Raw genomic sequence first — 123796 nt, 5'->3', positions numbered from 1 at the left:
GGCTATGGGGGGGCTTTTGGGGGGTCTGACCCTCCCTGCTAAGCTTTAAATCCCCCAAAGGATGACAAATTTGAAAAGTGCATTAAATAGGTTTAATTCTATAATTGTATACAAACGCATTTCAGTAAGCATATCTCTCACAGTTTCACCTGTCGCAAAATAAAGAAATGTTTTTCGCCTGAGGAAGGTAACCATAGCAACAGAACGCCGCTAGAAGACTTTTCGTCATCGACAATATATATATATATATATATATATATATATATTTATTTATTTTTCACGCTTTATTGTAGATTTACATAGCCTACAACACGTTTAGCACGTGAGATGGATAATTCACTGTATAATTCGTGATTTTGTAGACATAAGAATGGTAGCATGTATGTCGGTGTTAGTCATATGCCACTTGCTATTCACATAACATCATTAAAGCCTGAAAAAGTACCTGGTTCGTACACTTAAAATTGCCTCTTTAAATATTTTTGCAATACAAAACTTACTAAAATGCCCGTTAGTTCGAGTGCACTTCTGTCAAATCCCAAAGTGTTTGATTACAAAGTATTTAGGATACAGTATTTTAGTATTTCGTGTGAAAGAGTTTGCATGGTTTAACGCTGTCCTTAAATAATAGGGTACCTCATCTGAAAGCGATACGTGGTCTTCAGCACTCTGGACAGCTCATTATCACTGTCTGCAGCCACACAGAAATATAGATTAAACACTGTTTCACCTCAGACTTCTTACACTCATTGCATTTGCTGATTCATATTTTGCTCATTTTTTACTGGGCAACATTAATCTGACGTTGCAGTTTGTGGTTGGGTAATATTTGATTAAAGTAAACTTGCGGTTACTGTTAATCGTTTTGTTTACTTCCTTCATATGTGTTGGATTAATTCATTAAGGATGTTATTGATCACTCTTTGGCTCATCTTATTGTCCGCTTTTCACCGAAACCCATCAATTAGAGAAGATTAGATCAAATCATGTCATTAAAAACATCTTAGTTTTCCCCTCCTGTTGTTAATGCGATAATCACTTGTATTTGACAGCGCGAAATTCGTAACACGTTGTGAAACTCTGGAGGACAGACAGCAAACGTGTCTGACCCCTGTTGTAACGACTATCTTTAAGATAAACAGTTTTCACAAGACTCTGAATGTCCTTTGGGAAATGTCAAATGTGAGGGGGATTTTACTGTAGTTAAGATTTATCTCCAGTGCGGAAAAGTCTTTTAGGAAGTGAGCGGGTCATCCTCATGAGAGAAGGTTGAAAGATGCTAGACAAATTATTGTCGGAAAAGAGGGAAGTTATTCGTTTGTTGTTTTTCTCTTCATCTTAATTCCTAGAGGGCATGATACTTGTCAGAACAAATCAGACTACACGGGGTAATGGTAGCTTAACATGAGGGTTTCTGGCCTGCCACTTGAATGTTTTTCAGCATGAACTAGTCTTAATACTTTAACAGAATTAGCCAAGGTTAGAAAAAAAAAACTTAAAAATTAATTCCCATAAAATGATGTTCATTTCCAATGACTTGGAGGTGTTCATAGAGCTCAAAAATATTTTTGGCTTTTCTGAGCTGAATGAATCCACATAATTATTCCAAGTAAATATATCCGCTCTCAGAAAGAGTGATATGTGCACTTTATTCAGCAGTATGTACTTTTAAAGTACTATTATGTACCTTTAAGGTACTATAATACCATTTAGGGGTAAATATAGTACAAAGATGTGTACCTTTTAGCTTTTGTACCTTAGGGTACTTCCTCAATGACAGCTTTGTACCTTTTCCTTAAAAGTGGTCATGGCTGCAAGAAAACTGGCATAATTGTATCAGTTTTCTTAAAAATGAAGCATTCTATTTGAATTTACACTACCAGTCAAAAGTTTTAGAACAGTAAGATTTTTAATGTTTTTTAAAGAAGTATTTTCTGCTCACCAAGTCTGCATTTATTTGATCCAAAGTACAGCAAAAACAGTAAAAAAAAGTAAAATATTTCTACTTTTATAATAACTGTTTTCTATTTGAATATATTTTAAAATGTAATTTATTCCTGTGATTTCAAAGCTGAATTTTTAGTATGATTACTCCAGTCACATGATCCTTTGGAAATCATTCTAATATTCTGATTTGCTGCTCAAAAATAAAAACAAAACAAAAAAAAAAAAACATTCTTTATTATTATTGTGTTGAAATCAGCTTAGTAGATTTTTTTTTAGGCTCCTTTGATGAATAGAAAGTTCGTTAGAACAGCATTTATCTGAAATAGAAATCTTTTGTAACATTATACATCACTTTTGATCAATTCAAATATTCAAATATTTTTTGAACAGCAAATCAGAATATTAGAATGCTTTCTGAAGGATCACGTGACTGGAATAATGATGCTGAAAATGTAGCTTTGATCACAGGAATAAATTACATTTTAAAATATATTCAAATAGAAAGCAGTTATTTTAAATAGTAAAACATATTTCACAATATTATGTTGTAAATATGCTGTATTTTGGATCAAATAAATGCAGGCTTGGTAAGCCGAACCATTAAAAATCTTACTGTTCAAAAACTTTTGACTGATAGTGTACATGGTTTTAAACAGGTCAAATCATAACACCATGACATAAGTTACAAAATGTGACAACAAAAGCAATAGAAAAATAAATAAAACCACTGAAACGTTGATGGATGTGAGCATAATCATGTGTACAGACACTTTTTAAATGTTTTTAGTGATACTTCTAATATATATGTTTGTGATTCTTTCTTAGTGCAGTTAAATTCAGAGTCAGTACACTGCCTACAGTTTAAATGACCTTGTGGTCTTCAGTAACCTTCCTGAAGATCTGCATGCCAGCAAATCTCACATCCTATTTACTGGTCACAGGCTGTGCAATAAGGAACCAAGCATTTTTATCTGTCTTCTGCTGTATATCAGCTGCTCTCTAGCAAAGGCTGGATCACAGATAACTAAAACAAACCAAATACCTAAAGTTACCTTTGTCATCCTCAAATCTTGAATTCCTTCTGACTGGCTTGGTTTTTGCACTGCATAGACTATCAGTATCAGTATACATATGTCTAAACTGATAAATTAAAGAAACACACACACATAGGAAAATAATAGGTTATTTGTGTGCATTTGTATTCTGTTTTTGTGGTTCATATCATTTACTATCACTAAAGGAAGCCTCTGTAACTCCTGTCCCTCAAATAATGACATGATAAGCCTTGTGAGATGGAAAGGGAAAAGGGACTAGTCCTGTTTGACTTCCACAATATCATTTATCTTCCTTCACATTCCTCACTGTTAAGCAGCTGAACTTCTGCCTCATGGATCAAAGTACAGAGAAAAGTGTGTGTGCTTGAAGATACTTTAAAAACATGTTTAAAAACATTTCTTACATAATGCATAATAAATATTTCACTGAATGGCTGTTTAAATAAAGATGAAAGAAGCAAGCTGTTGCAAACTGATTTCATCAAAACCAGAGACAAAGTCTTGTGAGGCAGACTTTTGAATGTAATGAACCTATTTTTTTCTAGGTTTCGCATAGTGTGCTTAAGGACGGGATGAGTATCAGTCTCGTCAGACTGAGGGGATCACACTTCACTGTTTAGTTTGAATTTCCATAACACAGGAACAAACAGAACATGCTTGATAGCAGCTGCTGCATGCAGTGGTATGATCAACTGCAGAAAAAGAGAGAACAAAAACTGATTATGGAGTACAGTAGAATAGAATAATAAGCAAGAGCACTTAAGAGCGATGCATTAAAATAACAGTGCACTGGCAAGCAGTCAGACAGTTTAATAAAATAAATAAATAAGTGAAAATAAGAGAGAACATTGAGGCATGGGGACATGGATAAAGAGGAGGACACTGAGACAGTGGGACTAAGAGAGACAGATGGGAAAGTGTTATGACCTGCTGGTCTACGCTATATGAATGGTGTTAGGAACCAAGCAAGAATGACAGATAGAGAAGATGTGGGGACAGAGCGGTGAGGTTAAAACAGTAGTTTTAACTAATGGACTCCGGTCAGTGTGTAAATGTAACTCCCCTAAACAAACAGTGTTCATTAAGGATTGATTGTGTAACTGTAGAAACAAAACTGTCTGACTGTATTTGAATGTTGAAATTTGATTATAAAAAGCACTGTCACGTAAAACAACTCTGTTAAGCATTGATCTCACAGGAAAATAAAATCTTAGTGTATTTACACTACTGTTTTAAAAATATTCATATCATTTGCTTACCCGCTATTTAAATGGCCATTGCCTTACAAGCCTAAATACATAGTGTACTCTACAGTGCACAGATGTGTAAAAAGATTAGGAATGGTTAAATGCTTTTTTAAAAATAAATTGCTATAATACATTTATAAAACAATGTATATACAAAATTTAAAACTGAATAAAGATTGGAATTATATTTACAAAAAAAAACATATGATCATCACTTTATTTTAGTCAGTTGAATGCAAACTACAACAAATTTGTGGAAAATTCAGAATAAAAGTGCTTTTTGCCCATCTGGATGTCTTGAAATAAAACATAGAGGCAGTGCTTCATCACTTTTGTCAGCATGTTGATTTTAAGCTGTCATGAAAAAATAACAATGACAGATAAAGTCAGTCATATAAAATTATGGCTTTCAAAATGGCTTTTAAGGAACTATTCATAGAATACTAAAAGCTGACAATTTGTATTGATCTATTCCTCATGGACATACAGCCAGGGCATAATTTGTATTTTTCACAGGCTTGGCTTATGTTTCAGAAGTTTAAATAAGTTCAGTTCCAAAATGAAAATTTCCTGATAATTTATCCATCCCCATGTCATCCCAGATGTTCATGTCTTTATTTCTTTTGTCAAAAAGAAATTAAGGTTTTTGAGGAAAACGTTCCAGGATTTTTCTCTGTATATTGGACAATGGTGGCCAACAAGTTGAAGATCAAAATTACAGTTTCAGTACAGCTTCTAAGCACTCTACATGATCCCAGCCAAAGAATAAGGGTCTTATCTAGCAAAACAATTGGTCATTTTCTCAAAATGTATATACTTTTTAACACAATCCTCAACTAGCACTAGCTCTGCGATGGTCATTCACGTTTTCACGCATTGCATAATCATGTTCGAAATTTGAAATTACATAGTCTCCTCCAACTTTAAAATCATCCGACATTGTTGTTTTACCTTTTTTTGTAACGGGCGTTTGACTTTCTTAGCACGTTCGGTTTGTAAACACTGTCGGTACTTCCTGTGAAATGCATGAGGTCGAGCTAGTGCAAGCTGAGTATATAAATTAGTTTTTTTGTTTTTGTTTTTATAGAAAATGGATGATCATTTCACTAGATAAGTTTCAATGCAGCTTCAAAGGGCTCTACATGATCCCAGCCAAAGAATAAGGGTGTTATCTGAAACGATTGCCCATTTTCTTAAAAACCCACAAATTTCTAACCAGAAATTCTCATCTTGCACTGGCTCAACCTCACGCATTTCATATTCATGCACGCGTGACGTAGGTGGAAGTACCGAGCCAGTGTTCATAATGTGAAAAGAAAGTCAAACGCCCTTTACAAAAAAAAGGTTCACTGTAAAAAAAGTTGTTCCAACTTAAAAAAGTAAGTGTTCGTGCTGCCTTAAAATTTTATGCATACTCAACTCAAATATCCACGTTTTCATGTAGTCCAACTTAAAATTTCATGTTGACTAAACGTAAAATAAAAGGCAGCATGAACTTTTTTAAGTTGAAATAGCTTTTTTTACAGTGTAAAACGATGTCGGATGATTTTGAAGTGGTAGGAGATCACGCAATTTGAGATTGTCAAACATGATTACACAATGTGTAAAGACGCAAATGTGCATCACAGAGCTAGTGCCAGATGAGCAGTTGTTGGTTAAAAAGTATAGAAATTTATCTTTTTTTTTTTTTTTTATAAATAAAATGGTTGATCGTTTTACTAGATAAGTTTCAGTGGAGCTTTAAAGGGCTCTACACGATCCCACTTGAAGATTAAGGGTCTTATCTGTGAAACATTAGGCTATTTTCTAAAAAAAAACCCCACATATGTATACTTTTTGACCACAAATGCTCATCTTGCACTAGCTCGACCTCATGCATTTTGTAATCACGCACGCATGACATAGGCGGAAGTACCAACCCAGTGTTTACAAAGTGCAAAGAAGAACATGCAAAGAAGGTCAAACGTCCTTTATAAAAAGAAGTAAAACAACAAGGTCGGAAGATTTTGAAGTTATAGGAGATTACCTGAGATTTTCAAACATGATTACGCAATGCAACCTGACCACCTTTGAAGTTCATTATATGGAGAAAAATCTGGGAAAATTTTCCTCAAAAACCTGCAAATTTTTTGCAGCTGAAGAAAGAAAGACATGAACATCTTGGATGACATGGGGGTGAGTAAATTGTCAGGAAATTTTCATTCTGGAATGAACTTCTTCTTTAATACAAAAAGGAGACAGTGGTCACAGTGAATCAAATGATTATTTTATGCTTTTATCATTATGTTAAATGTGATATGCTCCTCACAGCAATCGTCAAAAAACTGCAAAATGGCCCAAAGCCAGTTTGTGGTTTTTATGGTGTATATCTACATCTGCAAGAACCACAAAATGCTTTGTGTCATTGTACAGGAAGTATATACACAATCAAACCTCCCTGAACTTACAGTAGTTCCTGATACTGGTGCTTTCACCATCTGAACAAAATCATATATCAGAAATAATAATAATATTAGTAGTAGTAAAATAGCTGTAGTTGAGAACTTAAAGAAGTATAGCACTAAAGTCTTCCTAAGTCATAAAAAGGGCCTCTGATCATTTATGACAAAATAAAAAAAGAAAAAAGTTTAACTTGTAAAGTATAATAAGTAATATAAGTATTAGTATAAGATTTAAATTAGCCTCAAAGGAAATGAGCTAAATGTTCTCCCCATTAAGTTAAATTGCACAATTACTGCTGTGAGAAGATAAATGGGCCCCTGATAGCAATTCATACTACTCAACCTCATGTTTCATTTTTTCCAACACAGAGATTTGGCCTCTGGTAGATCAATCATTTAAGGGATAATGTCAGATCTGCATCAGCACTGTATTTTTAACATGCAGTGGATGAAAGTTAATTGTTTGCGCTCTTCTGCAGCACTGGGTCAAGTCGTGCAAAGCTCTGGCCGATGATGCTTGTTGGTGACTGTAGCCATGGCGAGAGCAGGAGAGCGACGGGGTCACACCAATGCAGTGAATAAGAGGATTCTGGCAGCCTGGAGACTACAGGCTTTTTAGCTGTCACAGGGCGTTATGGACCCAAGTGGTGAATGGCCTCTGACTCAGCTAAAAGGGCCTGTGCATAAAACCAGGGAGAGAGAGAGACTAACAGAAAAGGGAAATAAAAAGAATAGGTCACACCAGTGAAGGCAGAATGTGTTTACTTAAATCTAAGACTAAAAGCTTTTATTCTACATGACCATGAGATCTGGCCCCCTCATGTACAATTCTCTTTTGTTTTCATATGTATTATATTACGTATTCATCATGTCATGTTTATTTGTGTGATCTTCTCACTTTCTTTTTCTTTTTCTCTCACTGGCCGTGTTTTCCCTCCTCTACTCTGGTTCTGTTTGTTCTTTTCATTCTGATACCGTGTTGGCAGATCAAACTCAAGATCACAGAAAAGTATCTAGTTTTCCTAGTCTGTTTTATCTCTTTGGTTGTTTTCAATTACGTTCCCCCTTTCTCACCCATTAAACTTTTATTCATTCTCCAACTTGCTTTATTGTTAGCTGTTTTGCATTATGAAACAGGCCAAGTCACAGCAGTAGATAATTCTATTTTTTTCCACATACCAAATGCTTACGTGTTGCTTTTAGTTCAAATGTTAGTTCAGAAGTTTTCAGCATACAAAGAGTTCTAGTTTCACTTATTATTGGATTCTAGTCCTAAAATAATATTTTACTATTCACTTAATTTAATTATGATTGACGCATTACGTAGTCACATTGGAAAGGTCTGACAAAAACTAACCACATGTGACCTTTCCAACGTGATTTCGTAATGTGAAGATGAGCATTTGTGGGTAAAGAGTATATACATTTTTATTTTTTTAAATAAAATGACCAATTGTTTTGCTATAAGAGCCTTATTCCTTGGCTGGATCGTGTAGAGCCCTTTAAAGCTGCATTGAAACTGCAGTTTAAACCTTCAACCCATTGGGTCCCATTAAAGTTTACTATATAGAGAAAAATCCTGGAATGTTTTCCTCAAAAACCTTAATTTCTTTTTGACTTAAGAAAGATCTTGGATGACGTGGTGGTGAGTAAATTATCAGAATTTGTATTCTGGAAAAAAATATCTGTTTAATTGCTGTCTTTCAAATTAGATGTTCCTTGGCACTCCAAAAAAAAAAAAAAAAGGTTACCACTATTGTATTAATAAACCGAGACTTTAAAGCATGTCTTTCTGGCTCCATACTGTCTCTGTGGACATTCTTTGCTTAGCTGGCTGTCCTATTGATGCCTTCCTTCCTGTTTGGTGGAGACACAGAGCTGTATGGCAGATAATACACTATCATTTCTCTGGCCACAATGTGTTTTGAATGATAAATTGGGGCTCCTTTTAAACACATCCATGTATGAACCTGATAATGAGGCCCCTGGTGTGTTCCATCTACCATGTTTTAGCTGGAAAAGCTCACTTGTGGGCAAAAAAAAAAAAAAACATTACAATTAACAGCGTTTTTAGCAGTTCTGATAACACGCTCGCAAGTGATAACTGTTTATACACATTTTTTTGATTCTCACATTATATACAGTCTCAAGTTTACTGTCCCACAGATGATCTTCAATTAGGAGCACATGCATTGGCTGAGGTTTCAGGAAGCACCTGCTCTGGGGAAAAGCATTCTATGAATTCCAATTTAAAGATATATGAGTCAGAGATTGAGAACATCCCTTTCAAAGCCAGTTGCTAATCGCTCATTCCAACATGATGGAAATTCAGTCTCATTAGCCAATTTATTTAGTACTTGCCACGACACTCTTCTGAAATTCAGTTCTGCACAGCTGAAGCCCACGCTTCATCTCTGGCTTTGCTGGCTCTGTGCTGTTACATTCCGTCCAAAAGCTCACACTGCTTTTAAAGAGAAGGAAATCCTGCACCAAATGGAGTTAGGGAAGAGAGTTTGTATAGCCTAGTATTAGGTTAAAGCAAATGGGTGCAAACAAGATCAAATGGACTCTAATTGGATTTAATACAATTCACCAAAAATCAGGTAAAGTCTGATATTAATACCTTTTACACTATAAAAAAAAAAAAAAATTTAAGAACATGTGATATTTAAAGGGATAGTTCACCCAAAAATGTAAATTCTATCATTAGTTATTCACCATCATGTCATTCCAATCCTGTAAGATCTTCATTCATCTTTGGAACACAAATTAGGATATTTTTGATGAAATCCAAGAGCTTTCTGTCCCTGCATAGACAGTAATGTAAGTACCACATTCGAGGGTCAGAAAGGTGTGCTTCGTGACACTCTTGTGAACATGCGTTGACTGACACAAAAGAGAAGAATTTGTTAAATAAAGTCTTTTTATTTTCTTTGCTTCATAATATTAAGGTTGAACCACTGATGTCACACAGAGTATTTTAATGATGTCCTTACTACCTTTCTGGGCCTTGAACGTGGTAGTTGCGTTGCTGTCTATGAAGGGTCAGAAAGCTCTCAGATTTCATCAAAAATATCTTAATTTGTGTTCTGAAGATGAACAAAGGTCTTACAGGTTTGGAACGACGTGAAAGAGATTAATTAATGACAGAATTTTCATTTTTTGGATGAACTATCCCTTTAAAACTGTATTTAACAACCATTTTCTAAAACAAATTTAGTTTTCAGAAACTAGATATTATAAAAAAAAGTACTGTACCTGTTTTTTAAAACAGAGGAAGTATGGAAAAAACAGGAAGGTTAGACAGTATGGCACTAACAATGCCAAGGTCACAGGCTTGATTCCCAGCAAACTGAACATACATGATAAACTGACCAACTGATAAAAACAGTATACCTTTTGATAAAACCATCTGTCTAAAACATGTAAACACCCTCAGAGGGTAGCTGGGAAACTAAAATAAGAAAATACATCCAAAAAACTGTTATACATTGTGTCTGTGAAGCTGCCTTTAACCATGAAAACCGTTCAAGTCAAACTGACCAGCAAACATCATAACTGACCTTTCGACAGGCGATCTGACCAATCATAATGCCGAATCTGCCATTCTGTCCGACAAACAAATCAGACAGGAGAGTAGATTAACTTTGTGGACTTGACCTTGAAACACTGTGTGTGTTGACGTCTTTCCATGGTTAAAATAAAATACGTTCTGATGTTCATTCATGTTTCTTTGTGCTTTAAGTAAAGACGAAAAGACACGGCTTCACGTGTCATTAATCTAATAAGCCAATACACTGATCTGTCATGATACATTGAAGAGCCATAAAATGGTATTTATCTTTTGAATTTCTTAAAGAAATGACAACAAAATGCTGAGACCTTGTTTCATACCAGAAGTAACCCGCTCTGTCTTCTCTGTCGGCGTGTTGTCAGTTTGCTCTAAAGGTCATTTGCAATAGAAATAATGTACACACAGTCAAAAACATAAGTGTGTTGACACTTGGCAGGCATGTTCATGACCCTAAATAAGAAAAAGGAAATAAAACTTAAAGAAGATCATCACAGTTTATCTATTTCAGACAACTCTTCAAATCCAAATGAGTCAAATTGACCAGCAATCAAAAACGAGGGCTAGAAACACATATTAAGTCCCAGTTATATCTCGTCTACACTAATAATTTAAACAGACACTGGCTTCTCTGTGAATTTCTATGTCTTGGTGGTTCTAAAATGGTACAGTAGTTAAAAAATCATTTGGTTTTGTATATATGGAGACTAAACCAATCTAAGATGTCTTAAGCTGCTCAAACAGATAAAACCTGTCCTGTTCATGACCTCACAGAGGTCAGGATCATTACTGAGGCAGCTGATCTTCAATGAGGTGACTCCTTGTTGCTGTAGCTCCGTCCTCAACCGCTTCCTGTTTGTCATTCTGAGTGTCTTCAGGACACGTAAACACAAGAAACCCCAAGCTGTTTTCCATTCCCACTACTTTCGTCACGTTGTGGAGAGTTATTCTTGTTATTGACCATACAGATGAACGTGGTCACACAGATAAGTGACTGAATACAATCCTTCTGGCCAGCCTGGTCATTTTGAGACCACAAGGACGCAGAGTGGCAAATGGAAATAGAACTTTTGGCTGTAGGCTTCACAATGTCAGTGTGATGTGGATTGAGTCCGCTCGGTCCCTTTGTCTGTTTTGCTTTCTTTGGCCTGATCTCTTTTCAAGGGTTAGTTCATGCAAAAAAAATGAAAATTCTGTCATCCTTTAGTCATCCTTGTGTAGGTCCAAGTATGTGAGAGGTTCTTTCTTTCTGTGGAACATGTATTTTGAAGAATGTTTCAAATGATTTTTCCCCCCACAACATCCACATTGACTTTCATTTGACAAAAAAATAAATAAATAAAAATAAATAAATAAAAACTGCTGACATTTTTTTCTTAGAATTGTGATATGAACTTGCAGTTCTGAGAAATTAAGTCAGTGTTGCATGATATAAACTTGCAACTGCGAGTTATAAAGTCAGAATTATGAGATATAAACTTTTAATTCTGAGAACATACCAGTCTTTTTTCCTCCTCAAAATTTGATTTTTTAACCCACAGTTCCAAGCTTACATCTCACGATTTGAGTAAAAAAGAATTGCAAGAAAAAAAAGTGAGAATCGTGATACAAACTCACAATTCTGACTTCATCTTTTTGCAATTGTGAGTTTGTTTCACGCATTCTGAGAAAAAAGTCAGAATTGTGACTTTATATCACGAAAGTCTGACCTTATAACTTGACAGTTGACAGTTTAAACCTCACAATTGTGAAAAAAAGGTCAGAATAGCAAGTTCGTATCACGCAATTCTGAGAAAAAAGTCAGAATTGTGAGATACAAAGTAGCAATAACCTTGTTTTATTCAGTGGCGGAAATATAGGCTTCCATACTTCAGTGAGCATCTTTGAAGTCTGCTGAGTAGCTGCAACTATTTCTGCCTTTCTAGCCGAAATATATAGAGTATACATATACGGTCATGTCATTTGCAAGCTTCAGACAAAGGCCGGCATGAACACACACATATGCACACACGCACATTTTTGTTATTGTTTTTGGAGCCAAGGAGACGTCTGGAGTGTGCCATGCAGGAAGGTAAAGACCCTGTCGCTGCTGACCTCCATGACCTTTGACCCCCTAATCCCTGCTGTTTTAGGATGTAAGTGTGACCACATCAAGGGGGCACAATAGGCAAGAACGTCAAACCACCAACATGCATCAAAAAACAGCAGGATACTCACATAAAACATGTTCATGGTCAAAGCAAACATGGACACACATACACAAATGCATGAAAATGTAAAGATTCATACTCACACATACATAACTACTATTCAAAAGTTTGGGGTCAGTGTGTTTTTTGTAAGTTTTTTTTTTTTTTGGAAAGGAAGAAATAAAAAAGAAATACTTCTATTCAGGAAGAATGTATTAACCAGAAAAGATAGTTAATACAATTATAATGTTTCGAAAGATTTATATTTTAAATACTGCTCTTTTGAACTTTCAATTAATAAAAAACCAAGGGAAAATCTATCAAAGTTTCCACAGAAAGTATTAAGCAACACAACTGCTTTTAACATTGAAGAAATGTTTCTTGATCGCCAAATCAGCATATCAGAAAAAAAATAAGGAATAAATTACATTTTAAAATATATAAAATAAATATATAATATAAAAAATTGGACTTTATAACTCGCAATTGCGAGTTTATATTTCACAGTTCTGAGAAAAAAATTCAGAATTGCGAGTTTTTATCTCACAATTCTAACTTTATTTCTCACAATTGTGAGTTTATATCACAATTCTCAGAAAAAAATCTGAATTGTGAGTTTTTATCTTGCAATTCTGACTTTATTTCACACAACTGAGTTTATGTCGTGAAATTCTAAGAAAAAAAGAATTGCAAGTTTATATTTTACAATTCTAACTTTATTTCTTGCAATTGTGAGTTTATATCACAATTCTCAGAAAAAAATCTGAATTGAGTTTTTATCTTGCAATTCTGACTTTATTTCACACAATTGAGTTTATGCCATGAAATTCTGAGAAAAAAGTCAGAACTGTGAGTTTATATCTAGCAATTCTGACTTTATGTCTCGCAATTGCGAGTTTATATCTCACAGTTCTGAGAAAAAGTCTGAATTGCGTGTTTATATCTCACAATTCTTCGAAAAAAGTCACAATTGCAAGTTTTTATCTCAAAATTCTAACTTTATTTCTCACAATTGTGAGTTTATATCACAATTCTGAGAAAAAAAATCAGAATTGTGAGTTTTTATCTCGCAATTCTGACTTCTGACAATGTCTGAGTATGTTTATATCTCACAGTTAAGAAAAAAGTCTGAATTGCAAGTTTTTTTCATAGTTCTAATTTTCTCTTATTTATGAGTTTTTATCTCGCAATTCTGACTTTTTTTTTTACTTCGCAATAGCAAGCTATTCAGTCAGAATTGTGGGGTATAAACTCTCAATTCTGAGAGCATGTCTTTTTTTCCCCTCAAAATTTGACTTTATAACTCGCAATTGTGAGTTTATATCTCACAGTTCTGAAAAAAAAGTCAGAATTGCGAGATATAAACTTACATCTCCAAGAAAAAAGTAAAATATTGTATTCATACATTCTAGTGCGCCCCTCAAAAATTGTTTATGTTGGGTACTGCCTGTTTTTGTTTTTTTCTATCCTTTGTTACTCACTACCATCAATTTCTTCTGTTAACACAAACCCACATGAAAAACATGCAAACATTTACAAACTCTCATTGACTGTTTTCTCTGCTGCAAAGCTGCTTAGTTCAGATATATCAGAGCTGACATCTCTCTCCCCAGACTCCCGTCTGGAGTAACTGCATTTTGTACTTGAACAAAGACACTAAATTTAGCCTGCAGAAGGAGCGAGAGTTGCATAGATGATAGGAATAGAGAGTCTTTTATCACTGAGTTTAATAATGCATCAAGCATCTCCATCCTAGACAAGTCTCATTGCAGCGAGGCTGCTCAGTCATGGTAATGTGTCCGTCATTCCTTCCAGACTGCTTCAGCCTTCGTTTGTAGAGACAATGTGACTGTCCTCCTCTAACCCTGATCCAGTCTCACAGTCAGTCACCCCCACAATCACACTCGCAGCCTGTGCACTGAATTCTAATGTCTACCTTTGTATTTCTCCATATATCTAACCATAGATAGATTCTCAGAAGCTAATAACCTATGAAATCCATTGTGCGACAAGCATTCCTTCATATTCCCTGTCTGTCTTTGTTTCATGGTGTCTAGTAGAGGCACTGACGGGAACTATTTGAAGTCATAATCCCTTGGACGAACAAGAGGGGGATGATCGATAAGGCTGTAATGAAAGTGTGTGTGCGCACAGGGAGCGTTTTGTGTGTGTTTGGGAGAGGATATTTCTAGATGCGCACATGCCGGCAGTGTGTGTGTGTGAGTGCAAGTCCCCATTGTGTGACAAAGGCTGCAGATACTGGTTTAAAAAGTGAAACAAATTGAGTCAGTGACTTAGTTTAGCATAAAACTACTTGAGTGTGATATATAGTAAACTTTTCAAATTATTGTGTATTTCAGCCCCTGTAGTGCACACTTCAGCCCTGCAGTTAGTTATGGAATGAGGGCCCAGTGTAACCAGATCTCAATGCATCTCTTTGCAGTGCAGTTGTGGTCAATATTTTTAGTCGCTGAGTTCTTTGTAATTACCTTCCTGCATTTATGTGTTTGCTTTCTGGATGGTGGCAGAAAAACACAGGAAAAGAGAAGAGGAACACAGAAAAGAGAAAGGCAACTTGCATGCAGGAATGCTAAATACATGGGAGAGCACACACCACACATATACTATGTGATTAAGAGCCTGACCTCAGTTCTGGTCTCATTCTTTTGGGTTTAAGATTTTTTTATGTGCTTTCAGCTAAATGTGAGGGGGACATAGAGACTGGCAATTGAAAAACTGAAAACTGACAGTTTAAAGAAATGAAAACAAGATGCAGCGTTTACACAAAATGTAAATACGCTATAACCTCACGTTGTAGTTGTTAGCTAATTAAACGTATCGGCAGCATCTTGAAAGATCATTTAGTAGATCTTAAGAGAAGGTTGGGTTGGGGTTGGCAGGTTTTGAGGCAAACAATTTTAGTTTCCAGTGTTTCCAGTATTGCTTGATGATGCTTAACTGCAAAGAAGAGAAAGAGTACACAAAAATAAACATGACACCATCACTATGGAGTGTTTTCACGCCACGTCGTCAGTCGGTCATATTGGCGGCACTGAACGTAAACAATCAACCGAATGGAACTTGCATATTTTGCTGATTGTTGCTGCTGAAAATGGTCAATTATTGTCATGTTTTGGGCTGTACTAATCGGTCAGAGCGGGAAAAACATTTGGAGTACTATAGACTGCCATAAGTTATAACAAATCAAGGAGAAGAGTGTAAAAAAGGCATTTGTGGTTGGCCAAACTGAACCAGGATTTCCAGGGCAAGAATCTTGACAAAATTCATGTTTGTTCATATCATTTCCGGTAGGTGAAATATTAGGGCTAATATCTTAATGAATACTGCTTGTACGTGTCTTTACCACCTAATAACTTTAGTTTGTCAAATATTACGTCCTTTCCTGCTTACTAAGTCCTATTCTATATGATTTAGCAGCTTTCACACATTTTTTCCATGGTTTAGACAGCATAAATTAGCAGAACAACATATTCGGTAGTATATTAAAGGAGAAGTTCAAGTCCTTTATAAGAAAATAACCTACATGTTGGAAGTTCAAACTCAGGGGCACCATAGAAGTTCATTATATGGATAAAAATCCTGAAATGTATTCCTCAAAAAACATAATTTCTTTACCACTGAGGAAAAAAAGACATTCTGGATGACAAGGGGGTGAGTAAATCATCTGTAAATTTTTGTTCTGGAAGTGAACTTCTCTTTTAACTATGCAACCATGCTGTTGTTTACATCTGAGTATATCCACTATGGATGCACATACAGGTAACTGACTAAACTGTGACGTAGCTGCAAACCCTCTATAGTCCGAATGACGATTAAATGACTCCGGACCAAAAACTTTGCGACCAGTGTAGTCTGATTCACAAATAAATTACTCATTATGATCCGGTTCTATTTAGCAAATCAAAACCGTACAGAGCAACCAATGATGTCTGAATTTCAAGCAGATTACTCTTTTGAGCAGGTTAGTCAATGAATAGTTTAAATGATGAGTAACCGGTTTGGAGTCCCTCACTAAAGTCAGTCGATTAGAGTACTTACTGAATCAACATCTGACTCACTTACTGAACTACAGGTTATCATTATTTTCAGTGATGTCCGAATCGAGATCAAGCAAGTTTTGTGTCAGTAAATTTACAAATTGATTGTGATTATGATATTTATTATTTTTACATTTACATTTATTCATTTGGCAGATGCTTTTATCTAAAGTGACTTACAGTTGAGGAAAAAAGCAATTCATCATAAGATGGTAATAAACAGGAAATGTGTCCGTTATGCATTTTTTAATGATAAATGGAAATATATTCCTTCCTTGCATATATAGGCTGTTTCTCAGCAATATATATAGTATATATATAGTAAAGGTTTTCTGCCAACCTCTGTATTTGTTTCCAAGATATTTAAACAAATATATAATTAAATTGTGTATACCCCAAAAAGTTGGGAAGTTGTGCTTTACTTTTGCATGTTTTGTCTAAGCAATCAGTAATGTAAACAAGAACAACCCTTCATTCTGAGAACAGTTTTTAAGCTGCTTCATTGCAGTGGTAATAGGAATCCATGTGCTGAAGGCTGATCTCAGAGCAGCGCTCTCAAGTGAATCCTGGCAGGAATATTAGTGATCTGTAGTTCATTAACAGACTGTAAGCAACCCAATCAACACATTCACAACAGGTCCTAGAGTAGCAGAAGAGAAACTAACACATGCATGCAGCCGAAGTAAAAATAGCTCACTACAAAACACTGAATATTACACATTACTGACTGGACTATTCATGTCTTTATATATATAGACACTATAGTAAAAATATATCCTAACCACAAATGTTTTTTTTTTTTTGCATCAATGAATCACTCAACATAAAACCACAAACATTTTTTAGGGTCAACAAGTTAATAGGGTCAGTTTTCATTCCATGTTGGCCTTTTCAGTTTGTGCAGTACTTCTCTTTTATTGCATGTGTCAAGGAAATACAAACCTTTCTCATGTGTCAGCCCATTTGTGTGGCCTGTACGATTTGCACAAGTTATAAAAATAGATACTGAAATTAGCATTGGCATAAATCCATCCATGTCCTCTGTTCTGAACAGACAGAACAGTGCGATGAGTCAGAATTATGAAGACACATTAGTAATCAAATGCGTGTAGGGGCCCTCTGTGATGTCATGGACCTCTCCGGTCGAGAGTGATAAGACAGGGAGTGGCCTCTTCCTCCCTGACACGAGAGACACTGATAACAAGTCTTTCATCTTGTGCCATCTGGGGCCTATAGCTGGACACTGTAGCTTTAAACTGGTCTGGGACAAATAGTAAAGGTCGACCTATAATCCAATGCTGGGGAAGCTACTTTATTTACTTTTTTTATGGTACTAGCTACAATATTCGTCAGCTACTCTATAACCAGGGATGCAAATAATTTTTTAGGTCAAGTTCTCATGAGAGCACCTGAAGATTTGGTTTTGGTGCTTACACTGCTCGTAGTGTGACCCATTAAAGGAACACTCCACTTTTTTTTGAAAATAGGCTCATTTTCCAATGATACAGCAGCAAAGTTCCTTGATTATTACGCCAGAATAAGAGTATAGTTCCTAGCCATATCAGCCTAGAAAATTGCAACTTTTTTATTTTCCGTCAGTCTTAGTACACAATGTAACTACAGAAGAGTCAAGTTTTAAATAGGAAAAATATTGAAATTCTTTGGTCATTTTTGAGCGAGATGCTAACGGCCTAATCAGATTCAATGATCTATGCTAAACTATGTTAAAAGTGCTACCGCCAGACCCAGCCATAGGCTGAATGAATTCAAAAATGGTAAAACTCAGCTGTTTAACTCTAGGGGAGTTGAAAAAAATGAGCCTATTTTTTTAAAAAAATGGAGTGTTCCTTTAAATATAAGAATACAAATAATTAATAACAGTAATTATAGTATTACTGCACTTTATTTAGTTCATTTTTAAAATAAATGAATAAACTTGGCTTGACAGATCGCTGTATTCGCCTCTGTTTAAAGGAGAAGTTCACTTCCAGAACAAAAAATTTACAGATAATGTACTCACCCCCTTATCATCCAAGATGTTCATGCCTTTAATTTCTTCAGTCATAAAGAAATTATGTTTTTTGAGGAAAACATTTTTTTCTCCACGTAATGGACTGCTATGGTGCCCCGAGTTTGAACTTCCAAAATGCAGTTTAAATGCGGCTTCAAACGATCCTAAATGCGGATCCCAGCCGAGGAAGAAGGGTCTTATCTAGCAAAACGATCAGTTATTTTCATTTAAAAAATACAATTTAAACTTTTTAATCTCAAACGCTCATCTTATATACCTCAAAAAAACGACAATATAACTTATGTTAATGAGTTGAAGTCCACTTCAACCTTTAGAACATTTTATTGTTGTTTTTAATTAAATACATGTGAGGAATAAAAGATTGGAGAGTAAGTGGTGGAATTTTCACAAAGAAAACAGTACAATTTAATGAAACAAATGTCTCATTGTAATCAAGAAGACAACTGATTTATGTGAATACAGCAATCTGTCCTGCCACATTAAAGAGCACGAAAAACACATCATTGCAAGACACATCGTTTGTATTTCACTATAACAGATTTTGAAAGCTGAGGTTTTGTTTTATAGTAAAAGTACCAAAAGCACAAAACTTATTGCTATTATTGGAAGGCTGGCACACTACAAATAGGCCTGAAGAATGCAATCGAAGACGTGAAATATTATTTCCAAGCGTACTGTCCCTTATAAGTATAACACATGGCATGATTTCTGCTAATAATCCCACATAAAAATAAAATTCCGGTGGCCTGGCGACATCTCCGGGTTCTCCCAGTCCTGGCCATTTTACTGCGCAGGCTATACTCTTAAAATATTATAACTTTAATTGCTACAATTTAATTCTTGTAATTTCGACTTTATTCTTAAAACATTTTGACTTTACTCTTAAAATATTTTGATTTTATTCTCAAAACATTTCAACTTTATTCTTGTAATTTCGACTGTATTCTCAAAATATTTCGACTTTAATCTTGTAATTTTAGATTTTATTATTTTCTAATGTTGCACTAAAATGCCGTTGTATGTCTATAATTTCCATAAACAAGTAGGAAATATAATAAAGGTAGGTCCTACACAGTCCAGGGAGTCAAATCAGTGAATCATCGTTTGAAACATTGATTTACATGAACCGTCTGAAAAAACGATTCACCAGAATCAATCTGGAATAACCAATGAAACATACGAGAGAGGACCATTTAGGATCAACCTTAGAATGAATCACACTTTTCAACACTATCCACCTTATTTTTCCCATAAGAGCGGGTACGGCCATTTGTACATTTTATGGGTCTGGCTTCCGATCTCATTCGTGTCCAGCTATTTTTAGCTGTATAAAACAGCTCATTTTGCTGCTTGATATTGCAAATTGGTGTCTTACCATTTTATTTTAATGTATTATCTTAAATATGAGCACACTGATTTGTAGTGCAAACAGGTTTACCGTTTACTGCACGTTGTTATTCTTCTCGTTATTTCTCTATAGCGGCTGAAATCTGTAAGATTAGCGAGTTTTATTCCCTCAGCTTAGACATTTTAAAGAGCGAGAGAACAGCTACACCGCTGTTGAAAAAGTGGAAAAAGAAACTGAGCTACGCTCACGTTTACTGAAAAGCATCACTAATTTTAGTTATTAGTTATTTCCTAACACCAGTATGACCTGGCATGAAGCTGGAGAGCAGCACAGCAAAATACAATTCAACAATAATTACAGCACTGTAAAGCAGAACTTGAGTTAGAAAGGCCGTAGTATCATCATAATTCAACATACGCAAAGCTAAGGGCATTTTAATAAACAGCACAGCAAATTACTAAAGTACAGCACATCTCAAGTTCACCCAGAGAGTTACTGTTTTGTTTGTCTTTGGTATTGTTTGGATGCCACAAAGCAAAGCGCATCAATAATTTACCGTTTATAAAAGTATGAGTCTGTGCACAGAATTTTGTGTGTGCTTAAACTACATGCCCTTTATTTATGGTTCTGAAATGCACACCAGGCCTAAGTAAACATTATCCGTGTACATTTTCTCTCTATATCTCCTCTTGGCTCACCATAAGGCTTTTCATTGATCGCCCGGTAAATTTATTAACTATTGTGACAGCTTCCTGCCAGGTTCAGCAGGCAATCAGGGGAAACACACAACTGCACAGATAAAGGGAGGGCACACAATACCTATTGTGTCCTAATTGCGGGTCAAACTATTACCCGCATGGAATGTTTTTCAGGTATGCGTGTCTATGTACGTGTGTCTGTGTTTTCTTAGCGTGGTTAGGCATGTACCTCCTCATTCAAGCTAAAGAATGAAGATTGACGCTAAAAAGGCTTAAAAATTCCAACCGCAAGGTCAGAAAAACAAGAGAGCGCGGATGAGGAGAACAAAACAGGCTAAGGGAAATGGATTCTAGCCAAAGGCAAACAAACGAGCGACAATGGCTTTAAATGAATTACCTTGACCTTCTGCGGTCAATAGCACTTCGAGTTTAAGTTCAGTGTTATGAGGAAAGTATTTGAAAGGGTGTGCACTGGACTACTGGTTACATAAATGGAAAACAATATTATCTGTCCTTCCAGTATTGCCAAACAGCACCGTTACAAAAATATCTTGACATCTATTAAGCACACGACTAATTTTAATCCTTGGGAATGAGCTTTGAATAGAGTTTGTCCCAGGTCTATTTGTATAAGTGATGACAAAATAACTCAGCGAGTGTCTCAATTTATGTTTGGAGGTCTGTGTTCGAGTGCATTGTTTTTATATATTTTATGGTTTATATGATATGCGTCAGAGGGTTTCAGGGTGTTAGGGCTTGCGTGTAATTGAGTTCATGTGTAATGACACTGATACTGGGCAAATAACAGTGTTTAGCTGGATGATTGACAGCCCTCTGTTTCAAAACAGGCAGTGTGTCTTACAGGCATCGAATACACAGATGCACACTCTGAGACCAAAATAGGATTGGCCGATTTATTTCCTAACCCTAACCCTAAGGGACAGCAAATGCTGAGGCTCATGTAAACGGTATGCATCTTTTCAAATATCAGCAACAGTTATTCAGCCCTCTAAAGCAATAATCAATAAATGAACATTCTGGACTGTACTGATATAAGATGACATGACAAGCCTTGTACAGATAGCTCCTAATATTGCTAAACACACACTACAGGACTTTGCTAATACATGCAATAGATTTTTAATTACCTTCATCAGGTGTGCTAATGAGCCTTAGGTTCTCTTAGGACCACCAAGGCAATTACCACAGGTTCAGCAGCAATGGCACATTGCACTTTTGTGTATCTTGGCACAGATGCAATGTTTTATTTTTGGTATGACACCTATGAGATATGTTTGATAAACTATTTTCATTTACCTCGCATAAAAAGAAGCTAGCTTAAACAGATCAAATTGGAGATTTTGGCTTGTCCCACCTTAGAGGTCCTGACTTTCTCTTGATTTTCATTTACACTACCAGTCAAAAGTTTCTGAACAGTAAGATTTTTAAGGTTTTCTATAGAAGTCTCATCTGCTCACCAAGCCTGCAATTATTTGATTCAAAGCACAGCAAAAAAAAAAAAAACTGTAAAATTTGGAAATATTTTAACTATTTAAAAAAAACTGTTTTCTATTTGAACATATTTTAAAATGTAATTTATTCCTGTGATTTTTAGCATAATTACTCCAGTCTTCAGTGTCACATGATCCTTCAGAAATCATTCTAATATGCTGATTTGCTGTTCAAAAAAATTATTATTATTATTATTATTATTATTATTATTATTATTATCAATATTTAAAACAGTTGGGTAAATTTTTGTCAGCATTCTTTGATGAATAGAAAGATCCAAATATCAGCATTTATCTGAAATAAAAAGCTTTTGTAACATTATACCATTTAAAAGCTTGGAGTCGGGGGGAAGAAAATAGAAATGAATACTTTTATTTAGCAAGGATGCTTTGAATTGATCAAAAGTGATGATAAAACATTTATAATGTTACAAAAGATTTCTATTTCAGATAAATGCTGTTCTTCTGAACTCTCTATTCATCAAAGAAACCTGAAAAAATTCCACTTTTTCTTCTTACTGTTTTCGACATAATAATATTAATAATAATAATAAATGTTTTTTGAGCAGCAAATCAGAATATTAGAATGATTTCTGAAGGACCATGTGACTGTAGTAATGATGCTAAGAATTCAGCTTGAAAATCACAGAAATAAACAGCATTTTAAAATATATTCAAATAGAAAACAGTTACTTTAAATAGGGGAAAAAATGTTTTGGCTGTATTTTGGATCAAATAAATGCATGCATGGTGAGCAGAAGAGACCTCTTTAAACAACATCAAAAATCTTACTGTTCAAAAACTTTTGACTAGTAGATATATTAAAAAGTGTACATTTTGAACAGGTTTTCAAATTTGAAAAGCAATAGGAAATCAATAGAAAACAGCTTATATAATTTTCTCAACCTAAGGTTTATCCTGAGATGCCTTATCCAACATTGAAAATAGAAATAACCATATTTAGAAATTCTAACTACCACATTTGACACTTATTCCTCAGTAATACTCTGTGTGTTTAGGTCATTAATGTTTTGCGGTGTTATAAACATAAGTATATTCTGCCACCTAGTGTTGCTTAGGAGTATAGGACAGCTAATGTGTATGCAAATTATATTGCAGGCAAACGATGAAAATAAAAAGCATATGCATTTATTTAAAATGTTCGTGCAAAAAAATGAAAAGGATAAACAGTACAATACAATAAAACAGTGCAATAAAAATAATAATGACCTTTAAATAGCCTATTAATTTGCTACACATTTCCAGTCTCAGTCTGTACACTGGAAGACTAATTTGGTACATACAGTATTTCAAGCTTTCAGTTTTAGTCCAGAAGGGGATGTTCTCTCCCTTGTTCCCCTGAGGCTCTCATTAGTAGCACACAGCTGCCGAGAGAAGAAAGCAGGACGAAAGCGCCTAATGACAAGTACATGGTACAGTCTGTCAACTTTTTGTTGAACATAAATGGGTAAAAATGACAAAAATATATCTAAAAAATCATAGCAGGCAGTTAATTTTTCCAGAAGGAAAATGTGTAAGCAAGACAATAAGACACAAGTGTAAGGCATCACTATTCAAAAATGTTTAAAGCATACAAACGCAGCCTTTATCTTACTAAGACTGCAGTCCAGTGCTTATGTGATGTAAACGTTTACATGTTACTCACATCCTGTTATAATGTTCCTATAAAATAACACTCACAGATTTTAAAATCTGTCCATCAATCCATGTCTCATCTCTTGCACTCACATACGCATTCACAAGTGTCTGCTTGATGCAGCAAAGCCCAGCCAAGGTGTTGGTTGGTGTTTAAAAGGTCATATTGACTCTGTGGTTGTCTCTTGTGGTTCTTGTGGTTGAGCTTGTCCTGAATTGAGGAAGACAGAAAGGAAGAAAACTATTCAAATATATGTATTTATGTACCGCTATGGAGTAACACCCAAAACCAGCTCCAGGACTGCATTCTTGACAGCCTTTCACATTTCAAAACGGACGCTTTGGACTGTGATATTATTAGATTTCGGCCCTCTGTAAATCAGAAATTTTGACAAGTACAGAAAGAGCTGCAGTACCTTCTGTTCTATCTAAACAAAGAATCAGCAGATATGGACACAGAGGAATTTTACTTATACCAGATCACAGCTAATCTCATTGTTTTTCCTCGCTTTATAGATATAAGAGAGGAAATCTTCTCACTCAAGATTTATAATTTAAAACAAAGAAACATTATACCATAAAATGAAATAGGAATAGTTCAGTTTCTATACACAGGATCATCTGATTCATTTGTGCAGCTTAAGCAGTGTTGGGGAAAGTTACTTTTAAAAGTAATGCATTACAATTTTGCGTTACTCCCTGAAAAAGTAACTAATTATGTTACTTAGTTACTTTTTATGGAAAGTAATGTGTTACGTTACTTTTGCGTTACTTTTTAAATCTGGAAGGGGCTTGCTTCTTTGTTTTTAATTTTGAACAACTGTAATGTAAAAGCCCTTTTACAACAAAAGTGAAATAAATTCACCTCAGGCTGAAAGAAATGTACATTTATGCAGGAGATCACTCTTCAGCTATAAAAAAAAAAATGAAGCACAAATGTTAGTTTATCTAAAGTGATTTTTGCTTATTAGTATGGTTGAATTGCATCATTAAAGGTCAGCAGCAAAGACACTGGTTAATAAAATGGGATAAATACATAAAGGATATTTGTTTTATTTAACATTTAATTATTGCATGGTTGCATCATATTCTGAGCTTGCATTTCACTGTTTTTATTCATTTTGAAGAATACTGAATGTTTTTTTTTTTTTTTTTTTTGTGAGTGAGATTAATTAATGCATGTTCAAATTTAGTCTAGAATACAGTAATGTCATATTTACTCCCAGTTTCCTGACAGGAGACTTGTCAACCAATAAATGGGGAAAAAAGTAACTGCCGTTACTTATTTGAAAAAGTAACTCAGATATTTTCTTAGAAATTCAAAAGTAATGCGTTACTTTACTAGTTACTTGACAAAAGTAATATTATTACGTAACTCGCGTTACTTATAATGCGTTACCCCCAACACTGAGCTTAAGTGCTACTGTCATTAGTACTGCCATTAATACTTTTCAGTATCAAAGAAATTCTTAAAGTTATGTACATTTAATTTAAATTTTAATAGATGCTCACTAAAGCTGCATTTATTTGTTTAAAAATACAGTAAAAACAGCAATATTATTATTACAGTTTAAATGTAACATCCAAAAAATAACTTTTTCTATTTTGTTTTCTATTGTGATATGTTTTAAAATAACAATTAATAATTTACAAAAAATAGTAATTTCATTAATTAATTCCTTAAAAACTATTCATTTCTTCATAAATTGCCCATTAGTCGAAATGGTCCAGCAGGACAAGAGACCTTTGTCCCAGACTCAACTTTGAGCTTTGTGTAAAAATCCCATTGCATGTTGCGCCACAGATTTGGTCACAGTGTAATCTTTTATACTTTGTCACTAGCTAGCAGATAATATTATCTGTGCCAAGTGTGTACGCCAATAGAGGTCATAAGGTGTTTTTTCAAATAATCATACAACGTCAAGATTGCAAACTTAATTAAAATGTAACATTTTAATAAACTTTTTACTGATTTCATCATTTAATAGCTTGACGTACCCGCTTTGTTGTCATCAGTTAATCAGTAACTATAAATTGCTCTATTAAAATACATGTCCTTTAATATTGTTGTTGTGTTTTTCAAATCTGCCTACTACTAGATTTGTCTCGTGCATTCATTAAATACTTTATATTTATTCTTTTTTAAACATACATAAAATCAAACAAGTTGATTATGTCCAAAAACATCAAGACAGACAATTTGGACAGTCTGTAATTACAATAGCCTGTTATTACCTGAAGCAAGGAGTTCTGCTGCTTTCCTGTCCTCTTTGATATACAGAGAGGTCATCAGGAAAAACAGGCCTCCCAGGACCCCAATGACAGGGCACAGAAGAATGCTATATTCCAGTCTACGGAAATCCCAGCGGGGAGATTCTGGATTGTACTTACGCAAAGCATCCGAGATCTGAACAAAACACGCAAAAAGATAACAGTCCTTTTGTTTATATAAATTACACTGTGAAAAAATGTAACTATGCTGTTACACAAGGTGCAATTTTGTATCCAGTAGTCATGTGTTCCAAAGCATTTCTGGATAGTGACAGCACAGCCTTTGACCCCACTGCTATTTTATATGAAAGTATTCAAATATGCTTACAGCACCAATGAGGTATGGACTTCCTGCATCTCCAAGGAGATGACAGACCATAATCTGTAAGGCCTCAGCTGTCGCTCTTCTAGTAGGCACAACAACATACTAAAAAAAAATAAGAATAAGATTTAAAAGATGTCTTTTATAAACAGTTTTTTTTTTCAGCTGTTGTAATATGATAATCACAGACTTCAAAACGAAGAACAGTTAAACAATACACCAGTGTTCTCAGCATTTCAAGTTCTTAAGCATAATGGTATTACTTTTTAATTTAGTACTTTTCGCTTTATTGAATCATTCAGCAGGTCTCCACACGCTCCTAACCATGTGCTAATTTAAAAGAGAGTGTGCTTCATTTCAGCACTTTTTATGTTGTATTTAGAAGCATAAAGCTCTCACCAGCAGAATGTCAGCCAGAATAGCCCAGTTGAGGGACAGCAATGTTTCTCCAATAGCAATGAATGTCTGTATTATGGCACAAAAATCAAACAGAAAAAAGTTTTTAGAAACCACATTGCACCCTGCTGGTCCCATTGTGCTATGACAGCAAATAATCTGTGTTATACTGTAAATTTTCGATCTGTATCTAAATAAGTTGTTTGAGTAATAGTACACTACCAGTCAAAAGTGTTTTACTGTTTTTTTTTTTAAAGAAGTCTCTTCTGCTCACCATTCTACTTCCGCTATTTCTACTTCAGCCGCCTGTGTTTATTTTGATTTAATTTTATTTAAGGTACAGAAAAAACAGTACAATTTTGAAATATTTTTACTATTTAAAATAACTTTTTTCTTTTTGAATACATTTTAAAATGTGTTTTATTCCTGTGATCAAAGCTAAATTTTAGCATTACTCCGATCTTCAGTGACACATGATCCTTCAGAAATCCTTCTTTTATTTTAAAATTACATTTTAAAATACAGAAAATAAAAAACTGTTATTTTAAATAGTAATAACATTTCAAAATTTGTTCTGTTTTTGCTGAACTTTGGATCAAATAAATGCAGGCTTGGTGAGCAGAAGAGACTTTTACAGAAGCTTCTTTAAAAAAATAACTGTTTGAAGTTATTGTTTAAAATTTTTTGACTGGTAGTGTACATTCTGTTTTCGTTTAATCACCCTCATGACGTTCGAAACATGTATGACTTTCTTCTATTTGTGTGTGTGTGCCTGGTTTTCTATGCTGGTGGGGACTTAAACCTGAAAACACACCAACTCATGTCTTAAATCATACAGAATGAGTTTTTGAGAATGTAAAAATGCAGAAAGGTGTAGGGTTGGTGTAGGGCAATAGTTTATACAGTTTGTACAGTATAAAAAACATTACGCCTAACTATCCCCACAAGGATAGTTAACCAGAAGTGTGTGTGTGTGTGTGTCCATACAATTAAAGTCAGTAGAGCGCAGTGTTGTTTTAAACCCTGTTCACTCTTATTGTATGGACAAGTTAAAACATCCAGATGAACTTCTCATTTTTTGTTTTCCACAGATGGAAGTCAGTCATACTTCATGAAATATTTCTTTAGTATTAATGCAAATACTAAATGTCACAAACTAAACCAACTGCAAGAAATGTGGCTGATCTTTGCTTACGTATGTCACTGGGATGCTGGTGGCCGCCAGGATGACGGCAATGAAAAAGCAGGGGGAGGAACTGAGCATGCCCACAGCACATATGAGAGGGTCTGCGTTGGGCACTTTGTCCCTCAGCTGCTTTGATATCCAGGTGCCCAGAAACACTCCCACAATCCCTGTCACTACTGTGATTGCTCCAAAGATGTAACTTTCACAAGAGAAAGAGAAAAACAGTGTTATGTTATTCAATTTCAGTCTCACAGTCTCTGTGTTTTATTCCTCACAGGACCTACCAGACCAGTCTGACTAGTCAAGCTCATAAATGAGCATGTGCTCAGCAGTCGTGAAGCTTCGAGTTTTTCTTTAGACTTTATAGGATTTGGGGTAAATTTGGACAGGCCCCTTTTCTAAACAACCCCGTTATAACTTTGCAAAGGGTACATTTCTTTATAATTATTTTTTTAGAATTATTGGCCTAGAGAGTCGAGAGAATTATACTGCAGTGTTTTTTGTTTTTTTGTTTTCAGATTGAGTGAAAAACCTAGGACTAGTTCGCAAAAGTAGTTTTTTTAAATCTCAATCATTTAACAAATAATTTGATTGACAGCAGTGGTTTTATGGGCAAAGTTGTCCGGAATGAGGAGTTCTATCGTATATTAGTGTGACCCCCATATGGAGTTAAAGTCACAGGAAAATTGATTTGTACATATTGTATTTATTATTTGCATATTTACTATTTGCACCTTTATTGTTATTAGTGTGTATTTCAAAGAGAACAAAGTTGCATTTTCTAAATACTGAGTGGCACAAATGCTTGACTAAAGGCAAACTCTTGTCTCTCTCTCTCTTTATTACAAAAAAGGTTAGTAAAATAATCAAATGTCAAGGGAAAAAAACTATAATTATTTTACTTATATTGAAGTGGTCAAGTTTATGAGTAACTGTACATAAAATAAGCATTTTAATATATTTATTGATGGGTAGTTTTAATGTTAAAGTTATCAACTGTCAGTGTCATTGATAGACGTTTGTTACCTTGTTTAACCATTTATTTGTTGCCACTGAGTGCTTGTATATACTGATACATGTTTTTTCCTCTGTGGAATACTGTGGGTTAAAGTTTCATGAATTTGTTTTGATTAAAGTCAACAAAGAAGGCTGCTTGACTAAAGGCAAACTCTTGTCTCTCTCTTTCTTTACTACAAAAAATACATTTCTCATCTGTTGAGTAGACTTCCAGGGCGGGGTCTGCAACATTAGGAATATCATGTGTATGTGTGAAAAACCACACGACGTACAATCGTTTACGCCCTTGAAAAATGCGATATCACCTCCCAGTGATCAAATAACAAATATCTCTTATACCTTTGAAGCCGTAAGTCGAACAGGCCCGCGAGTTTCATTCTGATCGGCCTCCGTTAACCTCATCTACAGGTGCTCAAACTTCATCGGCCATTGTCGACCATGTTTTTTGAGATACGTGAATGTCCTTGTAGACACTTGTGGCACTTCAGACCAAGACAGTGTACACCAATTTTCATGTTGATCGGACAAATGGTTGCTCAGTTATAGCCATTTTTTTATGTTTTTCCCTCTTATAACACCACCAAGAGGCCAAGCTCTGCGATTTTTTCCCATGTGACCTCAAATTGAGCTCTTACATAAGCGTTCTGGGTATAGTGAAGATATCTCATTCTGTTCAAGAGTTATAGGTATTTTACTAAAAGTGGCCCTGCCCCTTTTGAACGTTTAGGTGCCCCTTTGGGACGGTAAGTCGAAACTTCAGCTTTTTTTTTACTAATTATTGATAGTCACTCTCCAGAGAATCTTTCTGCACTGGTTTGGTCCCAATCAGGCAAAAAACCTCAGACTAGTTCACAAAAAGTAGGCTTTTCAAAAAAAAGCCAAATACCCAAAAATTTTGCCAGGCTCACGATCGAATTTGAGGTATGTGTTTTGTCTGGCCAAGGATTCCAATGACATAAGACACATGAGTCTGCGTCTGACAGTTTAGAAGTTATGAGCAATTTCGTAGATTTAATGACTGTAGCACCCACGTCAGGCCAATTGGAACGAGCCTTGGTCACGTTGTAGGCGTTGTGAGTGCTACCATGCCTCCAAGTTTCAAGTCTCTATGACTTGTGGTTTGGTCTGCACCATCGGTTTAATGTGGAAATCGCTGATTCATGACTATTCTAACAATTACAATAGGGTTTCAGCACTGCGTGCTTGAACCCCTAAAAAGTAAGTAAACAACTCACACGCTTAGATGTTATCATGTTGTTGTGTCAAAATAAGACTTAAAATGTATTGAAAACATGGTCTGTGGGAGGTTTTAGTGCGTAATCAGCTCACTTCGATCCTCTGAGGACTTTGCATCCTCATTTCAAAGAACCACCACACACCACTGGTTTGAAGGTAAAAATAGCAGAGAAACATCATAAACAAATATATATAGACACATATACCAAGGAACAGCCTGATATAAACACTATCACAGAGGAAGTCTCTGCTGTTAACCAATTTTGGCTAATCTCACATATACTAGTCTACTGCTAACCTCACTGCTTTCCTCTATGATCTTTCCATTTATTAAAGGCAGAAGAGACTTGTGGTACCTGTCTAAAGAGTTACAGGGCTCTTTTTCACAAGGTGGCCTGAGACCCTGTGTAACCTGTGCACGAGACAGAAAGGTGGGGGTCCAGAAGGCCAGAGCTCCTGTGACAAAAGCCATAGCAGTCACACCCAAAGAAGACCAGACAAAACTCCGACTGGAAAAGAGGCAAATTCAAAACACAGTAAACAATCATTTTGCTTCAGAACTACCTGTACTACTACATGAAAACCTAAAGATTTAGCATTTTAATATATTTTTTTTAACAATCATGACAAAAGTGTTATGAGCACATGTCGGATTGATTTACATGTATAGTTAATGTAACTTGAATCTCTACACTGACTTACTTCTTCAGGAGGTACTTGACGTCCTCAATATAAGAGGTGCTTTCCATGGTTCCTCCTCCTTGGGTGTCAGAGGCTCCACGAGGAGGATTAGGAATCAGAAACACCAGAAGCAGCAGACCCAGGCCTCCTAGAGCTGGACTGACCTACATCAGAACCAAACAATCAGCTCGGATTTCTTTTAAAAATGTGGAAGGTAATTGTCTTGATTAAATTAAGAAATGCTTACCTTGCAAAGCCACTCAAATAATCATTAATGATGTACAGAATCTTGTAAATTACATATTAATTTTTACTTGATTAAATTATTCATCTTCCACTTTAATTTAAGTCAACTTTGTTTCAAAAAGTTCACTTCCGGGACAAAAAGGAGAAGTTCACTTCCAGAAGGAGAAGTTCACTTCCAGAACAAAAATTTACAGATAATGTACTCACTCCCTTGTCATCCAAGATGTTCATGTTTTTCTTTCTTCAGTCGTAAAGAAATTATGTTTTTTGAGGAAACATTTCAGTATTTTTCTCCATATAGTGGACTTCTATGATGCCCCGAGTTTGAACTTCCAAAATGTAGTTTAAATGCGGCTTCAAACGATCCAAAATGTGGTTGTAAACGATTCCAGCCGAGGAAGAAGAGTCTTATCTAGCAAAACGATCAGGTATTTTTTTCTTAAATAAAACAGTGTATATAATTTGTAATGTCAAATGCTCGTCTTGTCTAACTCTGCCTGAACTCGAAAATACGATTGGATTTTTTCGACATACCCTAACTGTCTTGAACCAGAATACACAGAGTTCAGGCACAGCAAGACAAGATGAGCGTTTGAGATTAAAAAGTATTTAAATTGTATTTTTCTAATGAAAATAACTGATCATTTTGCTAGTTATGAAAATAACTGATCATCTTCCTCGGCTGTGATAGTTTAAAACCACATTTGGGATCGTTTGAAGCCACATTTAAACTGCATTTTGGAAGTACAAACTCGGGGCACCATAGCAGTCCATAATGTGGCGAAAAATCCTGAAATTTTTTCCTCAAAAAACATAATTTCTGTATGACTGAAGAAAGAAAGACATGAACATTTTGAATGACAAATCTGTACATTTTTGTTCTGGAAGTTCTTTAATACATTTCATTTGTTCATGTTCAAGATCAAACAAACTAGACCCTCTGCAGTACTGCTGGGAACCCGTTTAAGAGCAATGTTTTAGTAAGAACAGAGCTTATAAACTGCTTTAACACTGATTCACTTTAAAGTGTCTTTTTTTAGCTTGAATGGAGTACAGTTATGCAATAGGAGTCCAAGGAAATTCAATTAGACCTAAAATATAATGCAGTACAGTGTGTTTTTTAACTCAGCTACATTTAAGTTTACTTCATTATAATAAGATTAACAGAATATTAAATCTAACACAGTGAACCTGTAACCATGTTTCTGTGAAATAATGTCACTCTCTATATATTTAGAAAATATATATTCTCTTACCCTCAGGGCCCAACGCCAATCCCCTGTTGCACTAGCTATAGTTGCCCCCATAATATATCCAAGACCACTGTATGAAGATTTAAAGGAACAGTCAGAAAAAGAAAAAAAGAATCAACACAAGTATTGCCAATATGTAACACTGTGTATAATACCACACAAGCAAGAGCCGTGAATGTTGATTTTATACAACAGAAACCAGAGGTTAATATTTTGTAAAAAAAAAAAATTCGTGGGCAAAGCTTTTCTGATTGCAGCAAATTCTGACTTTACTCTTGCAATTCTGAGATTAAATCTCACAATTCTGATAAGAAAAACCAACTCATCATTTTCTCTTTTTCCATTAGCTTTTTTTTTCCCCTGATAATGACAAACTATTTTTGAGTTAAATCGACTGAACTACACGCTATAAACTTGCATTTGCAAGAAATAAAGTCAGAATTTTAAGATATAATTAATAAATGTTAATAGTAACAGGTTTAAATATTATGTCATAACTATAGGGCTAATACAATGCATCCCCTTCAAACAGCATATGTGAATATTATAGACATTGTTTAAATCAAATTTATGCTTTAAAAGTAGAGTAATCATAGTTTTCATCCATAGTCTGTCCATTTAAGCATCTGCGTTTAACTTGAAATGGCATCTTAGATGACAGTATTCTATAAAAATTATTTACATTCCGATTCTGGCATCAAAAAGCACAACATTTTTTTTTCTCTTATTCCATGGATTTTATCCCTCCACTTGTTATCAGTGTTTTTCTTCCACCACTATGCGTGCACAGCTGCAAGTGACGTAACTGTGACGTTTACTACAAATTGGTCTATTAGGTAAGCTACAATGACACAGTTTTGCAATTTACTTTGTATATTTTTGCTACAGCAAAGAAATGAGTTCCGAACAAACATACAGAATTATCTTTCCGTGTCTCAGAGCAACAGTATTTTGAAGTAATCAGTTAAGTAAATGACTCATGAAAAATGACTCATGAAACATGAAACGAGTTTCATTCCTAAATGAATCAATGAATGGTTTGAATAAATGGTTTGAGTCAATGACACACTCATAAAGATGTTCATTTGAAAAAAACACTCAGCACTAAAGCACAGACTCACAGTCTGAAACATGCAAACACAGATAAGCAGAGTCATGCAGACAGTGGAAAGTCTGTATAAGCCTTTATGTCTTTTTGCAGTAAAGCCTTCACCTTCCAACTGGTATGAAGATGTAGAAGAAGGAGATCATGAGAGTTCTCTGGGTGCCAGTGAACAAGTCACCTATGATAGTAGGTGCTATGGTGGAATAACTGGCTTCTCCTGTCCCAACCAAGGCTCTCGTCAGGACCAGAATCCAGAAGTCCTGTGGTAAGAGTAAAGACACAAAAAACTAAATTAAATTCTGCCCTAGTAAAATGAAGATATTGGTAATAAGTATAGGTACAAAACAAAACATTACTAACATTACGTGAGACTTCACTAAGATTACACTGGAATATCCTCAGAAAGACTTTATACTGTACCGTTTTTTTGACGAAAGAGCTGCCTAGTGTTGTCACGATCCACACAATCAGTCCAACGATCATGATAAGCTTCCTGTCATAGCGATCTCCAAGGTAACCAAAAACTGGTGCCAAGAACATAAAGCTGCAGATAAAAACTGTAAATATGTTAATACAGGGTTGATGGCAATGATACACTATAGTTCAAAGGTTTCATGCTGTAAGATTTTTTAAATGTTTTTGAAAGACGTCTCTTATGTACATCAGTCATTAGTAATATTTTGAAATATTATTAAATTTTAAAGTAACTGATTTCTATTCGAATGTATTTTAACTTGAATGTGATTTGAATGTAATTTATTCATGTGATGGCAAAATGTCGAATCAGCAGTCATTACTCCAGTCTTCAAAGTCACATGATCTTTCGGAAATCATTGTAATATGCTGATTTTGTGCTCAGAAAATATTTTTATTATTATCAGTGTTGAAAACTGTTGTGCTGCTTATTTTTTATATTTTTTTACTATGATACTTTACCATAGGGCTGCACGATTATGACAAAAATCATAATTGTCGATTATTCCCTTGAAATTGTAATTGCGATTATTAATTATGATTATCACAATTTACACTGAATGATGTTTTGAATAGCTTTATACCATTGTTTGAATAGTTGAATATAAGTTTACATACACTTGATTCTTAATACTATGTTGTTACCTGAATGATCCACAGCTGTGTTTTTGTTTGCTTATTTGTTTGTTTGTTTGTTTTTGTTTAGTGATAATTGTTCATGAGTCCCTTGTTTGTCCTGAACAGTTAAACTACCCACTGTTCTTCAGAAAAATCCTTCAGGTCCCACAAATTCTTTGGTTTTTCAAAATTGTTTTTTCAACAATGACTGTACAATTTTGAGATCCTGAGAATAACTGAAAGACTTATACGCAACTATTACAGAAGGTTCAAACGCTCACTGATGCTCCAGAAGGAAACATGATGCATTAAGAGTAGGGTGAAAACATTTGAACAGAATGAAGATATGTACATTTTTCTTATTTTGCCTAATTTTTTTCATTAATACTGCTCTATAGAAGATACGTACGTTTCCCAGAAGACAAAAGTTAAATTTACCATGATCTTCAAATTCAAAAAGTTGAATTTGAAGATCATGGCTCTTAATGCATTGTGTTTCCTTCTGAAGCATCAGTGAGCGTTTGAACCACCTGTAATAGTTGCATATGAGTCCCTCATTTGTCCTCAGTGTGAAAAAATGGATCTTAAAATCATACAGTCATTGTTGGAAAGGGTTCAAATACACAAAAAGGCTGGAAAACCAAAGAATTTGTGAGACCTAAAGGATTGAAGAACAGCAAGCAGTTTAACTATTCAGGACAAGGGACTCATGAACAACTATCACTAAACAAAAAAACACAGCTGTGGATCATTCAGGTAACAACACAGTATTAAGAATCAAGTGTATGTAAACTTTTAAACGGGGTAATTTTATAAATTCAACTATTATTTTCTCTTGTGGACTATATGTAAACGTCTTTTATGTGAAATATGTTATTCAGGTCAATACTAAATAAAAAGTAACATGCGTTTTGTATGATCTCTCTTATTTTGGTAAAATAATTAACATTTTGCAGATTCTGCAAGGTATATATAAATATGTTTGACTTCAACTGTATACACATCTATGAATTATACAAATCCATAAAACAAAGTATATATTATTTTAATGACTGCCAGTAAGCACAACAGTCAACCAACTAGCAGTTTAGAGATTAGAGCATGAAACTGTAAATGTGAAACTACAAAACAGATCATTATTAGATTAGATGATTTAGACTTATTGGTTCTTTTGACTAATACATGCTTCAAGAGCGACTGCTTCATTTACACATCCAAATCTACTTGTGTTTTGTGTAATTCTGGGTTTGTTATAGTAACAGACCTATTAGTTCATCCCCAGCAAGGAAGTACTCTTGCAAAATCCAGTTCTGCAATATTCTCCTTCTTTTTACTGGATTGTCAGTGCAATGTACTACAAACTCAAACTGATACCTGTCTGTAGGAGGCCAGATGTGCTGTCAGGGATTCCAAAGTAATTCTGGATGCTAAGCAGCACACCTGAAATAGAACAAGAACAACATCTGTCTCTTTTCATAGTGACTTTCTGTGAACAATCCCACCTGATATGGCTTTGATGACAATGTGCTCACCCGCTATAGTATAACGGTCCATATAGTTGAGGAGATTGACATAGCAGAGCACTGCCACTGCAACGTAGGCACGTTTTTTAGAGATGGAAGTTGGTGGCATGGAGGATGCATCACTGTCTGGTTGCTCAGAGCTCATTGAGCCGTAAGGTATTGTGTTTGAGCGGAGGCTCAAGCGGGTTCTTGGTCTGTGTTGGTTGGAAGCCATGATGCCCACTGTCTCTATGGCTGTTGAATGACTTTTCTCTGAGTCTATAAAATAGCGCAGAAGGTAAAGTGTCAAAACATTGTAATTTTCAAGCCGTCTAGCTTGAATGCTTTATGAGCTGTGGCTTTCATGTGATTCTAAGACAATGTTTAAGTAACCACAGCAACAAGGAAAAGCACAGGAATGTAGTCACAATCACTGAACAGCCGAGCTAGCGACAAATGCCTTATATGAAGATAAACACTCAACAGTATTTTGTCAGGTAATTTGTTTTGCTGGACTGGGACAACACAACATTTTTTGTGTAAATGATGTAGAACCGTGTTGGTGCTTGATGTTTAGTGATGCTAACCACAATGCCATTGTTCTTATTTATCATTACCAAGTTTTGGTTTGACTAAATTGGATTGGTTTATAAGTCAACCAATTTGGTGCAGTTGTGTACAAAGTAAAACTGTGGTTAGGCTTCCTGAATAAATGGGCCAAGCCCCTGCTGAAAAATATAGATTTTGATTTAAAATTATAATGGATAATGGTGAACAGAAGCTTATATGTCATGATTTGAGATGTAAAACCACACTGTAAAAAGGTTTCACCAGCTGCCTTAAAATTTTAAGTTAAATTAACTTAAAACTACAAGTCATTTTAACTCATTACAATAAAATGCGTTCAAATTACTTGTACTTTTAAGTTGATTTAACTTAAAATTGTATGGGTAAACTTAAGTTTTTAAGTTGAAACTGGTGAAAACTTTTTACAGCACAGAGGGAAAAAGAATTCTTAATCTGTTTCTACATAATTTTCGAGTGTATTCCTTTCTATAATGCTGTGAAAATACCACAAAAAGCATCAGTGTTTATGGGGCTGCCACGACATTTACTGTGGATATGGTAGTAGCTTGTCTTGAGCAGATCTAAATTTCTCCAGTATCTCACAAACAAATTTGGCCTTTTAATTCTAACACGTAAGTGCATTTGACTACAAATGTATTTTTCTGTATTACAGAAGAGGAGAGCATTTTGAGTTTCTGAGAGTGTAAGGTAGACTTGTTATCTAAAAGTTGGGTGTGATCTTACTAGTTGCACACAGTAGCCTGTTACCATTCTAAACCACAAGCTGATGTTGTTTCTCGTGTCCTATTTATGGCATCGCTTTTACCACAAGGAAGATCATTTGTATCTTATATATTTTTATGGGCAACATCTTTAACCTAATATAATTAATGTACTCTATTGTCTATTAAGAAGTTATATTGTGTATAGATAAAGCTTCCATTTTAGTGATAGTCTGAACAGACCATACTTCCAAAATGGGTATAATTTATAAGTTCAGGTCAGGACTGAGTTATTCAATGACATGCCAACAATGCCACTTTTGTGGTGATTAGCTGCATGACGACAACAGGACAATGCCATATGACTGTTCCGCTTCATGCAACCAGCCTTTTAGACACTGAGCTTATGCTATATTTCAGTTTTCAACTTAGCATTTTTATACAAGAACATTTCATTAGATCATTTTACCTTGACAGTTTCAGTAAATGAAGCATAAAGTTACTTACACTTTAGCTGATGTTCCCAAATGCCCCAGTGCCACTCTAATCCATGTTTTCTTTCTGTTTTTCAAGCTTTTTTCATCCTTTCCTTTTCTTTTTTGCTGTGTTCGTTGAGATGTCACTTGTAGAAACAGAAAGGCATTCCTCTGTGAATACAGCCCACTGCAGGGTTATCAAGTTAGAATCAAGCCCTGCCCCTTTTTCTCTGCTCAGACGCAGCAGAACAGTTCCTCTTGTGTTGCGTTACAGACCACAAACTGAAGATTTCTATCTACATGTTCACTTCATGCTTTTTGCTTCACACAGATCTGTTACCCAGATCTGCCAGGGCATTTGGCATTATGTTTCACAGTAATGTTCTGAACACCAGGACAAAGGTCTGACAAAGAAAGCTGCCAGAAAATAAACACCATGCTGTGAGGGACTTCTAATGTGACTTAATCTTGTATTGGGTGTTTAAAGTTTATGACCTTTGCTTTTATAAAGTAAGGACTTCATACTCTTGCATAGATAGATGAATCTAGATAAGACATAATCATGTTTACTGGTGATATCTTGGCAGTGAGAGTCTCTATTCAGTTCATAGTGGGTCAGTCTCATCTTTGCTTAGACTCTTGAATTTGTCATTTTGTTAAGCTTTTTTTTTGTTAAGGTTTCATTAGACTAGAATTGTACAAATTTAAAATGTCATATTCTGCTGTCCAGATTACTCATACGTTTGTCATTCTTGGGAAATTATCTGCCTAACAACTTCTCTAAAAACGCCCAGATGCATTGTACCACATGTAACACAATATGACCTACATATTCTCTAAGACCATTCTCTGAGCCAGTGACCTATCACCACATCTTTCCTGTATTGCTGATTTCAATGAATGATTTACTGATATCATGTAACATGTAGGTTGTGGTATGCTTTATAATTAAGCAGTGCAGGTTCCGAATATAATAAAACGTTTTACATATAGGCCAATCAATAATTCACCAACACTGAGCTGAAACCAAACTAAAAAAACAGTCCTTATTCAGAACATCTTGTCATTTATACTTACACGACACAAATTACACGACAAAATAACATTTTTAATAAGTCTGCTCACCAAGCCTGCATTTATTTGATCCAAAGTACAGCAAAAACAGTTTAAAATAACTGTTTTCTATTTGAATATATTTTAAAATGTAATTTATTCCTGTGATTTCAATGCTAAATTTTTAGCATAATTCTTCCAGTCACATGATCCTTCTAATATGTAAATATTGATAATAATAATAATATTAATAATAATAATGTTTCTTGAACAGCAAATCAGCATATTAGAATGATTTCTGAAGGATCATGTGATACTGTAGACTGGGGTAATGATGCTGAAAATTTAGCTTTGATCACAGGAATAAATTACATTTTTAAACATTCAAATAGAAAACAGTTCTTTTAAATAGTAAAAATATTTCTAAATTCTACTGTTTTTGCTGTACTTTGGATCGAATAAATGCAGGATGGGTGAGCAGAATAGACGTCTTTAAAAAACATTAAAAATCTTACTGTTCAAAAACTTTTAACTGGTAGTGTAGAAACATAATCCATGACATTACACATTTTAGGTAAACTTATTTATCACACTGATTTAAATAGGATAATCTTGTACCATAATGATGCAAAAATACAAAGAGTAAGAAAATAATTTGTTTGTTGTTATCAACAACATAAAGTGCATTAAACATTATATTAAGTCAAGGTTTCCCAAACTGGTGTTTGTGAACTGCAGGAGGGTTGATGAGTTTAAACTTACTAAAAAATAAATATTTTATTGGCTTTCTTGCATGTCATCTGACCACAACCAACATCAGAAAACCAATGAAAGTGCAAATATGATACTTAATTATTTTTTATTTTTTAATTTAATTTTAATGATTATATATTTGAATATCTCAGGGTTACTTCAGGTAAACATATTAGGTGAAAGAGGTTCATTTTAATGTGTTTGAAAGACTTAAACCTTCTAAAGACATAGAAATATATGGTTAAACAACAATGGATGTGTTCAGCAGTAGTTGATGCAGTGTTGAAACACTTCTTTAACCTGAAATTATTTGCATAAATCAGTGGTCAAACGCTATGTCGCCACCTGAATAATGACTGATCTTTGTGTGAATGCCCACAAAACTTGAGGACTTTCTGAATGTATATAAGCAGTAGGCTATTTTAGAGAGGAACATTTAAAAAGAAATTAGGTTGAATTAATAGCAATAATGTATTGCTAATGTGTAAATGATATGTAATCATGTGTATAAAAAAAGTATGTTTTTAAAATGTAATTTAATCTAATTACAAGTACATAATTTTTTTAATCTGATTATGTAATCCAGATTACATGTAATCAGTTACTACCCACCTATGCCTGTAAGACATTAAACTAGATTATTACACTTTACTGTCACCTAGTGGTTGAATAACACTGTGTTCCTGACATAAAATCAAAAACTTTTCAACTGAAACTGGCACAAACTAATAATAAATGCCCAAACATAAACTAATTACAGCATTAAGCAATAATGACAAAAACATGCACACACTTAATGATTTTTATTTGATCGTTTCTGCGTGAATTTGTCAACAGTGTTGTTGTTGACTCAACAACAGCACTAGAGTGCTAACATGTAATCTCTCACTCAAAGCCATTACTGTTTGTTATATATAAGTGTATGTGTTTGAGACATGCGCGAATCCTCCGCCCATAAGTACCCCTAGAGCGCCCTCTCCTTGCGGCCTCGCGGAGAGTCCAGCGCATGCGCACATTGGATCAGAATGTTGAGCAAAACGGACTAGAGCAGAGACGGAAAGACGCGCAAGCAAATTCAAACATATTTTCTCCTTAGTGAAGTGAACGACTTTCGTCCTAGAATATAACTTATAAAAACATGACGGAGCCTCAGTCAGCACTGTTACTCAGGAGACAGCTAGCAGGTAATTTTTCCAAAGGCTGTTGGCAAAACCAGGCTAACCGGTGAACATGTAGCCTGCCAATGCAGTCGAGACGGGGGTGTTAGCTGCTAGCCGCTAGTTTAGCTGCTAACGAGCGTTGTGTTTATCTCAAAGCACTCGTTAGCGAGTTAGCAGCTAAAACACCCGGCTAAAGGCTAACTTTGCCGTCTTTTGTTATTTTTAAATGGTATTTTGAAAGGGCTAACGATTGAGTATGAAATCTGAGAGACCTTAAAATACAAATAAAATAACAATACGACCGCATTCTTTTGAATTTATTCGGTTTGTTGATGTAAACGTCAGGCACTTTCGTCCGTGTCACACCGGCGGGGCCGTTCGCAGTCGGCTAGCCAGTGTTTTGACATCTGTGCCCGGACACGGTTTAGTTACACAGGCGCACCAGCAGTCGCTACATCGTCTCATTAACGTAGAGAAACTCTGTCATTAGCTCCGTTTCTGTTCACCATCTTATCATGATCCGTTGAACCAAAATCGTTATCACAAGGCGCAAAGGTGAGATTTTCAAGCCGTATATTGTGTGCCATGTACCCGCAGCGGGGTGATCAAATCCCTTTGTTTTTCTAGGTTGGCTAACAGGCTAAGCTAACAAATTGATGGCTGCTATTTGAGCACCAGCTCGCCGGTACAGCGAGAACTACAGACCCCCATTCCAACTATACTGTCGTAATAAATGTACATAAGCTTATAACGCCAACCTCGCTCTTTATTTGTATTTATTTCTTTCAACAGAGTCGTTATTAGTTTGTTTCTCCCATTCTTTGTCCAGTGAGCAATATGATCCGTGAGTGTCAGCTTTACTCAGCTCAAGCCAGAGGAGGATTTCTCCACCGGGCCCTATTTGCGCAGTGCAGCCAGTGAAGTGAATTAGTTGTAAAGGGGTCAAACTAAGCAGATTATGTGAGTTCTTGGTTTAAACCTGATGTACATATCAGACCATGTTGAAAAATGTTAGATCAGGTTCATGACAGCTGTCTCTTTGCGGCATAGACAGCTCAAGCAACCCCATCCCCCCCAAATTACTCATCTTACACAGGCATAGAGGCAACTCGCCTATTTCTTTCCAAGGGTCGACAGGGTGAGCGGCACCCTGGGCTTGTCATGGCATCAGGTTCTGCGGTGGCCTAGTGGCTGATTGACTGATTTGGGGGATCAGGGCTGTTTTGCTTGTCTCCTTTCAGCAGGACCAGCATGGTGAACTCATCGGCCTTGTTCTAAACTCAGTGAACCCTCTAAGGGAACAAAAGCCTCACAACATCCATTTATGCTAGATTGTAAAGATACGGGCCAGGAAAATGTGGGCACAACTTGTGAGATCCTAACTTCTTCAGTCAAAGGCCTGTTTACACCAAGAACAATAACTATGTAGTTTTGTATATTGCAAACGCGCACTGCAGTTATGTCATCTGCTTGAGCTCGTTAAATTCGGTTGGATTCTGATTGGTTATCAATGTTTTTATCATTTATCAGCAGGAAAACATTTTTGGAAGTTATTCCAATGAAATCGTTTCTCTGTATCGATGATGTGGATTCATTCTCGTAGAATTGCAGTGTTTGTTAAAACTTTATAATTATTGTCTTTTATGTGAATGGCAATTTAGAGTAATTGTGTGGTGTTGCTATGCAATAAAAACATGAATCAGTGCTTTCGCATTGAAGTTAGGTTTGTCGTAATGTGATTTAAATTGAGTAATTTATTAAGAGTCAAACAGCAGTAAAAGACTGTCTGTGTTGGCGCTTAGTGAGAATACCAGACTGTCTTAATGATTCATGTGCCCATAAAAATGACGCATCTACATGACTGGATTACCCAACTGTCAGCTTGTTTTTGTCAACAAGGTGGTCCAGTGATTTTGTTTTGCTCTCTCTTGTAAGAACACTGAAGTTCAGACAGCATCTGAGACCACAGAACATGCAAATGTTCTTTGGCTTCAGGCTCAGTCACTTGATCTGATAACAGAAAGTCAAAGTGGTCATTTCTTGTCTGAAATGCTGCACAGATGTGAAAACGGTTTTGGTTTTGCAACCGTGGTTGTAGGCCGTGCTGTCAGCAACCATGTGAAACCTGAAGTGCTACATTTGTTTTTCCCTCTGTTATTTAAAAGGGCTTATCAGTATCTTCATGTCCTATTTTCCTGACAGAACTGAATAAAAATCCTGTGGAAGGTTTCTCAGCCGGTTTGATAGATGATAATGACCTCTACAGATGGGAAGTGCTAATAATCGGCCCTCCTGATACACTTTAGTAAGTCTTTTTGCTGTTTTATTAAATGCTGTGTCACGTAATTCCTTACTGAACTTGAGCTGTTGAGTCATGAGCTGAAGGGTGAATTAAAGCAAAAATGGAAATTGTGTCATTATTCACTCCCAAAGAGTGAGTACTGTTATTCAAATATCATACTGGTTTGCAGCAACATGCAGTGAGTAAATTATGGCAGAATTTATTTCACTTCAATATTATAAAATTAATATCAGTATTGTGTTATATGCAACATATTTTAATTCAGTGAATGTACAACCACAATATTACTGCTGAATAACACTTTAAGCCTGCTGTTTTTTTTTTTTCTCTCCTGTTTTTAGTGAGGGTGGTGTCTTTAAAGCCCATCTTACGTTTCCCAAAGACTATCCTCTCAGGCCTCCTAAAATGAAGTTCATAACAGAAATTTGGCATCCAAATGGTAAGTATGGGTTCTTCCCACTGGGTCTTTTGTATATATATTTTTTGTTCTGTTTGCAGATTTCCACAGAATTTAAACATCTATTATTCTTTGTTACTAAAGTTGCCTTCAGTAGTTTTTCTCTAATTGATAAGGATGTAACTGTATGAAAATCTCACAATACGATAATATCACGATATAAACCCCACGGTGTGATATTTATTGCAATATTTAAAAAAAAAAAAAAAAAGAGACAAATGAAGAATTAGAAAAAAATTCTTAAATTCTTCTATCTAATGCACTTTGAGAGTTCAAAATGAAGAGCTCCAACCCATGCTCTTAACTAGAAAAGCTCAAGTCAGGAAAAAAGTCAGTGAATTGACTTGTACCTGAATTTTAAAGGGGACACAGCCATCTTTTTTCGTTGTGATATACTGTCTTAGTCTACATTATATTCACACTGGTGTTTTAGAAAACCAAACAAATTCAAATTTAATAACAGCAATTTTATATTATTATATTAATTTATATTTATATTTATGTTGTTTTTCCTATGACAGCAGTAGCCATATACTGTAAAACAATTGCACTGTAAAATAAATGAAAAATAATATTTCATAGGCATTATTTTTGCTTTACACTACAGCAGGGAAATTACAATTCTTCTTTTCTAATTTCTACACTTGAAAGACATATTTTGAATTTGTACTGCGGTAATGTTACTCTTTTAAACTTCTAGTTATCAGCAATTTATACTGCACTTTTAAGCTTTTATTTTGGAAATGACAGTAGAGCTTTTATTTTGAAGGAAAACTCCAGCTTCAGTGAAAACAGGCTTACAAAAATGCATCTCACTACAAACCTAGCGAAATGCCTTAATCATCTGCCATGAAAATAAAGCTTAACTGGTGGCCGTTGTGTTCCCAAATACACACTAAACTCACAGCACAAGCAATAAATGAGTTCACTGCATTCATTCACAGTGAACTGATCCATTCCGAAGGGTGGAAGACACCAGATCATGAGCTGATCGCCTGAACGTAGTGCGCACTTCGCTTTGGAACATGCAGCGTAAACAGACTTGAAGGAATTAAGCCATATTGTGCTTTTGGTTTTAGTTTGTTTGACAGATACTGTACCAAAGCATAATGGCCATTTTAAGACCTTTAATATATTTTAAAAACTACACTTTTTGCATGAATATTTTGTTTTTATATCGCCATGTGATCACGATAATATCGAGACAGTTTTGCTTTCGCAATATCACAACATTGATAATATCGTTACGTCCCCACTAATTGATAATGCAGCTCTCTTGGACTTACACCAACACCTGGCATTGTGAATTCAGCCTCATAAAATGATGGCATAAACCTTTAAAGCTACACTCATTTCCTTGCAACTTAGCCATTTATAGTGGTAATTTAATAATGCTTTCAGCCATCGTGTTTTTGATTTATGGTGGTCTAATAAAGTGGTTAACTGTAAGGCTCTGAATACATGACATCAAATCTCATGTCGTCTTTTTGTATTGTTTGCAGTTGACAAGAATGGTGATGTTTGTATTTCGATATTGCATGAACCGGGGGAAGATAAATATGGCTATGAGAAACCAGAAGAGCGCTGGCTCCCCATCCACACCGTAGAGACCATCATGATTAGCGTCATCTCTATGCTAGCCGACCCCAATGGAGATTCTCCTGCCAATGTTGATGCAGCAGTAAGTCTGATGCTCACTCGTTGGACATACTGAACTTGACTGACTATAGATGTTTATCAGTAGATATTTAATGAATAATATATGCTTCACGATCCATTGTGTCATGTTAGCTCAATGTGATGATACTATACTTTCCACCTTAGTCATAAATGAGATACATATATATATATATATATATATATATATATATTTTTTTTTTATCTGTTTATTATTACAGAAAGAGTGGAGGGAAGACAGACATGGTGAATTCAAAAGAAAAGTTGCCCGCTGTGTAAGAAAGAGCCAAGAGACTGCCTTCGAGTGATATTCATCTAGCAGCTTGTAGCTTCACTATTTTCAGGGTAAGCAAGTGGACTTTTACCATTTCGTTATACTGCCAAAGTCTTGTGATCATTTTTTTTTTTTTTTCTCCCAACTGACTGATTGACAACTCACAAGAACACAGCCAGAAAATGCAAAGAACAATTATTGTTCGTTTTTAAGATCCCCCGTAGCTGAACAGGGTTTTATCCTTGAGAAACAGCGGCAGTAGCCCACCTTCAGACTTTACGTAGATCTGCAGACTTTTTATTAGCATGTTGATTTACACAGGACTATTTTTACCTGTGGTATTTATATTTATTTGTTTTTGTTTTTTTGTTTTTCAGATAATTTAACATAAAAGTCTAATGATGCATTAAAAATTTAACTCATAGAAAAGTCAGGAAAATGTTACTGACATTTGTACAGGATTAAAATCTCATTCATATATCGCCTTACTTCCCCATACAGGGCTAATCCTCTCAGAATAGAGCTTTTCTCAGTTTGAGTAGAGTTCTGTCGTAGTAATGTTGTGAGCTAACCTGTTAGAACAGGTTCAAAATGGAGGTTCATGCTAAAGATTGTAAGACTCTGTTGTCTGCATAGACTGTCTTAGTAAGCTATAGGCCCTATAGAATTCTTAGGTCTGCAAAATGTTTGCACTATTTACCTCTTATTTACACAGTGGCAGTTTCCTTTGAAACTGTATACATATAGATTGGTGTTGGTAGAAAAAGATGTATCTTATGCTTGCCAAGGCTGCATTTATTTGATTGGAAATATAGTAAAAACATTTTGAAAATATTACAATTTCTGTTTCATTATTTTTAAGACTAATTTATAAGATGAATTTTTATCAGCCATTATTCCAGTCTTCAGTTTAACATGATGCTTCAGAGATCATTCTAATATGATGATTTGGTAATCAAGAAATATTTGTTGTTTACTCACTTATATTTACAATATATATTATTATATAATGCTGCTTTGCTATAGAGGGGTATTAAAGGGATAGTTCACCCAAAAATCTAAATTCTGTCATTAATTACTCACCTTCATGTCATTCTAAACTCGTAAGACCTTCGTTCATCATCTGAACACAAATTAAGATATTTTTGATGAAACCCTCCATAGACAGCAAGGGTACTACCATGGTCAAGGCACAGAAACATAGTAAGGACATTGTTAAAATGGTCCATGTGACATCAGTGATTCAACCGTAATTTGTCGAAGCTACAAGAATACTTTTTGTCCTTACTACATTTTTGGGCCTAGAGCATGGTAGTACCCTTGGTCAGAAAGCTCTTGAATTTCATAAAAATATCTTAATTTGTTTTCCAATGATGAACAAAGGTCTTGTGGATTTGGAACAACATAAGGTTGATGAATTAATGACAGAATTTCCATTTTTTTGGTTGAACTGTACCTTTAATTGTGTAATTAAGTGTATGTTTAAAATTTTATTTTATTTTTTTTTTTAGCCTTTAAGTTTTGAAGGCTTTACTTGTCTAAAGGTCTAGTTAGTCTTGCATTTGGTGAATTACATTGTGACATTTGTTGAGTGTCTCTAATATCTTTGTCTGTGTCTTTCACAGGTCTCCAGTTGAGAAACAACATGGCACTGTTTTCTTGCACTCTACCACCCTATTGCTGGACTGGTTTTCATTGAATGTTGGCAGTAACAGACTGGCATTAATAGGCTGCAATAGAACATAAGGCCATCACAGATGCTGACAGAACACGCCAAGCAAGTGCCAACAAAAAGAGAAAAAACCTAAACAATTACGCTTTTTTCATTTTTTTTTTTTTTTTTTTTTTTTTTTTTTCAAGTCTATGAACTGATACAACTTTTCAGGAAGAGATTGTAAAGATGTGTACATAGCACAGACATAAAAACCGGATAATATATAATAACTTGTTCCTATCCATCCAGCAAGACTTAGTACCAAATAAAATAGCAGTTCTGTAGTTAGAGTGTGACATCATGTAAAGTTTTCTCGAAGACTATAGTTCATCTCCCACCCTCCCCCTCCTGCTGCCTCACATCTAGTGTGCATAAGATCTGTTACAGGTGCAAGTGGCCTCACATACCCGCTTGCCAGATTGAACAAAAGTCTGCTTTGGTATTTCTCACTCAGACTCGATCCAGTTTTAGGGTGGGGAAGGCATGGTTAAGCTATCGTTAGGATTCATGCTCGTCATGTTGGAAGGCTTTCTCAATCGGGACACTTCAGGTGAAATAGCTGTAAAGCACGGTCATTTTCTTATTAATTAGGGGTCATGAAGGTGTTTCTCTGATTTGGTTTTTAAGCGGGGTGGGTGGGGGGAAAGGGGAGCGCTCTTATTTCAGCTGAAAGGATGACTGCATTCTGAGTGTCAGGTTCTCATCTTTTCTCGGTTTGTCCATTTGAGGCGGGGAGGCAATGGCAAGGAAACCCATCAGATGTGATTTTTCTCTTTTCTGCATGTTTTAAGTTCTTTTGTTTTCAAAAGTGCCTCCAATTTAAATCGCTTGGCTTGTTACGTGCTCTGCATCAAACAGGAGCTAAAGGGAGGAACATGTTTAAGAACTGCTTAACAACATCCTCTCAAGCTTGTGTGAATGTGAGGTTTTTTTTTTTTTTTTTTCATAACCCTTGTACCAGCATTCTGAATTACTTTGGTGTAGCAATAACTCTGCTTTGCCCACAATATGTGCAGACATCTTAAAATTGGATATTGATATATATGATTTCTAGTAAAGATCTCCCTTGTAATCAGAGCAATTTTTTTTTTTTTTTTTTTTTTTTTTGGGCTTGACATCTCTTGATGTCTTTTGTGTGGTTTCTTTGATAGGTTTCTTAGCCATGCTTTAAATGCAGATTTCTTGCAACACAGTTTTTGGGATTGCAGATGAGGTGTGTGTGTTTAAGGACGATTGAACAGAGGCGTGTGCGTGTGTGTGTGTGTGTGTGTGTGTGTGTGTGTGTGTGTGTGTGTGTGTGTGTGTGTGTGTGTGTGTGTGCGCGCACGCATGCCTGCCTGTATCCCTCTCTCTCTCCTCCCACAATCTTTAATTCTCTGGTTAATTTTATTCTGGCTCTGACAGACTACTGCAGTTCTTTTGCCTAATGTACAAAGACAAAATACCGATGTATATTTTTCATGTTATGAAAATTGTCACCTCTAGTGAGTTCTTCTAAAATATAATTTTTTTTCCAATACTTGTTTGCGTGTGCTGCCTGTGTTCAGTTAAATATGTTGCCATAAACTTGAATGTCTTACAACACTCATCCATTCATCAATACCAGCATAACTACAAATGAATGTGCTTTTTATTAAGGTTATTCTTCTCAAAACATGCCAATTTTACATAAACCATTGACTGAAAAGTGTATCTACTGTTCTGTAGTTTTTAAAACATCTTTTGTCTATCCACCTTCCCATTTGTAAACGTCATGGGTCTGGCTTCCAGTCTCATCCTTGTCCAGCTATTTTTAGCTGTACAAAGCAGCTTGTTTTGCTGATTGATATTGCAAATTAGTTATTTTGATGTATTATCTTAATTATGAACACACTGGTTTGTAGTGCAGTTTTAGCATTTACTGCACACTGTTATTCTTCAAGTTGTTTGTCTGTAGCAGATAATGAACCTTGATTCTGTGTTTAAGTAAAAGCTGGAGTAATGTTGCCAAGTCCGCGTTTTTTCCGCAGGATTGGGCTACTTGTACACTGTTGCCGCAGATAGTTTTTGATGTCCGCGGGTTGAAGCGACCCCAGTAAGGTCATATTTAGCCCCTGAAATGCGAATTTACCAGGGGAAGCCCGACAACAACTGTGTATTGTATCCCCCGAATGGGGGATCCCCTCGAACTACTTGGACTAGTTTTGAGTAGCAATTGAAAAAACCTGGCAACCCTGAGGTGGCTATATCTTCAGTAGTTAAAGTTATTTGAGTTAGATGCCAAGACAACAGTTGTAATTTTCTTTTAAGTCTTTTATCTAATAGTCAATTCAATTTCAGTGTCCCAAAAAAGTTTTAATACTTTTAAATAACAATATAACTGTCTAGGACGATAGAACATAGTGCTTGGGCGTCATAAAGACAATTAAATTTAACAAAATATGCACTTGAATGTGCAACAGATGCCATGCTCAATGGTGTGAATGCCTTGAAGGTCTACTGAGACTTTTATACAACAGACTAGGCCCTATTTTTAGAAAAGGTTTGGGACGTGCGCCAAAGAGGGCATTTATCTAAATGTAATTCCCTATCCTTAATATCTCTACAACAATCATCATGGCTTTGGTCAAAATGAAACTTAAATAAGAGTGCATATTAAAGAAACCATTTACAGTTGGTTTACTTGGCACACAGACTTACGCATTATTTAATCTGTCATTGATAATGCACTTCACAAATGTAATTTTTTGGCTCAGTGCTTCCACACACACACATACACACGCTCCTCCCAAATCAAAACCTTCCTCACGCGGTCTCTCGCGGTATTAGGCGACCAGCCACGGATCCAACATGGCGGAAGGTATGAGAATGGTTTCTTTCTTATTTTTCACGCCCTTTCTGTTTAACACATGCAGCGGTTTACCTTCACACGATGTAATGACCTAATAATGCATGTAATTGATATCAGCACAGTCGGTTGATAATAAATATCGCGTAATTCTGAAACGAACCACGTTATTGCTTAGCTTGTTTTTTCCAGCTAGCTTGTTGCAAGTCAGGTGGTGGGCTGGGCGGTGGTAGTAATAATTTGCCGGGTGATTTGAGCTCTCATGTAAAGAAATATCAGATAAATGCTTTTCTAAAAGATGTATTCAGTTGTCTTTATCGCGGGGCATCCAACGTTATGATTTTAAAAGGGAAATTGTTGATTTTAGAAACACTGTCGTCATGTATACTGATTTTACGCTTGGTTTCCATGTCAGTTCTAGTCAGAATTTCTCCTTTCAGTCTTTAATTCTGCTCTTCGTAATCTTAAATGAGAATTTCACCTCGGTGTACAAATATGTCGGTGTGTTACACTATGTATTTGAAGTACTGGATTATATATCATGACGTTGGTATATGATACCAGTAGAAAAGAGATAAATATATGTATACATCTGCCATGTTGTTTATATGGATATGTTTATATGGATATTTTGCACATATCTTGACTGCTTATATAAGGCGGTTGCAACCGTTACTTTTATCAGCTCATATGTGACATCTCCCTTCTTTATCTTTACACAACATGCTGTAAAATCATATTGAATTTAAACGCCATCTCCTTCAAACTAATTAAGAACGCGTTTAGAATCGGTCATTCTGAAAATTCTGTTTAAAAGACGTGTGTGGCTTCTTATAACAGTCTAGTGCAGTTGTATAGTAATAATGCAACCATGTATTGACGTGAATGTCGGAAGCTATAGCTGGTGATTTTCTGAGTATAGATTACTAAAGCAATTTATTGTATACTAATTACACAATTTCTAGATAATCGAGAATGATTTATTCTTCATCTGAATTCATTGTGTAATTCCTGTGGTCTAACTCATGTAAATGCTTGTTGTAATTTCATTGCATCACAAGGTTTCCTGTCATCTGATTGGCTGATGAGCTTTTTAAATACTTTATGGGACCTATTTGGACACCTCTGAGTTGTTGATTGCTTAGGCTGAAGGCAAATGGCTGACATATTAAACTGAAAACATGTTAATCCTATGCTTACACCACACACAGATTTAATAGGTTGCAATGACTAGGGTGCTTTTCTTTTCACAAAACTTGTAGCTTTCCTACAGTGCATTTGTACTGGGTGCTGCTTGTTGTTTTTAGAAACTTTTGACGATTTTCTTAGATGTCAAATGATAGTATTATTAGACTGGCTTTCTCAGCACCTGAGCTTATGTGGTGCAATGGCAAAGTGTAGACTCAGCATTCTGGAGAGACACAGAGAAATAAATTCAAGGAAAGAGGAAGGAAGCGGGCCATGCTGGAATGTAGGTTAAGCTGTAAAATCCTCTAGTTACAGATCCAAGGCAATTACCACACTGATGATGGCGACTTTAAAGTTATTTTGTGATATGAGTGGAATGAGACAGATCCTGAGGCTGTTTCTAAACTTTTGTGTTTGTTGTTCATGAATTAGATCATGTTGAAAGTGTTTTTACTTCTTAAAATGCAGAAAGACATATCGTTGATCCACTTCTTCCTTGAGCGTTCTTAGGAAGTCTGTCTGTGTCAGCAGTTTTAATGTGAAATATGTGTTTTGTCCCTCTCTCTCTTCTTCGTGGCATTCCCACTTCCCTTTTGCATTACACGTCATGTTTCTTTTCACTTTAACTGTTTGTTCTTATTCATTCACCATTATTTTCTCCTTGTATCTCCTTGTGTTTATTCCTTGTGTTCTACTACTATAATCTGTCCACTTTTTGCTCCTCATCTCTTCATTATTTCCATCATGCCTGCAGAGGAGGTGCAGAAATTGCAGAAGCACCTTGCTCTGCTGAGGCAGGAGTATGTGAAGATGCAGCAGAAGCTGGTGGAGACGGAGAGGCGGTGCTCTGTCTTGGCCGCCCAGGCCTCTCTCCCTGGTTCCACCTCCCAGGCCAGTGACTCCTTTATCAGCCGCCTGCTGGCCATCGTGGCTGACCTTTATCAGCAAGAGCAGTACAGGTGAGCGCTGGATGTGAACTGTCACGTACTGTTAGATGAAGTCGCATTTAACCTCAGAGGCAAAGGAAATAAGAAATAAAAAGATGCACAGCATTAAACGTTTTTATCACTGTTTTGTTTTTTTGCGTTTTGCTATTAGATATTTTTTTGTAACCATGAAACCTTTTTTTTCAGTACTGTGTGAGAAAAGATTGCATTTATAGTAATTAAGTGTATTTATTTTCTTATTTAAATCAGCATTGGTAATAAATGCCGAAAGATGTATAGTAATATGTATATGTATATATACACACTGCCGTTCAAAAGTCTGGGTGTCAGTATGAGTTTTATTATTTTTTTAAAGATGTTTCTTCTGCTCATCTAGGATGCATTTATTTGATAAAAAATACAGAAAAACACTAATATTGTGAAATGTTATTACAATTTAAAATAACGTTTTCTATTTTAATATACTGTAAATATAGTTTTTTCATGTGATGGCAAAGCTTAATTTTCGTCATCTGTTACTCCAGTCTTCAGTGTCACATAATCCTTCAGAAATCATTCTGATATGTTAACAATATGCTGATTTATTATCAGTTTTTTTTTGGAATCTGATACTTTTTTTCAGGATTCTTTGATGAATAAAAAGTTACAAAGAACAGTATATATTCTGTTAATAATCATCGTTTCATACACAATCAGAATCTTAAAGGAACCTGTCAAAATAAAGTTTGTTTTAACTTGAAGAAACTGTGACAGGAATATATTACTTAATGTAATTTTAGTACTACTAAAAATAAAATTATTATTAAAACATTTTAAGGAATGTTTTTTTTTATGGAATGAAAAAAAGTAGTGAAATGGCAATAAATCTTTTTTTTGTTATACAATCAGTTATTCGGATATGCTTAAAATTTAATGAAACCATTAAAATGGATTCCAAAAAATTAATGGAAAACAAAATTTGGTCAAAATGAAACTAAAGATGAGAAAAATAAAATGTGTTTCATAAGGCCTTAAAAATGTCATTTTTGTTCAACTTTGCATAAATTACGATTAAGCTGTGTAAGTTTTATTTGATTAATTGATTTACAGTTTTTGCTGCTTAATATTTTTTTTGGAACCTGTGATGCTGTTTTCTGGATTCTTTGATAAATAAAAAGTTACACAGAACAGTAGTTATTCAAAATAGAAATATTTTCTAACAATGTAAGTCTTTACAGTCACTTTTTTATTAATTTAACACATCTTTACTGAAAAAAAGAGAATATTTACAGACCCCAAACATTTGGACAGTACTGTATATTATTACAAACATTTTTTTTAATAAATAAATGCTGTTCTTTTTATTCATCAAAGAATCCTGAAAAAAGTGTCACAGGTTCCAAATAAATTTAAGCTGTTTCCAACATTGATAATAAATCAGCATATTAGAATGATTTCTGAAGGATCATGTGACACTGAAGACTGGAGTAATAAAATCTGCTGAAAATGTAGCTTTGCATCACAGGAAAAATGATATTTTAAAGTATATTAAAATAGTAAACGATTATTTGAAATTGAATCAATAAATGCAACTTTAATGAGCATAAGAGACTTCTTTAAAAAAACATAAAAAATTTTTCTGATCCCAAACTTTTCAATGGTAGTATATATAGTTTATAGACATTCTCTCTCAATATATAAATTAACGTTTTTTTGTTTTTTTTTGGTTGCAGTAATGAAAATGTGAGGGACATTTATCTTTTCTATTCCTAAAGACAGGCTTTATTATATTATGCAACATATTTTTTAGTTTTTGTGGTGAAATATGACCTAGAAATCTTTGTTCAACTCTTGACAGTTTTTATAATATTCACACAGTTACTGAAATATGTAGGATTGTCTGTGGTTTTGGCTTGATTTTAATTTTTTTTTGGAACCAGTAGGGTAATGAAGTTTCGATTTGCAGTTTCATTTAGCTTCTAAGTACATTAAAGTTGCCTGAAAGCGTTTTATTATGTCTGCTGGGTCTGTGAAGTTAGGATGTTGTATTACAGTTGTATTTCTTTATATTGCACCATGTTCTTACGAGGTTACAGAATGATCCGTCTGAGATTCGAGTCTCAGATCTGACCTCACTGAGACCAATGCATAATACATAAGCTCTAATGCATCAAATGTGGTAGCTGGTGACTGCACATTTCACAGGGATGCTTTGTAAAATCAGTATGACAATATAAATGTTTTTTTTTCTCACAGTGATCTGAAGGTGAAGATTGGAGAGAAGAGGCTCAGTGCTCATAAATTCGTGCTGGCTGCTCGGAGTGAAATCTGGAGCTTGGCCAACCTGGCCTCCACCTCAGAACTGGACCTCTCAGGTAACAACAGCTTCTCTGTTTCCTACAACCTGCGCTTGAAAAGTAGAATGTCTAGATTTTGTTTGTTTTATTCTCCTTATTGTTCTAATGCAAGCAGTGTCAAATCCTTCAAAACTGAAGCTGTTGTTGTATTCTTTCCTGTTCTTCCCCATGTGATTTCCTAGATGCTAAACCAGAGGTTTCCATGGCAATGCTGCGCTGGGCGTACACGGATGATCTGGAGATGAGTGGAGACGATGGCTTCCTCATCGACCTGATGAAGCTGGCCAACCGCTTCCAGCTCCATCTTCTGCGAGAAAGGTGGGAACTTTAGAATAATTTGACTGGATAGATTTATGAGTCATGTTGCATCTATCTTTAAATCTCATTATGATTCACCAGCAAAAGCACCTCTGAGCATGGATTGATGTGAAACACAAAGGCTTTTGGTTATAAATGTTGCACTTGATTAATAAAGCATTTGCATATGCATCACACCATCATTTTTAGTCACTCTGGTCCTTCACTGAGTCATATTCATCTCCCTGAAAGCATGTGCTCTTTTACCCTATTTGCCTGAAAGAGGCTTATAGTTTAACTGGAGAGTTACGGTGATGCCCCCATCATCAAAGTGCCCTTGAGTCAAGTATGTAATCCTCTCCCGTCAGTGGGTATGCTTTAAGTCACATTGGATAAAAGCAGTTGCTAAATGGCAGGCAAACAGCCTATATGCTTTGTGGTTTCATGCAAATGATTAGCTTTTATTCCTGAGTACTGGGACTACAGAACAACTTTGATTCTTTGATCAATTTAGTAACATTATGCATGTTTTATACATTATACATGTCACTTTTGATTGTTTCAGTACATACTTGCTGAATAAATGTATTAATTTCTTAATATAAAGCATAGCGTAGTTTCTGTGACTAGAAACTATTGACTAGTTGCTCTGCTAACTGCTCTGGGAGTCACTTCATGACCATTTTACTGTTTCAGGAAAACCAAAACTATCACCGTATCATATATACAATCAGAAACTTGAACCCGTCAAAAAATTTTGATTTAACTTGAATGACTGTGACAGAATACATTAATGTAATGGTAGTACTACTACTAATAAAACTATTATTAAAACATATTAAGGAATATTTACCAGAAAAATGTAAATACACAACACAATTCATTTGAAAAAATGAAATTGCAAAAATTTTTAAAAAAAAATTATCAAATCAATTATTCAGATATGCTTTTGAGTATTAAAATTTAATGAAACCATTCAGTTGGAATCCATAAAATTATTTGGAAAGTACAGAATTTGGTAAAAATAAAACTAAATGTGAGGAAAAAATAAAATTTATTTTATAGAGCCTTAAAAATGTCAGTTTTGTTGAACAAATAGCTGTTAAGCTGTTAAGTTTCATGATTTCAATTAATTAGGCATGCTTTTTTTTTTTATAAATCACATTTAATTAAAAAAATATAGAGTCTAGTAAAATTAAATAAAAACCAGAGGAAAAAATAAATCCAGAAACTGAATAAAAAATAAAATGGACTTTATAATAAGGGGCTAGGAAACAATTCAGTGTAAATATGCTTTCCATTGGGGTGAAAGAAGTCTGATTTTTCGCTGTTTCACACGAACCGCTGCAGCACGCGCACACACTCTGCTCTGGTCCAGAGACGCAATAGTATGGAGCGGATCATATGCGTAAGTCGGTGACCATAAAACGTATTGGACCCATTCGATTTCTACACAGGATGCTAGCATTTATAGCGATATGGATGAGATTGTGGTTGTCATTTGCTGTCAAATGGAGCTTTACTGAGCTCAATGTCTCTGGTCCAAGCTGTTATATAAGCGAAACACTATTGGCACTGATGGATATGTCCCGCCTTTCAGATATGTCTTCCTGTTTCAGTTGAAATTACATCAACACATAGAATAACACTGCGTGTTTCAAAGCACTTCAGTGGACGTTTAAAGGATTAACAGTGAGCTCTAAACACATATTGTTTTTAAATGCAGATGTGAGAAAGGAGTGATGTCATCAGTGAATGTGAGGAACTGCATCAGGTTCTACCAGACAGCAGAAGAGCTGGATGCCACAACGTTGATGAACTATTGCGGAGAAATCATTGCCAGTCACTGGGTGAGTCAGAAGAGTAGAGTCATCATCCTTGTTGGTTCTATAGATACACACATACTTGACGTTCATTTAATTTTCCAGTAACACACTACAGTTCTAGGCATCATTTAATCAGCATTAATAAAATAAATGTTGATTAATAACCTGACAGATTTACTGTGAAAAATAGCCGTCCTCCATTTCATGCAAGCAGCAGGATCTTGTTGTTCTCCTTGATGTTTGGAGTCTCCTTTATGACTCCTTGTAAATCCCTACAAGGCGTAATGATTGATTCTCAAGGTTATGTTTATGACCGGGATGGTAAAGGAAACATTGTGGTGGGTTTAAAGATGCTCTCCCCACTGGGTAAAACCAAACATGTCGATACGGGCTTAGCAGACCTTGAATAAGACCTTGATATAGACCAGAAGGAGATTTGCATAATTATTAAGTAAAGTCGCCTGCTGTTTTGAGGGAGAAAATCATTGTGGGGTGATTTTTGTTGTTGTTGTTTTGAGAGTATAATAATGTAGAAGGGAGGGTTTCCTAATGAATAAGTGTTTAAATATCTTTAATATTTACGTTTTCTTTATCCTCTCGCACAGGATGATCTTCGGAAAGAGGACTTCAGTACCATGGATGCTCAGCTGCTCTATAAGATGATCAAATCCAAGACCGAGTACCCCCTTCACAAAGCAATTAAAGTTGAACGAGAAGATGTGGTCTTCCTTTATCTAATAGAGATGGACGCCCAGGTAAAAAGCCAGCGCTAAATCAAAAATCTGTTACTGCTATATATACAGCAATTATAAAAATAAATCATACCAGGTGATTCTTGAAACATGATACAAAACATGATATTTGAATAGTCTAGTATAAAATAATTTGTAAATGACTGATTACATTTTGAATTACATGCATAGGTCCAACAAGTTGCGAAATAATTATATAAAATAATTTATATTTATATTTAAATGCTATTTATTATATATATATATATATATATATATATATATATATATATATATTTTTTTTTTTTTTTTTTAAACATACTCATTTGATATTAGTCACATTTCACTTATTTACACTTACATTTTCTGTCTGTCTTTCTCCAGTTGAAAAGAAATTAAGGTTTTTGTGGAAAACATTCCAGGATTTTTCTCAAAATAGTGGACTTCAGTGGTGGACAATGGTTTGAAAGTCCAAATTGCAGTTTCAATGCAGCTTCAAAGGGCTCTACATGATCCAGGCTCTGTGATGCGCATGCGTGTCTTCATGCATTACGTTATTACATTGGAAAGGTCTCATGTGGTTAGTTCTTTGTCTGTGGACTTTGGGTGAAAAAAGGATAGGGTAGGGCAAAAACTCCATCTAATTTTTTTCCTCCAACTTCAAAATCACCTGACATTGTTGTTTTACCTTTTTTATGTAAAGGCCGTTTGACTTTCTTTGCACATTTGCTTTGTAAACACTTAGTTCTTCCGCCTACATCATGTGTGTGTAATTACATAGTGTGTGAAGTTGAGCTAGTGCAAGATAAACATTTGTGGTGCAATTTTTTTTTTTTAAAAGTTTAGAAAATCGTTTTGGTAGATAAGACCCTTATTCCTCAGCTGGGATCGTGTAGAGCCATTTGAAGCTGCACTGAAACAACAATTCGGACCTTCAACCAGTTGATCTCCATTGAAGTCCACTATATGGAGAAAAATGTTTTCCTCAAAAACCTTAATTTCTTTTTGACTGAAGAAAGAAAGACATGAACATCTTGGATGACGTAGGTTTAAGCAAATTATCAAGACATTTTTATTCTGAAGTGAGCTAATTCTTTAAGTTTAGGTATAGAATAGGAGAAAAGGATCTAAATACGGTCATGCAGAATAAGGCGTTAATATGTGCTTCATAAGTGCTATTAAACAGCCGAAATCCTAGTAATATACATGCTAGTTAATTTTGAGAATTAGTCCTTAAAGTGTTACTGTGTTTTTTAAAATTGAATTCCCAAGTTACCAGGAAAGCTGAACGAGCTGGACAATAATGGAGACTTGGCCCTGGATCTGGCTTTGTCCAAGAAGCTTGAGAGCATCGCCACCACACTAGTCAACAACAAGGCAGATGTAGACATGGTGGACCAGAGTGGCTGGAGTCTCCTACACAAAGCCATCCAGAGAGGTGATGAGTGCTTGTATTTGGATAGAGAGAATAACTGAATGTGGCCCTTTTACAAAAAAGCCACCTTCGCTGCTGAAACTTTGGAATCCTTCGAGATTCTTTGAGAATTTTTTTTCTTTTGGTGGTCTAATTACTCTCTCTGTCTTGTGTGTTTCTCACTCTGTCTTTTTAGGAGATGAATTTGCCTCCACTTTTCTGATCCGTCACTCCGCACAGGTGAACGCTGCCACAGTGGGGGCAGTGGAGACGCCTCTGCACCTGGTCTGTTCATTCAGCCCTAAGAAACACAGTGGTGAAGTTATGGCTGGCATGGCCCACATCGCTGAGGCTCTGCTTAAAGCTGGTGCCAACCCAAACATGCAAAACAGCAAAGGAAGGTGAGTAACATTAAGTGTTCCTGCAATAATGACTATGTTTATGGGGGTACAACTTATTCATTGTATTAACTTGGTCATTTTTCTTGTGCAATTCTTAGGACGCCATTACATGAGGCTGTGGTGTCAGGAAATGAACCAGTCTTTAACCAACTGCTGCAATGCAAACAGTAAGCTTAAACAGTTAGTTCATGGAAAAGTATACTACTTGCACTGTTACAGCAGTATTTGAAATATCTGTATGCATGTAATACATAAAACTTGTATTTTAAAATGTACAGATGCAACAGAGTACAGTGTGGGATAGTGTATCCCATGATGCATTATTTGACCTTTCATTGCAATAAAGCAACTGGGCTTTGGAATGCCAAAAGTGATTTTTGATTTTAAAAAATTCATTATTTGACACTGGCGTAACACACTAATTCCTCAACTTCCTGTTTAGATTGGACCTGGAGCTGAAAGACCATGAAGGCAGCACTGCACTGTGGCTGGCTCTGCAGTACATCACTGTGGCCTCTGACCCCTCGGTCAACCCCTTTGAGGATGAAGCTCCTGTTGTGAATGGAACCTCATTCGACGAGAACAGTTTTGCAGCACGTCTCATACAGAGAGGGAGCAATCCTGATGCACCAGACTCCAACGGTAACAGACATCTTGCACTTTATAAAAAGCTTTACTGTGTCCGTTTAGACATTACCCCTTTCACACCTGTTAATCACATCATCTCCTCCTCAGGGAACTGCCTCATGCAGAGAGCAGCTATTGCAGGAAGTGAAGCAGCCGCAATCTTCCTGGCCACACATGGAGCTAAAGTCAATCACACCAACAAATGGGTAAGTCTGTCAGCTTTGATTAGAAATAGACTGCCAGTCGCATGTTTGAACATACATGTCATTCCAAACCCGTAGGACCTTTGTTTATCTTTGGAAGACAAATTAAGATATTTTTGATTAAATCTGAGAGCTCTCTGACTCTGCATGAACAGCAGCAGCTAACACGTTAAAGGCCGATTTCTTTGCGCACAAAAATATTCTCATAGCTTCATAAAATTACGCTTGAACCACTGATGTCACATGGACTATTTTAACGTTGTCTTTACTGCCTTTCTGGGCCTTGAACGTGGTAGTTGCATTGCTGTCTATGCAGGGTTAGAAAGTTCTCTTTTTCTCCATCTGATATTTTATGATCAAATTTTCTTTTTTTTAGGGTGAGACCCCCCCTCCATACAGCTTGCCGCTGTGGCTTGGCAGGGCTGACAGCAGAGTTGCTCCAGCAGGGGGCGAATCCTAACCTCCAGACTGACAGCGCCCTGCCTGACGGAGTCGAGAAAAGCCAAGGAGTCTCCCTGCAGAGTCCACTCCACCTGGCCATCATTCACAACCACCCAGATGTGGTGTCTGTCATACTTGAGCAGAAAGGTGAGAGATGAGAGAGGATGTTTGATTTGAGTGCTGATCTATGCAGCTGTGTCATTTCTTGTCACTCACAGCTTTATTTTTGCTCTGTCTATCAAAGCCAATGCACTACATGCCACCAACAACCTGCAGATCATCCCTGACTTCAGTTTGAAAGACTCAATGGATCAGACCGTTCTGGGTCTCGCACTCTGGACTGGTGGGTTCTGTTTAAAACTGCTCCTGTGAATTCACTGCTTATGCAGATCATTTTAGTTTTTCATGTTTTTTTTTTTCTTATTTACATCATTAGGTATGCACACTATTGCCGCGCAGCTACTTGGTTCTGGAGCAGCCATTAATGACACCATGTCTGATGGACAGACACTACTGCATATGGCCATAAAAAGGCAGGACAGCAAGAGCGCCCTCTTCCTGCTAGAGCACCAGGCCGACATTAACGTCAGGTAATACATCTACCTGTTAGAGCTCTAACAACATTGGTTAACAGACATCCCACAGACATGTTGAGCTGTTTGAGTCCTGCCTGCTGTGTGTCTCAATTCCATCCCTCCACTGTTTCCCCAGAGATAGCCATTACTAAAAGAGCTGACATATACATTAGCTGATAATTCTTGAAAGCAGGCAAACAAACTAGAAATCATGCTTTGTTTCAGGACCCAGGACGGGCAAACAGCTTTACAGTTGGCCATCAGTAACCAGCTTCCTTTAGTAGTAGACGCCATCTGCACGAGAGGAGCAGACATGTCAGTGGTGGATGAGAAGGGTGATCCTCCACTCTGGCTGGCTCTAGAGAACGGTTTGGAGGACATCGCTTCCACATTGGTGAGAACTTTTTTTCCCCATTTACCAGTTTGCATCATTAAAATGCAACTGCTTAACTTTCTATTATTTTTAACTTTGTATATATATTGTTGATCTTTAAATATTTCGGTTCCCAAAGTTTTGTTAAAATAATGCTTATGCATTAACAATGCTTGTTTATGATGAGTTGATTTGTTTTTTGGATTAGGTCAGGCACGGGTGTGATGCAACCTGTTGGAGTTCAGGGCCTGGAGGATGTCAGCAGACTCTTCTCCACAGAGCCATCGATGAGAACAACGAGATCACTGCCTGCTTCCTCATACGCAGGTTTGCAAAACCTCTCCTTATTTTATCTTGCTTTTGAGCCGAATTTGCAGAATTTGATTGGTGGTGCTTCATTAAAAGGATGGTTCATCCAAAAATAAAAATTATGTTGTTAATTATTTACCCTCATGTCATTCCAAACCCATAAGACTTTGGTTCATCAAGAGCGTCTATCGCTCTTAGCCGTTATTTTTGTTTCCTTTTCGCACAAAAAGTATTCTTGTAGCTTCGTAACTTTGAACCACTGATGTCACATGGACTATTTTTACGATGTCCTTACTACCTTTCTGGGCCTTGAATGTGTCAGTTGCATTGCTGTCTATGCAGGGTCAGAAAACTCTCAGATTTCATCAAAGATGAACTAAGGTCTTACAGTTTTGGAATGACATGAGGGTGAGTAATTAATGATAGAATTTTCATTTTTGGTGAACTATTTCTTGAACTTCATTTCTGTAGAGTGCTGCTGGGATGGCATATTTTAGTAGGCCAAAACCCAGAAATGAGTCAGCATTTTAGCACTTCTGGTTCCATTGTCCTAAAGTCAATGAGTTTTTTTTTAAATTCTTCTTTGGTGAAAAGCCTTAGTTGTTTATTACCAAAAAGTTTATTGATTGTTGAAGTCATGTGACTCTGGTATAGTTTGTTTATACTTTAACTTTTTACTTCAGGTAATTGCATTTGGACTTGAGAATCCATCCAAGCTGTTCATTTGTGAAGACTGTCATTATGAACAAAAAATATAAGAATCAAATCTTTGTTGGTCAGCTAACCTATTGGGTTTTTGTCAAGGAAACCAGGGTGATGTTAACTTCCATTTTGTCCTACAAAAATGTCATCACTGCAGTGCTCCATTTAGGCTGAGACTAAGACTGGCCTAATACACAACAGCCTGCTTTCATAGATAGGGCTTTACCTAAGCCAGGATTAGGCCACAGTTCAAATGAGACATTTAAGTAATGTTTATAAACATTCTTTAGGAAAAACATTACTGGTGTGCATCTTGAGACAAAACAAAGGCACTGATATAATATAAAATATTAATATTTTAATCAGTCAATGCAAATTTCTTTCAGTTGAAACAGCTCAGACTTACACTTTAGTCTAGGACTAGGCTTGATGTTAAAAACTTTTATATAAAAGATAGAATTGTTTTTTGTTAAAGAATGTGTTATGTTGGTTAAATTTAATATAATCAATTCCAAATAATCACATGCAGAAATGAATGTAATTGAAAACTGTTTGAACAGACATTTCAAAAAGTGGCCTTTGAAGTAAAATATCATTGATCTCAACATGTGTTTTCAGTGGCTGTGATGTGAACAGCCCGAGAAGGCCTGGTGCTAACGGCGAGGGAGATGAGGAGGCGAGGGATGGTCAGAGCCCACTGCATCTGGCTTCATCCTGGGGTCTGGAGGAGGCGGCGCAGTGCCTTTTGGAGTTTGGAGCCAATGTGAACGCACAGGTTCATACAGATGCATACGTTCACTCTCTTTTTCCTTTAGATGACAGAACGAATTTGACAGGTGCTTTACTCAGAAATGTTCCATGTATGCACAGATAACTACAGTATCCATTTCTCTGTATGCAGGATTCAGAGGGTCGTGCTCCCATCCACGTCGCTATCAGCAACCAGCAAAGCGTCATCATCCAGCTGCTCATCTCCCACCCTGAAATCCGGTTGAATATTCGAGACAGACAAGGCATGACACCATTTGCCTGTGCTATGACCCATAAGAACAATAAAGCTGCCGAAGCCATTCTCAAGAGAGAGCCTGGCGCTGCTGAACAGGTGTGCAGGCCTAATTACGCCCACATACAAAGATGAAATTACTCCACATTGTTTCTATATGCGTGATGTCACAAGCCACTGGATAAATATTTGAGCTCTTTGTCTAGGTGGACAACAAAGGACGCAACTTCCTGCATCTTGCCGTGCAGAACTCAGACATAGAGAGTGTGCTCTTCCTTATTAGCGTACAGGCCAATGTGAACTCCAGAGTGCAGGACAGTGCTAAACTTTCTCCTCTACACCTGGCTGTGCAAGCGGGATCAGAGATCATTGTCAGAAATCTGGTAAAGCAAAGATTGTTTTATTTTATATTATTTTATTTTGCTTCTTATTTCCACCGAAACATATAATTGTTTTCTCTGATGTATGTGTGGATTGAAGCTCTTGGCTGGTGCTAAAGTAAATGAGTTGACCAAGCATCGTCAGACAGCACTGCATCTGGCTGCACAACAGGATCTTTCCACAATCTGCTCTGTCCTGATCGAGAATGGCGTTGATTTCGCTGCAGTAGATGAGAATGGAAACAATGGTAGGTTATTGTGTTAAACTTGCAGTAATAGGCCTCAGTAGTCAGTGTAAATACTAGCACAAAAAGTACATTACTATAATGTTCTTGTAGAAATTAATTCCATTCTATCATTTCTTTATATTTCCTTCTAATAGCACTTCATCTGGCTGTGATGCAGGGGCGTCTGAATAACGTGCGTGCTCTGCTCACCGAGTCCAACATAGATGCAGAGGCCTATAATCTCAGGTTTGAATCTCTCACCCCACACTTTATAGGAGTTTTTTCACCCCAAAATTAAAATTTGCTGAAAATGTACTCATTATCAGGCCATTCAAGATAGGGTTGTTTCTTCTTCAGAATGGATTTGGAGATATTTAGCATTATATCACTTGCTCACCAATGGACAGAGTTCAAACAGCTGATTAAAAACATCACAATAATTCACAAGTAACCATTGCTTCCAGCTAAAACACAGGTCCTCTCTCCATAATGTTGCTTTTTCCAATGAAATGGTCATCTCGTCGGAATCAGGAGAGAAATATGAAGTCGAAAACGGTTCAAAAATAGTTCTGAACAGATATTTGGTGAATTTTGATGTCAGAGGACAACAGAGTTGGACATTTTTACTATAGGAAGCATTATTATGGATTGTGGACTGGTATATTTCGCCAGAAGTCATGGCTTGAAGTTAAAGGGGTCATGAAGAGGCCTTTTTTATTATTTTATACTCTTCTCTGAGGTCTACTTATAATGTTATCAAGATTTTTAAATCAAAAAACATAATTTAGAAGTAATGTGCTATTTTCTGTCCTGATTTCTTAGTTCATGACCCCTTTAAAACACTTTAATGGTTTTGTCAAACACAGCTTTATACTTAATAAGACATTAATTGATGGACTGGAGTGTTGTGGATTGCTTTTGGATTATTGTGATGCTTGTATCAGCTGTTTGAACTCTAATTCTGATGGCACCCATTTACTGTAGAGGATCCATTAGTGAGCAAGTGATGTAATACTAAATTTCTTAATATCTGTTCTGACCTTTTGTGAGAACTATTCCCTGTATATTTAAAAATGTGCAGTATTTATTGAGATTGACATAGATTTTCCCTATGTTCTTTTTTCTAGAGGTCAATCTCCCATGCACGTCCTTGGCCAGTATGGGAAGGAGAACGCAGCAGCCATCTTTGAGCTGTTTTTGGAATGTATGCCTGAATATCCCCTGGATAAACCCGACAATGAGGGAAACACAGGTTGGTGAAGTACAAAAGTTTGAGTATACTGAATGTGCATTTTTAAATAGATCATTTTCCATAATAATAGCTAGGGATGTGCCCGAAAGGAAATGATGTGTACTCCTGAACCCCTAAAAAGAATAAATATGAGGTGGGAGGAAAAAATATATTTCAATTCTTTCTCACACAGTTATATTGTTGAGTAATTGGACTGTATCCACTTTATTCTCCAACACAGAAGTAAGCCTATGAGCGAAGAACACAATATGCTATAAACCGTAAAACTGTTTGCACTACAAGCCAGTGTGTTTATAATTAAGATAATACATTAAAATAATATAGTAAGACACACCAGTTTGCAATATCAAGCAGCAAAATGAGCTGTTTTGTACGGCTTAAAATAGCTGGACGCGGATGAGACTGAAAGACATAAAATTTACAAATGGTCACGCCTACTCTTACAATAAAAATAAGGTGCCACTATTAATATACGGGACATTGAAATCGTTTTTGAATGTGCACTCGCTTTTTACTTTCACTTTCGAGATTCGCAGTCACACATACTCTGTGTATACTATGGAGTGGCAGTACTTACCACACATTTTACAAGATTAGATGTTTGTCAGTGGTGGATTTGCAAATCAATCGCCATTGTCCTATCAGTAATCTCTTCCGACAGTGTTTATGTGGTAAGTTAAATTTTATGTACTGTAATGTAACAGGCAACCGCTAGCCAGCGGCTAACCATGTACCTTTTCAAATATGGATTCACTATTTGTGCACACCTCTAATAATAGCAGTCATGCCATTTTAGTTTATGCCGTTTTTAGATCAGTGATAGTGGATGTTTTCTCTGTACAGTGCTTCTGCTGGCATATATGAAAGGAAACGCTAACCTGTGTCGTGCCATTGTGAGGGCTGGAGCCCGACTTGGCGTCAATAACAACCAGGGCATCAACATCTTCAATTATCAAGTTGCCACTAAGCAGCTTCTGTTCCGTCTACTAGGTGAGTGATACAAGTTTACTGTTTCAAAGACATTTACAATGATGACAGTAGCTATATCTAACTAGTCATATGTGTCACATTTGAACGGTTCAGATATGCTGTCCAAAGAGCCCCCATGGTGTGATGGTTCAAACTGCTATGAATGTATGACCAAATTTGGAGTCACCACCAGGAAACATCACTGGTATGTAATCAACAGAAAGTGTTAAGTCTGAGCTGAATTATAACTCTTCACACCTCCATTTATGATGACGTTCAGTTTTGTCATCCTCCCTCATCCTGCCACCTAATAACTCATTCTTTGTTTTTTCTCTCTCTCTTAGCCGCCATTGTGGGCGTCTGCTCTGCCATAAGTGCTCTATAAAAGAGATCCCCATCATCAAATTTGACCTGAACAAACCTGTGCGCGTATGCGACATCTGCTTTGATGTGCTGACATTGGGCGGCGTGTCCTAACACACTGGAGAAACATGAAGGACGGGCACCAGCTGTGCTGAGCATGAAACCACAGGCTGGGCCTAGAAGGATGAAGAAAAGGAGTAAGACACAAAGACAGGAAGAGCCCTTGAACAAAACCATTCCATTCTTGTCAAAGGACAAAATACAACCATAACAATCTGTGTTTGTTCTAGCAGTACATTTTAGAACCAAACTTATGTGTCGAGGATCCAGATTAAAACTAGTGGAATGCTGATGCAAATGAAAACTGTAGTTCAGCTTTTGGCAGAAACCAAGTGTGATAGGAGAATGACAACTGTTATTTACTACTAAAAAAAGAACCATAGGGGTTTTTTTTACAGGGCTAATGTGCTATATGGACACTCTATGATTATTATTAGCATTTCATTTTTCATAAGAATGACAAGTCTATACATGATTCAACGAGCAATCATGCCGTACTCGAATTGACTTTTTTTTTTTACAGATTGATCAACCCCAGTTTAAAAGAGATGCAGCGTCTTGTGAACATTTCAAGTTTGTTTAGGTGTTGAATGCTGCTGGATATGACTGGATGTGTGAAAGGTAGCCATGTTTGAGTAGTGTAAAGCCTTAATCATACCATGCAGGGTCTTTCAGTTGTTGTATTGAGGTTTTAAACACATTTTAACCTCTCTGGAAGGAAATTTCAAATCAAACACTAAAAGAGAGAGATGGAGAAATATTCCTTGCTATGTTAATGTTATGTTATTAGTAACATGATCACTTAATCATTTATTAATCTGCATACTCAGTGGACTTTATTTTAACCGATACATTAGTTTACGTCATACTAAAAATTGAGAAACACTTCAGATGTGGTAGTGTTCTGAATTGTTTCTTGTGATTCTATTAAGCCAGACAGGTGCAGAAATACAAGTGCAGAATTTGATATGCTTCCTATGCATATGCATGACATCATTTGTAGCCCGTTGTTAGTCATCATTGCATCATAATCACACTTTATTCATTTCTGATCACCAAAGGATACATTCCAGTTAACGTTTGCCCTGCAGGCTAGCGGTGGGGGAGCTGCTCGCTTAGTTGTTGTTTTCAAAAGTCTTCTTGGTGGCGTAACGCGTCATTTAATGTTGACTTATCATATTTTAAATGCTTTTTCCATGTCCATGCTTAACAGGTGCACTTTATCAAAGTTTTTTTTTTTTTTACTTTTCTGATCATATTTCAAAGGAGATTGAGTTTTTGGTTTGTTTGTTGGGGGGGAGGGCCAAGTCCACAGTCTGTTATTGGTATTGTTAAATTGTACAGATAAATGTATGATATTTTTGACCACTACAACTGTTTTGTACTTAATGCAGGTTGTGCTTTTTTGTCTATGTGACAAACCTACAATTTGGCCTCTGTTTAATCTTTCTGCACATTGTATGGTATCTGTATGCTCAGATATTTAGCTTGTCGCCGCCTCTAGTATCCTTTTCAAGAAAGGGAGGACAACTTTACATAAAGGACAATTGAAAAAAAGTCTATAAAATTGTCTTTTATTTAACAATCTTGATTCTTAATAAGTATATAAGTATAGTGTTTTCACAATGCGTCATTAGTCGTCTATATTGGCAGCACGGAATGTAAACAATGCCACTGAACCGAACGAGAAACACATATTTAGCTGATAATTGCTGCTGGAAATGATCAATTTTTGTCATGTTTTGGGCTGTACTGATCGGTCAGACCAGGAAAAACATTTGGAGTACTATAAACTGCTAAAACGTATAACAAATCAAGGAGAAGAGTGCAAAAAAACTGTGGTTGGCCAAACTGAACCAGGGCAAGAATCTTAACATTTGTGTTTGTTCTTATCATTTATGGTCAGGTAGGTGAAATATTAAGCTAATATCTTAATTAATACTGCTCATACGTATCTTTACCACCTATTAACTTTAGTTTGTCAAAATATTGTGCCATTTCCTGTTTACTAAGTCCTTCCCTATATGATTTAGTAGCTTCCACACATTTTTTCCATGGTTTAGACAGCATAAATGAGCAGAACAATGTATTCAGCAGTACATTAACCATACAATCTGTGCTGTTGTTTACATCCGAGTATCTCCAATATGGCCACGCATCTAGGTAGCTGACCAAATTGTGACATAAGCGCAAACGCTCTATACTTGGCCACAAACTGCAATGAAATTTGAAGTGAAAAACAAAATCAGAGGCAATTAAATTAGAAACACAAATACAAATAAAGAGCAGGAACGTGCTTTCTATAATAAACCCATCAAAAAACACTTTGTCACACTGAAGAAAATGGTAGAGAGTCCTTGAAATCCAAATGAAATGAAATGAAATACAGCGATTCTTATAGCGTTGTGAAGACTTGTAGCTCAGTCTTTAGTGATACGGCAGGACTCTGCATGAGGAGCACAGTCTTTGTACTCTCTGAGGTTTCGGTTCTCTGCGTGAACAGGATCTGATAGTCGGATGCACACACATCGAGAATGGCCAGACCCAGGGGAGAAGAGCATTCTGGGTACTCCAACCCAGTCCCTCTGAATGCCACCACTTTAAAAAAAAATAAAAATGAAACTTGTTACACATTTCTCCAGGAAATATGTATATCAAATGTTGTGCAGTGCATTGATAGATTAAAAAGTAAAATGATCACCTCATTGTAGAACACCATACCCGTCCCCCACTGGCTTCGCTCCACTCCGAGTTACAGGCTGGGTACAGTTGCATCTCACTCTGAGCCTGGGCCTTTTTCTTCAACCCCTCAGACAAGAAAGCCTCAACATGTAACAAAGCGTCAGTGGGCTGCCCGGTTTCTGTGTAGAATCGGCCTATCAGTTTACCTGCAGCGCACGGGCCATAAAGACAGAGACCGTTCAGGGACAGTTCACCCTAAAGTGAAAAATTTGCTTAACTACTCATTACAATTTTCGTTTGTGGATGAAATGTCTAATATAATATGATATGATTTATATGCATAAAGACAATTTACAACAATTATTACAAGATAAATGAACTAAAATGCATGATTACAATTCTTACAAGCTATTTAAATTCAAATACACCTTTCCTGAAAATAAAATTTCTTTCTAATTTGTTTATGAATGTAAAGTTCTACAAGAAATAGAAATAAAACAGTTAGACACTCACTGAATGTCATTTGGTACCCACCTACTGGAGTGTAGTCCTTCTGATAAAATGACAGCCAGTCATAAAGAGCCACAATCTGTGAGTCAGTGAAATCCGAGACGTCGCTAGTCAAGCCAGCCTCTGTGAAATCGCCTGTAATGAACGCCCTTGATGCGTCTTTCCCTGCAGAAACCACACGCAAATTTTAGCATCACTCCAACTCTGGCCTGTAAATCTCATGATGAACTAACCTGTAAAGAAATGATAACCGCCGCCAGGGCCGTAATGTTTCCGCCCCTTTTCGACGTCAAACACCTGTCCTAAAATCGCCAGGTACAGTCCTTTACTGTTCTTTTCTCCGTTGTATAAAGAAAGCTCATCTTCGGTCAGCATGCGACCCGGTGCAGAAGCGGGCACATCACTGACCTGCAGCTGCAGCCACGACTCTAGTACATTCACAACGTTGCCGTAGATCGGGAATGTGAGCCACTCCGGGACAGTCCATACGGCCAGGACCATTGAAATAAGAGCTACTAAATATTTCAGCATTGTGCATACAGTGTATAAAGACGAGGACGAAATGTCAAGCAGTCAGCATTTAAAATAAGAAGCAACGGCATTCCGTACCGAACAACACATCGGTATTATCAATATCACATTTGTCGACATGTTTCCGGGTATGGAATTGCGCATGCGCAAATATATATGTTTTTTAATTTATTTTTTTTATAAATATGGAGCTGAAAGGAGATTTTATTTTATTAAATCTCCTTTTTATTTATTACAACAACATTTAACACTATAGATAACAACCGAGACAAAAAAGTGTACTAAAATATACACAAAGACAATTTTCAAAATAATGTAACTTTTTAGCTACACAGAACTCGAATGAATATGATTTGGCTCCTGATGGCCTTTTAATGAAAAAGTCTATAAACCTGTCAAAGTATGGCCTGGTTACTCATAATAAGACTATTAAATTCTATTAGTAAATGTATAAGGTACACCTTAAAATTATTTCATTTTTATTTGCCAGAGGAAATTTCAAGTGTTTGAAATAAAGAATCTTTTTTTTATTTAGTGCCACAAGAACAAGAGGTACATAGTCACATTTTTAACAACAAAAGTTGCCAGAAAACAAAGTTTCAGTTTTCAAAATTTCAATGTTTTTTTTTTTTTATTACTTGTTTACAGATTTGATTATTTGTTGTTTTCAGTTTATTACAAAAGGTTTATGTAAAATTATAAGGTTTATGTATAATTTTACCTTTCATAATTTTAGAAAAGGTAAGAAATTTGGTTTTCAGAGCACTTCCTAATAAAAGAAGCAACTGCAATGTATTGTCAATGTCATTGTATTATTCTTTATAATCCAAAATGCCATTCTGAAAAAAAAAAAAAAATATATATATATATATATATATATATGTATATGTATATATGTATATATATATATATATATCACACACCCCAGTTTTCTTTTAATATACACTACCAGTCAAAAGTTTTTGAAGAATAAGATTTTTATATATATATATATATATATATATATATATATATAATTTTAATATTAAAATAACTCTTCTGCTCACCAAGCCTGCATTTATTTGAACTAAAAATACAGCAAAAGCACCAATATTGTGAAATATTTTTACTATTCAAAATAACTGCTTTCTATTTGAATATATTTTAAAATGTCATTTATTCCTGTGATCAAAGTTACATTTTCAGCATCATTGCTCCAGTCTTCAGTGTCACAGAAATCATTCTAATATGCTGATTTGCTGTTCAAGAAACATTTATTATTATTATCAATATTTAAAACAACTGAGTAAATTTCAGAATTCTTTGATGAATAGAAAGACCCAAAGATCAGTATTTATCTGAAATAAAAAGCTTTTGTAACATTATGCACTACACTATTCAAAAGCTTGAAGTCAGTATTTTTTAATATAGAAAATATTATTATTTACAGAAATTAATACTTTTATTTAGCAAGGTGATGATAAAGACATTTATAATGTTACAAAAGATTTACTGGACATCAGCTTCTAATATAAGCATTTATTTATTTATTTACTTGTTTATTTATTTCATGTCCAACATCAAAATATTACATAAAAACATATAATTCACAACAATGCGAATACTGGAGTAATACGCTAGGGGGCGTGTTTACAGCGTAGCGTGCGTCGCTGAGCTCACGGAAGGGACCAAAGTTTTTTGCTGACAAACATGACGTCAGCTGGCGGAGCCCGTCAATGCGGTAGTGACAGCGGAGGAACGCACTGACTGGAAAAGCACCCTGGACCAATCAATCCTGACACTAAAACTTAGCTCGAAACCTGGGCTGAAGGCGATCGGAAGAGAGCCCGAGGCCGCAGAACACCATGGGGAACGCGGAGGGAGGCTGTGGCGCTGGGAGCGGCGACGAGGAGGACGTAGAAACGGAGAGTCCCGTGTTCGCTGAGGGCAGCCCGGCCTCTGCGGCCACGGGCAACAGGGCCGGTAGCGGAGGTGGTGGAGGTGGCGGCGGCAGTGGTGGAGGTGGTGGCGCAGGAGGAGCAGCAGCGGCAGGCTCAGGTCCGGGGAGAAGCGGAAGGGGCACGGCGAACCCGCCGGCCCCGAGCTATGGACTCCCCACTCCTGAAGCTCTGCTGGAGCAGGTGAAGCTGCGAGAGGCAGCGGCCCGTATGAGCGACTCGTGGGTCGCCATTTCGGAGTCGGTGCTGGCGCGCAACGAGAGCGCTCTGGTCCGCTGGCTGGAGGAGCGGCTGGGCCGCGGAGAGGAGTCTGTCACACTGGAGCAGTTCTGTGAAATGCTGGAGAGCAGAGACGCGCCCAGAGATGAGTGCGAGGAGGTGATGATACATGTCACTCAAATGAGCAATCACCTGCTCTAGCCTAGTGGTTCGTGCCACGTCTCGGCTGGCAACTAAGAGTTTGTTGGTTGAAGACCAAAGAAGGGAGAATAATAAATAGTACACTTTAGCAAAACGTCACTGTCACCTAAATGACTAATTAGTAAATAAGCAGTATTTATCTGTGTCAAACAGCTCAGAGTTGTGTAATTGACCACATAGCTTGCTCTCTACTCTGAATGGTTATATTGTGTAATCTCTATCTTCGTATCACACATTTGATAAAGGCTGTATATTGACTGTCCCACCTAGTTAACTTCCAATCTTGACAGCATTTCAGCACATCATGGGACTGTCTAATTAGATTTGCTTTGTCTTTTTTTGATCGGTAGCTATATTGTTTGATTACACTGATTAATTTCGACCAGAGTAAAGTAGTCAGACTCATCTAGTGCCAGTATAGAATAGGTCTTGCTGTGCTGTGGTTCTTATCAATACAAAGATTATAAATACTTTAGCAAATAAAATTTCCCAATATCATATCTATCTTTTGACACAGATTTCTACAGTTGAGGTTCTGCTTATTGATTGCAGATCTGTGTAAGCAAACTAAATGTTTCTCTATATATTTTACCTATATGGTTTGTCAGTAAATAGTCAGAAACTCGGCTGTAGAAATCTGTTTTAGAAGTTAGATTTGTGATTGACATTTAATTTTTGTTAAAGCTATTTATACATATATAATCACAGGGATAATGTCCCCACTCCCCCCAACAGTGATTAAATTTAAAGCCTATCCTGGAGCAAATGATATTGGATGAATGTGACCCTGGGCCACGAAGCCAGTCATAAGGGTCATTTTTTCTGACAGTGAGATTTATATGTCATCTGAAAGCTGAACAAAGCTTTCTATTGATGTATGGCTTGTTAGGATAGGACAGTATTTGGTTGAGATACAACTGTTTGAAAATTTGGAGTGTGAGGGTGCAAACAATCAAAAGATTGAGAAAATCACCCTTAGAGTTGTCCAAATGAAGTTCTTAGCAATGCATATTACTAATCAAAAATTAAGTTTTAATACATTTACGGTAGGAAATTGACAAAATATCTTCATGGAACATGATCTTTGCTTAATACACTAATGATTTTTAGTATAAAAGAAAAATCGATAATTTTGACCCATACTATGTATCGTTGGCTATTTCTACAAATGCACACATGCTACTTCTGATTAGTTTTGTGGTCCAGGCTCACAAATGAGTTTTTTTTTTAAGGATTGGCTGACCGCACACTTTCAGAACCCTGACAAAAGTAAAATAGTTCAGTCATGTTACTGTGATTGTATCCATTGTTAATAGTGTGGTACTTTCAAGAATAAATCTTGTTGCTGATTGATAACTTTATTCATGTACCATCTTATTAACATGGTTTTTAAAAAAACATTATTGTACTATTTTACTACTATTTTGTTAGTGTGGTGCTTTCTGGAAGCACCTATACTGATTTAAACATGACTCGCTTTCATTTGCTTTACAAATGATTCACATGCTGAGTCAAGTGTGTTTAGGTAGGTAAAATGGACAGGTGCTTTGAGAGAACTAGAGAGACCAGTTGTCCTCCTTTTGTTTTCTGTTTGCTTTCTCTTTTGTGTGATTCCTCAACCTAATATAATAGAAAAAAAAAAAATCCTCTCTTCCATTTGTGCTCTTTAGGCCTTCGGTCAATTTGATGCTGAGGGTGATGGGATTGTTGATGTGGAGAACATGCTCATGGCACTGAAAAACTCCAATGGAGCCAACCTGCAGGGAGAACTCAGTCATGTGATCAGGCAGCTTCAGGCGTGCTCTTTGACTCCAGGTGGGGAAGCAGACATGAACGTGCTTATTTATTTGAATGCAATGGCAACGGGAGCTCAAATGTCCAAAGCTGACCATGCTGAGTGACTATGCAAATGATTTTCAATGTTTGACCCAGTCGTTGTCCTGTTTTACCCTTCATGCTCATCCAGGATTTGTGGATATCTTCTCCAAGTCCAAGGACCGTCTCAAAGCACATGCCTCCAAAATACTGAAATTCTTGCACCGGAATCGCATACCCAGCAGCGCCATCCCCTTCCCTGTGCTGGAAGGCTATAACAGCATCTGCACCATGAGGTCATCCGTAGTGCAAGACTTCTTGGATTATCTGTTACAGAAGGAGAAAGGTAAATGGCAGAGTGGTAACAACAATTATTATATAGTTCTGTGGTGATGAAATATTTTTCACCCTGGAACCATTTGCTAGTTATAGGGCTTACTCCTGCAGCACTCTATTGGAAAGATTATTATTAATTTAGCTATTTCTATTTTGTGTTGCTAGAGCTGCAGTGGATAAAATGTGAGAACAACATCTCCTTTGCTCTTCATCTTCTTATTCTGCTGACTCTTTCCTCTCAGATCTAGACATCCAGTACAGAGCGGAGCTCAATCATGACCCAGATGTAGATAAGGTTAAAGTGGTCACCCAGTGCTACAGCTTCATTGAAGCTTCGTCCAATAGTGCAGATATCAACAAGCTGACCAATGGTGAGACGGTGTCTTTCTGGCAGTCTGACGGTAGCGCTCGCTCACACTGGATAAGGTAAGTTGTCCATTTCACTGGAGTGGAATTAAATTCTAGCCGATGATGTAACACATTCCATTACCTTCGCTAAATAAGTAGTTAAATATTACCACTTTCTCTGACTCACTTTCACAGGTTAAAATTGAAGCCAGACATAGTTTTGAGACGGCTAGCCATTGCAGTAGCGTCTAATGACCACAGCTACATGCCACAGCTGGTATCTATAGCTGTAGGAAAGAACCGGAGATCCCTGCAGGAGATCAGAGATGTGAGGATCCCCAGTAACGTCACGGGTTATGTACCGCTACTGGATAACGCCAACATCAGCCATCCTTGTGAGCATACACTTGTATAGCAAAATCCTCTGTTCAAAAGTTTGGGGTGGAAGAAAGTCTCTTACTTTAATATACCTCAATATCACCCTTTCAGAATCTGCAAAATGTTAATTATTTTACCAAAATAAGAGGGATCATACAAAACACATGTTGTTGTTTATTTAGTAGTGACCTGAATAAGATATTTCACATAAAAAAAAAACATTTACATATAGTCCACAAGAGAAAATAGTACATTAAAATTACCCCAAATTGTCCAAAAGTTTATATATGCTTGATTCTTAATACTGTGTTGTTACCTGAATGATCCACAGCTGTGTTTTATTGTTTAGTGACCGTTGTTCATGAGTCCCTTGTTTGTCCTGAACAGTTAAACTGCCCACTGTTCTTCAGAAAAATCCTTCAGGCCCCACAAATTATTTGTTTTCCAATTTTTTGGCATTTTGTGTATTTGAACCCTTTCTAACAACGACTGTATGATTTTGAGATCCATCTTTTCACACTGAGGACAACTGAGGGACTCATACGCAACTATTACAGAAGGTTCAAACGCTCACTGATGCTTCAGAAGAAAACACGATGCATAAAGAGCCAGGGGTGAAAACTTTTGAACAGAATGAAGACGTGTACATTTTTCTTATTTTGTCTAGATATCCTTTTATTGTCATTTAGTACTGCCCATCAGAAGCTACAGGAGATAGCTACATGTTTCCCAGAAGACAAAATAAGTTAAATTTACCCTGATTTTCAAATTCAAAAAGTTTTCACCCTCCGGCTCTTTACGCATCATGTTTCCTTCTGGAGCTTCAGTGAGTGTTCTAACCTTCTGTAATAGTTGCATATGAGTCCCTCAGTTGTCCTCAGTGTGAAAAGATGGATCTCAAAATCATGCAGTCATTGTTGGAAAGGGTTCAAATACACAAAAATGCTGAAAACCCAAAGCATTTGTGGGACCTCAAAGAAAGGTTAAACAGCGGGTAGTTTAACTGTTCAGGACAAACAAGGGACTCATGAACAACTATAACTAAAAAAAACTCTTGTGAACTATATGTAAACATCTTTTTGTATGATCCCTCTTATTTTCGTAAAATAATGAACATTTTGCAGACTCTGCAAGGTGTATGTAAACTTTTGACCTCAACTGTATGTACTTTGAATGCACACAGAATTTGCATACTATGAGTGGAGTGTAAAGAGTGACTGTGATTTCTGTTTATTCCTAGTATATACTAGTCTTATCGACATGAATATTAGGAGTCAGAAATTGCACTGATCTTCCTTTTTTTTCTCTCAGATATTCAGATAAACATTAAGCGCTGCCTTAGTGATGGCTGTGACACACGTATTCATGGACTGAAGACAATGGGCTACCAGATCACCAAGAGTAAAGAGGTTTCGGTATCCGACGCCTCGGCTATATGGTATCTGTCGCTCCTCACATCTCTGGTCACCGCTTCCATGGAAACCAACCCTGTGCTTGCGCAGACCGTCCTACAGAGCACACAGTAAGTCAGGAGAAATGACTAATGATTATTGCTTCTCACGAAAACACGGCAGTAATGGTGCTATATTGTTGTGTTATAGTCACATGCTGCACAAATCCTTTTTTGATTCATGTAGTGTGTTCTAGATGGTAGGTGTATGTTTCTTTCTGTGTTTTGCATAGTGCATTTTGATTTTAAAATTGAATTTTAGTTTGTTGACACATGTAAACCACCGTTCGAAAGTTTGCAGTCCTTAAGATTTAAAAAAAAAAAAAAAAATTAATACTCTTATTCACCATCATCTTATTCTTGAGAATAAGAAAAGTGAGAGTATGTTTTTTATCATGTTACACAAGCTTCTGTTTTAAACTTGTTTTTTTTGTTTTGGTGAATCCCTTCAATTCAAAGCAGTTTATTTTACTGTGTTTTTTACATTTTTTTTGTTCTCTAGGAAAGCCTTACAGCACATGCCGCCCCTGTCCTTAACGCCATCTTCAATGGAGTTCCCCAAATTCCTCTCTGCAAACATTCTGGAAGAGGTGGACGGCTTTTTACTGCGCATAGCAGAGTAAGAATCAAGCTCGGCTCAACTCAGCACATTTAAATCTGTTATTAATAGGTCAAAACAATGCTGACGTGGAGGGCGATCGCGGCAAGCCCCTTTCGGTTTTAATTATACAATACGAGTCAGTCTGATAATAATGGAAAACTGTTTTCTATCAGTGAATAATTACAGCTGTTACATCTGAACGTAATTGGACACTCTGCCCGTCTCTGTGAGAGAAATTTTCGGAAGAGCTTTGCTTTTAACCCTCCTGTCTCTCTCTAGCTGCTGTGTGTCTCCTGACGCTGAGCTGACTCTGTTAGCGTTTGCTCTGGCTCGGGGCAGCGTGGCTAAAGTCCTCATCTCTCTGTCTGGTATCTGTGAGCATCTGGATTCAGAGTACAGAGCTTCCTCACTGCTGGCCTCTATGGCGTCGGTTCGGTTAAGACTACTCTACCGTAACGGTAATGCACTTTAGTTCCAAAGGATTTTCAACGTTTTTAATGCGATCCCTCAGATATGATGATCCTAATAACTGTTTATGAATGTACACTGCAAGAAAGGTCAAGCACAATTTTAACATATTTAGATTGTTGCTATTTTTGTATTAAAGGGTTAGTTTACTCAAAAATGAAAATTCGGTCATTAAGTACTCGCCTTCATGTTGTGCCAAACCCGTATAACCTTCGTTCATCTTCGGAACAAAAATTAAGATATTTTTGATGAAATCTGAGAGTTTTCTGACCCTGCATAGACAGCAATGCTTCATAAAATTCACATAGTCACAGGGACTATTTCAATGATGTCCTTACTACTTTTGACATGGTAGTTGCATTGCTGTATATGCAGGGTCAGAAAGCTTTCATATTTCATCAAAAATATCTTAATTTGTGAACGTAGGTCTTACGGGTTTGGGATGACATGAGGGTGAGTAATTAATGACAGAATTCTTTTTTTTTGGGTGATCTAACCCCTTTAATTATATGGTGTTATAACATAGTATATTATATATAATATAGTATATTACTGTATACTATTATGGCAAATTTTATTTCAGTTACACTACCAGTCAAAAGTATTTGAACAGTAAGATTTTTATTGTTTTTTTTGTTTGTATGTTTTTTAAAGAATTCTCTTCTGTTTACCAAGCCTGCATTTATTTCATCCAAAATACAGCAAAAGCATAAATTATAATCAATACTTTTATATAGCAAGGATGCTTTAAATTGATCAGAAGTGATGATAAAGATATTTATGATGTTACGAAATATTTTTTTAGATAAGATTTTTTTTTTTTTTAGATAAATGCTGTTATTGTGAGCTTTCTATTCATCAAAGAAACCTAAAAAATCTACTCAGCTGTTTTTTTTTACACAATAATAATAGTAAATCATTTTCTGAGCAGCAAATCAGAATAATAGATTTCTGAAGGATCATGTTACTGGAGTAATGATGATTGCATTTTAAAATGTATTCAAATAGAAAAATGTTATTTTAAATATTTTTTAAAAAATATTGTAAAAAATTGTACTGTTTTTGCTGTAGTTTGGATCAAATAAATGCAGGCTTAGTGAGCAAAAAGACTTCCTTAACAAACATCAAAAGTCTTACTGTTCAAAAACTTTTGACTTTTAGTGTAGATGCAAAAACAATTTTTGTTTAAGTTTTTCATCTAATATTTATATTTTATTTCAGCTTATTTCGAATAATGATTTTTTTTTTTTATGTTTTTAGTTAACAGTAATAACACTGATCTAGATGTGTTTTTTTACTCACTACTGTTTTGTAAAATATTTTGCTTTTTCATACATTTTCCATGGACTCTTTGCAGTCCAGTTAGGACAATCTGCCCTAGATCATCTTTGCGTTTGTTTTGTTTTGTTTGCTTTTTATGATTTTAGCGCAAATTGCTTTGCAAATTTTATAATTGTAGCTTCACATGTGAATATGGATGAGGAGAGATTAGTCCTTTTTAGGAGAAGTTTATATTTTCATTTGTTTAGAAATATAGGGATTAACTGCATTTATGTTACAGCATTGTAATAGTTGTAGTCTTTGTGTGTGTGTGTGTGTGTAGGTAAACCCATCCAGCTCCATCTCCAGGCATGTGATGTGAAAAGTAAAGAGGAGAAGTCTGGCCCAGAAAACATGCTGATGGAGCCCAACACTGGAGATGGTATGCAAATAATACATAACATTCCACCCGACCCAGTCCTGGTTTTATTTGGAGTAGAGATGGGTATTTTGGTTGAGTGCTTCTCAGATAAATCACTAGAAAATGGGGTGAATAGCAGTGTCTTTTAAAACAGATGTGTGCTTTTAAAGGAGTAGTTCACTGCCAGAACAAAAGTTTACAGATAATATACTCACCCCCTTGTCATCCAAGATGTTCATGTCTTTCTTTCTTCAGTCATAAAGAAATTGTTTTTTTCTGAGGAAAACATTTCAGGATTTCTCAGCATATAATGGATATAAATGGTGCTCATGAGTTTGAACTCCCAAAATGCAGTTTAAATGCAGCTTCAAAGGGCTGTTGTTGTAAAGGGCGTTTGCACGTTCACTTGTTCACATGTTCACATGTTCACGTCTTTTGCATGTTCACTTTGTAAACAGTGGGGCGGTAGTTCTACTGTGATTTAAGACTATTTTGAAGTTGGAGGAGAAAATGAGATGGAAGTTTTTCGATATACCCTGTCATAAACAGGAATACACATAGTTCAAGCAGAGCTAGAGCAAGATGAGCATTCGCAGTTTAAAAGTATATAAATTGTAATTTTAAGATATGACCCTCGGCTGGGATCGTTTAGAGCTCTTTGAAGCTGCATTGAAACTGCATTTTGGAAGTTCAAACTCGCAGGCACTATAGATATCCATTATATGGAGAGAAATCCTAAAATGTTATTTAGGACTAAAGAAAGAAAGAAATTAATATCTTGAATGACAAGGGGGGTACATTATCTGTAAAAAAAATTTCTGGAAGTGAACTACACCTTTAAAGAACTTTATCTGTAAAGAAAAGCAATATGGTTGAGCTGGTTTATTAGGTCATCTGTAATGCTTAGAAAGAAACTAAAGTAAAGTTGACACTATTTGCTTCATTTGTAACCGCAGGTTTTCTGACAGAAAATGGAAAGAGGAAAGCCAGTGTGATTCTCTCCACTGAAAACCAGAGTTGCTTCCAGGTCACACAGATCAAGATAAAAGTGAGAGACTTGAGCATTTGTGTTTGAAATGTTTTAAACATGAAATTAGAGTAAATTCTGTTAGTATGCTAGTCAATAAATGTTCAGTTGGAAACTGATTTAAAACCCTGCTGTCTTCCTACGCTCCAGGTGCGTAAAGGAGCGATCGGTGCTAAATGTGGCTTGGTGTTTGCCTACAATGACAGTGAAGCCTTTGATGCAGAAAAACACTTCAAAAGATTCAAAAAATACGACAGCTGGGACTACAAAGACTATAAAGAATTTGTCCAAGACAGGTATGTCACATTCTTAGTCTGTAACATGATTAGTTCGTAAGAGACAGCCAATATTGATCACGTGAACTTTAAATGGTGGTTGTTTAGGAGTATGTGTGAGAGAGCAGCTTGTTTGAGTGTTTGAATTACAGCGTGAGAATGCATTGTCTTGCCCAGTGCATGTGAGAGTGTATTTTGGTCTGTGCACATGTGCACAGCCAAGATGGCTGTAAATTCACTGAGAATGTTTCTGAGTCAATTGACCTCCCACTGTTATCTGCCTCTGTACCTGACACACTGTCACGTGCATTACATTCACAAACAAACACACACACTCCAGCACAAGGATGCCAGACACCAGTGAGGACGAGCCCATTGGCTGGTTTGAGGTGGAAGAAGACTGGAACGACGTGGAGATCAAGCTGCAACAATGCAGAGTGTCAAAAGTATGGCTTCTTTGTTTGTTTCTTTGTTTGCTCTTGACATTGCCAGAATAAAATTAGTCTAATCTTTTTTTAAAAGCAAAACTCAAGGTTATGGTAACGCTCAATGGACAGTGAACAATAACGTGCAGACTGTTTATCTTTTAGCTTTTTTGTCATGACAGTATAACACAGTAGCTTTCCCACAAAAAGTGCAAAGATACCAGAAAGGCGAGTGACGTAAATGAGCAAAAAAACCCTAAACCCACAGGAATTACAGTATGTTATTAACTCTGGGAGTTTGTCCACCTACTGAAGTCCTCCCACCTCAGACTGAAGTATTAGACATTATTAAAGTTCAAATAATAAACAGTTTTTACTCTATGACTTTCTTAAATGATTTAAAGGCACTTTGAAATAAAATTAAATCTTAATTTGAGCTTGCAATTGATCATTTTAAGTGCAAGTCTGTCATTTTGACATTTTAATTAAAAATTATGAATTGTTAACATACACTTAATTAACATCCACTTTTTCTGTCTCTCTGTGTAGTTTCTGATGGTGAAGTTCCTGTGTGCTAGACAGGACACAGCAGAGCGGGTGGGGGTTCAGCAGATGAGTTTCAGTGGTTATTTGTGTCCAGACTCAGAGCGGATGGAAGATGTGGAGGATCTGAATGCTCAGGCTGAGGGGAGCATTTCAGGCCTTGTTACGGGTCTTGCGCTCATGAAGAAAACCCTTTATTTCATCCAGCAGCTCACCAGAGATATGGTACACCCACCAAATGTCCTTTTGCAAGTGACCTGATTTGTTTAAACACAACTCTGAAAACACTTTTTTTCAGTGAACTTTGCATGCATTTCTAAAGAGAACTGTAAAAACCCTAAGCCTATGTTACAGGATGTGTCTCTGTCCAAGCAGAAGTCCCTGCTGGACTTCAGTGACCTCAACCTACTGCTATTCTGGAACTTTTACCGCAAACTCAGATCTATGTGAGTAAAACTAATGTTAATTTATGTTTATATTATATATATCCTTCAGGTCCAACAAATTCTTTGTTTTTTCAACATTTTTGTGTATTTGAACCCTTTCCAACAATGACTGTATGATTTTGAGATCCACCTTTTCACACTGAGGACAACTGAGGGAACTATTACAGAAGGTTCAAACACTCGATGCTACAGAAGGAAACACAATGCATTAAGAGCCGGGGGGGCGAAAGCTTTTTGAATTTGAAGATCAGGATAAATTTAACTTATGTTGTCTTCTGGGAAACATACTTCTGTAGCTTCTGAAGGCATTACTAAATGACAAAAATATATTTAGGCAAAAATGTACACATGTTCAAAAGTTTATGCCCCTGGCTCTTAATGCATAGTGATTTATTCCTTCTGGAGCATCAGTGAGCGTTTGAACCTTCTGTAATAGTTGCATATGAGTCGCTAAGTTGTCCTCAGTGTGGAAAAATGGATCTCAAAATCATACAGTCATTGTTGAAACGGGTTCAAATACACAAACCTGCTGAAAAGTTTCTGGGACCTGAAGGATTTTTCTGAAGAACAGCGGGCAGTTTAAAGGAGAAGTCCACTTCCAGAACAATTTACAAATAATCTACTCAACCCATTGTCGTCCAAGATGTTCATGTCCTTCTGTCTTCAGTCGTAAAGAAAGTATGGTTTTTGAGATTACTCTCTGCAAGACCTTTCGACGTGACCCTGTAGTGTGTAGTGTCATGGATGCGCATCCCAGAGCTAGTGCTACATGAGCTTTTGTGCTTTAAAAGTATACAAATTTTTCTTTAAAAATTGTTTAGAGCCCTTTGAAGCTGCATTTAAACTGCGTTTTGGAAGTTCAAAATCGGGGGCACAATTGAAGTCCACTATATGGAGAGAAATCCTGAAATGCTTTCCTCAAAAACCATAATTTCTTTACGACTGAAGACAGAAAGACGTGAACATCTTGGATGGCAAGGGGATGAGTACATTATTTGTAAATTGTTGTTCTGGAAGTGGACTTCTCCTTTAACTGTTCAGGGCAAACAAGGGATTCATAAACAACTCTGAATCACTGAACAACAAACAAAACAAAAAAATCACACAGCTGTGGATCATTCGGGTAACAACTATTAAGAATCATTATTAATAGTATAATCATTATCAATATTAATCTAAAGTATTAAGAATCAAGTGTATGTAAACTTTTGAACAGGGTCATTTTATAATTCAGCTAATGTGTTGTCTCTGGACCTATTGTAAACGTCTTTTTTGTGAAATATCTTGTTCAGGTCAGTACTAAATAAACAATAACATGCATTTTGTATGGGCCCTAGGCCCCTAATCAGATAAGTACATTTGTAATGCTGATCATGTGACTCTGTCTACAGATGGTCACATTTTTTTTTGCTTTCTGTGGATTATGATTTCTCTGAAGTCCACTTGACATAAAATGTTTTAATATGATGATTTAGTGCTTAAGAAACATTTACGAACGTATGCAATAATGAAGAAAGAAAGTGTTTAAAAATAACATTTTCCAATGTTTGCTGTGTATGTGCATTTACACTTTCAGTGAGGGAGAGGAGGCCGTAAAGACAAGAGTTCTCCTGCTTCAGCTGCTCCAGAACTGCTTCCCAATGCTGCCTAGCCTGACAGAATCCCAGTCATCAGACATCACAGCCTCAGCCACAGCTTCAGCTTCAGCTTCAGCTTCAGCTTCAGCTTCAGCATCAGCATCAGCATCACCCTCACCCAGCACAGACGTGGACCCTGCAGAAGCTGTCAGTGAGCTCTACAGTCACTTGTGTCAAGGTAAGACTCGCACACTGCTCTGTATGACTCAACAGCGTGGCAGTGTATATATATATATATATATATATATATATATATATACGCTGTAATATTACTACAATTTAAAATAACTTGTTTTGTTTTGATATATTTTAAAATATAATTTATTCCTGTGGCAAAGCTGAATTTTCCTTCAGAAATCATTCTAATATTCTGTTTTGGTGCTCAAAACATTTCTTTTTGTTAATGTTGAGAACAGTTGTACTTTTTTTTTTTTTTGTTTTTTGTTTTTTTTCTCCTGTTTGTTTGTATTTTTCCCAAGACTGATGAATAGAAAGTTCAGAAGAGCAGAATTTATTTGTAACAAGTCTTTTGTTACATTATACTTTTGTAAACACAAAACCATTCATTAGGGTCTTTATACACCATCTCTGCAAGCTGAATAAATAAGCTTTATTGATTTAATGGTTTGTTAGGATAGGACAATATTTGGCTGAGATACAACTATTTGAAAATCTGGAATCTCAGGGTGCAAAAATATCAAAATATTGAGAAAATCGCCTTTAAAGTTGTCCAAATGAAGTTCTAGCAATGCTTATTACTAATCAGAAATTAAGTTTGGCATATTCAATCATTTTGACCCATACAATGTATTACTGGCTATTTCTATAAATATACCCATGCTACTTATGACTGATTTTGTGGTTCAGGGTCACATTTTATACTGTAAATTGATCAATTTAATTGTTCTTCTCTAAATAAAAGATTAAAAATAAAAAACAACAACATACTAACCCCAAACTGAAGTGGTGTAATTTCTAGTTTGAAAACACACTGTGAACTCTATAAAACATTCATTTGAATTGGTTAAAAGCCATGTAATAATGCCATTTTGTTTTGCATGGTGGTTGAGAAAATAACCAACCGTTTTTGTGCTGTGCTGTGCAGTGGTGGATGGCCCTGAAGGAGAGACTGCAGTGGAGAAAGCTTTGAGAAAAGAAGCTGTAAAAGCTATCCTCAATGGAGCAGCCATTTTCTTCCCCGACAAGCAGAGCCGGAGGGACAAACTCTTCCACATGATGGTAGGACTGTGAGGGTGTACTTGTCTTAGCTGAATATTATTGTTGAATTTTTTTTGTGTGAGCAAGTTTTATGTTGATGCTGAGTTTTATGTCTCAGAAAAACATAACCGAGGAAAATCAGGCAGAGTCTGTGAAACTTACATTTGAGTCTCTCTGCAGTTACTTCAGGTATCAAACTCCTCCCTTCAAACTAGTACTCTTTTCTCTTCCTATCCTGTTTTGTGAAACTGTATAGCTTACTTTCTGCTCTCGCTAATCTCTGTTTGCAGCGATCAGGACCCGAAAGGTCTCCTCTTGCTGCCTACTAAAGGAGCCCCATCTGACTTTGACATCTCACCTGTCCTGACCGTCATGGACACGCTGCTCATTGTGGCCACTAGAGAGGTATGTCTGGCCCATGCCGACAGCCGCTGACCTCATCTAGTCACCCCTGCGCACATATATAAGCTCCTGCAAATAGCTGACACATGCTTTAGATGTTTACATTGTGCTTAATGCACAATGTATCTGTTAGCTGACACCTCATATTTTAATGCGTGGCATTACAACTCACTAATAGTTTTCCCTTGTCTAGGTTTATAAAGAGTCATGTGATGTTGATCCATGTAAAATGCCCCTCTCCCTTTCTTTAGTGTGAGGTGTTGATGTTGGATTCCAGAGGAGGGTCCATTTGGAGGGTCCTGCTGTCTCTGTTCTGGGCTTTACAGGGCAGCCTGCTGTCCTGGTGCTTCCTACAGCTCAAAGGAGGAACGACCACCTCTGCTGATCTGGCCAGGGAAATCCTGCTTAAATGTTAGTGTGCTTTTCTTGGCTTTCCAGTAGGGCTGGGTGACAAAAATATTGATTTCTCAGTTTTAATCGATTCTCATTTTTACAAAACAATATTGATTCTTAAATCCCAAGAATGGATTAGTCTAGCTTGTTTTCAGTTAATGAACGGAACGTTGTAGTGCGCCTCCCATCCAATAAATCGCAATAAGCTTTGTGCTTTTATTACTTTTGATATGAAACAAAGTCACATTTTATAACAATATTAAAAAAATAAATGTTTAATGTTCTAAAATGTTCATCAGCTGTTTAATGTAAAGTGACAGATCGCTGTAGCGCCTCAGTTCAAGAGAAACGACAGCGCGAACCGCACATAAACTGATCACCTCTACTTTAATACCAGTTTCAGCACAAAATAAACATTAATAAACATCCAAAGGTATGTTAAAAGAAAGAGTAGAGTTTACCAAAATCTGTATCCTGTCTCATGTAATCGCTCAATCAGTGTTTCATCCATGCAAAAATGTCAGTATAACAGCTTATAAACAATGTCACGTAATGTCACTTTTACCTCAGGAAAAAACATTTTCAGTGACCATAAACTCATTAGTCAGCTAGAAAAATTAACTTGATATATGCTAAATATATGCACTATGACATTAGAAATATAATATAATATGTAACTGTAAAACCTCATTGAGTGTAGTTTAAGTGTTTGTAAACAAATCAGTTTGTTTTAACCTTCAGTATTATATATCTAACCTTCATTTATTTATAACCTTCATATTTTACAGCATTAGTTGAGAGGTGTTTTTTTCCTTGAGAAAGTTAGGCATGTATTGTACCGGATATATATCAAGAATGATCTATATCAAATCGGAAATCAAATCGATTCGCAAGCTTGTGAATCAGAATCTAATTGAATCGTGAAATTTGTGTCAAAACTCAGCCCTGTTGTCCAGTCTGCTTTTTAGAGCCACTGAAAATATAGTAGGGTTGAAAAATCTGAGACCACTTGTGAAAATGCTGATACTGTGGTAAATGTGTATATATTAAATATTTACATTTTAATGCCTCTTTAATTATAGATTTTATTACGAGTATCTTAGTAACAAAGCTGAACTGAAGAATTGCCATCAGGCTCTCAAGTGACATGGCTGTGTAAAATCTAATAATTAGAATGTTTGAAAGAGCGTTTTAAATGTAGTTCAGTTTAATTGTTGATTTCTAAATTTTCAGTGGTCTCTGTTCTTTTGCAGTCTCTGTAAAGATGTAGTCCAGTTCCATGTGTTGTTTTTTTTTTTTATCTTTGTGTTTTTACATATATTTATTATAGATATTTAAGCTCTGTAAAACAGCAAATGGTTGTACAACACTCCAGTAACACTTTTTAGTCTATTACTAAAGACTGTGCTGTCAACTTTATTTAACTGTCAGACAGTGGTGTGTATTTCAGAGTAAACAGTAGTTACACATGATGGAACATGACACACGCATTTTATTAAATGAAATACTTAGAATCTTAAAATTCTAATTATTTGCTTAGTCTGATGTAGTGTGAATACATCTGTGTTGTTTCTCTTGGATATTAGATGTGGAACAGTTCCTGTCAGGTACCAGAGACATACTGAGTCCTCTTATTAAGCACTTCTCTGGAGCTGACATCATGGAGAAACTCAGTGGATCCATTCTTGCCATGGCAACAAGACAGCTGGTAGTGGACCACTTTATCCCACTATATCTATTCATTTAGGCTTCTGTTTGTATTTTTGCATATATTAAATGTGGATTGTGTGCTGTTGTAGACCATCTTCCTGCTGGAGCTGTGCACTCTGGATATTCCTCACTGTGTGCTGCTCAAGAGATTCTACCCTCTGGCAGACCTACTCAAGAAGCTGTCTAGTGACACAGAGGACATCTTCTCCAAGGTCAGTTCACTCTGTGTCTTAAAGCAATTTGACACATTCACGTTCAATTAAAATAACTGAAAATGCTTGTGTGTTTGTAGGTTGATATGGAGGGCCGTCAGCAGACTCAGCAGCCTGTTGTATTAAGGACGTGGCATATGGAGTCACCTCACAACTATGAGAACAGCAGACACGAGACCACCGTCTTTGTCTGTCCTGGTGCCACGTCCTTCGAGGTGGAGTTTGATGATCGTTGTGAAACAGAGAAAAGGTGAAGGGCTAATTCTACAAGTCTGCTGCCACCTTCTGGTGAAATCAGGAGTCAAACTCACACTTTTCCTGTTAAGGTGGCTTGAGTTTGAATATGCATTATATTTACACTAATTGAGTGTTGTTGTTGTTTTTTGTAGGTATGACTATCTGGAATTTACTGATGCTAGGGGTGGAAAAGTGCGATATGATATGAAGGTCGGCACCGAGAAATGGCCAAAGGTACAAAAATGGTTTTATTGGAGTATTTTAACTGTAGTTGTCAACCGAACGTGTTAATTATGTGATTAATTATATTAAAAATATATTTTTTAAATGAAAGCCGTTAATTATATCCCTTGCTAAAAATAAATTTTATGTATAATTAATCATGCTTTTTTTTTCTTTAGAAAGTGACGTTTAAAGCAGGTCCCCAGCTGCAGTTTCTGTTCCACTCAGACAGCAGTAATAATGAATGGGGTTACAAGTTCACAGTGACAGCATATGGCCTTCCAGATGTCACCGTGTCCTGGACCTCAGACCTGCAGCTCCTCGTGTCCAGGCTAATGGGCCGTCTGGCTTCCCGCACCATGGCTTTGAAATCACCTTATGGTGTGATAATCGATTATTTCTCTGTTAAATAATTTTAAAAAGGCTAATTCTATCCCTTGTATTTAAACTATTAAAAGGTTGTAAACAAAGTAAATGTATAAACCAACGTTGCATTTAAAAAGAGTTTAAAATCTAAACTGTGAAGATACACTGACTTACATGGTTTTGTGTTATGTCTGCCTTCCTCTTGAAGAGATCCGTGGTGTAAAAGAGTTACCTGCGGGTTTGATGAACCACGTCCTGTCCTGTCCTCTATGGAAGCCTATGTTTAGACATGGTTTGAGTGGACTTCCTGGAGATAAAAAGTTAGGCCTGGCCAGCCCGGACACCGACAAGGTGAGAGTACTTGGATTATGACTTTGTGTGTGTTTCAGTCCAAAAACAGTGTAATCATGTTTGTGCATCGTGGGCAATTTTTGTTTTGCAGGAAGTGCCAGCTCCTTTGGGAGATGAATTGGTGGAATTCCTGAAAGAGTTTGCCAGCTGGGATCCTTTGCAGGATTCTTCTGATGGCAGGACGGAGCTCATGAGGGCCCTTTTGATGACCTGCAAGAAGCAGCTAATCAGGAACGAGATTGCTGCAGGCTCAAAAGTGGACCAGGCTGTGAACGCCACCTGGGCGGCCATGGTGTATCACACTCCAGCACTTCACAACAGTCTTAGGAGCTTTGGTAATTAAAGACATTTTAAGACTGCCATACAGGTTCAAGAGAGCACGCTGATTTATTATCAATGTTGGAAACCGTTGTGCTGCTTAATATTTTTTTGGAACCTGTGATACTTTTTTCAGGATTCTTTGATGAATAAAAAGTTAAAAAGAACAGCATTTATTCAAAATAGAAATCTTTTCTAACAATATAAGTTATTATTATAACTTTTTATCAATTTAACACATCCTTGCTGAAAAAAAGTATTCATTTCTTTCAAAGAAAGAAAAAAAAAACATTTACTAACCCCAAACTTTGAATGGTAATTAAATAAATGCTGTTCTTTTTAATGTTTTATTCATCAAAGAATACTGAAAAAAGTTTCACGGGTTCCAAAAAAACACTGATAATAAATCTGCATATTAAAATGATTTCTGTTGGATCATGTGATTTGAACTAATGATGCTGAAAATTCAGCTTTGCATCAGAGGAATAAATTCTATTTTAAAGTATATTAAAATAGAAAACTATTTTTTTAAATTGCAATAATATTTCACAACATTACAGTTTTTTCTGTATTTTAGTCAAATAAATGCAACCTTGGTGAGCATGAAAAAATCTAAATCTTACTGATCCCAAATGACGGTATACTTTCGTTTGGGATCAGTAAGATTTAGATTTTTTTCATGCTCACCAATATATATTTGTAAAAAAAAGAGCATTTGGTCAATGCCACAAATTTGATTAATGGCTTGAAAACAGGGTCGAATTTTATATTTTTTTTGTTCATTTTGTTTCATAATGGTTAATGTCAAACTCCAAGGCAATGTTAAACCATCAAAACCTTGATCCCTTGGTACAAACAGTATTTGATCTGTTTCTGTAAGGTGTTTGTATGAAAAGGACAATTTGGGAGTCATACCATTTGGGAGTCATGTCAATCCCAGTCCTAATGTCCTTTTGATCAAGCTTACTTTTGTATCTCCTCCGCATTAGTTGCTAAAAACGGTCAGAGCAGTCTTAGTGAGGACCTTCTCCAGGTCTACGCCCTTGCCGATGGCATCAGAACATGGATGGTTAGTATGGCTTATGATTTTTGGCTTTAAAATAATATTTCTTTTTATCTACTTCTAACCTTTGATCTGTTTCGGTAGTTGGAGATGAAACAGCGCTACCTTATGGGTAAAATGAATGGAATAGATGAAAAAAAAGATGGACAAAGTGAGGTTACAATGGAGTCACTTGGTAAATATTGATGATAATGCACCTTTGATGCAGTTTTTTTTAAAACAATGCTGCTGTGTTCTCACTGTCTCTTTTTCTCACTCTCTTAACAGCTGAAATTTGCATCAGTAGAAGTTTGTTCATCTTCCAATTTAGGCCGAGTGGAGGAACGTCTGCGCTTCCGGAACAAGAGCCTTCCAGACCAGAAGATGGTGCTTGTGCTGCTCCTCTTCTTCAGTCTGTTTCCACCTCAGAGGGAGACTTCCAGCCTAGCCCCTCTGCTCCCTCCATCTCTCAGACTCCTGAGGGAGCAGAAGCAGCGACGCCCCCAGGGGCATCAGTGGATGCTGGACCCTCCAGCAGCATCAGTTCTCAGGGTGCCACAGGCTCCTCAGAAAGTCTTCAGTCCCAAACAGGAGAGCCCCTTTCCCCGTTAGTCTTCCCACGTAAAGCACCTTTCAGTCGGGGGCGCTTGAGGCTGCTTTCCTTACGATCTATGGAGGAGCCTCGCATGGCACCGCCTGTTAAAGAGCGCTTCCCGATTCTCAAACACATCCTCAGCTTTATGAAGGACATGGTTATTAATGAGAGCAGGTATTTGTTGTTCCATTCATTTTTTTCTACTGTTTCCTTCTGCTTATTTCTAGGTTTAGTTGTCCATTTCCAGATTTTCAGTGTGTACTTTTGCATATATATTGTAACATGTCTCTTACCAGCAGTAATGAAGTGTGTTTGTGTGTGTCTTCAGTGTTCTTCATACTCTGGCTCTGAAGAAGGCCCAGGCTCTGAGTGTGTGTGAGGTGCTGGAGCTCGTGCAGCAATGTATACTCACCCTGGGGAAACCGCACCTCTTCCAGGCACCCTGTATTTTGTTTCTCCAGGAACTCTTGGCATGTCAGAAAGATTTCACCAAGTATGTTATCTAAAAATGTCGATTTCCACTGCTGATGGTACTAATATCAGACTACGGTCCTAATATCATTATTTTAACTCGATCTGTTTTTTTCAGTTACTTTTCTCAGTTGGCGGGCAGCGGGCAGGAGATGAGAGAGCTGGTCAGGCACTCGTATCATCAGCTGGTTCTCATGCTAGTAACGGCCGTGCAGGGCTTCAGTGCACTGAACGAGAAGTGGGTTCTCTCAACGCTGTTTTTAAATACTAAATTGTGTGCTTTAAAAGTTACTAATAATAAATATGCTATACAAGGGACTGCAGATGCATTCTTGATGAAGACAAGTGCTTTAGTCCTCATTTACAACAGTTTTTTTTCTTTATGTCCTTCTTGTCTTATGTCTGTTATATCTTCTTTATGTTTGTAGGGTCCTGCTGCCTGCCCTGTCATGTGTGCAGACGTGTCTGCTGCATTTGCTGGATATGAGCTGGGAAGCAGAAGATTTGTCACTGTTTCTGGACATCAAACTGCCTGATCTGTTGCTCACCATGTCCCAAGAAAACATCAGTGTGCATGATATTGCCATTAGGTATGAGACAGGGATCAGAACACAAACAGTTGAAGTCAAAAGCTTCCATACACATTGCAGAATCTGCAAATGTTAATTATTTTACCAAAATAAGAGGGATCATACAAAATGCAAGTTATTTTTTTATTTAGTACTGACCTGAATAAGATATTTCACATAAAAGACACTTGCATATAGTCCACGAGAAAAAATAGTATTTGAATTTATAAAAATGACCCTTTTCAAAAGTTTGCATGCACTTGATTCTTAATACTGCGTTGTTACCTGAACGATCCACAGCTGTGTTTTTTTTAAGTGATAGTTGTTCATGTATACATTGTTTGTCCTGAACAGATAATAACAAATAATCTGTCCGCTGTTCTTCAAAAAAATCCTTCAGGTCCCACAAATTCTTTGGTTTTTAAGCATTTTTGTGTATTTGAGCCCTTTGTAACAATGGCTGTATGATTTTGAGATCATGTTTTCACACTGAGGACAACTGAGAGACTCTAATATGCAACTATTACAGAAGGTTCAAACGTCTCACTGATACTTCAGAAGGAAACGCATGCATTAAGAGCCAGGGGTGAAAACTTTTGAACAGAATGAAGCAGAATTTGCCTAAAAATCATATTTTTTTCATTTAGTACTGCTCTTCAGAAGCTACAGAAGATACTTACATGTGTTCCAGAAGACTGAATAATTTAAATTTACCCTGATCTTCAAATTCAAAAATTTTTCACCCTCCAATTATTTTCTCTTCTGGACTATATGTAAACAACTTTTATGTGAAATATCTTATTCAGGTCAGTACTAAATGAAAAATGACATGAATTTTGTATGATCCCTCTTATTTTGGTAAAATAATTAACATTTTGCAGATTCTGCAAGGTGTATGTAAACTTTTGACTTCAAATATACTTCAGGACTTCAGGACTTCAGCCTTTATGTGGCTGTAAAAAAAAAAAAATCAACCCTCTGGTTGAGAAACATTGCTTCTCATTTATTAAAATGAGATGTTATTACAAAAAAGACACATGAAGTGTGCCTCTTGAGATTAGGGGAGTGAGTTTTACCCACACAGCTCCTACCAGCTGGCCTCTGTTACACATGGGCGTTATTAAAACAGTGTATTTGTATAACCACATTGTTTTTTTGAGATGCTCATGTTGACTTTGACAGACAGTGTGCCAAGACAAATGTAAGGAAAGATTTGCTGTAATCTAAATTTTATTTCACTTTGTATCATAAATGTGAAATATCACAAAGACTTCAGTATAAAAGAAGGGTTAAAATGAGGAGAAAGAATGTTTCAGTAACAATGTATGAGTGGATGTCTAAATTAATCATCAGTTGACTTCTAACATTAAATTGTTGAAGACACATTGAGGGCACATTTGGTGAGCTTCATTGTGATTCTTGTGTTATTGACACTGTTAATCTACACTTAATTTTGATCTTGCAAACTAGGCTTAAATGTATCCAGTGTTTTATTTAGCTTCTCTTCTGTCCTGTGTAGTCAGTGGACGGAGGAAGATGAGATCGCTGACTACGAGAGGAACTGTGAATGGATGGATGAGTGCTTGGATGGCATGTTTGAGAAATGGTTTGACAAGATCAGTCAGGCCTCAGTAGAGGACAAGAGAAAGGTAAAGGTATATCAAATCAAATAAATGTTTTGCTGTAGAATTAAAACCATAGCTCACAAAAATGATTTTTTAATTTATTTTTTTAATAATGGAGATGGTTAAATAAGAGGGCAGCTGAATTAACACAAAAACTAACCTTTGGGTGGAGATATAGCATTATTATTTATGCAGTGTTAATGTTTATTAAATGTATTCCTGCAAACCTTATGTTTAGTCTCTGCAAACACAAGCAAATGTCAGCACCCATCAGTGCCTGATCATAAGACAGTCACTTTATTCAGGCAAAACAAATATTTGGATTGAGTTTAGTTTTAGTATATGACATGCAGTTTTCTGCTAAGTCTTTTTTTTAGTCAGGCTAGTTTAACCTTAAACAAAAGCACAGATAGATTTTACATATTTAGACAGAAGTTACTACAAACTGCCCTGAAAATAATGTTATTTGCAAAGAACCCCATATGAAACTAAACATATTGTGCATTTTTCACTGACTTTTGACCTTTGCAGATGCACATGTTCATTGCACGCTACTGCGACCTGCTGAATGTGGAGATTTCCTGTGATGGCTGTGAGCGGATCGCACCGTGGCATCGCTACCGCTGCCTGCAGTGCACAGACATGGACCTCTGCAAGACCTGCTTCCTCAGTCAGTCACACCATCATAGTCAGCAATGGCTTACACTATAATGAAGGAAAAACTAATGTTAATGATACATTAATACTATTTATTTATTGCATTCATATGAAGTTAGACACTACACAAATAATGTTTTGCAGCAGTATATTTCTCGCACTTGATCAGTTGGAGTGTGTGTAATGAACAGCTTTGTTGTTGTGGTTCAGGTGGTGCTAAACCAGAAGGCCATGAGGATGACCATGAGATGGTAAACATGGAGTATGCCTGTGACCACTGCCAGGGCCTTATCGTGGGCAGTAGGATTAACTGTAATGTCTGTGAGGACTTCGATCTCTGCTTTGGTTGTTACAATGCCAAAAAATACCCAGACAGGTAATAAACGTGAGAAGACCATTAAACAATGAAAATAAAAATAAAAAAAAATTGAAAAACAGTATTCCAAACCTAAAACTATCCACATCAAATCAAATACAATTACAGAGTAAAATGATACTGGAAATATGAAAAATTACAAAATAAAATTATATTGGAAATTACATGGAAAAATAATAATAAAAAAAATATATATTTTTTTTACTCTCTCTCCAGCCATCTGCCCACCCACCGTATCACAGTGTACCCTATGGTCACCATCCGCATCAGTGACCGCCACAGACTCATTCAGCCCTACATACATAACTACTCCTGGCTCCTTTTTGCCGCGCTCGCCCTGTTCACATCCGAACTGGTCAGCGAGAAAGCACAGGATGGAGAGCCTCTGGATGATGTCACCCTCGGTTATGCCAGGGCTCTGCAGACTCACTGCTCTGACATCATCAATGAGTGCCTGCTGAAGGGACAGACAGGAAAAGGTAATCAGTATATCTGAATGTTCATGATCTATTAAGAATTAAGTTGTGTGTTAGAAATGGAAAAGTCTTGTATAGTCAAGTTTGCTGTTGGTTTCCTGTAGGTTTGCGAGCCTCTGCTCTGCTGTCCCTGCTTTCTTCAAATGAATCGGCCACAGAGAGTGAGCTGTGTCCTGCGACGGCTGGCTCTTGTCAGGACATCAGCAGCACAGACACCTCCTCGCTTCCCAGCAGCACTACAGCTATTTGCACTCCACCGCTACCTAGAGACAAAGTCAGTCACTGGACATACTACATTGCTTAAGCTATAAGCGTTATACTTAACAACAGTGTGATAAACATACTGTTTAACTTTTTCAAACAAGTCCTCATAATCTTGTTTTTATTTCTCTTCTCAAGAAACCACAAGAGCAGGAGCCGAATACAGAAGGGGATGAGAAGAGAAGAAGGAAGCTTGTCTCTCAGGATACATCAGACTCGTCCAGTGCAAGTCAGACACCTTCTGTGTCTAGTGAAGACACACTGTCCCCTGGAGTCAGAGGTGAGCCTCTGGGAGTTTTGTTGTCTCTTAGTAACCTTCAGTAGTTAAGGAGGTCTATAATATGTGACCTTGGACCACAAAACCAGTCATAAGTAGCATGGGTATATTTGTGACAATAGCCAACAATACATTGTATGGGTCGATTTTTCTTTTATGCCAAAAATCATTAGGATATTATGTAAAGATCATGTTCCATGAAGGTATTTTGTGAATTTCCCACCGTTAATATATCAAAACTTAATTTTTGTTTAGTAATATGCATTGATAATAACTTAATTTGGACAACTTTATAGACGACTTCCTCAATATTTTTAATTTTTTGCACCCTCAGATTCCAGATCTCAGACAAATATTGTCCTTTCATAAACCGTGCATCAATGGAAAGCTTATTTATTCAGTTTTCAGATGATGTATAAATCTCTGCTTATGACTGGTTTTGTGATTTATGGTCACCTATCTTAATGTAGTAGAAGTTTAGTCTGCATTAAGTGTGTGTTGCATTTGAATGTCTTGAGGGGTTTAATTGAAAACAACAGGACATAGAAGATGTCAATGGGGACAAAAATGGCAAAGCACAAAAGTTGTTAAATGGATAGTTCACCCAAAAATGAAAATTCTGTCATTAATTACTTACCCCCATGTTGTTCGAAACCCGTAAGACCTTTGTTCATCTTTGGAACACAAATAAAGATGAAAATCATCAATTAAGATGACATCTGAGAGTCTGATGTGATGTCCTTACCATGTTTCTGGGCCTTGAACGTGGTAGTACCGTTGCTGTCTATACAAGGTCAAAAAGCTCTTGAATTTCATCAAAACACCTTAATTTGTGTTCCGAAGATGAACAAAGGTCTTACAGGTTTGGGTCGACATAAGTTTGAGTAATTAACAACAGAATGTTCAGTTTTGGGTGAACTATCCTTTTAAACTTTCTGTATGCAAATTTTATTTCCTTTTTTTGTGCCTCAATTTCAGAGTCAAGTGGAGACACTATCACATCTCCTACCTCAGAGACTATGGACGCATATAAAGACCAGGAGGAAAAGACAGCCCGGGGACCGCTACAGGAACATGTGTTTGCCGAATGCTCCAGAGAGAGAATTCTGGGATTGTTGGCAGCCATGTTGCCTGCAAACAAACAGGTAACAACAAAGATTCCAGTTTAATTTGTAATCGTAGGCTTTTGGTTTTAAAAATGACTTGGAAAATGTTTAATTTGTAACCTGCAGTGAAGCCATTTTTGTCTCACATTCACATCCAAGAAACAAAGAAAATGCTAATATAAACATTTAATCCTCTATAGGGCAGCTCGCTGTCTTTGTCCAGCCTGAGTCCCATCCTGCCACTGCTCTTCAGAGTGGTCATCTCGAACGCTGGCTGTCTGAATGAAACATACCACCTGACACTAGGCCTTCTGGGACAGCTTCTGTTAAGGATCTCTCCTGCGGAGGCCGATGCAGCTGTGGCGGAGGCACTGACAGACAAATTTGAGTTACTCGCCCTCGGAGATGGAGCAGCACTTGATGTTCCCGGCTGGAAGACCACTCAATTGCTCTTCAGTCTGGGAGCAGTGTGTCTGGACAGGTAGTGTGATGTAATGTGTAAAATATGGTTAAATATAATGTGTATTAGAGATAACTTAAAGGAGAAGTCCACTTCCAGAACAACAATTAATAATGTACTCGCCCTCTTGTCATCCAAGATGTTCATGTCTTTTTTTCTTCAGTCGTAAAGAAATTATGTTTTTTGAGGAAAACATTTCAGGATTTTTCTTCATATAATGGACTGATATGGTGCCCCAAATTTGAACTTCCAAATACAGTTTAAATGCGGCTTCAAACGATCCCAAATGCTGATGTAAATGATCCCAGCCGAGAAAGAAGGGTCTTATCTAGCGAAACGATCGGTTATTTTCATAAAAAATAAAAAAATGCATATATGTTTTAATGTCAAACACTCGTCTGGTCTTACTCTCCCTAAACTCTGTGTATTCTAGCTTAAGACAGCTAGGGTATGTCGAAAAACTCTGACCGTATTTTCTCCCTCAACTTCAAAAATCATGATTTTGAAGTTGAGGGAGAAAATACGGTCAGTGTTTTTCGACATACCTTAACTGTCTTGAGCTAGAGTACACAGAGTTCAGGGAGAGTAAGACAACACCAGCGTTTGAGATTTTAAAAAGTATTTAAATTGTATTTTTTGAACGAAAATAACCAATCGTTTCGCTAGATGAGAGCCTTCTTCCTTGGCTGGGATCATTTACAACCGCATTTGGGATCGCTTGAAGCCGCATTTAAACTGTATTTTGGAAGTTCAAAATCGGGGCACCATATCAGTCCATTATATGGAGAAAATTCCTGTAATATTTTTTTTCTCAAAAAACACAATTTCTTTACGACTGAAGAAAGAAAGACATGAACATCTTGGATGACAAGGGGGTGAGTACATTATCTGTAAATTTTTGTTGTGGAAGTGGACTTCTCCTTTAAATAATCTTTATTGATTATAGAATGTCATTTACACTACCGTTTAAAAGTTTGGGATATATTGTTTTTACATAAGTTTTTTTTTTTTTTTTTTTTTTTTTTTTTTTTTTAAACATTTTTTAAATATGACAGTTAAGACATTTATAATGTTATTATATTATAAATGTATCATAGCTTCTACAAAAATGTTAAAAAGCACAACTGTTTTGAACTTTGATAATGATGTTACTGGTACACAAAATCATTATGTTAGAAAGATATTTTATTTTATTTTATTTTTTTTGTAGGACCATGTAACACTAAAGGCCAAAATATTAAATTGTACCGTTGGCATCAATAGCCTTGTAGGCAGCATGTCAACTTTAAACTTGTGTACAGTAGTGTATATGAAACATTTTTCTTTGAATACATTTTAATGTGTGAGGGACAATCAAACATTTAGATTGTTAGAAGTTTTTTGTATTTTAATTCATACATTTACAGTTTTTCACAAAACAATGTCCATCACCTGTTTTACAACAGTCGTATCGGTCTGGATTGGGCGTGCTCTGTGGCAGACATCTTGCGAAACCTGAACATTTCTTCTCAGTGGTGTGCTGTTGTGGCATCTTTCACTGATCACTGCATTCAGCAGTTACCACAGCAACTCAAGAGAACCAATCTCTTCACTTTGCTGGTGCTTGTGGGATTCCCTGAGGTATGAACAAAGACTTCACATGTGCATGCTAACACACATAATATAGGCCTGTATGAAGTTACACTCATTTAAAGCCCTAATGACATTTTTAAAAGGGCTGTTTAATGATGAATGCATCTGTTTATATTAGGTGCTGTGCATGGGGACTCAGGCTGTTTTCATCGATAACGCCAACGAACAACATAATGTGATTCTGCTCAAACACTTCACTGAAAAGAACAGGGCTGCTGTGGTGGACGTGAAGACTCGTAAGAGGAGAACAGGTGCGAGACAAGCTGCCAACGGGTTCTTCACACTGCTCACACTCATTCAAATTTTCTTTGCTGTAAAAATAACTACTTTCAAATCACGTGACTGTCAAGGACATTCAAACCCACCTTCATTTGCAAAGGGTGTGTCTGTTTTACTCCCTTGTTGCCCAGTTCTTGGTTTAACACACTGTTGAGTAAACCTTCTGGCTTCTTAGGCTTTAAAGATTACACTGCAAATATTTGATGACCACTGTGTTTTTTTCTCAGTCATATGTTGAAAAAAAATTGTATTGTAAGTGTTTGTTGTGATCCAACTGGTTTTCACATTGTGGTTGTTTTAGTCAACCACCAAAGATATTGTGGGTTATAATGGGTAACACCTTCACAGATATTTCAGTACACAGGATGTTATATAAACATTCAATTGCGATTTCCTAGCCTCAGTTAATGGCTGCTTAGAGAAAACACCCATGGACACTCAATAGCAAAAGAGTACATAATAGGTGTGCATTAATGCAATTCTACTTTCTAAATGTCTACTTTTCCTCTCAGTGAAAGACTACCAGTTGGTCCAGGCACATGAGAGCAGCAGCAGGAATGATGCAGATTCTCATGAGGCACAAGCCGTTTCCCCGACCTCCGCCCACCTGAGCCGCTACATGAAGAACTTCACCTCCATTGTGAGTCACCTGCTGCAGGTCGGGGTGGAGAGCAGCGCCCAAGATGCTGTGGAGGCCACCTGGGTACTTTCTCTGGCTCTTAAAGGACTCTACAGCACTCTCAAGGTAGCAAAAAGTCATAGAAACAAATTACATAATGTAATTACATTGTTTTGTATAATTGTATGTGAATATTTATGAAATATGTATGTGTGTGTGTACATGTGTCTTTTGTTTGTTTTTTACTTCTTTTTGTAACATGTTTTGCTTGAAAAGTATGTTGTGTTAGCTTGTCTTAAAATGAATGCTTAGTTTTGATATTGTATTATCTAATGTAATTACATTTTTATATCTTTAATTATGTTTTTAGTTTCCAAATGTGATCCTAGAACACAAAACCAGTCTTCAGTAGTCTTGTATTTGTAGCAATAGCCAGCAATACATTGTATGGGTCAAAATTATCGATTTTTCTTTTATGCCAAAAATCATTAGGATATTATTTAAAGATCATGTTCCAAGATATTTAGTAAATTTCCTACCATAAATATATCAACTTAATTTTGCATTAGTAATATGCATTGCTAAGAACTTCATTTGGACAACTTTAAAGGTGATTTTCTCAATATTTTGATTTTTTTTGCACCCTCAGATTTCAGATTTTCAAATCTGTTGTATTTCAGCCAAATATTGTTCTATCCTAACAAACCAAACGTCAAAGGAAAGCTTATTTATTCATTAAAATCTTTTAAAAATAGTCTTATAATTGGTTAGTGGTCCAGGGTCACAAATGGGTTTTGGGGACATTGCATAAATATTCACCTTGAACAAGTCATGAGTGTGTTGATTTTTCCTCTGTTTCTTGCAGAAGCATGGGGTGGATCAAGCCCAGGAGGCCATCCAAGGCTCTGGCCTGATGCAGCTCCTGGTCCGTAAGTGCAGCAAGGGCACAGGCTTCAGCAAGATGTGGCTTTTGCGAGACCTAGAGATCCTCTCCATCATGCTTTATTGCTCCAAACGAGAGATTCACTCCATGGCAGAGGATGCAGATACTGAGACAGATGGAGAGAAGGAGAGAGAGAAAGAGCATGACTCTGATCACTCCAGCTGCTGCGCCGATGACGCTGATCCAAACAGACCGGATCCACTGGAAGGATTGGATGAAGAGACAAAGATCTGTTTCCAGGTCAGTTTGTATCGTTTGATTGAGTGTTGTAATTTCTCTTCACCAGTTAGGAACTGGAGAAGGAAAGATGATTCACTGTACTGCAATGTAGGAACAAGTATATAGAGCTCTGTTATTTGTCTTGCTCTTAGATTACTCATGACGCCCTGAATGCACCACTGCACATTTTGAGAGCCATGTATGAGCTCCAGATGAAGAGGACGGATTCTTTCTTCCTTGAGGTGCAGAAGAGGTGGGTTTCACTTCGCATTATAATTTCATTTATATAGTCAAGGTTTTGAATTTATTACTAATAATGTACATGCCCCTTGCAGAATCAGAAATTATGTAAGAAAAAATAAGAGACATCATTTTTTTTTGTTTTGGATTGAGAAAGCTCCATACACAATGTTTGTGTATTCCAAAATGACTGAAATAACAAAAATCCTTTGGTTCTTAAAACCCTATGTTGCTTCATTGTATAACCTGCTTATTATATAAAAAATTATATTACATTTAGTAAAGAAAATCTAACATTTATTAATAATGTAATATAATAATTTAAGAAAATATCATTTAGAGCCCAATAAAATCCATTTAATTTTTTCCAAAATCATTTTTTTCCATTTTAATTTCACTGAATTTCTTCTTTTTTTTTTCTCCTATTTGAATTTTTTAAGACTCTGTTTTAATGGTTAATTAAACACAAAGCTTGTTTAATTTATTGAAATCATGAAACTTACACAACGTAGCAGCAATTTATTAATAGTTTAACAAAAATTACATTTTAAGACCCAATTCAGTTTTATTTTTATCAACATCTGTTTTCCATAAATTCTCTGGTTTCCATTTTAATGGTTTCATTAATTTTGAATAATGAGCATCTCTAATTAATGTATTTGATTAAAAAAATGTATTTATCATTGTATTTATTTATTTATTTATTTATTTTGAAATACTGTGTTGTGTGTTTACATTTTTCTGTTACATAAATTCTGGTTAATAATTTATCTGGAAAATATTCCGTAAAAATAATGTTTTAATAATAATTTCATTATTATTATTAGTAGTAGTAGTAGTACTATCACTACATTAAGTAATATAGTTTCTTTCACTTTTATTTTGACGGGTTGCTGTGAAGACCTTTACATTTGTATATGATATGACAATAGTTTTTTCTCAAAAGAAATGGTAAAATGCTCGTGAAATGAATCTCAGAGCAGTTCTAGAGATTATGTTTGTGTTCATGTACTTCTATATTGAGGCAGCAAAAGCTAAAAACGTTTTAAAGCATCTTAAAATCTTAAAATAGCATCACCAATTTCAGTTGATCCCTTTTTCTATATTCTGTGTAAACTTGTGATCACAAAATAAATAAATCTTCTGCATATCTCAATTGTATAAAATTAATTCAAGGAATTCATCTCGAATAATCCTTTTTTTTTAAAATGTCATATCTCAGGTTTGACGGTGATGCTATAAAAACCGATGAGACTATTCGTACGCTGGCACAGAAGTGGCAGCCATCTAAAAGACCTCGTTCTGAGGAAAGAAGCACCAAGGCTGTAGATACCGATATTATCATTGTGCCCTGTGTGGTAAGACTAAGTTTAAAATAAACACATTAAACACAGTCCATTTTGTGGTCTAAAGTAAATGTTAATTCATTCAGTTGTTTTTCAACCCTCAGTCTAAACCAACCCGGTGTGATCGAGCCACAGAAGAAACAAATGTTGTCACACAGAAACTCATCACCAACACAGAGAGTGACCTCCAGCTGAGTTATGCTAAACAGCGGCGCACCAAAAGCTCAGCTCTGCTGCATAAAGAGCTGGACGCTCGCAGTAACAAAGCAGTGCGACAGTATCTTTTCAAAGTGAATGAGGCCATTGCTATTCTGTACGCGCGTCACGTGTTGGCGACGCTGCTGGCCGACTGGCCCTCTGACACTCCCATCAGAGAGGAAGACCTGGAGTTGAGCGGAGCTTCTCACATGGCCTACATACTAGACATGCTCATGCAACTGGAGGAGAGACCGATGTGGGAGAAGGTGAGAAGGGAAAGGAGTGTACGAATTTGTAGTCAGGATCTAAAGTTAGCACTTTGCATTTTTTATGTGTGATACTGAATTTATATGTACTGTATAATAGTTTAATATGCATGTAAATAAATAAGCAATTAAATTAGATTTTTGGTATGCATATAATTGTTTGTCATACGTTGGATCTCAGATCTTGCAGAAGGTTCTGAGGGGCTGCAGCCAAAGCATGCTGGGTAATCTGTCACTGACAGCATGCCAGTTCATGGAGGAGCCAGGAATGGCCGTGCAGGTCCGCGAATCCAAGCACCCCTATGACAACAACACTAACTTTGAGGTATGAATTGCATTTTCTTTTACTCCAAATCACTGGATCACAGTTGAGATTCCCTGCTCCACTCAGTGTCATTGTTTGCGTCGTCTCAGGATAAGGTGCACATCCCTGGAGCCATCTTCCTGTCTGTGAAGTTCGACTCTCGCTGTCACACGGAAGAAGGATGTGATGAGCTCCTTATGGCCAGCAGTAGTGACTTCCTGCATGACCTGCACACTTTCAGTGGTTCTCACCAGAAATGGACCGACTTTGAGATTCCAGGTGAGAGTTTGAGAAAGTGGCATTTAGGTCAATCTAAAGGGTTCACAAATTTGTAAATGTGACCCTTCACCATAAAACCAGTCATAAGTAGCATGGGTATATTTGTAGCAAAAGCCAACAATATATAGGATGGGTCAAAATTTTTTTTTTTAATGCCAAAAATCATTAGGATATTAAGTAAAAATCACGTTTCATGAAGATATTTTGTAAATTTCCTATTGTAAATGTATCAAAACTTAATTTTTGATTAGTAATATGCATTGCTAAGAACTTCATTTGGACAACTTTCTCAATATTTTCTTAACATTTTTTATTTTTATTTTTATTTTTTTTCCACCCTCAGATTTCAGATTTGAAATAGTTGTATCTTGAACAAATATTGTCTTATTCTTAGGCCTTATTCCCTTATGACTGGTTTTGTGGTCCTGGGTCACATATCTGCTGATGTACATCAATTTTCTACGTTGGGTACAATGATAAGTTACACAATATAAGGGTTGCTTTTTTTCTCTTTCTCCTCTAGGGGACACCCTCTACTACAGGTTTATATCAGATATGAGTAACACAGAATGGGGCTACAAGTTTACTGTGACTGGTGGCCATCGAGGACGCTTCCAGACTGGTATGCAATTTCTGCTCATTTAATTATTCCCTATTGATGTCTTATTTGATGTCTATCACTAATGTCCTTTAGCCACTCTCTGGTTACTGTGTTCAAGAATCATGCCATCTAATGAGCCATAAAACAAATGTCCATCTCATTTATAGACCATCACAGTAGTAGTCATTAATTATCAAGATAATAATCATTTCATGTGAGACTCACATTCCTGCAGTCTTTTAGGGATGTAATGTAACATTGATGTCCCACAAGCTGATTTTCAGTTGTAAGCTTCATTTACACAGCTGTTTGACAATCAGAGGGGGTCTGTGTGCACGGCCGTGTCTCTCAGCGTGTGGGAGCATTAACAGCCACAGAAACTCAACTTCCTGCAGAGTCAATGGCCCTGACGACCCTCCGATCATATCTAACGTGTTTAACATTAATTAAGGCAGTCAGTGGGGTGGACTCTCATGGTTTTGGCAGTGACCTGTGAGCTAACACAAAGCCACTAATCATAAAACCAGACTGTTAAATGATGATTGTATGTCTAAATATGTGTGTATGTCTGGGTATATATGTGGGTATGTATTTTAGCAAATATACACTGCAGTTCAAAAGTTTGGGATCAGTTAGATTTTTAATGTTTTTTAAAGACCTTTTTTTATATGCTCATCAAGGCTGCGTTTATTTGATCAAAAATACAGAAAAAAAATTAATATTGTGAAATATTATTACAATGTAAAATAACATTTTTCTGTTTTAATATACAGTAAAATCTCTTTTATTTCTGAGCTAATTTATTCCAAAGCTGAATTTTTAGCATCATTACGGCGTTATTCAGTGTCAGTTATATCAGTACTGGAAACAGTTTTGCTGCTTAATTTTTTTTTTTTTTTTTTTTTTGGGGAACCTGTGATATTAAAATCTTGGGGTCAGTACATTTTTATTCTTTCTTTTTTTTGAAAGAAATTAATACTTTAGTTCAGCAAGGATGTGTTAAATTGCTAAAAAAAAAAAAAGTGCGCGTCAGTGTTGTTTTAATATCACTGATATATTATTAAAGCATTTGTTAATATTTTAAATTAGTTTTTTGTATCTTCCGTTTTCATTTTAATTTCAGTTTTAGTCATTTTGTTGCTTGGGTTTGTCATTTTGATTAGTTTTTTTTATTAAGTTTTAGAACTAGAGAAATGTTACCTTGGAAATTGGCTGAAATTAAGTTTGTTATTATATTTTATTTTCAATGTTTTTATATTTCAAGTAATTTTTTTTTTTTTTTTTTAAATAAGATTTTATTTGGAGTTAGCGATAACCCTGTTGCGTGTTAGATGACGGCTAAGGTGATCTAAATGCAGAAATAGGCAAAATAAGCATGAATAATTATACATTGACTGATACTGGTAAATTAAAAAAAATAAATAAATAAGACTGATATGGTCCTGATACATTGTGCATCTCTATTGTAAAGTTTCTCCATTACAGAATTCTCATCTATAATCCAGTTGCTCTCATTAGGCTATTAACACACAAGCATTTTATAACATCATTTCACAAGGAAACCAATGGAAAAACACTTAAACACAATCAGTGTGGACGGGCCCTTAGTTTGTAAACTACTGAGAGTACTGTATGATTGATCATGTCTGTCAGTATTGGGTCACGAGTAGCTTTGAACTCTTCTCCCGTGTCTCGTCCACCTTTAATCAAAGAATTAATAGACTTGTGCACCTTCTGTTCTGTTTCTGTTGTTATTACTCTGTAATGGAATATCAAATGGGTTTCTCAGCGCCTCATTTGCGAGGTCTGCCAACTCATTTGCTTTTCCACAGATGAGGCTTATAAAGGTAAACAAGAGAAAGAAAGCAGCCCCACATGTGATTTATATTCTTTGCGCTTTTATATTCTTTTCAGTTTGCAAGTTGGCTAATAAAATCACTTGTGTGTTTGTTAACACGGACAGGTTTTGAGATCCTGAAGCAGATGCTAGCAGACGAGCAGGCACTGACTCACCTCCCGCTGGCTGACATCTGGGAGTGGCAGGTGGGCGTGGCCTGTCGGCAAACAGGAAACCAGCGGCTGAAAGCCATTCACCTGCTGCTGCGGCTCCTGCAGTGTCCGTCTCAATGGTGTGTCCCTTCGTATCTTTCTGATAGGTCTTTTTAAAAGCTTTGACAGTGTTTATTAAACCCAACAAAGGGTAGTCGGTTCATCCTGCGGTGCTTTAAAGCCGCCCTGCTATTCTAAAGGGATGAGGCAGCAACTTCCTTTCAGAACCTGGTTCTGTCAGGTCAGTTGTGCAATCTGTGGACGGCAGGTGCAACGTGGCCCAGTTTAACAAGCCTCGAGTATGCTTATCTTCCTTCCACTCTGCAACTTTTCTTGTTTCTGAGTTTAGAAATCCTTGCAACTCCTAAATCAAGCAACCGCCTTTTTTAAGAACGTGAAGCCACTTGTGTGGCTTATATTAACTTCTGCTCATTCATTTGTGTGTTTTGTATTGGCGAGCATTCAGATTTACACGGCGTTTGCATAACACATCTGACAGTGGCTTTCTGCCTTGATTGTTCCCATGGCAACAAGGTCACATGTCAGAGTGATTTGCATGATTTCCATGGTGTTTGGACACAGTTACATCATCATCAATAGACAGAGAGCTTGTATGAGAGAAATAGACACATGGACCTGTGGTGTCAGATGAGTTGGTGAGGACGAGGAATAACCCATGCAAATGGCCACCTGCTCACCGCAAAGGGAACATTAACCGGGCGAATGAGACAGCCACATAGTTCAAATACAGTTCAAGTAATGATAAAGCCAAGATCATTTAGTCTAATGACCTCATATTTTGATTGTTGTGTGTGTTAACACAGGGATTGTGACCTTACGCTTCTGCGGCCGCTGTGGCAGCTCTTCACTACTATGGAAAGTGGGTTGATTCAGGACCCCACCAGCATCACGGTCCTCCTTCCTCTCCATCGTGCTCTCACTGAGCTCTTTTTCATAGCTGAATCCAAGGCCATGGTGAGTGAGCATAATCATCCTCCTTAAGCATCTCTTTTAAAGGCACAGTATGTAAGACATTTTTATTAAAATATCCAGAAACCACTAGAACAGTTTTATGTATTTTGTTGACTTGTGTACTTACATTGTCCCAAATGTTTCCAAGAATGTTTTAATAAGCAGTTTTAACTAGTGGCTTGTCCCTTGTCATTGCATTGTCATTAAGTGCCAATGAACGTCATACACCTTCGGAAAAACCAAAGACACGGTTTAATAGACAGGTGACGGAACGCACAGAGTAGCATTATAACAGAACTTTTAACACACTCAATGTAACTAGTGTGATAAAACAACACTGCTTTACCCCACATACGCATGACCGGAAGGAGCGGTAGCTGTCGACTGTGGCATAATAAAAGCTCTGCTGCTTTCAGGCCGTGTGTCACACTCATCTCTCATTAGCAAGTGCTCCAGCATCCTTGTTTCGCTTCCACGGCATTCAGCCCAAGCCTGGTTCACTCTACAGCAGGGGTTGGGAACGTTGATCCTCAAGGCCTGGTGTCCCTGCAGAGTTTAGCTCTTTAACCCTAATCAAACACACCTGAACAAGCTAATCAAGGTCTTCAGGATACAGGTTGGTATTTTTATTCTTTTTCAGGGTTGGAGCTAAACTATGCAGGGACACTGGCCCTCCAGAATCAAGGTTCCCCAACCCTGCTCTACAGTGACGTTACTAAAACTTTAATACATTAGCTCATCCATGAACATTTCTGCCTGAGTATTGTCGGAGTATTGCGTCAGCTGTGAGGATGAAGACGACAACTCCCATGAAGCCACACGCAATCACAGTGTCATCAAACTACTCTGTTTTAAATATGCACCCTCTAGCAGCGAAAATTATGTACTGTGCCTTTAAGGACATTAAAGGGGAGGTTCACTTCCAAAATGAAAAATTCCTGATAATTTACTCACCCAAGATGTCATCCAAGATGTTCATGTCTTTCTTTCTTCAACTGCAAAGAAATGAAGTTTTTTTTTTAGGAAATTATTCCAGGATTTTTCTCCATATAATGAACTTCAATGGGAGCCATTGAGTTGAAGGTCCAAATTGCAGTTAAAATGCAGCCTTAAAGGGCTCTACATGATCCCAGCTGAGCAATAAGGGTCTTATCTAGCAAAACGAGCATTTATATACTTTTTTATAAGCATTTTATATACTTTTTTTCAACTGAAGAAAGAAAGACGAACATCTTGGATGACATAGGGGTAAATTATCAGGACATTTTCATTTTGGAAGTGAACTTCTCCTTTAATGAGAAAACAAAGAATAAAGGCACAGGAGATCATTAGGAAGAGCAAATTATTATTATTATTATTTTTTTTTTTTCAAAAACATCTAAATAATTCATTAGTAATAATAATAAATATTAACGTTTTGAATAATGTGTGCACATAAATCTAGGGTCTGAAGACCGAGTTAATACTTTTAGTCAGCAAGGACACGTTAAATTGATCAAAAGTGGCAGTAAAGACTTTTATAATGTTACACAAATTTCTGTTTTAAATAAATATTGCTTTTTTGAACTTTCTATTCATCAAAGAAACCTGAAAAAAGAATTAGATATTAAGAAGATATTAAGCAGCACAACTGTTTTCAACATTGATGATAATAAGAAATGTTTCTTGAGCACCAAATCAGCATATTAGAATGATTTCTGAAGCATCATGTGACACTGATGACTGGAGTAATGGCTGCTAAAAATATAGCTTTTCATCACAGGAATAAATTACATTTTAAGATATATGAAAATAGAAAACCGATATTTTAAGCTGGAATAATATTACTGTTTTTACTGAATTTTTGGTCACATAAATGCAGCTTTGTTGAGCATAAGTGACTTTAAAACATTACCCACGTCAAACTCTTTAACGGCAGTGTAATATTTAATTAATATTTAATTAATTATGTATTTTAACTTCCTCTCTGGACAGTTACGTTTTCATTCATAAGCCATATTTGCATCTCTGCAACAGAGGTGTTAAATTAGTAGTATTTTGTATTCATAGTTTTATTTAGGATGCATAATTTCTCTTGGAAAGTTTAGGGTTATGCATATGCCTGTGTAACAGACGTGATTTGCTGTCTTTCAGACAGCAATGATAAAACAACCAGTCATTTTAGATGCATTTACTTTGGGTAAATTGACAAATGTGTCCCCCTCAAAAATTCTGGATGCCCCATAAAGTTATTTTGGCATTGGCTCTGTCCAGACAGTTGCATCTCTTACTGTGTTTCTCATATCCACTTGCACGGCTGTCTATTGAGTGATTCTACACTCACATTCCAAAATAATACACCCACCTAGAAACTTTACAGGCCTGACATTAGCCTTAAAGGAGAAGTTCACTTATAGAACAAAAATTTACAGATAATTTACTCACCCCCTTGTCATCAAGATGTTCATGTTTTTCTTTCTTCAGTCGTAAAGAAATTATGCTTTTTACGACAAACATTTTAGGATTTTTTTCTCCATATAGTGGATTTCAATGGTGCCCGCTAGTTTGAACTTTGAAAATGCAGTTTAAATGCAGCTTCAAAGGGCTCTAAACAATCCCAGCCAAGAAAGAAGAGTCTTACCTTGCGAAATGATTAATTATTTTGTAAAAAATGTACAATATATATACTTTTTAACCTCAAATGCTCATCTTGTCTAGCTCTGCGTGTACTCTGTGCATTCCGTGTAAATACAGTTAGGGTATGTTGAAAAACTCCCATCTCATTTTCTCATCCAACTTCAAAATCGCCCTACATCGCTGCAGAAGTACTGACCCAGTGTTTACAAAGTGAACGCGCAAGGAGTGTCAAACACCCTTTACAAAAAAGGTAAAACAGCAATGTAGGATGATTTTGAAGTTGGAGGAGAAAATGAGATGGGAGTTTTTCATCATGAACCGGAATACACAGGGTTCACACAGAGCTAGACAAGATGAGCATTTGAAGTATATAAATTGTACTTTTTCAAAATTAACCGATTGTTTCGCTAGTTAAGACCCCTCTTCCTCGTCGGGGATCGTTTAGGGCCCTTTGAAGCTGCATTTAAACTGCATTTTGGAAGTTCAAACTCTGGGCACCATTGAGGCCACTATATGGAGGAAAATCCTGAATTTTTTTCTTCAGAAAACGTAATTTCTTTACGACTGATGAAAGAAGGAATGAACTTCTTGGATGCCAAGGGGTGAGTAAATTATCTGTAAATTTTGTTATGGAAGTGAACTTCTCCTTTAAGGACTTCAGAATGATAAATCATTATGATTCCTAACGCTAGTCCTGTTTACGGATGGAGGATCCTTAGCTTACACAAAGTTTACCTGGATCCTCGAGATAATTCAGATGAATGGGCCTGAGCAAAAATCCAAAATTGCCCAAAATCCATCACTTTATGAAGTTTATGTTTGAATTCATTCAGTGCAGTGTCCACTTAAAGGGATTGTTCACCCAAAAATGAAAATTCTGTCATTAATTACTCATGTTGTTCCAAACCCATATAAACTTCATTCATCTTATTTTTGATGAAATCTGAGAGATTTCTGACCCTGCATAGACAGCAATGCAACTGACACATTCAAGGCCCAGAAATGTATTAAGGACATTGTTATAATAGTCTGGGCCTTGAACATGGTAGCTGTGTTGCTGTCAAAAATTTAAAAATATCTTAATTTGTGAAGGTGAAGGTCTTACGGGTTTGAAACGTCATGAGGGTGACCAATCTTAATTTTTGGGTGAACTCTCCCTTTAAACAACATATGAAAGCCAACATTGAATCTCTTTTGTGTTGTCTTGTGAATGTCCAATTGCCCCATGGAGCATTTGTACACTTTTCCCCTAAAAATATATGGGTCAACAAAAATCAGTCATTTAAAAAACATGTCTTTAAACTGTTGAGCTGTTTTTGCAATGACTTTTAAACAACTGGTTCCATTGTAATTTTTAAGTGGATGTGTGTGGTACGTTTCTCTCAAGTTTACACAAGTGTCATAGCAGAGTAACCAGAGGTGTAGATCTTAACATTTGACAGCCACAAGGCATAAATTTCTTTGGGGGGAAATGTTTCACTTGGAAAGTGTGTTTTGCTGTATTTCTTAAAAAAAAAAAAAAGTCCACTTCATTTGGTATTTCGTTATATAATACTAAGATATGCATGTGTTTGTAAGAGTGGCTTTAGTTTCCAAACACTAATTCTTTGGTAGAGCAAAAGCTAGCAGTAGGGGGCACTAACACACCTTCTTGCATTTAAAGTAGGCCCAAAATATTCTTAAAGATTTCAGAGAAACATACATTATGAACATACGCAGCATGTGATGTGTATATTTTTATAAACAGCTCTGTCGTGTAAAACCTGTTCTATTATTAGTGAATGGCTCTCTTTCTTTGAGCCTGTGAATGTGAGAAAAAAATGTTCATCCTTGAGCCTTAATCCTTTAATAGTCCAGTTGGACACTGATATGAAATGGTTTGTCCGTGCGTTTGATTGAGAAATGTTTAAGTGAGCATTAGTCTCAAGGACTGACAGGCAAATGGATGAAGTGAGTGTTTTTTGAGTGTTGAGTGGTTACACCAATAGATGCTCAACACTGTTTGGCCTCATTATGAAGAGCCTTAATCTCTCCCGCAGCCGCTGCGCTTCTCAGAACTGACCATAAAGATCTCAAACCTCTCAGCCGCCAGATGATCATGACTGATCCATTGTTTATTTTCAGTAAGGCAGCACTAGAAAATGGGATCAGAACACTTACTGATGGGAGATTGTCGGCTCACATTTGCAAGAGTTTCAGCATGTCATTGCTCAGCTCTTGCACCGTTTGTGTCGGAAATGAGACGGAAAGAAGAAAAAAACAGATAAGAAGTTCAGACTCGTTCTGTCTTCCTCTCCTGTAGTGTAGTACGCTCATTTCTGCGGGATGATAAAAGCCCCTCCTTCACAGAGGAAGTGGTTGCAAATGTGTTCTGACACGACAAAAGCTGCAACCTCTCCACAGTCTACAGAAAGTTCTGTCAAGAAGTGTTTTGAGATGTCTAGATGCTGTTCGTTTTGGCAGAAGTCGAGTGCAATCTGACCAGCTTTTGTTAACGTACAGCATTGACGCCACTCCGTTTATAAAACCCCTCCCACTTAAGTCATCAAAACTAAGCTGAATGCATTTTTTTTTTTTTTTTTTAAGTAAAAAGAAAAAAACACTTAAATGTAATGTCATTATTTAATTACGTCACTTTCTCCCATCCCTGCTTAATGAACGGAGAGCAATTTGTAGGTTCTTGCAAAACTGCTAATTATTGAACAGACTCACATTGTAAACACACACACGCGTTTACACGTATACATACACTACCAGTCCAAATTTTTTTGAACGGTAAGATTTTAAAGTTAAAAAAGTCTCTGTCATTTATTCCTGTGATTTCAAAGCTGAATTCACATGATCATTCAGAAATCATTATTATGAAACAGCTAGGTAGTATTTTTTCAGGTTTCTTTGATGAATCGAAAGTTCAGAAGAACAGCATTTATCTGAAAAAGAAATCTTTTGTAACATTTATAAATAAATACATTATACTGACTCAAAAAATTTTAATGGTATAGTGTATAATGTTACAAAATCATATAAGAATGATTTCTGAAGGATCATGTGACACTGAAGACTGGAGTAATGTTGCTGAAAATTTAGCTTTGATCACAGAAATAAATTACATTTTAAAATATATTCAAATAAATAAGTTATTTTAAATTGTCAAAATATTTCAAATTGTACTGTTTTTGCTGGTGAGCAGAAAAAACATTAAAAACCTTACCGTTCAAAAACTTTTGAACAGTTTTTGGGGTACACATAGTGTGTATGAGAGAGAGAAATAACAGTATTGTAAAATAATATTGTAAAATATAGTTACAATTTAAAATAACTGTTTTAAAATTATATTTTAAAATATGTATTTTATTCATTTGATGGCAAAGCTGAATTTTCTGCAGTCATTATTCAAGTCTTCAGTGTCACGTGATCCTTCAGAAATCATTATAATATTTTGAATATGTTATCATGCTTAAACAGTTGTGCTGGTTAATATTTTTGTGCAAACTTTGATGAATGTGAAGTTCAAAACTACAACATTTATTTGAAATAGAAATCTTGTGTAACAAATGTCACTTGACGCTGTTCATAAATTTAATGCATCCTTGCTGATTAAAAGTATTAATTTCTTTAACCAAAAATCTTACTTAGCCCAAACTTTTGAACAATAGTGTATATCATGTAATTTATTCATATGATCTGTTTGTTTGCAGCCTCTTCATTTATAGTAGTGCATTTCAACCAGGCAAAACATACAAACAACGTGTATAAACAAAATTAGGAAGGACAGCAAAATGAAATTTTCCTTTTACGTGTTTTACGACAGTCGTGCATCTTTTGTGCTGTACTTGTTCAGTTTCCCATTTGTTATTAGCATTCGCTTTTCTATCCTAGTGTGCCATCTGGAGTTCACGAACACATTTCAACAGTGTATGGCTCATTCTTGTCAATCTGTGCATGAGTATGCATTAGCCTTGTCAGCCTTGTTGTGTGCTGCTTATATTGTACATACTGATGTCTTTGAGTTTACCTTGATATGAGTTTAACACAACACAATACTTCTTTATAAACGGTGTAGTTATATACTGTAATGCTATGCCTACTTCACCACCATACTCCCTCAAAAAGTTCTCCAGAGGTTGTATAACAGCCTCTGCATAACACAGAAATACTTACTTAGAGACTCTAGACTCCTAGACATGAGCAATGTGAAATACCTGGAACAGTTCAAATACTCCTACCTCAGGAAATTAGATAGCAGAGGCAGGGCTGATTTAGATGGTGTCTGGTTTGATTCAGAGTTATGTCATCAACAGCATGGTGCTGTTCCAAACCCCAGATTAACAGCGCATGTTGAGCTACAGGAGCGCGAGCCAGTCTATGGTGAATAACAGTATAGTCTAACTGGCCTTGAATTGAACTGACCGCTCATCAGATTGCTTTCCTGGCAAGTGCTAGAGAATAAATTCAGCTTTTTTTGCAGCTTGTTTTTTTTTTTTTTTTTTGTACATCATTGACCTCTAAACCGGCTAAAAGTGTAATTCATGTTGTGAGTTGAATACTAAAGCTGTCATGTGTCTTTTCATTTGTCTATCAGGAGCAGGACGTCCTGCAGGAGTACCTTCTCGCTCTCACTACCAATGAACAGCTAGTAGTGCGAACTGCACAGGTAAGACTACCACAGTCCATGCAATGATCACTTTTTTTTTTTCTTTTCTTTTCTTTTCTTTTCTTTTCTTTTCTTTTCTTTTCTTTCTCTTTTCTTCTCTTTTTTTTCTTTTTTCTTTCTTTTTTTTTTCTTCTTTTCTCAGAACTCCACAGTGTTTAAATCAAGGGTGAACAGCTAAGAAGTGCAAGCTCAAATATATAATTACAATAAAAAAAAAAAGCTTAGGTATAATGAAGGAAAAAACGATCATCTGTAAATCAGATTGTCATTTTATTAGATTTTTTATTTTATTATTTTTATATTATTTTAGTTTATTCAATGTTTAGATCAAGGGCAGACATGAAAAACGTGCCATCTTAAATATATAATTACAATACAAAAAAAAGAGGCTCAAGTATAATGGAAAGAAACAATCATCAATGATTCAGATTATTTTATTTTATTTTATTTTATTTTATTTTACCAGTTAGAACCTCAAAATGTTTAAATCAATAAATATATAATTACAATACAAAAAAGCTCAGGTATAATGTAAAGAAACAATCATCAATAATTCAGATTATCATTGAAATTCCTATTTACCAATGGTTTAAATTGACTCAGTAATTGGATCTTTAATAGCTTAGTAAGTAATTTAGTAGTTGAAATTGTTGAGAATGTAAGAATAGAAGTAAATGAAAACATAGACAAAACGTTTTTCCTAGTTCAGACCAAGCTTTTTGAACATATGAATTATTAATGTAATATTATATGAAGTCTGTTTTTATATTATTATTCTATGCAGTCTGAGACGGTATACCATAAACACCACATTTGTAACATTAAAATTAGATAAGTAAAAAGGTAGTATTCTGTAAGGTTTATTTAAATAAACACTGTAAATAAATATGGCTTGTCCATTTAACAAAAAAAAACAACAACTTAACACAGCAAGGCCATTCTGTGGAATTTGATTAATTAACATATTTTATAATAATATTTGCAATATATATCAATAAATAAGTTGACATAAAGGAAGAGAAGGACAGTAGTCAGGGTTGTGCAGTCAAACTTGACATACAGTATAATGACAACAAACTGCCACAGCCATGTTCAAATGAATACACATTATACCAGGAGCCACAAAGGATTCCAGTGGTGTTGGTTCACTGCTTAAAATAAGATGTGGCAGAGCCTAGTGCATTAACTAGTGCCATAAAGCTGCTAATTCACAGGAAGGACAGGAAACCACAACAGTGGAAAGGTGAATGTTTGTCAAATGGACGACTGCATCCAGTGTACCACCATATGCCGATGAGTTATAATGATCCTGTAATGTCTAATGGTGTGTAAAGCTTGTTTTAACAGCAAACCTTGATGACTGACAGTCATTGTACACAATGGATACTTGATGAAAAATTAATGAGAGCGTATTTTATTATTACTATACAATAGCAGTGCCATTTCGTAGCAATCCTTTATCTTGCTTTTCTTGCAGCAACATTCGTTTTAACATTCAAGATTAATGCAAGCAGCTTGGGAAAATAATCTCTAAACTAAAGTGTTTAGAAATAATTGACCTTTGTTCGCATAGACAGATAACAGCATTAGTGACAAAACTGCCCTTGGTGAAATAAATATTTGCGCTTCTCATCACATGACGGCTTTAACCAAATATTATGCTAAAACAGCTGAACATCAGAAAAGGATATTGACACCTGTGTCGATTCTCGCACGAGGCGTACGAGTTCCCATCATCCATATACAGTGCGTGTGTGCGAAAGTGTGTTTGTGTGTGGGCTGTGGGCAACTCTATTGCATTTAGTCATTAACCCCATTATCGTGTTTGGTGTAGTGCAGCCTCATCTCCGGCATAGGGGCGGCTAACGGAGCACGCTGTTTTGTGTAGGACGCGATTAATGCTCTGTATTTATCTTATCCCGAGCACCTTTTTAGCTGGAATAAAAACATGCTCATGACGGCCAAATAAGTGGTTTGATGCTGTTAACAAAATAGCGTTTTGTGCCAAAAAAAGTTTTATTTGAACGTATTTGAAGTGTGATAATTGTGTGTTTGTTGTGTGGGTGTTTTTGCAGAGTTCTGAGGGCCACAGGTGTGTGAAACGGTTTGATAAATCACCCACAATGTTTTGCCTAATGGTTTTTTTTCTCTCTCTCTCTCTCGTTCTGACTTTTTCTGCCATTGTTGCCCCCCTTTTTCTTTCTCCTGTACTTATTCACTTTTCTTTATATCGTTCTCTCCCCTGTTTTATTGCACAGGCACTGAAGAACATCGCAGCCATCAGCCTGGCCATTAATTACCCAAATAAATCCACTAAGCTGCTCAACCTGTCCCCCTGAAAGAGGGATGAAAGAGAGATCGAGATGAGAGAAGGGAAGCTTGCCAGAGGCCCACGGGAACGGCCTTCTGCGCTCGGCGGCTGCGGCAAGAGCGGGCCACATACAGTATCGTCTTCCAGAAAAGCCCACCTGTAAACCCAACCCTTCGCTGTTGAATCATTATAAAGTCTCTTTATAATCGCTATTTCTCATCCTGAGCTCACCTTGTCCATTTTACCTCTTCTTTAATGAGAGTTTAGTGGGCTGTGCCAATTTTGTGTCTCACCCGTAAGCACACGTTTCTCCGTTCCTTCGTTTTCTTTTTCTTTTTCGGAAAAGCCACCGTGGGCAAGACAATCGATCAAAGTGAAAGCAGGTCACCTTTCCCTGCCTCACACACTCTCCCAGGATGCATTGCCTAAAAATACGAAGCTGCCGGCGCAGCCTCATCCTTCAAAGTGGCCCGAGACTACATGTACGACTCACAATATATCGACATCGACCGGAAACCGTGGGGCCTTCTCTCTGTTCACTCTCAGTGGAGCCTGATGAGCTGATGTTTGTTCAGTGCTAGCAGCAACACTCGAAAACCACATGCTTGACGTGCCACGTGAGTCCAGTAGGCGCCGTTTGCCTTAAGAGAGCGGCTCTAAGTGATCTCGCAACTAATTGTGGATCAGTTAACAAAGCTATGCGATGTCCTAGTAAGAGGAATGTCAGCGCTTGTGTCTTACATTGTCATGTCCCAGATTTTAAACTCACTCATAATGCTGCATATACCACAAGGAAATGTAGAGCACTATGTACAGGAATATCACTTTATGTTGTGCTGCATGCAACACTGGACTAAACCATGATGTCCATTACTGTTAGCGACATATCGGTTGGTGTTTTAGAAACGTATTCTGTAATATCGCTGCGGTTGGAAACTGTTCGATTTGACAAAATTGCAGGTTTAGGAAATGGTCTTGAGGTGCAGAACTTGATAATCATAATCTTCATCCATCAAAGTGGTTTGAGACTCAGTAGTATTTGAACTGTGGTGACATGGATACGGTTATGGAAGTATGGGTGTTGCTTTAAAAATATATATTTATTATTATTACAGGGACATTATTTGGTGAATCTTGAGTGGTTTGTTGGCACATTACAGGTAAAGGCTGTTCTTAGTTCTAACCAATGTTTATTTAAATAGTAATTTTATTAATTGTCTTTTTTTTTTGTTTTTGCCCTGTAGCAAAATGTTTCTTTTTTTATGAAATATCATAGAGGTCGTTGAGGTTTTTGGGGTTTTTTTGTTCTTGATAGGGGTATTCAGGTCTGTTTTTATTTCAGTTTGATTTAATTTTAGTGGAAAATGACTAGAGAATGGATGGTTATTTATGCCAAAGAATCATTTTTGTTTGAAAGAGAAGCATCTAGTGCATGAAATGCATATTTATCTTCCGGAAAGAGGGGGGTCTTATTTTGGGGGTGGCTGGCGATTGTGGTGTGGAGTGTTGGACTCCAGTGACAGACACAGATCCTTTACTCCTCAATATTTTTGTTTACATGTGTACTAGCATGGAGCAGCCTCGGTTCGGGTGGGTTTCGAAGTGTCTGCCAGGAGAACTTCCTGTCACTCTAAAGCCTCAGATATTAACAAACAATGTGCCTATGTTTAAAATGAAGCAATCTTAATTTAATCTTCATATCATTGTAAAGGTCCTCTCTTCAGCTATATTTTTAAAGAAAATAATATAGTTTAATTTGGAACGTTTTCTATCTATTTTATTTTTATGAATGTCTTTTTCGTTTCCGAGTTCATGGCTTCAATCGCTTTGAATTTGACATGAATGTATATAGTTGTGAATATGGATAATTACGTAAATAATTGATATGGAAATGATTTTTTTTCATGTCAGCCCCCCACGTTAAAAAAATGTCCGTATAATGTACTATATTGTTGTAAGTTTTCACTTTTGAATTGATTTGCTACGTCACACACACAAAAAGAAAACAACAAAACTGCTTTGGGTTGATTGCTCATTTGTTTTTAATTAAAAAAGCAAGATATGCAAATTCACGTGCCTCAAGGTCTCCCTCTCTTTTACAGAAAGTCATTTAAAAGTCAAAACTTTTCCTTTAGGTTAGATAACACTTCAGTCTTTTGGAAATTGTTGGTGTGATTTGGTGTGAAAGTGACGATTCATTTGTACTTATTTATGATTTATTTTACTTACTTTTGAAGTCATAACATGTTTTAGTTCTTAAGTTTTTGGTCACACATTATATTCAGTGGCCTTAAAGGAGAAGTTCAAAAATTTTAAGATAATTTACTCACCCCCTTGTCATCCAAGATGTTCATGTCTGTCTGTCTTTAGTCATATAGAAATTGTTTCTTGAGGAAAACATTTCAGGAATGTTCTCCATATAGTAGACTTATATGGTTCCAAAATGCAGTTTAAATGCAGCTTCCAAGGGCTTGATATCTCCCAACGGGCACATGCATTTACAGTAACCTTCTGGCAGTCTGGATTTAAAGGTTACAGCAATGAAAGGGTTACACTATAAGATCACGACACACAGATACACACAGTGCTTGAATTTAAAAAAAAAATCTGCATATAAACGCATTTATAATTTCACTGTTAACCCATCCCTTACACTTTAACCCTTCAGTTAAGGTCACCTATTATAAAGTGGGACCAGGCTTTTTTCCCAGTTATGCTAGTTTTTATTTTAGTTAACAAATATGTTTTTATTTCATTTTAGTTAATAGTAATAACACTGCATTGAGCTGACAGAAGAATGTGCTATGTAGAATTAGCTCCAATTTGCTACTGTACTTTGTTCCTGTTTAACCTCTTTAATTATAAAAAAAATCAAAATTGTAAACCCTTTAACCTTTAAACTGAAATCACCAAATTTGCACAAAACTTCCGTTAAGCTTATTTTTTAAGCCAGACTTCTAGCATATTCATATTCCCCAAGGTTTTTGTCTCTTAAAGCTTTTCTCTACTAAATTCCATATGTGACCTGAACCGTAAAACCAGTCATAAGTAACATAGGTATATTTGTAGCAATAGCCAATAATACATTGTATGGGTCAAAATGATCAGGGCCAAAATCATTAGGATAGTAAGTAAAGATCATGTTCCATGAAGGTATTTTGTAAATTTCCTACTGTAAATATATCAACTTCATTTTTTTATTAATTACATGCATTGCCAAGAACTTCATTTGGACAAATTTAAAGGTAATTTTCTCAATATTTTTTTTTTTTGCACCCTCAGATTCCAGATTTTCAAATAGTTGTATCTTGGCCAAATATTGTCAGATCATAACAAACCATACATCAGTGGAAAGCTTATTCATTATATATGATGTAAAAATTACCCTTATCACTGCTTATAAACTTATGACCGCTGTTGAACAAAAGCCATCACATTTCGTGAGGAACTGCTTAGGTATTAAGACATTTTCCTATTATTTCTGATTTGATCTACTTTTATTTTCCCTGTGCTGAAAGGACCCATTCATCTCCAACTACTACGAATGTGGCGTGCTACTTAAAGTAATACTAAATTACACATAATCCAGCTTTTATGAAACTTGACTCTAACTCCAATAAAATGGAACATTTATAAGTCCATTTAAAAACCTCCAGCCAACCCTCCTTTCCCATTCCTATTTAAATATTAACACCATCCTAGTGTCCTGATCCAATTGAGTGCAGACAGCAGAGGTGTCAAGGTGTCTCGTCTATATGTTGTGTTTTGACTTGGCAAACACATGGACCCTCCCTTTAGTACTACAAATAGTCCCTCCTATGTCAGCATTTTCCTCCCTCCTAGAATGTAAACCATCTGCTGTTTTATTATAACAGTTCGCCTAAATATAGTGTCTCGCTTTCAAAGAAACACACATGCACGGCCACACCCTGGTTTTTGAATTAGTTAAACTCATCTTCCTGAGTAAATATGGACAACTTTACCTCATAGTACCACCAGCTTTTCTCTCTGCCTCCCTCTTTCTTTCTCTCCCCATTCACAGAAACACTGAATGACGGATGTGTCATTGATGATGATGATGATGATGATGATGGAGAAGACAGTGATGATTCAGAGGCGCTCTGAGCTGTAACATCCCCCTCATTCCCTGTGAGTCAGCTCTCCTCACACCCCCCACCCACCTTTTCTCCGGCTCCCTGCCTTCCCACGAACTGGACGCCGACAGTAAGAGCCTACAGATGCGACCGCAGAGGGGGGAGATGATGATGATGATGGTGACTGTGATGAAGTCATTCGGTGGGGACGTGAGGCAGTGGGTTTGAAGGAGTATAAATAGCCTGTGAAAACGGGATGGCGCGAAACTCGCTCTTCACACCTACACCTCGGATATGGGAAAAAAGGGTGAAGGGGAAAAGAGAGAGTGAGGGAGAAAGGAGGAAAGTGACAAACGGAGTAACTGATAATCTGCAGATGCGATGTTTTTCAAGAAGGGGTGGGAGGCTTGGATTCAGGCTTCGCTGAAGATGAGTTGGGATTAATGGTGCTTTCACAGCAGATGATTTGTGTTTTGGCTCAGTGTCGTGTTATGCGGGAATAAGGGCTTCCACTGCATGAATGCAGCAGTACGGAATGCCTGTTATGGAATTGAGCTGTTTGGTTTGAAATTAACATTTTCTAGCCAAGTGTTCCCTCTGAAATTTACTAGGGATTTTTAGAATTACAGTTTTCAATTCGAGTAAACATGGTCTGTGTTCAACACCAGTTAATAAGATATATACGCATTTTGTTCAACAACGTGAATTACATGCATACCTCAAACGCACTACAATCTTAAAAATAAATGTTCTTTTTACTCTATGGTTCCATGAAAACCTATAACATCTTTAGAACTTTTTCAATGCAAAAAATAAGAAAAAGTTATTTTAAGAACTGCTCGCTAATGAAATCATGTTCTTGGGGGGGTTTGAGCAGTGGGGCCAATGGGGGGGGGGGGGGTGGCACGGCCCTGTCAAACACCCCCTAGCTTCGCCCCTGTATGACATAACTGCAAAAAAATCACTTGAACTTTTACTTTTAGTTGCTAAACAGTCACTCATACTGGACCACATAACAACTACAACAGTTAATTGATTCGTTGAGCAGTTACGGTAAGTTACAGTAAGTTTTTACAAATGGGAAACTTGGAATTATACAGTAGATGATACCTGACTTGAAGTATTGTATCAGTAAACAAGTCTGTTATAAATGATAATAATAGTTTTAATTTTTGTTTTTATTTTAATTTTCTGTGCTGAATTTCAATAATAGTACTAAGGCAATACATACCAAAGAGCTTCTAGACAACAAACGTAAAGTTAAATGGATAGTTCACCCAAAAATGAAATTTTATCATTAATTACTCACCCTCCTGTTGTACCAAAGACCTTTGTTCATCTTTGGAACACAAACTAAGATATTTTTGATGAAATCTGAGAGCTCTCTGACCCTGCATAGACAGGAATGCAGCTGAAACGCTAAAATAGTCCACGTGACATCAGAGGTTCAACCATAATGTTATGAAGCTACGGGAGTACTTTTTGTGCACAAAGAAAACGACTTTATTCAACAATTTCTTCTCTTTTATGCCAGCCTTCAACACATGCATGTGGTGCTGCTGACCTATGAGCCGGCGTTCTGACGGCGTTCCTGAATGCGCTGCGCCTTGTTTACAAGCACTATTTTCTTGCGGAATTGGCTCAAGATGGCGTCGGTGAGCTTTGGCAACGCGAGTGTGTGCATACTTACTTCCGGTCTTTGTGGTGCTCGCATTTACTATATGAGGAAACTTAGCTAGATAGATATAATTAATGTTTTTCAAAATAAACAGCGAATAGTGTATATCAAAAACAGAGAAAACATCCTCCTTATATTATTGCGTACCTGCGTGGAAATTCATCAAGATACAGTGGGGAGATTGCTTTATTCTTTCTTCTGTTGATTATGCGGCCATGATTATTAATAATCCACGGGGATCTCTTCATTCATGCCCAAACAACTCAGATGTGCAATACTGTACATTTTCGAATGGCCAGTTCAAAAGTATGCACATCACATGTTCAGTGTTTCATCAATGTTTCTTGCATGTATCAAAACAGCCCTCTGGGTTTCCCCCTAGTAAATACAGCGTCGGCCATTTATGTGACTCCACAGACTCCACAAGACACACTGAATCACACCCTTGAGGTATTTGTAGTCCTTATGTAGCAATTTAGCTAGCAACTCTGATGGCAATCTGTCAGATTGGCTGAGAAACAGAATTGAAGATGTAACCCTGAAAACATTCTCAGTCGTCTACATGTAGTTTTACTTTGGTACTGTAGCTGTACTGTTCTTCTGCTGTGGATGTCACTGGCTATCTGCCACTAGCGTTGTACTAGTTCCAGTATAATTAAAGAACTCTGACTCAATGTATAGTAAAGACAACAGGCAGGCAGATACACAAAAACACAAAGTTTTATTTGTATTTACAATATTGCATATTGTAAACAAGAATAAACAATATTGCCATTGGGGTTGTTATATGTGTGATAGTTTCATAGATGAAGTTGTGGACAATGGATGTGACGATTAGATTCTTACTAAACAAACAGGAAGAATTTTATTTTTTGAGATACAAAAGCCTTTGACAAGTTTTCTGACTGTATGCATTTGCAGGGAACGGGCCTGCAGTTGGCTTTTATGGCTATAACGAGGAGGGGAAAGCAGTGGA

The 123796-nt window shown here is 36.4% G+C and overlaps 5 protein-coding genes across 7 annotated transcripts; 3 read left to right on the top strand and 2 right to left on the bottom strand.

Moving 5' to 3' along the window:
- Window positions 1-23224: 23224 nt before the first annotated feature.
- spns3 (SPNS lysolipid transporter 3, sphingosine-1-phosphate (putative)) lies at window positions 23225-38108 on the bottom strand. 2 transcript variants are annotated; one of them, XR_007827741.1, is made up of 14 exons: window positions 37857-38108; window positions 36091-36339; window positions 35933-35998; window positions 33887-34023; window positions 33575-33726; window positions 32365-32431; window positions 30884-31026; window positions 30538-30690; window positions 27938-28127; window positions 26746-26811; window positions 26353-26451; window positions 25989-26160; window positions 23799-23964; window positions 23225-23513 (listed from the first exon to the last, which is right to left on the bottom strand). XR_007827741.1 is itself a non-coding variant. In XM_051109436.1 (13 exons), exons 2-13 carry the CDS (start codon window positions 36293-36295, stop codon window positions 23915-23917), a joined length of 1500 nt encoding a protein of 499 aa, XP_050965393.1. In that variant the 5' UTR covers window positions 36296-36339; window positions 37857-38108; the 3' UTR covers window positions 23225-23914. The 2 variants fall into 2 exon arrangements, 1 of the variants encoding a protein (XP_050965393.1); XM_051109436.1 differs by having other exon boundaries at window positions 23225-23964.
- Window positions 38109-40630: 2522 nt separating this feature from the next.
- On the top strand, window positions 40631-48734 carry ube2g1a (ubiquitin-conjugating enzyme E2G 1a (UBC7 homolog, yeast)). Its single transcript, XM_051109439.1, has 6 exons — window positions 40631-40815; window positions 42994-43096; window positions 43435-43532; window positions 45053-45231; window positions 45449-45572; window positions 47127-48734. Exons 1-5 carry the CDS (start codon window positions 40770-40772, stop codon window positions 45533-45535), a joined length of 513 nt encoding a protein of 170 aa, XP_050965396.1. The 5' UTR covers window positions 40631-40769; the 3' UTR covers window positions 45536-45572; window positions 47127-48734.
- Window positions 48735-49854: 1120 nt separating this feature from the next.
- On the top strand, window positions 49855-67595 carry ankfy1 (ankyrin repeat and FYVE domain containing 1). Its single transcript, XM_051109433.1, is given in 26 exon segments — window positions 49855-50054; window positions 51985-52189; window positions 54413-54531; window positions 54696-54831; window positions 56537-56660; window positions 57242-57391; window positions 58640-58805; window positions 58978-59182; window positions 59281-59349; window positions 59625-59824; window positions 59918-60015; window positions 60389-60397; window positions 60399-60600; window positions 60698-60796; window positions 60890-61043; window positions 61254-61422; window positions 61610-61728; window positions 63031-63187; window positions 63314-63514; window positions 63622-63798; window positions 63896-64043; window positions 64178-64268; window positions 65150-65274; window positions 66118-66264; window positions 66358-66448; window positions 66588-67595. Coding segments are annotated over 26 exon segments (3504 nt in total). The 5' UTR covers window positions 49855-50044; the 3' UTR covers window positions 66721-67595.
- Window positions 67596-67959: 364 nt separating this feature from the next.
- On the bottom strand, window positions 67960-70520 carry LOC127165116 (neuferricin). Its single transcript, XM_051109438.1, has 4 exons — window positions 70092-70520; window positions 69883-70023; window positions 69368-69554; window positions 67960-69264 (listed from the first exon to the last, which is right to left on the bottom strand). The coding sequence occupies exons 1-4, from the start codon at window positions 70387-70389 to the stop codon at window positions 69087-69089; spliced, it is 804 nt and encodes a 267-aa protein (XP_050965395.1). The 5' UTR covers window positions 70390-70520; the 3' UTR covers window positions 67960-69086.
- A 1420-nt stretch (window positions 70521-71940) lies between these two features.
- zzef1 (zinc finger, ZZ-type with EF hand domain 1) lies at window positions 71941-119120 on the top strand. 2 transcript variants are annotated; one of them, XM_051109432.1, is made up of 54 exons: window positions 71941-72704; window positions 74417-74561; window positions 74713-74907; window positions 75140-75323; window positions 75441-75640; window positions 76935-77145; window positions 77576-77692; window positions 77954-78132; window positions 79746-79844; window positions 80780-80871; window positions 81001-81146; window positions 81466-81571; window positions 82100-82318; window positions 82469-82539; window positions 84116-84354; window positions 85282-85415; window positions 85513-85583; window positions 85685-85799; window positions 86048-86207; window positions 87776-87897; window positions 87989-88111; window positions 88192-88361; window positions 88501-88582; window positions 88750-88951; window positions 89145-89287; window positions 89379-89622; window positions 90595-90674; window positions 90753-90843; window positions 90936-91416; window positions 91571-91735; window positions 91832-91951; window positions 92142-92303; window positions 93802-93931; window positions 94439-94577; window positions 94775-94940; window positions 95157-95419; window positions 95521-95690; window positions 95816-95957; window positions 96933-97099; window positions 97261-97541; window positions 98966-99140; window positions 99271-99403; window positions 99944-100176; window positions 100916-101233; window positions 101365-101465; window positions 102675-102810; window positions 102903-103262; window positions 103444-103587; window positions 103677-103845; window positions 104369-104467; window positions 106410-106575; window positions 107320-107470; window positions 114666-114737; window positions 116996-119120. In XM_051109432.1, the coding sequence occupies exons 1-54, from the start codon at window positions 72234-72236 to the stop codon at window positions 117074-117076; spliced, it is 9135 nt and encodes a 3044-aa protein (XP_050965389.1). In that variant the 5' UTR covers window positions 71941-72233; the 3' UTR covers window positions 117077-119120. The 2 variants fall into 2 exon arrangements, with proteins under 2 accessions (XP_050965389.1, XP_050965388.1); XM_051109431.1 differs by having other exon boundaries at window positions 82448-82539.
- The last annotated feature ends 4676 nt before the right edge of the window (window positions 119121-123796 follow it).

Source organism: Labeo rohita, chromosome 5 (assembly GCF_022985175.1).
Source record: "Labeo rohita strain BAU-BD-2019 chromosome 5, IGBB_LRoh.1.0, whole genome shotgun sequence".
NCBI lineage: Eukaryota > Metazoa > Chordata > Actinopteri > Cypriniformes > Cyprinidae > Labeo > Labeo rohita.
The sequence above is the reverse complement of the archived record's forward strand: the minus strand, read 5'-3'. Positions and strand labels throughout refer to the sequence as shown.

Bases quoted from the DNA above. Each gene is read 5' to 3' on its own strand.
- spns3 (XM_051109436.1), bottom strand. From the start codon at position 36,295: ATGGCTTCCAACCAACACAGACCAAGAACCCGCTTGAGCCTCCGCTCA. The intron at 28,128-30,537 runs GTACCACAAGTC...CTCTTGTGAAAG, and splicing joins CCCTGTAACTCTTTAGACAG to TTACATCTTTGGAGCAATCA. The intron at 26,161-26,352 runs GTAAGCATATTT...TGTTTTGTTCAG, and splicing joins GTCCATACCTCATTGGTGCT to ATCTCGGATGCTTTGCGTAA.
- LOC127165116 (XM_051109438.1), bottom strand. From the start codon at position 70,389: ATGCTGAAATATTTAGTAGCTCTTATTTCAATGGTCCTGGCCGTATGG. The intron at 69,555-69,882 runs GTGGGTACCAAA...CGTGCGCTGCAG, and splicing joins GAAGGACTACACTCCAGTAG to GTAAACTGATAGGCCGATTC. The intron at 69,265-69,367 runs GTGATCATTTTA...TTTTTTTTAAAG, and splicing joins GTATGGTGTTCTACAATGAG to TGGTGGCATTCAGAGGGACT.
- zzef1 (XM_051109431.1), top strand. From the start codon at position 72,234: ATGGGGAACGCGGAGGGAGGCTGTGGCGCTGGGAGCGGCGACGAGGAG. The intron at 72,705-74,416 runs GTGATGATACAT...TGTGCTCTTTAG, and splicing joins CCAGAGATGAGTGCGAGGAG to GCCTTCGGTCAATTTGATGC. The intron at 77,693-77,953 runs GTAAGAATCAAG...GTCTCTCTCTAG, and splicing joins TTTTTACTGCGCATAGCAGA to CTGCTGTGTGTCTCCTGACG.
- ube2g1a (XM_051109439.1), top strand. From the start codon at position 40,770: ATGACGGAGCCTCAGTCAGCACTGTTACTCAGGAGACAGCTAGCAG. The intron at 43,097-43,434 runs GTAAGTCTTTTT...TCCTGTTTTTAG, and splicing joins GGCCCTCCTGATACACTTTA to TGAGGGTGGTGTCTTTAAAG. The intron at 43,533-45,052 runs GTAAGTATGGGT...TATTGTTTGCAG, and splicing joins AGAAATTTGGCATCCAAATG to TTGACAAGAATGGTGATGTT.